A 101310-nucleotide genomic window follows, 5' to 3' on the forward strand; every position below is an offset into this window, starting at 1 on the left:
GCTCCTGTTCATTCCCTCCTCCTCCTCCATGACCTTGTTTCATCACTTACTTCCTCTGCTAATCAGTCTTCAGATTCTCCCTCAGATTGGACTCTGTCCTAACCTGTTAGGGCAACCACTGGCCGAAACTGCCCACCCGGGCCAGGCGACCATTTGCATGAGTTGTTTTACCACAGGAGGTCCTGGTAAGGAACACAGAACTAACAAGCCACTACCAGCTGGAAGAATTCGGTAAAGGTCAAAAGGAGAAACAGTCCATATGTCCCACCAACCTCTCAGAATCCTTCTCGCTGGAATCCATCTTGGCTGAGCAATGCGAGCACCACAAGGAAGGACCCTGAGTCAGAATGATTGGCCAGAGACAACCCAGAAACTAACCCCATCACCATAAAACCCAAGACTTCGAGCCATGTGGCAGAGCAGTCTCCTCCTGGGTTCCCTTACCCTGCGGTTCTCCGCCTGGGAGTCCCTTTCCAGTAAAGTCTCTTGCTTTGTCAGCACATGTGTCTCCCCAGACAATTCATTTCCGAGCATTAGACAAGAGCCCGCTCTCGGGCCCTGGAAGGGGTCCTCCTTCCCTCAACAAACCCATCAGTGTGAGCATCTTCCCATTTTGTATTCATGTACTTCTCTACCTGTCATCTTAGAATCGGAAGTCTAAACCTAGTGCCTTCAGTCCTCAGTCCAGTGCAACCTAACTTCTGTTTGTACCATGCTACTGACATTTTTCTTGTAGCGATGTTCACTGACTGCTTATCTGCCCAAACCAATCTTTTTCCTTCTTGTGTTTGATGTTATGGCAGCACTTACTCCCTTGGTGGTCTCACCTATTTTAATAGTGTACTCCCCTGCCCCGGTCCACTGATGCCACCTAAGTCAGTTTCCATCTACCTGTCAGTTGTCTTCACCTAGGTTTCCTAGAAGCATCTTAAACTAGTCAATAAACTGTTGTTATATGTAAAACCAAACTCATAATCATACCTCTGTTCCCGGGCTCAGTTCATGATTAATAGGCAGTGAGGGCCTCCCTGGTGGCGCAAGTGGTTGAGAGTCCGCCTGGCGATGCAGGGGATACGGGTTCGTGCCCCGGTCTGGGAGGATCCCATATGCCGCGGAGCGGCTGGGCCCGTGAGCCATGGCCGCTGGGCCTGCGCGTCCGGAGCCTGTGCTCCGCAACGGGGGAGGCCACAACAGTGAGAGGCCCGCATACCGCAAAAAGAAAAAAAAAAAAAAAAAAAAAAAAAATAGGCAGTGAGCCTCTCAAGCAGGAAACCAACTGCATTTCATCTTCAACTCTTCTCTCTTATTCCACTCATTCAATTGGCCACCAAATGTTTTCCTCCATCCACAATCTAATGCCTTAGATGAGGTCATTAGCATTTCTTAAAAGGACCCACCTGTCCACTGCTATCTCTAGTCCATCCACCCAACGCCTGCAGGAGCTTTCACCTGCAGAGAATAAATCTGATAATGACACCACCCTACTCACAGAACTTTCGCCTTTTTCTTGAAGGTTTCTTCCAGGTTATACCCAATCTCTTTACCATATGGATGTAAATCCCTTCACAATGTCATCCCAGGATCTCCCAGCCTTATCTTCATGTGTTCCAGTCACCCAGGACCACTTTTCATCCCCCAAGCAAACCAAGTTCATTTGAACACTGAGTCATTAATTTCAGGCACTGACTGTTTGCTTTATGTATCCTTAAACACAAAGCAGAACATCTGACAACGTTGTACATCTTCAATGTGTGTTGAATGAATTAACCACAAATCCTGGGTGATTGGTTCTTCAATAAAACATTAATTATTAATTAATTTAGTAAGTAAGTAAAAGAATTATGAAAGGAATGCCTCCTTCAAAAAAATTACTTCTTGGGAATTCCCTGGCCGTCCAGTTGTTAGGACTCGGTGCTTTTCACTGTGGTGGGTCCAGGGTTCAATCCCAGGTCAGAGAGCTAAGATCCCGCAAGCCATGTGGTGTGGCTAAAAAAAAAATTACTTTTTTTTTCAGATGGGTGGTAGGCAAACAATTGTCTGCTGACCTGGTATTTCTCTCATTTTCCTAGCCAATTTCAAATCTTGCTCAATTCATATCAGAACAGCCGACGAAACCTTTTCCCCCTTCACTGTAATATCTTTATCTACAGAAATAAATTCACGAGATCATGGTAGACATGAGCATATACCTCAGTTTTCCATAGATAACGACAACTAAAGCATGAACTGCACCTCCTAAGAAAACCCTATATATGTAGAGATTTAAGATTAGCTAAACTGAGAAAGTCAGATCACATGAGTTCCTATATTTGCAAGTTAATTTAGAAACTATTCATAAGGGGAAGGAAAAAAAACCTGACCTCTTAAAATTTTCAAGAAATTCTCACTCTCACTGTCATCATGGAAATCCCCAAGTTTCTCAAATATGTTCTTTCTTCCTTAACCCTGGGAGCCTAAGAACGTCTGCCAGAAAATATGACGAAACTGAAGAAGTTTCTGGTACTATTGCCCAAACCTGTAGCAACTTGTAATGAACAGGTATCACTCCCACAAAGTGCTCTGGTTTCTCTCCCTTTGAGTAACCAGAATTTCTAAAACTTTGCTGAGCCTTTCTAATTTCAGTACTCAGTGATATGGGGTTAACAGTGCCTCTTAGGAGATGCTAATGTGCTGATGGTATGTACGATTGTATAAAGACCAGATTCTCTAGGCAGTAGTATTAAATCAGTATTAAGCATTCATTGGTACATATTTTTTCAATAAACATTTATTTTGTGCTAGTGTGTAGTGTAAGCCCCGACCATTTTTTTTTTCTTTTTTGTAATGCAACAACCTGACTCAGGCTTTTTTTTTTTTGCCATGCCATGAGGCATGCGGGATCTTAGTTCCCCAACCAGGGATTGAACCCTTGCTCCCCGCAGTGGAAGCACAGAGTCTTAACCACTGGACTTCCAGGGAACTCCCCTGACTTAAGCTTTGATCACCAAGGATGGCCATCTCAAATAAACATATTACCAGCCACAGACTAAATAAAGAGCCAAGCTCCTTTGTTTTTGAGATCTTGATTGATTTTAATAACTGACCGTTTGGACTATTCATCTTTTTCTCTTCCTTCAATTTATATTCCTGCTCTGTGCTATCTTTGCAACTTTTCTATAAATCTAAAATTACTCCAAAATATTTATTAAATTGCAGTAATCTATTCCACCCCAATAAAAGGAGAACCCAGTCCCATGCATGCTCTGTCTCTCTCTCTCTCTCTTTTCCCTTCGACCTCACAGGTGTGCTATATGATTTCCAGGTCTTATAAGTAATAACCCTTTATCTTTTCAAAGTTTCCTGATGGTTATTGCTGAAGGGCATCTTGCAATCATAATAACCACAAGGGCCGGTCCAACCACATTGGTTATTGATAGGCTGAGACCAGCACAAAACATAGTGCTTGGCACTGGAGATACAAATGTAGGAGGTTTAGTTCCTGCTCACGAAGTTTTGAGTCTAGTGGGTAGACTGAGAAGTTACATTGTGAAGTATGTAATGGAAGTAGCCCAGGATGCCTCCTGATGCAGGGGAGTGGCATAGAGGGAAGACTTCCTGAAGAAGGTCATTGCTGAGGTGAATACATTCACCAAGTATTTATTAAGCACCTATGTCAAAGCACTGCTCCAAGCTCTGGGAATAGATCAGTGAATGAAGCAGAAAGAATATCTTTTCTAGGTATTCTAGGAGAATACCCTGAAGAAAGGTTGCCAGATGAACAATTTAAAGAAAACAAACAGTATATCTTTAAAGGTTAATTATGTACAAGTGAGTATAGCTTAGGCACCAGAAAAATCTGGCTCACTGTGTAAAGTTTCCTGCCTTTGTGTACAGAGGTGACTTCTCTCCATACCTGGGAACAGGGCCCAGAATCCAGTCACAGTTCAGGGATCCCTGCCCTGTAAAACACACACACACACACACACACACACACACACACACACACACACACACACACACACACACACACACACACACACACACACACACACACACACACACACACACACACACACACACACACACACACACACACACACACACCGGGTTGGGTCACTCAAAAGGTGACTGACACCCGGAGTTGTGACATCCCCATTATGACAATGCCCCTTTGCCAGAGCAGGAATATAGAAAAGAGGTTCTACTTAACCCCTACCCCTAAGAGCATATTTTAAGTTTCTTCTGAATCATAAAAGGGAGAGTAGAAATTATACATGGTGCTTTTAAAATTTTATTTATTTATTTTGGCTGCACTGGGTCTTAGTTGCAGCACGCAGGATCTTCGTTGCAGCATACGGATTCCTTAGCTGCGGCATGCGAACTCTGAGTTATGGCATGCATGTGGGATCTAGTTCCTTGACCAGGGATCAAACCCTGGCCCCCTGCACTGGGAGCGCAGAGTCTTACCCACTGGACCACCAGGGAAGTCCCAGATGGTGCTTTTTAAAGAGATGGAACACTTTAGTACGTGAGCCCTTTTTTTTTCTTCAGAGCAATGGTTACACACATTCGTTCAGATAAATTTCCTTGACTGCTTCAGAGACTCTTGGAAGGAGAAGCATGGTGACATCCTCTTTGGTGGGATGATTCTTGAGGCCCTGGCATTCATTGAAAAATATACTATTTTGATTTGATTTTAAATGTACTGAATTACGGGACTTCCCTGGTGGCACAGTGGTTAAGAATCCGCCTGCCAATGCAGGGGACACGGGTTCGAGCCCTGGTCCAGGAAGATCCCACATGCCGCAGAGCAACTAAGCCTGTGCACCACAGCTACTGAGCCTGTACTCTAGAGCCCGCGAGCCACAACTACTGAGCCCACGTGCCACAACGACTGAAGTCCGCGTGCCTAGAGCCCGTGCTCCGCAACAAGAGAAGCCACCGCAATGAGAAACCCATGCACCGCAACGAAGAGTAGCACCTGCTCGCCGCAACTAGAGGAAGCCCGTGTGCAGCAACGAAGACCCAACGCAGCCAAAAATAAAATAAAATAAATAAATTTATAAAAACGAAAAAACCCCCACACATTAAAATAAATAAATAAATAAATGTACTGAATTACAATCATCTTTTATTCACTTTAGCTCTCCTGTGTTTGCTGTTCATAGCAATGTTTATTAACCTCTGCCTGACCTTCTCTGGGAATCTAGAGATACCATGTGAAGTCAACCCAGTTCAGATGAGTTAAACAAGGTGGGAGAGTCAAGTTAAGTTTATGTATATGTTGAGAAACGTGAGCTGCTGTAGCAGATAAATCCAGAAACCTCAAAGGCTTTAGTATCTCATTTCTGTAAAGACCCAAACCAGTGTTTCTCAATGGCTGGGGACAGGGGTTGGGTGCAGTTCTTTGCTTCACAAAGTTGTTCAGGGACCCAGGTTGATAGTCTCTATCCATAACAAGTGGCTTCCAAAGTCATCGTGGGCACTGGCATACTGCCAGCTGATGGGAGAAGAAAGTAAAGAAGGCATACCTACTGCCCATACTGGGAAATGGCTCGCCACTTCCATTGGCAAGAACTAGTCCTGATCCGGCCAGGAGGAAGGGAAGTCCTTGCCTGAGGAGCCACTTCCCAGCGAGAACTAGACAATGGAAAAGAAGCAGGAATCTTTCATTCTAGGGGAACATCTAGGCATACTGTATGTTCTCTGCTTCTACAATATAACTGAGAAAAGTAATATGGTTGTCAAAAGGTGACTAATGACGTATGTGATTTTAAATATGAGATCTTATTGAGTTTTGGTAAATATATTACTGCAACTTTAATAAATATTTTGGATTAATTTTAGATTTATAGAAAAGTTGCAAAGATAGAGCAGAGAATTCCCATATAACCTTGACCCAGTTTCCCCTAATATTAACATGTACCATGTAACCATGGTACATTTGTCAAAACTAAGAAATTAACATTGGCACATTACCACTAACTAAGCTATACGCTTAATTCAGGTTTCACTAGTTTTTCCATTAAGGTCCCTTTTCTGTTCCAGGATCCAATCTGGGACACCCTGCTGCATTTAGATATCATGTTACCTTTGTCCCTCTAGTCTGTGAGAGTTTCTCAGTCTCTTTGTTTTTCATGACCTTGAAACTTTTGAAAGTACCAATCAGGTATTTTATAGAATGACCTTCAATTTGGGTTTGTCTTGTTTTCTCACAATTAGACTGGGGGGTATGGCTCTGGAGAAAATACCACAGGGGTGAAGTACTTTCTCATCACATCATGATATCCTATTATATCAATATATACAGTATCAGTTTATTACGGGCAACGTTAACTTTGATGATCTGGTTAAGGTGTTGTCTGCCAGATTTCTCCTCTGTAAAGATACGTTTTTTCTCTTTCCATACTCTAGTCCTCAGAAGTCACTAAGTTCAGTCCACATTCACGGAGAGGGGATACTGCAGCTTTTAGAAGAGAGAAATAATTGAGGTTTTTATTGCCTGTGAATCAAAATACATAGAATAAGTAAAGAATGGTAAAGGAAATGGAATTAGCAGCGCTAATTTTTGTACTCTTATCTGGTAATTAAAGAGCTGAGTAATGACAAGTGACCAAGCTCCTGAACTGTGAATTTTAAAAAGTTGCTTTTGCAAAAACATGACAACTTATCCTCATAAAAGAAATGGACCTAATGTAGTGCCCCAGCTTCTGCTTCTAACGTTGGACTAGGAAATTCAGGCAACTGAAAAATCTGGGGAAATATAAAAACATCTTAAAAGCATGAGATTTAACCAAAGGATGAGGAGTTACTGGGCCAAGATCTCCAAAAAGAATCGAATCCAGAGGAGTGAGCCCAGCTCTGGGACTGTATTTGGTCAGGGGCATCTGCCCGTGAGGAAAGGCCACTGAAAAGGCCTTTCAATCACCTTCTAAGTAAGGGATTTAAGCCTTGGAGACCAGGGCTGTGGGTCCAAAGTAAGGGTGAGCAAGAAATAACCAACCCTCATACACACCGCAGGTCTGGCTTCAAGGTATCTGGAGGGGGGCGCGTGCAGGGCAGGGGGGACGTGGCATAGAAAACCTCGAGCCATGAAATAAGGTCTGCATGATGGTGAATAGCAAATGTCCCCAGTGCCAACATGAAGTAAACAAAATACTCTCTGGAGAAATATCATCAACACCTAAAATTATTTCTAAAAATAATTCTTCAAGTACAATGTCTAATAATCAATACAGGATAACAATGTGGTGTATTAAAGTGGGCATTCCAGGGATGTAAAAACACACTTTAAGAGGGGAACAAAAAGATGGCAGGTTGAGTTTGTAAAATTATCATGACCCGGCAGAAGAAATAAGCAAGGCTCTTAAGCAAGTTCAGCATATGCACATCCAGATTTACAGATGGGATGCATGATGGCATAATTTACAAGAGCATTCATCATCGTATTTTAAAGATGGTATTTAGGAAAATGACTTTATACTCCATTTTCTAGGAATATGGCCCATTGAACTGGGTACCTGGGATTTAGAGACATCATGAAAGGGATGCAATAAAACAACTAATTTAGGAAGTACACTTGACCCTTGAACAAACATGAGTTTGAACTGTACCAGTCCACATATACACGGATTTTTTTTTCAATATATATGTGATGCAGTACTACATGATCCAAGATTGGTTGAATCTGCTGATGAAGAACCACGAATACAGAGGACCAACTAATAGTTATAAGATTTTCCACTGGGGGTGGGGGATGGCGTAAGGGTCAACTGTATTGAAAACTACCCAAATAATAGTGTTTAAGTAAGATGGAAATTTATTTCTCTTTCACATAAAGGAAGCCCAGAGCTAGGTGATCCAGGGCTCCCCCAGCAGCTCCATGATGCCAGCAGGGACTAGGCCACCACCTTTTTGTTCCACCATCCTCACTTATAGCCTCTCTCCTCAAATTTGGTGACTTCATACTCCAATATGGCTGCTGGAGTCCTGCCATCCCATTATGTTGCACGTCATTTTCCCTTAAGCAGCCTTCTTATATCACATAGGGATTCTTATTACATGCTGTAGGTCTGAAACATCACATGGCTGCCCCTAGCTGCAAGGGAAGGTGAGAAATCTGATCCTTTTGTATGCGGCAGAATGTGTCCACTCTAAATTGGGAATCTATTACTAAGGAAGAAGGGAAAATGGGCGCTGCACTGGGTAACTTGTGATCTATCACAACAATGAAATAAAGGAGCTAAAGCTCTGAAAAAAAAAATAAGTTAATACCACAAGCAGTGTTTTATAGCTACTGTAGTAGATAACACTAAGAATACAGAAATGGAGGTGATATATGATGAAACTGCAACAGTGAGGTTATCGAAGCAATGAAATTGGTACAGTACTTTCATATAATTTAGAACGTTAACAGGGATTTTAAAATATTCGTATTGTCCTTTGGCAGAGCAATCCTATGCGCGAAAAGGACAGGAAAAAGAAAAGCAGAAAAAATTGAAGTGTTTGTAGAATGTTATTTAAAATAGAGAATTACCTGGATGAGCATAAGTGTTTAACATTGGGGGCAGTGACACAAATTATGGTTCATTAATTCAATGGATGAATACAGAGTAAAAGTGGTAACTCGAAGATTGTAACAACATGGAATAGATATTTGATACATAAAAATAATCAAGCTACAAATTTGCAACTACAATATGATTTTGAATATTCCTATGAGAAAAAGCCAAACAGAAATTAGAAAATTGAGAATGTTGACTTATTGCCAGGGAATTATGGATGCTTCTCAGTTGTTATTATATATTGTGTAAGTTTTTCAAAATGCATAATATATCCATGCATAAATACACATATATAAAAATTTAATAATAACTATATATTTTTTAAAAATTTTATTTGTTTTTATTTATTTTATTTTTGGCTGTATTTGGTCTTCATTGCTGTGCACAGTCTAGTTGCGGTGAGCAGGGGCTACTCTTTGTTGCGGTGCGTGGGCTTCTCATTGCGGTGGCTTCTTTTGTTGCGGAGTGCAGGCTCTAGGTGTGTGGGCTTCAGTAGTTGTGGCACGTGGGCTCAATAGTTGTCGCGCATGGGCTTAGTTGCTCCACGGCATGTGGGATCTTCCTGGACCAGGGCTTGAACCCATAGTCCCCGGCATTGACAGGCAGATTCTTAACCACTGTGCCACCAGGGAAGCCCTAGATAACTATATATTTTAAGGGGTTTCCTTCTGTAATTCTGGAGTTTGAGGAATTAGAAGAGTGAGACAGTCCTCACAATGGTAGGGTTACAGGCTTTTGGGTCAGATAGACTTGGATTCAAATTCTGCACCTCTGTTCATTAGCTGCATGACCTTGAGCTTCAGTCTCCTCATCCATGAAAAGGGGATGATACCTGAACTTTGGTGTGAGGATTATTTAGATCAGAACAACACTACCTTTCAATAAATGATGATCATCAAGGAAGAATGACTTCATCCTCAAAAGGACAGTCCACTGAGACCCTTACTTTGAGACAGTGTGACTTCCTTTGACAGAAAGTCAGAATCATTTCAAAGGGAGATGCACAATATTTATTATATTATACATCTTAAAGTTACCCAGTGTAGAGAAAGAAAAAAAAATTTTTTTCTTCTACTCTTCTGGGTCCTCAGCTTGGGTCTCCATCAACAAAAAACAGAAAAATGAACAGAAGTTTATTAATATGTATATCTCAAATGCACGGGAGAAACTCAGGGATGAGTAACTCAAAGGGGTGGCTAGAACTTGGGTGTATATAGCATTTTAACAAAGAAAAAATAAATTTGTATAGAAATGACGGGACAAAGGAAAGCGTTTTAAGGCTTCCAAGGGCGGGAAACTATGGGAATGTAATATATTGGGGGAAGCTAACAGTGAGGTTTGTTTGGTGTCATCTCCGGGCTAACAGTCTAGAACCTTCTCCAGCAAAGGCAATTTATATTTTGTCTTTAGGCAGAAAGGAGGAGGGTAGAGAGAACTTTTCCTGTTTTTGCGGCTCCTAATTGCCTTCAGCTCAAAACAGTATGTCAAAGAGGCATATCTGGGGTGACATAATCTGGTTTCTTTCACCAGTAAGGTTGTTTTTCAGGATTTTTGCATTTCTTACCATATAAACTTTACTGTTCCAAGCAGTGGGTGTCATAAGATCTACAGTATTGGGACTTCCCTGGTGGTTCAGTGGCTAAGGCTCTGGGCTCCCAATGAGCCTGGGCTCAATCCCTGGTCAGGGAACTAGATCCCATGTGCCACAACTAAGAGTTTGCATGTCGTCACTAAAGACTAAGACCCGGCGCAGCCAAATAAATAAGAAAAGAAAAAGAAAAAGGATTCCCTTGTGGCACAGTGGTTAAGAATCTGCCTGCCAATGCAGGGGACACGGGTTTGAGCCCTGGTCCGGGAAGATCCCACATGCCGTGAAGCAAATAAGCCCGTGCACCACAACTACTGAGCCTGCTCTCTAGAGCCCACGAGCCACACCTACTGAGCCCGTGTGCCACAAGTACTGAAGCCCGCGTGCCTAGAGCCTGTGCTCCACAACAAGAGAAGCCACCACAACGAGAAGCCTGCGCACAGCAACAAAGAGTAGCCCTCGCTGGCCACAACTAGAGAAAAACCTGCCTGCAGTAACAAAGACCCAACGCAGACAAAAATAAAATAAATAAAATAAAGTATCCCTTGCTTAAAAAAAAAAAAAGATCTACGGTATCAGAAGCTTTTTGAAAGGAAAGCAGCGCTGTGCTCCTTAGGGCTGCTTGACAGCATATGTATGTGTATGCAGTTAGTTACACTTATATACCTATATTAAATATATATATATATGTATCCATACTTATTTTATTCTTTCTGCCTTATAGTCAGACGATTCCTGTATGTTTGTGTTAAAAGTGATTAGCCAGTTGGATTAAGGGACTTACATAAGCAATAGAAAGATAAAATGATCAGGTGAATTCCATTTGATGTCATAATTCCTCTGCCTCAGGGAGGGTTTTTTAAATCAGATGAGTTGTAGAGTAGAAAAGGGGAAGCAGGAGGGGATAGGGAAAAGCAAGCAAGACCAGGGAAGTTGGTGGGTTTTCAGAATGCAGAAACCTAAGTAGAGACCTACAATGGATAACTAAGGATGGCAACTTTTGTGATTTTTTTAAAAAGCTTAATTAAAAGCTTCTGCGTTATTGGATATGGTGGTCACTTCCCCCACAGGCTCAGTGATTTCCTGAAATACAAGTCTGTCCATGTTCTTACTCTCCTCACTACCAAAACCAAAACCAAATAAATAAGGTTCATTTTTTTTTGTACATTTTTAGTCTTTAAAAATTTTTTTTATTTTATTTATCTTTTTATACAGCAGGTTCTTATTCGTTATCCATTTTATACATATTAGTGTATATATGTCAATCCTAGTCTCCCAGTTTATCCAACCACCACCACCACCCACCCGCCACTTTCCCCCCTTGGTGTCCATACGTTCAAACAAATAAGATTCTTAGCAGGGCTCAGGTGATGTGGCCTCTTTGCCCACCTCTCCATTCCCTGCCTTACACTAGCGTGTTTTTTTTTTTTTTTAATGGTTTATTTATTCATTTCGGCCACCGGCCATGTGGGATCCTCCCAGGCCAGGGATGGAACCTGTGCCCCGTGCAGTGGAAGCCTGGAGTCCTAACCACTGGACCACCATGGAAGTCCCCTAGGGTACTTCTCTAGGTCCAGAAAAACAGGCAATTCACCGTCTGTGCATTTTCTCCTCCTGTTTCCTTGGGCTGGAATGCTAGTCTCACCTTTCTTTGCCTGAAGAGCAATGATTTACTTTAAAAACCTCTATTATCTGTCAGGAACACGTACCTGGCTCTTCATGCGAGCACTGGCCCCAGCTTCTCAGCTCTATTTTTTTTAATCTCATATTTATTTAATATTCCATACAATGTATTTTATTTTGACATGTCAGTCTCCTAGAACCCATGAAACTATTCAATCTTTGTATACTGTCCTCCAGCAGGAGGACAGGACACTCAAGAAATGTTAATGTGGCTAAAACGAACCCACGTTTGGTTACCAATGACCAGTGACCTCACATACATTGGGCTCAGAATCCCTAAACTAATCTCAAAATCACTGTGCCGGCCAGCGCCTTCAGAACACGAATCCCTTTCGCAGGGTTTGAAATGTATCAAGTCCCCATTACTCACCTTAGGTCATGGCTCCAAGCCTGGGCTAACCCTGATCCGTGAGAGAAAGAGGAACCTAACTTCTAGGAAAGAAGAGTCCGCTGTGCGGGGTGGAGGGGGGATTGGGGCGGGGTAGGGGGGAAGCAGCACTGTGGGCAGCACCGGGGCTGTCCAGGCTCGGCCAGAGCTCACCCCCGGCCCTCGCAAACACCCGCCTCTACACTCCCTCGGTTTTCAGGTGGACACCATCCACGTGGGTGCCGCATCCGTGCCCCGTGTCCTGGCGAATGTCACCGAACACTTCTGCCCGGACCCCGGCAGCCGGGGCAGCAGCAGCCGTCGCAGCGCGGCGGGATGGGGTGGATGTCACCACGCGCGGGCGGCGGGACCACGGAGAGGAAGCCGTCGGGGTTCAAGGCCCGGCACCCCGGAAACCCCGAGGGAAAGAGGGGCCGGGAGGCGTTGATCCGTTTCCCCGGAGTTGCGCAAGAGCAAGGGAGGCCTGGCGCGCTGGGACCGTCTGGGCGGGCATTCCCGCCGCGGCCCCCGCCCCGAGGCCGAACCAAAAGCGAAAGGAGCCGGCCGCCCCCCGCCCCGCGGTCCCGCAGCCCCGGCGTCGCGTTAGCGGGGAGGTCGCCGCGCGCCTGCAAGTCGGCTGGGCCGCCGCTTTGTGACTTCGCTCGTTTCCCAACGAGCCCGGGCCGCCCGCGCCCCACACACCCCCGCGCCGCCGCCTCGCCGCCTCGCCGCCCGCCGCCTCTCTCCACTCTCCGTGCCTCCCCTCTCTCCGGGGTCGGGCCTGCCCCACCGTCGCGGAGCCTCCCGCCCGGCCGCCCGTGGCTGTTCGCGCCGTGGCCGCCGCGCCGCGGGTCGACACGTGCGCGGCCCCCGCCTCCCAGCAGCGCGGAGCAGCCCCCCGTTCCGGCCCCGCAGAGCGCAGCGCCCTCCTGGCGGCGGCGCGATGCCGTGCTTCCTGAGGGGAACGTCCTTCATCCCCTTCCTCCTGGTGACCTGGTCGTCCGCCGCCTTCATCATCTCCTACGTGGTCGCCGTGCTCTCCGGGCACGTCAACCCCTTCCTCCCCTACATCAGGTGAGGAGCCGGGTGGGAGGCAGGACGCGGGACGGGGCCGAGGCACCGCGGGGGAGCACTGCTGATGCGGAGGGAAGGGGTCCAGACCCAGCTGGGGCGTCTTGTGGAAAGATGGGGCACTGACGACAGGAGGGGGTGCTCCTGGGAGGTACGGGGAGGCAGGGGGTAGGAGCCGAGCAGTTCTGATTCTACCCGGAACACTGAGCAGAGGGGCGTCAGGAGCCATCGAGGATGCACAGTAGAACTTTGAGACTGGGTATGGGACAGAATCTCTGGAAGACGCTTCTTTGGCGGTATTGAAACAAGGATGGATCCTGTTGGATGCCACTCATTGAGTGTGTAAGAGGCAGATCCAGGTGTACGCTAGAACAGCTCACGTATTTCACTCCTGCTTCCCAACGTCCTCGTGAAGTGGCTGTCTGGCTCATTTTTCTTGCAAGGAAACTAAGTTTAAGCTGATGTTAAAATTCATCAGTGTGACACTGATGTCACAGCTAAGAAATGGTGGAAGCAGAACTCACACCCGGATTCATTCCCATGCCAGAAGCAACACCATGCTACCTTTTGTAGCGGTGTTTGGAAGACGCTTTAAGCTCTCTTGGATGGAGCTGCCCAAGATCCCTCTGGGTACTGGGCCTTCAAATTGTCAACAGTTGGTGACATCTCTTGTGTTGTCATTATACCATTTCGTCTTTCATGAGTTTTGGCCTCTACCTTTCTTTAATTTTTTTAAAATAAATTTATTTATTTATGCCTGCGTTGGGTCTTCGGGGCTGCTCATGGGCTTTCTCTAGTCGTGGCGAGCAGAGGCTCCTCTTTGTTGTGGTGCATGGGCTCAGTAGTTGGGGCTCGCGAGCTCTAGAGCCCAGGCTCGGTAGTTGTGGTGCACGGTCTTAGGTGCTCCGTGGCATGTGGGATCTTCCTGGACCAGGGCTTGAACCCGTGTCCCCTGCATTGGCAGGGGGATTCTTAACCACTGCGCCACCAGGGACGTCTGGTCTCTACCTTTCTTGAGAGTCACTTTATCAGTGCCCAGGACATGCGTCTGGATCCTCTTCGTGTGGCTCCCAGCTCTGCGCCTTGACTGTGGTAATGGCGTTCCTAAAACAGTTGAAGAATCCATCCTTATCCAAGTGGTGTGACCGCTCTGGGTCTGTATTGATTGGTGAGGGCATTATAAAGTTGGTGACACCCAAGGTTACTGCTTAATTATTGTAGGGATTGTAGAGATTATAGAGGTTGTAGGGCCTCTTCTTCCCGCAGCCATTCTGCCTGGTGAGCAATGCTCTGTAATCTTTTTTGTAGGCGAGGAAGGGGAAACGAAGTGAAGCAAGAGGGGACTACAGTTTAAAGGTGCAAGGAAGCAAGTGATATGCAGAATAGTCCACAGAACCAAATCTGTAGTAATGGTGGTGGTTTTGCCCACGCAAGATGAGGCGTCCCATGCCTCGAGGAAACATCAGGCGTGCTGCCCCTGAAGAAACCTCGGCTTGGTTTCTCATGGCTCGTCTCTGTCCCAAGTGCCATTGTCTTGCTTCTCTTGTATTTGAAGTGGGATAGATCCTCTTAGACTGATGTAAAAAGCAAGAGTTCACTCCCAGTAATGCTTTTTATTGAGAAAATAGCAGCTGTGTTTGTTGCCAGTTTGAAGGTCAGGGGCAGGTGGTATTTGGTACACGTTGGCCAGGCGATCAGAGGCAGGGTTTGAGTCTTTGTAGAGGTGTCTGATGTAGCTGTGATTAGTAGCACCTCCAGGTGAGCTACTAGACATTCAGAAAGGGGGAAATGAGCTGACAGGACCAACTGCTTGTAAGATGCTCAAATCACAGACATTCCAAGGAAGAGGGTTTAAATTTAGCAAGGAAAGGAAACTTTCAGGGAAAAGTGGAATAACAGAAGAAAAAGGCATGAGATTGTTCCCTTGTTGCCGGGAGCCTTCAGCCTACAAACACGTGATTGCTTGCCTAAGTGTGCCTGGGGCCTGTAGGTTGTCTGCTCTGTCTGCCTACATGAGTGGCTGGAGCACTGGATTGCCTCTGCCGCCTCCTGGAAAACTAAGTCATTGAGGCCAGGGCAAGGGCAAGATTAGAAGGGCAAGTCTCTGGACGTGATGGGATTAACTCCAGATTTATCCATTTGGCCCAGACCGTACTTCTCTAACTTATCTCTGCTCTGATGCCTCCTCTTCTTCCTTATCCCCCACCCCCCGCCTCCCTCCACTTCCCTCCAGACTCCTTGGCCTCCTTCCTGGGTCTTGAGCATGTCAGGCACACCTCTTTCTCCTGGCCTCTGCACTGGCTATTACTCTGCCAGAAGGTTCTTCCTCCAGATATCACCAGGCTTTCTTCCTTACCTCCTTCTTTGTTCAGTTATCTCTGTGAGGCCTGCTCTGATGGCCCTGTTTAACACTGCACCCTAGTGCTCCTGACCCCCCCATCCAGTCTTGTTCTCCATAGCACCTATTACCTTCTAACAAACCATATGATTTACTTATTTATTATGCTGATCATCTATCTTCCTTTGCTGGAATGTAACATCCATGAAGGCTCCCGATATTTGTTGAATTAATATGTCTTGGGTGCTCAACTGTGAGTATTGTTATTCCTCCCTCCAGGGCAGGGCAGAGCCCTTTAGGGAAGGCTCAGTAAAGTCCCTGGTGGTTGGTCAGTGATCTGGACATATTTAGGGTGAGCACCCTTTTACGCGAAGGCATTGTTCAGCCAATCTGATGTTCTGATGTTTTTTAACAAGGCTGAACACTTTAAATAAGAGCCATTGCATTTTACAATTTTGTTTATTTATTTATCTTCCAGTTTTATTGAGGTATAATTGACATACAGCACCGTATAAGTTAAAGGTGTACAGCATCACGAATTGACTTACATATGTCATGAAATGATCATCACAATAAGTTTAGTGACTACCCATCATCTCACATAGATACAAAATAAATGCAAAAGAAAATAGTTTTTCCTTGTGATGAGAACTCTTAAGAATCACTCTCTTAACATACGGCAGTGTTCATTACGTTACTCATGTTGTATGTGGCATCCCTAGCACTTCCTTGTCTTGCAGCCGTAAGTTGGTACCTTTTGGATACCTTCATGTAACGTCCCCTCTCCCCACCCCCACCTCTGGTAACCACAAATCTGATCTTTTTCTGTTTGTTTTGGAAGTATAATTGACCTACAACACTTTGTTAGTTCCTGGTATACAACATAGTGATTCGGTATTCTTTGTACACTAAGAAATGATCACCACTAGCCATTGCATTTTAAATAAGATTCAGAACTGTGGAAGAACCTCTTTCCAGTAGGACAATCAAATTCAGCTTTCTTATCAGATATTTTCTGATAACATTGTTATTCCTCAGTATTTTGGACAAGTGGGCCTATAGCTCTTAGACACATGAAAATATGCTCAATCTCATGAATGGAATAAAAATTCAAATTAAAACTCACTTTTGGGAATTCCCTGGTGGTCCAGTGGTTAGGACTCCAGCGCTCACTGCCAAGGGCCTGGGTTCGATCCCTATTGGGGAACCAAAATCCCATAAGCTGCGCAGCCCGGCTGAAAACAAAACAAAACAAAAAAACTCACTTTTCATCTACTGGATTGGCAGAAACCCAAATGTTTGATGACACATTCTATTGGTGAGACTTCGGGGCAACAGGCTCCCGTACACTGCTGGTGGGAACGTAAAGTGATTCAATCTCTATGGAGGGACTTGGGCATTATTTATCAAAATGACACAAATACAATATCTGAAGTATATTCATAGCATGGCTCTTAATAACAAAAGGTTGGAAACAATACAAATGTCCATCAGTAGAGGACTGGCTTAATAAATGATTTACCCAAGAATATCTCAAAGGAAAGCTCTTTTTACATAGAATACTCTCTTTAGAATTTCATTACATTGTTACATGGAAAAAAGCAAGATGCAAACAAAATATACTACCACTGGGGAGGGGAATAATGTATATCTATCTGTATTTGCTTGCATGAAGAAACTAATAAAAATGGTTTATCTGTGTATGAGGGAGGGAGGTGGCCATGGTCAGCAAAACCCTAGCAGATGGAAAAAAAGGGTGGAAATAAGACTTTTCCTGCCACACTTTAAAAAAATTAATCTTTTAATTTTAAGATAATTATAGATTTACATGCAGTTATAAAAAAATAATACAGAAAGATCCCATGTATTTTTTTACCCAGTTTCTCCCAAAGGTAACATCTCTAAACTTGGCATTAACTTTTTATATGAATTTATTTTTTAGGCAAATGGATGTTTCCTATCAGAAAATTAAATTAGAAGCATGGGGATTCAAACAGCCACCCAATTTAGTAAGTTGGAATAACATAGTGTGATGTTTCTGTATTATGAAACCATTAATGCAAGGATGTGAAAACCAAGGACAAATAAAAATCAACCTCAAAGCATTAGTTTAGATTTTTACAGGGCCACGCTCATATTCTTTTTTTTTTTTTAATTTTAGTTATTTATATATTTTTGGCTGCACTGGGTCTTCGTTGCTGTGCATCGGCTTTTCTTTAGTTACAGCGAGCGGGGGACAACCCTTGCCACGGTGTGTGGGCTTCTCATTGTGGTGACTTCTCTTGTTGTGGAGCACGGGCTCTAGGCATGTGGGCTCAGTAGCTGCTCGCGGGCTCTAGAGCACAGGCCCAGCTGTTGTGGCGCGCAGGCCCAGCAGCTGTGGCACACAGGCCCAGCCACTCCGCGGCATGTGGGATCCTCCCGGACCAGGGCTTGAACCTGCGTCCCCTGCATTGGCAGGCGGACTCCCAACCACTGTGCCACCAGGGAAGCCCCACGCTCATATTCTTAAGTACAATCATGCTTAATTTGTTATACTTCCTTAGATTTCTTCTCTGACCAAATCCCTCAGGCTATGTTAAATCACCTTTACTTATCAAATGCTCCCAGCTGATAGCCTTTCTTTTTTTTTATATCTTCTTCTTTGGCTTGTGTCTCCTGCTTCCAGAATATTCTTTGGCCCTTTAGTTCTAAAGTTTTGCCAATTCTGCATCCCAGTTGCTTTTCATTAGCCTAGACTCACTTTTTTGTGAAGTACTGTTTGCTTGATGGCTTGTGATCTCCGGCCATCCCCACTGTTCCTCCTCATGACCACACATCCAGCTCAGTGACTGATGGCAGAAAACTGGATCACCAAGAATTAAGCCCCTTAAAAGGGGGGCCAAAATGGCATAGTGAACAAAGTTAAAAGAGGTTGGGGGCTTCCCTGGTGGTGCAGTGGTTGAAAATCCTCCTGCCAGTGCAGGGGACATGGGTTTGAGCCCTGGTCCAGGAAGATCCCACATGCTGCAGAGCAACTAAGCCCGTGCACCACAACTACTGAGCCTGCGCTCTAGAGCCCGCAAGCCACAACTACTGAGCTCTAGTGCCCGCAAGCCACAACTACTGAGCCCGCATGCTGCAACTACTAAAGCCCGCGTGCCTAAAGCCCGTGCTCCACAACAAGAGAAGCCACCACAATGAGAAGCCCGCGCACTGCAATGAAGAGTAGCCCCCGCTTGCCACAACTAGAGAAAGCCCGCGTGCAGCAACAAAGACTCAACACAGCCAAAAATAAAATAAATTAATTAATTAAAAAAAAATAGGTTGGGTCTTTAACTCCAAAAATGAATCTAAAAATTATTTTATCTTCCATCTAGTTAACAATTACAAAATCTAGGTTATAATCACAACTATGTGCTATAATGAACAAAATTCATTAAAATGAACAAAATAAAATGAAAAGACAAAATTCCTATAATGAACAAAAATCTTAAAATGATCCAGGTGCTGATTTTTTAAGGGAGGGATACATACTTTTTCCAATACGGTTTTACGATTACAGGATGCAAAGTTCTTGATTTCATGGTTGCCTTTTTTTAAAAATTTAAATTATTTATTTATTTTTGGCTGCGTTGGGTCTTCGTTGCTGCGCACAGACTTTCTCTAGTTGTGGCGAGCAGAGACTACTCTTTGTTGTGGTGTGCAGGCTTCTCATTGCGGTGGCTTCTCTTGTGGAGCACGGGCTCTAGGCGTGCAGACTTCAGTAGTTGTGGCTCGTGGGCTCTAGAGCGCAGGCTCAGCAGTTGTGGCCCATGGGCTTAGTTGTTCTGCTGCATGTGGGATCTTCCCAGACCAGGGCTCGAACCTGTGTCCCCTGCATTGTCAGGCAGATTCTTAACCACTGCGCCACCAGGGAAGCCCTCTATCCACTTTAAAGACACCCAAACTGGAAATGAGATGATTCAGAGTAGATGTGGTTTTTATGCCAGGAGGACATACAGTGGACTCGTACTCATGTAACAGCCTTGGCCCACATCAACATGTAGGCAAATGAATGTATGTACATTTGTATATTTGTGGTGTGTACATATCCATATAATTTTTGTTATTATTATTTTTTTAGTTGAAGTGTAGTTGATTTACAATGTTGTGTTAGTTTCAGGTGTATAGGAAAGTGATTCAGTTATACATATGCCTATATCTCTATTTTTCAGATTCTTTTCCATTATAGGTTATTATTATAAGATATTAAATATAGTTCCTTGTGCTATACAGTAGGTCCTTGTTATTTATCTATTTTATATATATTAGTGTGTATCTGTTCATCCCAAACTCCTAATTTATCCCTCGCCCCCCGAATCCATATAATTTTGATGGCTTCTGCTTAAACCAACTCTTTTGATTACTAACTACACTGAATTTCAGGCAATGGTGACTTTTGCTTCCCTGTTCAGCTGCAACAATGGGATTCAGGCTAATAAATAATAGGATAATGAGTTCTCTGTGTACAGAGTCACATATTCTGACATGATGTTAATGACATTTCAGTCTTTACAGTGCAGTGATTATTACCTCACAGTATCTCTAAGCCACAGTATCATAAGACGAAAAGGTAGGCATGCCATTTAAAACTTTGAGCTAGAAAAGTGTCATCCTTGAAATGATAATTTATAGCTTAATATTTTTGTCAAAAAGCATTGCCCAAATTAGTTAATTCTATGAAAAACAGTAAGAACATTGAAGATCCTAAACTTTTGCAGCTTGTAGCATTGTTTGGCTTCTGAGTCAACTGTAAATATATATATAAGTTCTCCTCCATTTAAAGTTTTCATTGTCATTTAATTACATAAAATACTTATTTTTCTCATTGACTTAAACATGTGAATGTTTTTCTTGTGCTAGTCCTACTTTTTAAAAGGCAGTAGAGTATCGCTCAGAAGTCTTGATGCAGGGCTGACAATTTTTAAACCTAAGTGCTCAATTTCAACTTAAAAAAGAGTGGTCCACTGAACAGTCCTCTTCCCCTGACAGTAATTGCATTTCAGTCCATCAAGAACATGCATCGTAGAGTCATAGCATGCCAAGGACAACTTACTAAGGTAATGGCTGCAGGAGGGATCACTGGTGTGAACCCGCTTGTAAGATAAACAGTTCTGTAAACTCACGTGGAAATGATATGTTATCATAAAAAGAAACAATATCACACAGCAGAGGAGAGTTCTGAACTGTGTCCATTGAAATAAGACAGCTCTAGGTACATGGCTTGGCTTCCCCATTTACTGTCTCTGTGAGACCTTGGGCAAGTTTCTTTTCTAAGACTCAGTTTCTTCATCTTTAAGATGATGATAAGTACTTTCCTTATAATATTCTGAAGACCAAATAAGATGAAGGCAAGTGTAAGTGCTGAGGAAATGTTTTTTTCCTTTTGTAATATTAGCAGCGATAGTCCAAGCAGGGATTGTTTTTTTAGAGACTCCCCTCAGAAAAAATTTCGGAATCTGACCTCTTATGCCTCCCTCTTCATTACCATTCTGGTCCAAGCCACTGTCCTCTCTTGATAAACTACTGAAATCACTTCCTAAGGCTCCCTGGTCCATGCCTGCGCCTCCATAGTCTTTTTTGCAACATCCTTTAAAAACATCAATCAACTTCATATCACTTCCCTGCTCTCAGCCCTCAGTGGCTTCCCATCACGTTTAGAGTAACATTCAGAGTCCTTACCATGACCTACGGGGCTCTCCATGACCCCCTCGCCCATGTGCACACAGGTCCTTGCTTACTCCCCCTCCAGCCACGCCTCCTTCCTTGCAGTTGCTCTAATATATTGCCACCTTCTGGCCTTTGACTTGGCTCTTCCCTCTGCTTGTAATTTTCCTGGCCCAAATATTCATTCAGATCTCTGTTCAAGGACCCTCCCCAGATTACCCTGTCTCGAGTGGGTGGCTCATCTGTCTCTCTCTGTCCTCTTATCCAGCTTGCCTCTTCTTCACAGCATTCATCATTCCTAGATGATTAAAAATTTTTTTTTAAAATTTATTTGTTTTTGGCTGCATTGGGTCTTTGTTGCTGTATGAGGGCTTCTCATTGTAGTGGCTTCTCTTGTTGCAGAGCACGGGCTCTAGGCGCGCGGGCTTCAGTAGTTGTGGCACGCGGGCTTAGTTACTCCGCGGCAGGTGGGATCATCCTAGACCAGGGTTCAGAACCCGTGTCCCCTGCACTGGCAGGCGGATTCTTAACCACTGTGCAACCAGGGAAGTCCCACTTCTAGACGATTTTTATTGCCCCCCACAGAATGTAATTCCACAAAGAAGGGGCTTTTTCTGTTTTACTTACCACTGCATTCACCCTGCTACAAAATTGCCTGTTACATAGAAGGCAATCAGTAACTATACGTTGAATCAATGAATCTTTGAATTTTTTTGTTAGATACTAAGCTTCTCGAAGGTAGTGAATTACCTTTTCATCTTTGTATCCTCATCACCCGACACAGTTCCCAACACATAGGAGATGCTTAACAGTATTTAAAAAAAATTTTTTTACACTGAATTTAAAATTTATTTCATTATGGATACAAACATTGAAACTTTTTTTTCACAAGTCTTTAAGGACAACTTAATCTTGTTATTCTATTCATGAAACTAATAGCTGTTATAAGATAACAATAATTTGATTTTCTGATTAATAAATTAATATAGGTATTTAAGAAATTAATTTCCTCTAAACAATCAACTTTGATTACAAAAATCTTTAGTTAAATTATCTTAAAATGTTAAAACTACATGGAAGTAGTTTGACCTAGTGATGGCAGACCAGCTTGTTTCTCACTAAACTTCCTTTTTTAAATTTTTTAAATTAATTTTTAGGGCTTCCCTGGTGGCGCAGTGGTTGAGAGTCCGCCTGCCGATGCAGGGGACACGGGTTCGTGCCCCGGTCCGGGAAGATCCTGCGTGCCGCGGAGCGGCTGGGCCCGTGAGCCATGACAGCTGAGCTTGTGCGTCCGGAGCCCGTGCTCCGCAATGGGAGAGGCCACAACAGTGAGAGGCCCGTGTACCGCAAAAAAAAAAAAAAAAGGGAGAGGCCACAACAGTGAGAGGCCCGTGTACCGCAAAAAAAAAAAAAAAATAATAATAATTTTTATTGGAGTATAGCTGTTTTACAATGTTGTTTAACAGTATTTTAAAAATGTTGTATGAGTGAACAAAGAGGGAACTTGGGTTGAAAGAGGGCAATTGCATGTGAATAGAGTGAGAAAAGAGCAAGTTGTTTGCATTTATGACTAGGATATTCTTTTTAAATTTAAAACTAGTTGAATATAGTATTGTAGATCAACCACACCTCAAAAAAAAATAGCTGATATAGCTATAGGGTACCTCCCACTCTAGAATAATCACTGAGTGAAGCTGCCAAAAAGTTAGCCCTAATAATATAAGTAATAAAATGGAATGACTTTTTTTTTTTTTGGCCACATGGCTTGTGGGATCTTGGTTCCCCAGCCAGGGATTGAACCCTGGCCACAGCAGTGAAAGCACCTAGTCTTAACCACTGGACAACCAGGGAATGCCCTGGAATGACTTTTTATTATCATAGTTATTTATTTTAAATAATATATTTAAATATGAAGACAAAGGAAGTAATGGTCTCCTTATACGGGTGCATTAAGTGTTTTTTGGTTCTAGGTCCTGACTAATCTTCCAAGCAATGGGCCTAGGATTTTAGGACAGTCTAATAAACCTGTTTGGGCATGCAGATAATTTTGCATACTGCCAGCATCTCAGTCCCCCCAGTAAACCATAACCCCAGGCTTTAGAGTAATGGAATCCCATGTATCCAATGATTGAAAGAACGGTATTCGACCAAGCTTATATTATCATGCATGTTTTTTTAAATTAAATTTATTTTTTTATACAGCAGGTTCTTATTAGTTATCCATTTTATACACATCAGTGTGTACATGTCAATCCCAATCTCCCAATTCATCACCACCACACCCACCACTTTCCCCCCTTGGTGTCCATACGTTTGTTCTCTGCATCTGTGTCTCTATTTCTGCCCTGCAAACCAGTACATCTGTACCATTTTTCTAGGTTCCTCATATATGCGTTAATATATGATTTTTGTTTTTCTCTTTCTGACTTACTTCACTCATAGTATGACAGTCTCTAGGTCCATCCACATCTCTACAAATGACCCAATTTCGTTCCTTTTTATGGCTGAGTAATATTCCATTGTATATATGTGCCACATCTTCTTTATCCATTCGTCTGTCGATGGGCATTTAGGTTGCTTCCATGACCTGGCTATTGTAAATAGTGCTGCAATGAACATTGGGGTGGATGTGTCTTTTTCAATTATGGTTTTCTCTGGGTATATGCCCAGTAGTGGGATTGCTGGGTCATATGGTAATTCTATTTTTCATTTTTTAAGGAACCTCCATACTCTTCTCCATAGTGGCCATATCAATATACATTCCCACCAACAATGCAAGAGGGTTCCCTTTTATCCACACTCTCTCCAGTATTTGTTGTTTGTAGATTTTCTGATGATGCCCATTCTAACTGGTGTGAGGTGATAACCTCATTGTAGTTTTGATTTGCATTTCTCTAATACTTAGTGATGTTGAGCAGCTTTTCATGTGCTTCTTGGCCATTTATATGTCTTCTTTGGAGAGATGTCTATTTAGGCCTTCTGCCCATTTTTGCATTGGGTTGTTTCTTTCTTTAATACTGAGCTGCATGAGCTGTTTATATGTTTTGGAGATTAATTCTTTGTCAGTTGATTCGTTTGCAAATACTTTCTCCCATTCTGAGGGTTGTCTTTTCATCTTGTTTGTAGCTTCCTTTGCTTTGCAAAAGCATTTAAGTTTCATTAGGTCCCATTTGTTTATTTTTGCTTTTATTTCCATTACTCTAGGAGGTGGATCAAAAAAGATTTGCTGCAATTTATGTCAAAGAGTGTTCTTCCTATGCTTTCCTCTAAGAGTTTTATAGTGTCCGGTCTTACATTTAGGTCTCTAATCCATTTTCAGTTTATATTTGTGTATGGTGTTAGGGAGTGTTCTAATTTCACTCTTTTACATGTAGCTGTCCAGTTTTCCAGGCACCACTTATTGAAGAGGCTGTCTTTTCTCCATTGTATATTCTTGCTTCCTTTGTCATAGATTAGTTGATCATAGGTGCGTGGGTTTATCTCTGGGCTTTCTATCCTGTTCCGTTGATCTATATTTCTGTTTTTGTACCAGTACCATATTGTCTTGATTACTGTAGCTTTGTAGTATAGTCTGAAGTCAGGGAGTCTGATTCCTCCAGCTCCATTTTTTTCCTTCAAGACTGCTTTGGTGGGACTTCCCTGGTGATGCAGTGGTTAAGAATCCACCTGCCAATGTAGGGGACACGGGTTCAAGCCCTGGTCCGGGAAGATCCCACATGCCACAGAGCAACTAAGCCTGTGTGCCACAACTATTGAGCCTATGCTCTAGAGCCCACGAGCCACAACTATTGAGCCTGCGTGCCACAACTATTGCAGCCCACGGGCCTAGAGCCCGTGCTCCGGAACAAGAGAAGCCACTGCAATGAGAAGCCCGCACACTGCAACAAAGAGTAGTCTCCACTCACCGGAACTAGAGGAAGCCCGTGCACAGCAACGAAGACCCAATGCAGCCAATAAATAAATAAATAAACAAATAAATTAATTAATTAATTTTTTTTTTAAAGTGCTTTGGGGGGCTTCCCTGGTGGCGCAGTGGTTGAGAGTCCGCCTGCTGATGCAGGGGACGCGGGTTCGTGCCCCGGTCCAGGAAGATCCCACATGCCGCGGAGCGGCTGGGCCCGTGAGCCATGGCCGCTGAGCCTGCGCGTCCGGACCCTGTGCTCCGCAACGGGAAAGGCCACAACAGTGAGAGGCCCACGTACCACCAAAAAAAAAAAAAAAGTGCTTTGGCTATTCGGGGTCTTTTGTGTCTCCATACAAATTTTAAGATTTTTTGTTCTAGTTCTGTAAAAAATGCCATTGGTAATTTGACAGGGATTGCATTGAATCTGTAGATTGCTTTGGGTAGTATAGTCATTTTCACAATATTGATTCTTCCAATTGAAGAACATGGTATATCTCTCTATCTGTTCGTGTCATCTTTAATTTCTTTCATCAGTGTCTCATAGTTTTCTGAGTACAGGTCTTTTACCTCCTTAGGTAGGTTTATTCCTAGGTATTTTATTCTTTTTGTTGCAATGGTGAATGGGATTGTTTCCTTAATTTTTCTTTCTGATCTTTCGTTGTTAATGTATAGGAATGCCAGAGATTTCTGTGCATTAATTTTGTATCCTGCAACTTTGCCAAATTCATTGATTAGCTCTAGTTGTTTTCTGGTGGCATTTTTAGGATTCTCTGTGTATTATAGTATCATGTCATCTGCAAACATTGACAGCTTTACTTCTTTTTTTCCAATTTGTATTCCTTTTATTTCTTTTTCTTCTCTGATTGCCATGGACTAGGACTTCCAAAACTATGTTGAATAACAGTGGTGAGAGTGGACATCCTTGTCTCCTTCCTGCTCTTAGAGGAAATGTTTTCAGTTTTTCACCATTGAGAATGATGTTTGCTGTGGGTTTGTCGTATATGGCCTTTATTATGTTGAGGTAGGTTCCCTCTATGCCCACTTTCTGGAGAGTTTTTATTATAAATCGATGTTGAATTTTGTCAGAAGCTTTTTCTGCATCTATTGAGATGATGATATGGTTTTTATTATTCAAATTGTTAATATGGTGTATAATATTGATTGATTTGCATATATTGAAGAATCCTTGCATCCCTTGGATGAATCCCACTTGATCATGGTGCATGACCCTTTTAATGTGTTGTTGGATTCTGTTTGCTAGTATTTTGTTGAGGATTTCTGCATCTATATTCATCAGTGATATTAGTCTGTAATTTTCTTTTTTTGTAGTATCTTTGTCTGGTTTTGGTATCAGGGTGATGGTGGCCTCACAGAATGAGTTTGGGAGTATTCCTTCCTCTGCAATTTTTTGGAAGAGTTTGAGAAGGTTGGGTGTTAGCTCTTCCCTAAATGTTTCATAGAATTCACCTGTGAAGACATCTTGTCCTGGACTTTTGTTTGTTGGAAGATTTTTTTTTTTTTTTTTTTTTTTTGCGGTACGCGGGCCTCTCACTGCTGTGGCTCCTCCCACCGCGGAGCACAGGCTCCGGACGCGCAGGCCCAGCGGCCATGGCTCACGGGCCCAGCCGCTCCGCGGCATGTGGGATCCTCCCAAACCGGGGCACGAACCCGCGTCCCCTGCATCGGCAGGCGGACTCTCAACCACTGCGCCACCAGGAAAGCCCTGTTGGAAGATTTTTAATCACAGTTTCAACTTCATTACTTGTGCTTCATCTTTTCATATTTTCTAATTCTTCCTGGTTCAGTCTTGGAAGTTTATACCTTTCTAAGAATTTGTCATTTCTTCCGGGTTGTCCATTTTATTGGCATAGAGTTGCTTGTAGCAGTCTCCTAGGATGCTTTGTATTTTTGCAATGTCCATTGTAACTTCTTCTTTTTCATTTCTAGTTTTATTGATTTGTGTCCTCTCCCTCTTTTTCTGATGAGTCTGGCTAATAGTTTATCAGTTTTGTTTAACTTCTCAAAGAACCAGCTTTTAGTTTTATTGATGTTTGCTATTGCTTTCTTTGTTTCTATTTCATTTATTTCTGTTCTGATCTTTATGATTTCTTCTGCTAACTTTGGGTTTTGTTTGTTCTTCTTTCTCTAGTTCCTTTAGGTGTAAGTTTTGAGATATTTTGATTTTGAGGTTTCAAAATTTGAGATTTTTCTTGTTTCTTGAGGTAGGCTTGTATTGCTATAAACTTCCCTCTTAGAACTGCTTCTGCTGCATCCTGTAGGTTTTGGATTGCCATGTTTTCGTTGTCATTTGTCTCTAGGTATTTTTTGATTTCCTCTTTGATTTCTTCAGTGACCTCTTGGTTATTTAGTAACATATTGTTTAGCCTCCATGTGTTTGTTTTTTTTACATTTTTTCCCATGTAGTTGATTTCTAATCTCACAGCGTCGTGGTCGGAAAAGATGCTTGATTTCAATATTCTTAAATTTACTGAGGCTTGATTTGTGACGCAAGATGTGATCTATCCTGGAGAATGTTCCCTGTGCACTTGAGAAGAAAGTGTAATCTGCTGTTTTTGGATGGAATGTCCTATAAATATCAATTAAATCCATCTGGTCTATTTTGTCATTTAAAGCTTGTGTTTCCTTATTAATTTTCTGTCTGGATGATCTGTCCATTGGTGTAAGTGAGGTGTTAAAGTCCCCCACTATTATTGTGTTACTGTTGATTTGCTCTTTTAGAGCTGTTAGCAGTTGCCTTATGTATTGAGGTGCTCCTATGTGTTGGGTGCATATATATTTATAATTGTTATGTCTTCTTCTTGGATTGATCCCTTGATCATCCAAGGTAGTGTCCTTCCTTGTCTCTTGTAACATTCTTTATTTTGAAGTCTGTTTTATCTGATATGAGTATTGCTACTCCAGCTTCCTTTTGATTTTCACTTGCATGGAATATCTTTTTCCATCCCCTCACTTTCAGACTGTATGTGTCCCAAGGTCTGAAGTGGGTCTCTTGTAGACAGCATATATATGGGTCTTGTTTTCGTATCCATTCGGCAAGCCTGTGTCTTTTTGTTGGAGCATTTATTCCAGTCACATTTAAGGTAATTATTGATATGTATGTTCCTATTACCATTTTCTTAACTGTTATGGGTTTGTTTTTGTAGGTCCTTTTCTTCTCTTGTGTTTCCCACTTAGAGAAGTTCCTTTAGCATTTGTTGTAGAGCTGGTTTGGTGGTGCTGAATTCTCTTAGCTTTTGCTTGTCTGTAAAACTTTTGATTTCTCCATCAAATCTGAATGAGATCCTTGCTGGGTAGAGTAATCTTGGTTGTAGGTTCTTCCCTTTCATCACTTTAAATATATCATGCCACTCCCTTCTGGCCTGTAGAGTTTCTGCTGAGAAATCAGCTGTTAACCTTATGGGAGTCCCCTTATATGTTATTTGCCATTTTTCCCTTGTTGCTTTCAATAATTTTTCTTTGTCTTTAATTTGATTAAATTAATTAATTAAATTAAATTAAATTAAATTATTCAATTTGATTACTCGATGTGTTTCTCCTTGGGTTTATCCTGCCTGGGACTCTCTGTGCTTCCTGGACTTGGGTGGCTATTTCCTTTCCCATGTTAGGGAAGTTTTCGACTATAATCTCTTCAAATATTTTCTCGGGTCCTTTCTCTCTCTCTTCTCCTGGGACCCCTATAATTTGAATGTTGTTGTGTTTAATGTTGTCCCAGAGGTCTCTTAGGCTGTCTCATTCCTTTTCATTCTTTTTTCTTTATTCTGTTCCACAGCAGTGAATTCCACCATTCTGTCTTCCAGGTCACTTATCCGTTCTTTTGCCTCAGTTATTCTGCTATTGACTCCTTCTAGTGTATTTTTCATTTCAGTTATTGTATTGTTCATCTGTTTGTTCTTTAATTCTTCTAGGTCTTTGTTAAACATTTCTTGCTTCTTCTCGATCTTGCCTCCATTCTTTTTCTGAGGTCCTTATCATCTTCACTATCATTTTTCTGAATTCTATTTCTGGAAGGTTTCCTATCTCCACTTCATTCAGTTGTTTTTCTGGGATTTTATCTTGTTCCTTCATCTGGTACATAGCCCTCTGACTTTTTATTCTGTCTTTCTGTGAATGTGGTTTTCCTTCCACAGGCTGCAGGATTGTAGTTCTTCTTGCTTCTGCTGTCTGCCCTCTGGTGGATGAGGCCACCTAAGTGGCTTGTGCAAGCTTCCTGATGGGAGGGACTGGTGGTGGGCAGAGCTGGGTGTTGCTCTGGTGGCCAGAGCTCAGTAAAACTTTAATCTGCTTGTCTGCTGATGGGTGGGGCTGGGTTCCCTCCCTGTTGGTTGTTTGGCCTGAGGCAACCCAGCACTGGAGCCTACCAGGCTGTTGGTGGAGCTAATGGTGGACTCTGGGAGGGCTCACGCCTAGGAGTACTTCCCAGAACTTCTGCTGCCAGTGTCCTTGTCCTCATGGTGAGACACAGCCACCCCCCGCCTCTGCAGGATACCCTCCAACACTAGCAGGTAGGTCTGGTTCAGTCTCCTATGGGGTCACTGCTCCTTCCCCGGATCCCGATGCGCACACTACTTTGTGTGTGCCCTCGAAGAGTGTAGTCTCTCTTTCCCCCAGTCCTGTTGAAGTCCTGCAATCAAATCCCGCTGGCCTTCAAAGTCTGATTCTCTGGGAATTCCTCCTCCCGTTGCCAGACCCCCAGGCTGGGAAGCCTGACGTGGGGCTCAGAACCTTCACTCCTAGTGGGTGGACTTCTGTGGTGTAAGTGTTCTCCAGTCTGTGAGTCACCCACCCACCAGTTATGGCATTTGATTTTACTGTGATTGTGCCCCTCCTACCATCTCATTGTGGCTTCTCCTTTGTCTTTGGATGTGGGGTATCTTTTCTGGTGAGTTCCAGTGTCTTCCTGTTGATGATTGCTCAGCAGTTAGTTGTGATTCCGGTACTCTCGCAAGAGGGAGTGAGCACACGTCCTTCTACTCCACCATCTTGAACCAATGCACGTCTTATTTGTATTGTTTTTATCCCTTTGAGCACCAAGTGATTATGAAGTGGCTTAACATCATAAATTAGTTTGGAGAAAGGCGTTAGATAAACAGTTTGGAATTTTCCGTGATGAACAAAACTTGTAGAAATCGAAACACAGTAAATATTTCCACAGTAAACTGATTTCCTAGGCACAAGTGTGTACACATAACAGCCTCAACAGGTTCTAAGCCACATGCAAATGAACAATGAGTTCTTATCCCCCTGTACAGTTTCCAGGAAGTGCCTCATTTACTAGGAGGCAAGTGAGGAGGTGGATGGATCTGGGCCAGGTCTTTAAGCCATGTGATACAGAATGATGTTGTGGGAGTTGGGTAAGGGGACTACTTCTGCCAAATTGGGAGGCAACTGCTTTGGCATGGCACTCATTCTCCATTTTCCTGAATCAGGTGCCCAAGTACAGCTGTGCCAACCAAATCCTACTACCTCTGCCTTTGTACAATATGATCATTTACTGTGAGCTTAAAAAACGTAAAAGAAAAAGAGGCTACCAACAGGTTCCCTTGGTACCCCCTTGGTGTTATGTTCATCTAGATTCCAGTGTCAGGTGGAAGGTGTGATACAGTATTTACTTATGATGTAAAGTAATAGCTTGGAGACCAAAAGAAAGACTGAAAAGAACATTTTAAGGTAAGAGAGGCTTTCATATATATATATATATATATATATATATATATATATATGAAAAAATGTATATTATTTTTAAAGAAATGCACTTGTTAACATTTAAGAATCTCCCTCCATGTGACTTCAAGCTACCAGGACAAGGCACTCCCCCACCCTGCCTCCCAACACACACACACACACACACACACACACACACACACATGCACACACACCCTTAATATTCTCCTCAGCTCTTCTGCTGAAGAATTTAACCTTCATGACAATTTTACCCCAAAAAGTGGGTTCACCTCTTGGTAGGTGTCAAGCCAGAAGACACAGCCAAGCCAAACAATGGAAGAAGGAAGGATTTATTACTGCAGCAAGTAAGGAGAACACCAGGGACCTTTCCCAAAGCAGAGTCTCCCCAAACAGCAACATTGGGGAAGCTTTAAGCTAGGTTACCTGCATACTCATGAAGGGGCTTGAACAGAGGAGAATTCAGCATAGAATCGGGGCAAAGGTCGACAATGTCCTAGCTTTAGTCAGTTGATGTCACGAGGATCAGAAAAGGTCAACATTCTCATCCCTTAGGTTCCAGTCCATCTGGTGAATGAGCCCTCCAGAGGGGTTTAAATTCTGTGAAACAGTTCCAGAAGGTGCTTCAGGCTAATCTTTACCATTGAAACAGAACTGGGAGTCTTTACAACTGACTTATTATCTTTGCTATTGTTACTCACTTTGCCTGGTAACAGTTGTTTGTTCCTTTGTTCCCTTAAGTTCATTACTGCTGAGACCTGTTCAAGGGCAAGCATTGCAGCCAGGCTTAGATCATAAAATGGTTTAGGGCTAAATGGCTTCTCTAATGTCAAAAAGCTATATCTGGTTCTTTTCCTCCAGGGCCCCCCTACCCTATCTGCTTACAATGACAGGCTGCTTTGGGAACTTTCTCTTCCCCAGAACTGCCTGATCACACCACATCAATGATCGGAGCACCTCCAGTCTTGTTTTTGGTAGCATTTCCCCCATGTCTGCTCACTGATCAAGGTCCACAGTTTATCATGGTTGACAGTGGGGCAGAAGCTCCGATTCCTCTTTTAAGTGGTGATGCCTCATTCCAACTTTCACAAAGTAACCTGGGTGATATTTGTCAAAGCTGATCCTGTGGTGATGGATGCCATCCGCGTTACCCAGGCCTCTGGGTGCTTCCGACGTTTGATGATGCAGCCATGGCATGACTGCATGGCACATGGCCTCTGAGTTTCTGGGTCTTCCTTAGTCAGCATGGCATGTCACTGGCTGAGATGAAAGAGGGAGCCTTCCGTTTGTATTAACGATAGCAGGTAACCACTACTATCCTTAAAAGTTCTTAGAAGTGGCCACAGTTTCATTTTCTGCTTGGAAAGTTTTTTCTTTTCTTTTTTTTTTTGGCCGCAGCAAGCTGCATGGCTTGCAGGATCTTAGTTCCCTGACCAGGGACTGAACCCATGCCCTCAGCAGTGAAAGCACAGAGTCCTAACCACCAGACCAGGAATTCCCTGGAAAGTTTTCTTGAAATACTCTTTTTCTTTTTAAATTTTATACAAAATTTTATTGATGTATAGTTGATTTACAAAGTGTTAATTTCAGCTGTACAGCAAAGTGATTCAGTTATATACATATATATATATATATATATATATATATATATATATATATTCTCTTTCATATTCTTTTCCAGTATGGTTTATCACAGGATACTGAATATAGTTCCCTGTGCTATATGGTAGGACTTCATTGTTTATCTCTTGAATTTTTAAAAATTAATTAATTAATTTTATTTATTTATTTTTGGCTGTGTTGGGTCTTCTTTGCTGCGCGCGGGCTTTCTCTAGTTGTGGTGAGTGGGGGCTACTCTTCGTTGCAGTGCGCGGGCTTCTCGTTGCGGTGGCTTCTCTTGTTGCAGAGCATGGGCTCTAGGCACGCGGGCTTCCGTAGTTGTGGCTCATGGGGCTCTTAGAGCGCAGGCTCAGTAGTTGTGGCGCATGGGCTTCGTTGCTCCGTGGCATGTGGGATCTTCCTGGACCAGGGCTCGAACCCTTGTCCCCTGCATCTGCAGGCGGATTCTTAACCACTGTGCCACCAGGGAAGCCCCCCTCTTGAAATATTCTTAAGCAAAATTTCACCAAATGGGGGACTTCCCTGGTGTCCAGTGGTAAAGACTCCATGCTCCCAATGCAGGGGGCCTGGGTTCAATCACCGGTGAGGGAATTGGATCCTGCATGCTGCAACTGAGACCCGGTGCAGCCAAATAAATAAATAAATAAATAAAAATCACCAAGTGTAGTTTAGGTACCACTTTGTCACTTAATGGAAATAAATCACACACTGACCACTCTTACCTGATAAATAGGGAAATTTGTGACTCAGATTGTACTAACACATGGTAGGTGTCCCATAAATATTTTGTTGATGAGTGGATAAAGTTTATGGTTATTTTTGCAGCCAAATAAAAATTTTTTAAAAGATGATTTCATTTAATCAAATAACTGGTTATGAATGCAGTGCATTCATATTTTCCCCTATGTTTGTAGTATTGTTTCCTATGTTGTAGTGCCAAGTGTAGGAATGTAGGCCCATTGGTACTCATGCATTGATGGTGGGTGTTATGGACTGAGTAATCCTGAAAGAAAATCAGACCATGGTGGTGAATAATTGTCAAAGGTGGGTTTTTTTTTAAAATTTATTTAATTAATTTATTTATTTTTGGCTGCATTGGTTCTTAGTTGTTGCGCGCAGGCTTTCCCTAATTGCGGTGAGTGGGGGCTACTCTTCATTGTGGTGGGTGGGCTTCTCATTGCGGTGGCCTCTCTTGTTGCAGAGCACAGGCTCTAGGCATGTGGGCTTCAGTAGCTGTGGCTCGCGGGCTCTAGAGCGCAGGCTCAGTAGTTGTGGCGCACAGGCCCAGTTGCTCCGCGGCATGTGGGATCTTTCTGGACCAGGGCTCAAACCCATGTCCCCTGCATTGGCAGGCGGATTCTTAACCACTGTGCCACCAGGGAAGCCCAAAAGTGTTTTCTTCTTATTACTTTTTTAATTAAAAAAATTTTTTTATTGAAATATAGTTGATTTACAATGTAGTATTAGTTTCCAGTTTATTCTTTTTTTTCTTTTAGCATCTTCATTGGAGTATAATTGCTTTACAATGGTGTGTCAGTTTCTGCTTTATAACAAAGTGAATCAGATGTACATATACATACATCCCCATATCTCCTCCCTCTTGCATCTCCCTCCCACCCTCCCTACCCCACCCCTCTAGGTGGTCGCAAAGCACCGAGCTGATCTCCCTGTGCTATGCGGCTGCTTCCCACTAGGTATCTGTTTTACGTTTGGTAGTGTATATATGTCCATGCCGCTCTCTCACTTTGTCCCAGCTTACCCTTCCACCTCCCCGTGTCCTCAAGTCCATTCTCTACGTCTACGTCTTTATTCCTGTCCTGCTCCTAGGTTCTTCAGAACCATTTTTCAAAGGTGTTTTATTATTAAATGATGGCATCTGAGAAGCTATGAGGTCTTAACCTACTTTACACCTTCCTGGTATACAACTAAGGCATGATGAGCCAACTGTGTGCATTTTTTCCCAACTCCTTGTTCAGTGACCAGCATTTTGGTAGCTTGAATTTTGACATATTGGGAATATTCATAGCATGGAAATTGGCCTGTGTTACAAATCAGGTTCCCTCTGGAGCTGTTTGTTAAGCATTTACCAGCACATCTGTGCTTGCTCTCCTCCCCCAGTCATTCTTCTAATTGCTTCGTTCCTTGCCTGCTGTTAGAGCACAGAGGAGGCAGGAAAGCAGAGTCAGACACATGGATGGAATGTAGATTCCCTCCATTTGATAGCACTGGGACCTGGAACAAGTTATATAACCTCTCCAATACCCAGTTTCCTCCTTAATAAAGTGGGGTTGGTAATAGGCACACCTCAGGGTTGAGAGGGTGAAATGAAATGACGTAGGGTGAGCACCTAGCAGTGCCTGGTACGTGGTAAGTGTTCAAAAAGTAGTGTCTACTGCCAGTACTGATAGTCATTCATTCAACAAATGCATATGGAAAGGCTGCTTGCAAAGCACTTTTGATTCTGCCTGTATGGGTTTTTGTGTGTGTTTGTTTTTGTTTTTGACCTCGCTGTGTGGCTTGTGGGTTCTTTGTTTTGTTCCCTGACCAGGGATCTAATCCAGGCTCATGGCAGTGAAAGCATGGAGTCCTAACCACTGGACTGCGAGGGAATTCCCAGATTCTGCCTGTATGTTTTGTTGTTGTTGTTTGTTTGTTTGTTTTTGCAGTACGCGGGCCTCTCACTGTTGTGGCCTCTCCCATTGTGGAGCACAGGCTCTGGACATGCAGGCTCAGCGGCCATGGCTCACGGGCCCAGCCGCCCCGCGGCATGTGGGATCTTCCCGGACCGGGGCACGAACCCGTGTCCCCTGCATCGGCAGGCGGACTCTCAACCACTGCGCCACCAGGGAAGCCCTGCCTGTATGGTTTTAAATGTACAGATAAGCAAGAATAAAATATCACTCTGAAATTCTGAGCTTTCGAATCACATGTTCGATGCCATGTGGACTGCATACCTGGGCCCTTGAAATATGTCCTGGTTTGCTCTCCTTGGACAGATCATTCCCAAGTATGGTCATCTTCTCATCTCCTGTTAGAGCACCTTTGTCCCCCCACCTACCTACCCCGCTGAATATCCTCCTCACTTCTCCACAACCAACAATCTTCCTGGCACATGGCAGATTCCTCTCAGACCTGTGCCAACAAGTACTCTTGCATGAGTCATCGGTAGCTGCTTTTTTATACCCTGAGGTCAAGAATAGAAGGCTTCCTTTCCCTGTGAGAATTTTCTGGCAAAAGTGCTGCCCAAGGGCACACATGAGCTGTTTCCACCAGCTGTTTCCATCACTGGTTCCCGTCCCCTCCTCGCCCATTCAGGACGATGTGCTCAGAAGGGCATCCCAAACGTTGGGCAGCCTTCACCTCAACATCCCTTTAGTGAGAAAAAGGATTATTTGTAGGAAAAATGGTAATGTTAAATTCTAAACCCTTCAGATTCTTACAGGTACAAGTGACACTGAGATTGAAGTAATTGGGACTAGAGGAATTTGTGGGAAGGGGGAACATTAACCTCTTCATACTCTTCAAATATTAAGTGTTCACAAAGCTTAAAGACTCCTGCTTCCTGCACACACAGGCTTCCTGTGGAATTTTTCAAACACTTTGAAGTGCATCTTTTCAACTTGATCCATTTTTCAGTACTTAAATTTCAGAGCTGTTTTAAAATGTGGAAACACTCAAGACAAGTACGAGTTGTTTCATGTTGGGAGCGCCTTTGCCATCAGTTTGAAACTGTGCTTTATGCAAGCAGCTTGAGAGTATAAAAACATAAACCTTGGCATTAATGAATAGAAGCCAGCACATGTCAAATGCTACATTCCAGCTCACTGAATTAATTAATTGATAGACTGCATCTGAAATATGTCTCATAGAAGCTATTTTTTTGTTAAAATAATTTATCACCATGAGTAATACCCATGATACCCTATTTCCATAAAGTACTGACAGGCATCAATAATATTTATTGCTCAGCCTTCTATCATATTTTCAGCAGTGTAAATTCTTATGCATAAATCATATTGTTAAAAATTAAAGTGATGTGTTTATGTATATTTAATATTCAAATAGTAGACTTTTCAAACGTGATTTTAGACCAGGTTTTTTTTTCCCCCCCCCAAAATAGTCTCATTCAATTCCTCATCAAGAATGAACACACACATCAGATTTTTCAGGTGGGATCATCTGAAAAACACCACCACCATTCACTTTAAGTATTTCCTCACATAGTGTTGTCAATTATACTTCAAAACAAACAAACATACAAACAAACTCATAGGAAAAGAGACCAGACTTGTGGTTCTCAGAGGCCAGGGGTGAGGAAGAGGGGGATTGGATGATGGTGGTCAAATAGCACAAACTTCCAGTTAGAATATAAATAAGTACTAGGGAGGTAATGTACAACATGGGTAATATAATTAACACTGCTGTATGTTATATATGAAAGTTGTTAAGAAAGTAAATCCTAAGAGTTCTCATTATAACAAAAAAAGTTCTCAAAAAAATTTGTATCTATATGAGATGATGGATGTTCACGAAACTTACTGTGGTGATCATTTCATGATGTCTGTAAGTCAAATCATTATGCTGTACACCTTAAACTTATACAGTGCTGTTTGTTAATTATATATCAGTAAAACTGGGGAAAAAAGAAAAAATAGTTTTTAATTTTTCAGAGCCCAAATTGAAAATACTTTAGAACAAAATCAGGTCAAATCTTTGGAATTCAAAGTGGCTGAACACCCAGAAGGGACACAATATAATACCTGCCAATTACATGCCTGCCCAGAGGGCTGAACTGAATTCCTTTTTATTAATTTGGACGTGTCTTCTCTTTCTCAGTGATACAGGAACAACACCTCCAGAGAGTGGTATTTTTGGATTTATGATAAACTTCTCTGCATTTCTTGGTAAGTACACAATAATTATTATAAATAAATTAAAAATTACCAATCTCACATGAAGTAAAATGTTACAGTTTATGTATTTTTATTTATTGATCTTTTATTGATCTTTGATCTTTGTTATTGTTTTCTTTGTTTCTATTTCATTTATTTTTGCTCTGATCTTTATGATTTCTTTCCTTCTACTAACTTTGGGTTTTGTTTGTTCTTCTTTCTCTAGCTCCTTTAGGTGTAAGGTTAGATTGTTTATTTGAGATTTTTCTTGTTTCTTGAGGTAGGCTTGTATTTCTATAAACTTCCCTCTTAGGACTGCTTTTGCTGCATCCCATAGGTTTTGGATCATTGTGTTTTCATTGTAATTTGTCTCTAGGTATTTTTTGATTTCCTCTTTGATTTCTTCAGTGACCTCTTGGTTATTTAGTAACGTATTGTTTAGCCTCCATGTGTTTGTTTTTTTTTACATTTTTTCCCCTGTAGCTGATTTCTAATCTCATAGTGGTGTCGTCGGAAAAGATGCTTGATATGATTTCAATTTTCTTAAATTTACTGAGGCTTGATTTGTGACCCAAGATATGATCTGTCCTGGAGAATGTTCCTTGTGCACTTGAGAAGAAAGTGTAATCTACTGTTTTTGGATGGAATGTCCTATAAATATCAATTAAATCTATCTGGTCTATTTTGTCATTTAAAGCTTGTGTTTCCTTATTAATTTTCTGTCTGGATGATCTGTCTATTGGTGTAAGTGAGGTGTTAAAGTCCCCCACTATTATTTTGTTACTGTCGATTTCCTCTTTTAGAGCTGTTAGCAGTTGCCTTATGTATTGAGGTGCTCCTATGTGTTGGGTGCATATATATTTATAATTGTTATGTCTTCTTCTTGGATTGATCCCTTGATCATCCAAGGTAGTGTCCTTCCTTGTCTCTTGTAACATTCTTTATTCTGAAGTCTGTTTTATCTGATATGAGTATTGCTACTACAGCTTCCTTTTGATTTCCATTTGCGTGGAATATCTTTTTCCATCCCCTCACTTTCAGTCTGTATGTGTCCCTAGGTCTGAAGTGGGTCTCTTGTAGACAGCATATATATTGGTCTTGTTTTCGTATCCATTCAGCAAGCCTGTGTCTTTTGGTTGGAGCATTTAATCCATTCATGTTTAAGGTAATTATTGATATGTATGTTCCTATTACCATTTTCTTAACTGTTATGGGTTTGTTTTTGTAGGTCCTTTTCTTCTCTTGTGTTTCCCACTTAGAGAAGTTCCTTTAGCATTTGTTGTAGAGCTGGTTTGGTTGGTGCTGAATTCTCTTAGCTTTTGCTTGTCTGTAAAGCTTTTGATTTCTCCATCGAATCTGAATGAGATCCTTGCTGGGTAGAGCAATCTTGGCTGTAGATTCTTCCCTTTCATCACTTTAAGTATATCATGCCACTCCCTTCTGGCTTGTAGAGTTTCTGCTGAGAAATCAGCTGTTAACCTTATGGGAGTCCCCTTATATGTTATTTGCCGTTTTTCCCTTGTTGCTTTCAATAATTTTCCTTTGTCTTTAATTTGATTAAATTAATTAAATTAAATTAAATTATTCAATTTGATTACTCGATGTGTTTCTCCTTGGGTTTATCCTGCCTGGGACTCTCTGTGCTTCCTGGACTTGGGTGGCTATTTCCTTTCCCATGTTAGGGAAGTTTTCAACTATAATCTCTTCAAATATTTTCTCGGGTCCTTTCTCTCTCTATATTCTCCTTCTGGGACCCCTATAGTGCAAATGTTGTTTGCGTTTAATGTTTTCCCAGAGGTCCCTTAGGCTGTCTTCATTTCTTTTCAATCTTTTTTCTTTATTCTGTTCAGCAGCAGTGAATTCCACCCTTCTGCCTTCCAGGTCACTTATCTGTTCTTCTGCCTCAGTTATTCTGCTTGATTCCTTCTAGTGTATTTTTCATTTCAGTTATTGTATTGTTCATCTCTGTTTGTTTGTTCTTTAATTTTTCTAGGTCTTTGTTAAACATTTCTGGCATCTTCTCGATCCTTGCCTCCATTCTTTTTCTGAGGTCCTGGATCATCTTCACTATCATTTTTCTGAATTCTTTTTCTGGAAGGTTTCCTATCTCCACTTCATTCAGTTGTTTTTATGGGTTTTTGTCTTGTTCCTTCATCTGGTACATAGCCCTCTGCCTTTTCATCTTGTCTATCTTTCTGTGAATGTGATTTTGGTTCCACAGGCTGCATGATTGTAGTTCTTCTTGCTTCTGCTGTCTGCCCGGTTTTATTGTTATTTTTTAACAAACATTATTTTTTAGAACATTTTCTGATTCACAGAAAACTTGAGGAAAAGGTAGAGATTTCCCATATATACCCTGCTCCCTCACACCCCCCACAGCCTTCTCCATTATCAACATCCCCCCACCAGAGTAATATATTAGTTACAGCTGATGAACCTACATTGCCACATCATTATCACCCAAAGTCAATAGTTTACATTAGGGTTTATGCTTGGTATATGTGATTTTTTAAAAAGTATAACCTTTGCAACTACAGTTTTGCTCTACTTTGAGAAACTCAAGTGACTAGAAATCCAAAGTTATTTATGGCCTCATTATAGAACTATTCACTTTATCTGGTAATTTGCCACAGGAATTTGAAATGGATTTTAAATGTAATTTCTAAAATTGTGATTTATATCCAATGCATTTGCGTTAAGCCAAAGACACCTAAAGTTTAGAAGCTAATGTTTCTCAGAGTGTGTTCTGAAGGTAACTTACAAGAAAATCCTATTGGGTGCTGGTTCCAAGGCCTGTTCCAGGGCCACACTGCAGATCTACTGGATCAGAACTTCTGGAAGTGGGGCCCAAGCATATGTGCTGTGAACCAGCGCTCTAAGGGACTTGGATACTCACAAAAGCTTTTGAACCACTGACAAAGGAAGGGAAAGGTGAAGCATGGAACAGTTTGTCTCCCACTCAGCTATGATTTTTCAGTTCCTCAAATGCACCTGAGATGCAGCTGAGAGGCTACAACCCTCTCTCATGAGCCAATTAATGTAATGACTAAAAAACTCAGTCTTCTATGGGTGATGAGGGTATATGGATGGAAGAGGTAGGGCTCTTTCCACAAACCCTTAACCCTGCAGAACAATCAGGTGTTTGCCAGGGACCCATCACATAACCAGCACTTTCTGGCCCTCTCTACTGATGCAGGGCGGGAAGGGGCAGAGGTGCTGGAAAGCCTACCTAGTGACTTAGCATCTTCAAAATTGGTTCATCCTCCTTGGTAGAGGGAGTTTCACCCCATCACTCATTTGTGGTCTTCTCCTCCCAAGGTTTTGGAGGTGAGCAAGGGGAAGTAGAAATAGGAGTCAGTCAATCCCAGTGCCCTCTTACACCATCCTTGCCCAGAGTCCAGATTTAGAGGACAGATTATTTTATCACTAGCAAGTGATAAATGTAGCTTTTTGCTTCTAGGCAAGGGAGAATCTGACATGAATATCTCTGTTTAAAATGTTAAAATGCTCTATGATAAATGATTAGCTTTTAGACTGGTTTTAAAAATTCAGCAAAAAATATTATGGCCACCATAACACCATTGAACACACAGAAATCTACTTTATCCTAACACATGCATGATATCCATCTCATGGACGTATAATAATTTATAATTCAGTCCCCTATTGTTAAACATTTAGGGTATTTTTCATTTTATAATATACAATGCTAAAGTGAATATCTTTTAAACATATCTCTGCATATCTATGTGACTTTTTCTGTAAGCTAAATTTGCTGAGTTAAATTTGCTCTCACACCATTCACAAAAGCCAATGGCAATTAAAGAAGTAAACATGAAGAACAAAACCATAAGAGGAGGGACTTCCTCTTATGGTGGTGCAGTGGATAAGAATCCTCCTGCCAATGCAGGGGACATGGGTTCGAGCCCTGGTCCGGGAAGATCCCACATGCCATGGAGCAACTAAGCCCGTGTGCCACAACTACTGGGCCCACGCTCCACACCGACTGAAGCCCACACGCCTAGAGCCCGTGCTCTGCAACAAGAGAAGCCACCGCAAAGAGAAGCCCAACTGCAAAGAAGAGTAGCCCCACTCGCTGCAACTAGAGAAAGCCCATGCACAGCAATGAAGACCCAACATAGCCAAAAATAAATAAAATTAAATCTTAAAAAAAAAGAGGATTTGGATTTAAGTATAGGAAAATATTTTTAAAACCTTAGGATGGAAAAGCTTATCTAAACTTACACACACAAAACCCCGAAGCTAAATAGAAGAACTGACAGATTTGGGTAGATAAAAATTGAAACTTCTAAGTGATGAAAGATTCATGAAGTTAAAGAGAAACAACAGACCAGAAGAAAATTTGTAATATTTATAGCAGACAATAGACTAATGTACATAATGTATAAAGAGCAACTACAAATTAAAAATGAACAAACTCAAAAATAAAAAAAATGATAAACATGCAATTTTCAGAAGAAATGCAAATGAGTAGTGACACTGAAAGTTGATCAGTCTCACTGACTATCAGAGAAATGCAAATTAAACAAACAGGTTGCCATTTTTCATTTGTTAGATTGGCAATAATTAAAAGGACAGGGCATACAGAATTGCTTTCAAACTCTGCTGTGGGAGTATAAATTGCCTCAGTCTTGGAGCAGTTTGGAGCTACTTTTTGGCATTTTAATTGAGCATAGTTTTTTGACCCAGTAATACTACTTCTAGTAATTCATCTTTCAGAAACACGGAAAGTGCGCCAAAGCCTTCTATATAAGGATGTTCACTGAGCATTGTTTGTAATAGGGAAAACATATAATGTAGAAATCTATCATTAGGAGAAAGATGAAATAAATATGGCATCTCACTGTATACCATGATGAGGTAGACCTATGTGTACTGACATTGGCAAGATCTTCACGGAACATCTTTATTTTTAAATTTTATTTAGTTATTTATTTTAAATCTATTTATTTATTTATTTATGGCTGTATTGGGTCTTTGTTGCTGTGTGCAGGCTTTCTCTAGTTGTGGCGAGCGGGGGCTACTCTTTGTTGCGGTGCGTGGGCTTCTCATTGCTGTGGCTTCTTTTGTTGTGGAGCACAGGCTCTAGGCACACGGGCTTCAGTAGTTGCAGCACTTGGGCTCAGTAGTTGTTGCTCGTGTGCTCTAGAGCGCAGGCTCAGTAATTGTGGTGCACGGGCTTAGTTGCTCCGCGGCATGTGGGATCTTCCCAGACCAGGGCTCGAACCCATGTCCCCTGCATTGGTAGGCGGATTCTTAACCACTGTGCCACCAGGGAAGTCCCAACCATGGAACATTTTTAAATAAATAAAAAAGCAAGTCCCAGAACAATACGTGCACAATAGCATTTATATGAAAAGGATAACAGCCAAGACAGTGTGTGTGTGTGTGTGTGTGTGTGTGTGTGTGTGTGTATGCATCACATGGCAGGGGAGAGTAAGATGGGGTGAGGAAGGGCAGGTGTGAGCGAGTGGGGAGACTATTGCAATCAGGAGACTGAAAATACAAATTATTTTAAAAGCCATAAAAACTGTTCATGTGTTTTTCCTTCTAAAAAGTCAAAAAATAAAAATTCATCAGAGTCCCTTTCTTTTTCAGGTGCAGCCACGATGTACACAAGATATAAAATAGTAGAGAAGCAAAACCAAACCAGCTATTTCAGCACTCCTGTTTTTAACTTGGTGTCGTTAGTTCTAGGATTGGTGGGATGCATCGGAATGGGCATTGTAGCCAATTTCCAGGTATGAACTGAAATTGTTTTGGTGATTGGGGGTGATGGAGTATACGTATCTGGAGGAGAGAAGCAAGAGCACCAGAGGCACGCTTGTGCTAGCATAGCTCTCAAATAGTTGATGAGTGTATGAATATTGGGATAGTTTGCTTCTTAGAAACAAATCTTTGTCATTTGAAAGTCAGCCCAGCCTAGTACTTGGGAGAGATGGGGTGTTTGAGAGAGAGCATGCTTCAGACCATGCTGTGGGCTCTGGATTGTTCTGTGTTCTTGTTGATGTGGTTTAATGTGCTGGGAGAGCTACTTCAGTCACTGTAATGATTTCATTAACATCGTGAAAACGTTTCTGTGTATGAGTGTGTGTATGTTTACTGATTCTACTGTTTGGGCCTCTGGTGTTCAATTCAAAGAGAGGCATCTGGTCTCTTCCTTTCACAGATGAGGATCTAGGGACATGGAGGTGAAATAATTTGGTCAGGGTTACTCAGCTAATCAGTTGCAGGGCCAAAATATGGCCTTACTGGAGCAAATTAACTTATATAACAACTACTGCAGAGTCCACTTGACATATTCTTACTGTGTCAAGTGTTGGTAAAAATCCTACATGTTTTATTCTAATTTTTGGATTCCTTTCATTCCGAGGTCTCTTTCAGGAAGGCATGGTATTTGTCTATGGAGGCAATATTTTACAAGTATGTGTTGTATTTCAAATGAGTACTAATTATGAGCACTCGCCTCACAGGGTTATTGCTGGGATTCAATGAGATAATGTACAGTGCCCAGCAGTCTGTACTTAGCCGTCTTCATGGTCATCGGTTCATCACTATAGGCCAACACCCTGGAGGGCCTGCTCTGTCATCACCATTGTCCCTTTGTGACCGCAGAAAGGAAGTTACTCCTGGAGGACTTTTGGCTCTGCCTGGGGGTACTCCTTTAACTTTTTTCCCACCAGAAGTGGGTTGATCTTCTGTGGTGCTTACTTTATAAAAAGGTGTCAGCCTTCAATGCTAGCTGGCTGTTCAAGTCCACATCTGCACACTGAAGCCGCACCAGAGGGGAACTGCCTCCTGGTGTGTACCTGGGAGGCTGATAACCTCAGGCCTCCACCTGTACCGTCTGCTGTCCACCTGTTCTCTAGTGTCTGCTCCTGCATGAGTCAGACCATTGTCAGAGGGCCCTCTCCCTCACCTGCACCACGTGGGCCTCAGAGAATCACCTTTTCTGCCCTGCACATGCAGGAAGCCATCTGTCGTTGGTGGGGGACAGTATAATAAAGTGCTCTGGGAAACTCAGTGCTGTGTTGTGAGGGGTGAGGCACCCTTCCTTGTATGACACAGAACCTTCAGGACAACCTACGGCAGGGATATTCTCCCAGGTCTGGTGGTCAACAAGTTTTCGTTTTGGGATGTTACAAATCCACAACTAACAGTGTTTCCTTGTTAACACTGGTGAAAGGTGAGAGCCAAATTTGTAGACTCCCTGAAGCAAGCCTATAGGGCTTCCAGGAGGGTATCTTGTGAACTCAGTTTGCTTCTGGCTTCATTTGACTTTCCTACTCTTATTGTCTCTGTATTAGGAAATAAACACCACTAGTTGCCTATGATATTTGTCACATGGTAGAGACTCTTGATGACATTTCCTTACGTTTTATGATTGTGTGCATTTTGGGTTCCATAACAACATTTATTGAAGTTTTCTTTTTTTCTTTTTTCTTTTTCTTATTTGGCCGGGCTGCACGGCTTGTGGGATCTTAGTTCCCCGACCAGGGATTGAACCCGGGCCCCGGCAGAGAGAGCACGGAGTCCTAACCACTGGACTGCCTGGGAATTCTTATTGAAGTTTTCTAGGTGACAGACATTTATGAAAACATTTCATGCTTTAACTCGTATAATTCTAATAATGACCTTAGAAGATAGGTAGTATTATTTTCCTCATTTATCAATGGAGAAATGGAGACCCAGAGAGGTTAATACTCTCCCCAAATCCCATGGGTCATGAGAGGCAGAAGTCACCTTTGATTGAAGCAGTCTGCCCAGAACCTGTGGGGAAGAGTTAACCTCAAGGCCAGAATGAGAAAATCTCCGTGAGAAAAAAGCATGTACACAATTCACAGTTCTAGGGCTTCCCAGGCGGCGCAGTGGTTAAGAATCCGCCTGCCAATGCAGGCGACATGGGTTCTAGCCCTGGTCCGGGAAGATCCCACATGTCGCGGAGCAACTAAGCCCGCGTGCCGCCACTACTGAAGCCCACGTGCCTAGAGCCCATGCTCTGCAACAAAGAGAAGCCACCGCAATGAGAAGCCCGCGCACCATAACGAAGAGTAGCTCCCGCTCGCCGCAACTAGAGAAAAACCTGCGCTCAGCAATGAAGACCCAGTGCAGCCAAAAATAAAATAAATAAACTTAAAAAAAAAAAGAATGCTAAAAATTTTTTTTCATAAAATTAGGGAAAAAAATTCACAGTTCACAGTTCTAACATCAGAAAGCACGATGGAAAAATTATTTTCAAAGGGAAGGTGGCAACCTGGAAGGATATAAGTTGTCTAGTGGAGTGTGGGTATGAATTGTCCTGTGGGGGGGATAGTATGCAGTGTATGATATCCCATCACATTATTCTCGGAATGACTCAACATCACAAGTGATACTGCCATCCGTGTTTAAACCATAAAGGGCAGACTTCAGGAAGAAGGCTTAGGTTGTTAGATAATTACACTTTTGGTTCCTTTTAAGGCTTCTGTGAAGTGATTACATCTTCACAAAGACCAGAAATAGAACTTCTAACTTTCCTGAGGGCAAAGGATTTGCCTTGTCATTGTTCCCATAAATATATCTTTACAACTTCCTTTTTTGATATCCTGTAATTCATTTTCGGCGTGCCATAAGCAAACCAACGTGAGCGGTTGCCTCAAGAAGAATTAGAGATGTGAGGGCAGGAGAGAGCACTGACTGGTGGTTCTTCTTGAGCGGGAGGAAACTGCACCTACCAGACGTTCATAGCTAGCCCTCTTTCCCGCACTGGTGGATAAGATGGCTACTTTTTGGTGTCTCCTCACCGAGCAATCTCCGTCAATGCTTTCCTGTGCCTCAAGAAGTCTACTTTTTGTTGTCTCCTCACCGAGCAATCTCCGTCAATGCTTTCCTGTGCCTCAAGAAGTCTCCTTTTTGGAAAAGTCAAGTTTCCTGAGGTTGAATCCTCTCAATAGTCCAGTTTTCTCTACTTTGATTCTCTTTTAAATTAACAAGAGTTTCAAAGAAAGCTACCAGGTTTTCATCTTAACCTCTATCCAAAATTCGTGTCTGATCTGAGCCGTTTCCCTTCTAAAAGACATCTTTGATGAGAGAATATGTGTTCCACAGTGAAAAGGGCACACTGGACATACACCTCCTGCTAATTCAAGGGCCTTTTGATCTGATTTCATCAGGGCTCATGTGGGTGTCCTGAAGCTTGCAGATTAAGATCTGATGTATTGAATTGGCCAGGGTTGAGGAAGCAAGTTTCCTGACAGTGCTCGTGGGGGGTGGAAGCAAAGTATGTAAATTCAGGATTTGATTTACTTATTAGCATAGAGAGAAAATGGAGAGTGGAAAGTACCAGGACTATCAGGTTATTCCTAAAACAACCCCAGCTCATTAGCATTAGATGCCTTGCCTTTTGTTTATTTTCCCTTGCTCAAGTGTGCTGTGCCTAACATTCAAGGGGTGAAAAGGATTTGTTTTTCTTAATTCTTTTATAATTTTTTTGGTTTAATATGGGTTTTTTCCCCCAGTTTTATTGAGAGATTATTACTGAACCAGGCCCGTTTGCCCAACTCGCAGCAAGCCAAACGTTTGCTATGGAACAAGCAAGTTCCTGGCATTTACTCCAGTGCCGGGAAGGCTTTTCTCTTGGTCATCTTCTGCAAGCAGCTGTATTTTCCAAAGATGGGGTGTGTGCCTCTGTGATGCCTGGTGGCTTTGAGGAGCCCAAAGCAAGTGAGTGAGTGTTCGGCTCTTGATGTGCATAGACTCACGCTGAGTAACAGCATATGTGTGACTTTCTCTCTAGGAGTTAGCTGTCCCCGTGGTACACGATGGTGGTGCCCTTTTGGCGTTTGTCTGCGGTGTTGTGTACACGCTCCTGCAATCCATCATCTCTTACAAATCGTGTCCCCAGTGGAACAGCCTTTCCACATGCCGCATACGGATGGCCATCTCTGCCGTTTCCTCTGCAGCCGTCATCCCCTGTATCCTTTTTTACATTTGTCCTTTAGTGTCCTTCCAAGCTTGACATCCTCGCCGCCCCACTCCCCTCCAAAAAAAATGGAGAAAGCAAAGGTTAACAGCCAAGTGTCAACAGGCTTCAGAAGAATGATTGGGAGAAAAGGGTAAATCATAAGGAAAATATCTCAACGTTGTCTGGTTAAATCAAAAGAATCTTTGGGGAAAAGAATGGTGTGAAAGGAAAATGAAAAAAAGTGTCAGAACATGTCAGTCTCTATTTACTTTCTTTCCACGTGGTCGGTTTCATGAGCCATGTGAAAATATTTATTTTTCTTTGTAGTGCTTGGCTAAAGACATCAAATATTGATATTGTACTTAAAGTAATAGCCCTGTGAATTCCCAAGAGGCCCGACTTTTCCTTCTCCCCACACATAGGTGGTTAGATGGTTTGATCTATTCGTCCATATTAAGAGGTTTTAAAAAGCTCTGTACTATTTATTTCTAAGTCATTTAAATACATTTAGCCTTTTCTTTTTATCACCGATTTCATTTTCAAAATGAAATTTTATTGTTTCTAATTCAACAATGTGAAAAGAAAATATAAATTTATCATACTTGTATATTCTGATTTAGAAGAAATGAAAAACAATGCTTCCTTCCTTTTTCCTTTTTTTTTCCCCAAGAGGTATTTAACAAAGAAAAAAAAAAAGCTGTGGTCTTTCAAGGGTGGAAAATTCCCCATCTTTCAAAATACCATCTGCAGTCATAGCAAAGGCTAAAGAGTCATTAAAAATTGGTGATTATTGTCAGACTGTAGGAAAATTGAACTATTTTATTAGCGGTGGTCTTGTTCATCCAAGTTGGGTTGTGGTACAAAGTGGGCAAGCTCGAGTAAAAAGATATTTTGTCATCATGTGCTTCTAAGTATTAAGCCTTGCATTTTTCTTTTAAAATTGGAGCTATAGGGACTTCCCTGGTGGCGCAGTGGTGAAGGATCCGCCTGCCAATGCAGGGGACATGGGTTCGAGCCCTGGTCCAGGAAGATCCCACATGCTGCGGAGCAACTAAGCCCGTGCGCCACAACTACTGAGCCTGTGTGCCACAACTACTGAAGCCCATGTGCCTAGAGCCCATGCTCCACCACAAGAGAAGCCACCGCAATGAGAAGCCCGCGCGCTGCAATAAAGAGTAGCTCCCGCTCGCTGCAACTAGACAAAGCCTGCGCGCAGCAAAGAAGACCCAACGCAACCAAAAATAAATAAATAAATAAAATTTCTTTAAAAAAAAATTGGAGCTATACAAAATGTGAAGTCTAAGGATGGTTTTGGGTTTTGTTTTTGTCATTTAGGGAAGAAAAATTTTAATTACAAAATTTCTAAGCACAGAGGAACCAAATTCTAGTATTGAGAAATTTAACAACAAACTATACACCCTGGTTCCTAAGATAGTTCCTTCTCTGTTTCCTTGTTCTATTTATGGATTGAAGACATTCATGCTTTCTCTTGAGAGGGATCTCCTCAAACCTTTTAGCTTGCTTTAATTGTAAGATTTATAGAACCACTTGTAAAGTTAAAAACAAAGTTTTTTGGTATAGGAAAACTTTCCTTGCTTCCAACTTTGGAGACAGATCTCTAGGTACTAAAATGAGAGAGGTTTAGCAGAATTACTTTTTCAAGCCAGAGTTTCACATACTATTAGTTCCCATTTCTAGGAAGTTCGTATGAGCCATGCTGACGGGTAGGATCCCTGAACAGAAACAGGTTATATGTTTTTATCCAATTAATTTGAACAAATTCATCCATAGGAAAAAGTCTTTTGTCTTAAACATTACCATGGATTTATATTTCCTTAGAAAGATTTTAAAGTATCTTTAAAATGTCCTTGTTTCTCTTTCCTGTATTAGTTCCGTGAAACCTCATTTGACTCCTGAAGAAACTGAGGCCTGGAATCATGCTTCTGAGCCCTTCCTACTAAACTATCCATTTTGCATTCAGCTTCTGCAGCTTTCAAAAGGCTTCACAAAATCACTAACAATGCAAAGGCCGTTCCTTTGCGTGAGACGCAGTCTGAGGCTGCCTATTTCTCTGACCTCCGTTTTACACTTTGTCCCCTGACTGTGGCTGTTTCCTGTTCTCTGCTTTTGCCCATGCTCTTCTTCTTGCCTGGATAACCTTCTCCACTTTGTCTTTCTAGAACTGAACTGTCTGTCCAACACAGTAGCCACTGGCCACACGAGGCTGTTGAGGATTTAAACGTGGGTAGTCTGTATAGAGAAGGGCCGTAAGTGTAAAACACTGGATTTCAAAGACTTAATGAGAAAAAAATGTAAAATATCCCATTAATAATTCTTTATATTATTACATGTTGAAATGACAACATGTTTGATATATTGGGTTAAATAAGATGTTAAGGTTAATTTCATTAGGCTCTTTTTCGTTTCTGTCAATGTGGCGACTATAGTAGAAAATATTGTTACACATATGCCTGAATTTCTGTGGGATGATGCTGTCCTAGAGAGCTCCTCAAACCTCACAGCTTAGATTAAACTCAACTCAGTGAAGCTTCCCTGACACCTCAAACCCCATTTCACTCCGAATTAATAATCTTCCCTCCGAGTCATGACTGCACCCTGTTCTTTTCTAACGTGGCACATTCCCTGGGTCCGACAAGGCTGTAATGTTTCTGGGAGCTGAGACCAGGTCTGTTTTGCCGGAGTTTTGTCCATCTCTCCCCCACCCCCCCGCCCTCCTCCCCAGCATGGAAGGGACCTGATGGGACTAAAGATGAGATAAAGAATTAAATGAAAGAATTAAGAGGCTTTTAAAACTGTTAGAAACAGACATACGGTCATGACATGATTAGAGAACCTTTAATGTTCTCTACTTCTTTTTATTTTTTGGCCAGCAGCACGCAGGATCTTAGTTCCCCAACCAGGGATCAAACCCGCACCCCCTGCACTGGAAGCGTGGAGTCTTAACCACTGGACTGCCAGGGAAGTCCCATTCTCTACTTCTTTTACTTTGAGAAACTGAGAAGTGTTAAGCATTGCAAAATATGGGAGGTGGCGGAGGGCAGGGAGAGAGGGTGCTGACTCCAAATTCAGAGGAGGTGCTAAAATTGGCATTGATTGATGCAACACTTGGAATTCTTAACATTTTGCAAAAGCTTTTAAAGAGCATCCCATTTCCCTCTAGCTTTCTCTTTGGCCTTCTAAGTTCAATCAAAATGGTTGTCACCACCTTTGTGCAGACAGTCTTGTCCACGTTGGGCAGTAGCCTCAGTCCCTGGCCTTATTAGGCTGGCCTCTCAGGATTTGTCCTTCGTCCCCAAGGTCAGATGTAGGATGTATTTCTCTGATTTGTAAACCCTTAGGGCCAGGGAGGAAGGACTCCGCTTACACCCAGTTACTCAATGGAAAAATCTGTTTTTTTTTAAATTTTTATAAAGAAAATACATTAAATTTCTGTAGCTTGTTTTTGTATATGAGCCTTGGTACTTTGTGATGCTTTTTTGATACTTTGAAATGTTAATTTTTTCCTTGAAGCTGTTGCCTTGAACATAGTATTTTAGGAAAAAGTTTTTTTTTTTTTTTTTTGCGGTACGCGGGCCTCTCACTGTTGTGGTCTCTCCCGTTGCAGAGCACAGGCTCTGGACGCGCAGGCTCAGCGGCCATGGCTCACGGGCCCAGCCGCTCCGCAACATGTGGGATCTTCCCAGACCGGGGCACGAACCCGCGTCCCCTGCATCGGCAGGCAGACTCTCAACCACTGCGCCACCAGGAAAGCCCAGGAAAAAGAATTTTAATCAATATTATTATTTAGGGACAATAGTATTTTAGGGGAAACTACTGCAAAAGTACCCATATTAGACTGCTGTGTCATTTTGACCAAATTTAGACAACAGGGTCAAGCAAAATGTAGCCACAGATTAAAAGTCTTCTATACATAACTGACAAAGTATTGCTAAAGAATGACTACTTCCGTGTTGTATTTTAACTCCTGCCATGATCGAACTTAAGGTTTGAGATGATAAGAAGCTGATATAACTTGTTTGATAGCAGAAATGTTGGTACTAACATGTGAACATTGTGTAATGGTTATATTATTAGAAGAATAACCTAGTCTTACAATAAAGGACCTATTTTCTTCTGTAGTTTCCTTAACAATTTTGTTTTTTAGTGATTGCCTGTGCTTCATTAATTTCTATAACCAAGCTGGAGTGGAATCCAAAAGAAAAGGTAAACTATAAGCTGTTTTCAATATGATTGTCAAACCTGGTTCCTTGAATTATTTTCAAAATTAGTTTTAAAAATTTGAATTTTTAATTCTCTCTTAAACCCTTCAACCATCGAGGCTTAGTAAAAGAGGTGAGATTTAAGGGTAGGGAAACAATGTGAATGAAGGTGTATGGAGGTCAGAGGAAGCACCACATGTTAAGCAGAGGTGATGAAAACAGAGTAGAAGATAGTTTGTATCAGCATAGGGTGAGAAATAAATGTGGTCGGGGATAAGTTTGTGGGGGAATAGTTTGTGCAAGGCTTTAAGAGGTGGGCAGAGAGGCTCATGCTTGATGTAGGTGAACGGAATAAGCCTTTGAAGGCTTTTGAACAGGAAAGTAAATTAAAAGAATATTATTGGAAGAAAATTAGAAGAGACACCTGGGATGTATTGAAGAGGAGAGAGACCGGAGTTAGGATGGCAGGGAGAAGGCAGTTCCACTAGTTTAGATTTTAAATCAAGATTCCCCTAGACTGGAAGAAATAGCATAAGAATGAAAGGACGTGAAGAAGTGAAGATGACTTCCAAGTTTTTGTCTTGGGTGAACCAAAGAACCTGTTCTCATGAACCGATAAGATTGGGTCCCTTGGGACTTCCCTGGTGGTCCAGTGGCTAAGACTCAGCGCTCCCAATGCAGGGGGCCCAGATTTGATCCCTGGCACGGAACTAGATCCCACATGCTGCAACTAAGAGTTTGCATGCCACAACTAAAGATCCATGTGCCACAACTAAAAGATCCTGCATGCTGCAACTAAGACCGGGCGCAGCCAAATAAATAAATATTTTTTAAAAAGAAGAAAAGATTGGGTCCTTAACAGGAATAAATGATTTCATGGGGAGAAATGGATGGGTTTGGTTTCAGAATCGTTCAATCTGAAGCTATAGTGAAACGCCGAGGAGAAATGTCAAGTTAGACATGGGGGACTAGACCTGGGGTAGGATCAAGAGCCATCAGAGCATAGGGTAGAGTGACGGGTAGTTTCCAGACCAAACATCAGAACACAAGGAATCAGATGCTTCAAATTAAGATCAACTCATTAGTTAACTCGTTAGTTACCTACAGAGAGGAGGGAGTTAGTGAGGAGCAGCAGTTTTTCCCAAGGGGCAGGTGGAGTTACTGATGTTTTTCAAAGAGCAGTTTCAGGGGCTTCCCTGGTGGTGCAGTGGTTAAGGATCCGCCTGCCAATGCAGGGGACACGGGTTCGAGCCCTAGTCCAGGAAGATCCCACATGCTGCGGAGCAACTAAGCCCGTGAGCCACAACTACTGAGCCTGATGCTCTACAGCCCGTGAGCCACAACTACTGAGCCCGCTATGCTACAACTACTGAAGCCTGCGCGGCTAGAGCTCGTGCTCTGCAACAAGAGAAGCCACCACAATGAGAAGCCCGCGCCCCACAATGAAGAGTAGCCCCCGCTCACTGCAACTAGAGAAAGCCCACATGTAGCAATGAAGACCCAATGCAGCCAAAAAAAAAAAAAAAAAAAAAAATCCCAATCCCTTTGTTTAAAAAAAAAAAGCAGTTTCAGGGGCTTCCCTGGTGGTCCATTGGTTGACTCCGTGCTTCCACTGCAGGGGGCATGGGTTCGATCCCTGGTTGGGGTAATGGCAGGGTCAGAGGAAGAATTTTCCACCAGAGGGGATTCTGGCAGGTGATGGAAGCCTGCAAGAAGCAAGTGAGAGACTGAAGACGGTGAGGACGAGCCAGGCAGAAGTTAGAAAAAAAGTGCTTCCTGATAAGGAGAGCTCACAGAAGAGTAGCCCTAGGTGTATTTTACTTCTTAACCACTGGGGGGAGGCCTTCCACCACAAATCAAAACAAAGCAGCTGGGAAGGATTCATCAAAGCGTATTCCCCAGTTGAAAAACCTTTTTTCATTTCATTTTCTATCTTAAAAATGTGAAAAGTACCTGGTTTTCTATTCACTCCCCTTCTGTTCCCCAATATCCACAAATGCAAAGAAAACTCTTTACATCAGTTCACGGAACAGAATAATCATGTAGGTCCTGCCCCAAACTGTGGAGTGCTTCAGAGGTTTCACAGCACATTCCTGTGCATTGACTTAACGTGGTAGGGAGGATAAGAATTATGATGTCATTGTCCCATTTTACGTAGCAAGGAGATGAGAGCTTTGCCTGCGTTCATATATGTGTAGTGGAAGAGTCTGGACCCCTCCTTCAGTGCACTGTTATTAATATCATGCTACAGAAATCCTCTCCCACCCCCAAATTCTGCTTCTATTTGATTAAGCCATCTTCATTGTCCAGAGATGATAGGAGATGGGGTGGATCCCCTAGTGCTGTCACCTTTGAAAAGGAAGTGGCCTCCATTCTCGACCCTGTAACGTAGGCTGGTCAGATTCTCCCCAGAGTGGCCTGGATGAGAACAGTGGGTGGATGTGATCCTCCATGGGGAGGGTGAGCAGTGGTGTCTGAGAGTTTGATGTGCTTCAATTAGATCTTTGTGGTGGATCAAAGAAAAGAACTGACCTGTAATCTAGCACATTTGTTTGTTCACACTTGTAACCTACGGCAGAGCAGACAGTGAAGTAGGAAGAAAATATAGGTTATGATTTGAAATCAGAGGGCTCGAACTGATGACAGTCCACAGGCTAATTTGGCATGTGGGCTAAAGTCAGAATTTAGACAAGCATTTTTTACTTAGATGGTGCTTAAAAATGCTTTTTAAAAATGGTTTCCAGTATTTAAAAATCAGGGGAGCTATCACACACACACACACACACACACACAATCCATGGGCTTTTTTTTGGCCGCGCCGCATGGCACGTGGGATCTTAGTTCCCTGACCAGGGATCAAACCCGAGCCCCCTGCATTGGAAACACAGAGTGTTAACCACTGGACCACCAGGGAAGTCTCTCTCTCTCTCTTTTTTTAATCTCAAAGCAACACTGGGGTCATACTTTCCTACTTGGTGAGAATGGAATTGAGCTGATGAGGCGTGGGCTCCCCATTGTCCCTCTTTTTGCAACCGTGAGTTTCTTTTTATTAGTTTCCTGGCCTCCAGAGGCAGCTGACTTTGGAACCCCGAATTAAAGCCATTCTCTTTCTTGTCCTCCATTCTCTCATTCCTGCCCCCAAGAAGATAGTCTCATAATTAGCATTTGCTTTGTAGCTGTGCTTACCTTATAACATCATGCAGACCTATTTTCTGAACTGACATTATCTATAGTAACAGAGAAACACAAAACCCAGGGGTGATAGCCAGTTTCCTTTAGATGCATACTTGAAGTCTGGAATAACCACATGGACACTGGGTAGGTGCTTTTCAAGCCTGCCTTTCAACTTTGGGATTCCCAGCTGTGGGAAAGCAAGTCATGCCTTGTATGGAAAGTTCTTTCTTCTGTTGAGTCCAAATTTGCTTTCTATTCTCAGCCGTTTTGTGATCCTTCTTCTGCCTGTTGAGGTTCCACAGACAAGTCTTAAAGCCAGAGTGTATGAGAACCAGAGAGAACTTTTGGGGTCATTGTATTCACATTCTTATCGGGCAGTTGCCCTGATGTGCATCCACATGGCCTTGCTTACCGTGTTTCCTCCGGGGGTTGATTTATGCTCACTGGACAGCTTTTTCCTTTGGCCTGACCTGCTCATTATTATTTCAGTATGTCCACTGAAGTGAATGCATTTAGGCTAAATTCTGTTTCTCTTTTTGTTCTTGCTCTTAGGATTATGTATATCACGTAGTGAGTGCGATCTGTGAATGGACAGTGGCCTTTGGTTTTATTTTCTACTTTCTAACATTCATCTACGATTTCCAGGTAGGTATTTATCAATACAAATGTTATAAGTTATGATGCGGATTAGCAGAAATACATAGAACATTTCTTACATTTAAGAAACATAAGAGCACTATCTTTTTACCCTTATGTGTTTGAAAAAATATGTAAGTATTGTGCAATTTAGTGTATTCCCAAAGGAAAGCATCTTGAATAGCTCTCCTAAACAAGGAAAACGTTCATCTGTCCTCTGCCATTTGACGCTTATAGTCATAGATCCTGGTTATTTTTTTTTCGAAGAGGTCTCACAAGTTCCAAATAACAGGAAATATGTCTTTTCTTAAAAATAAAAGTGTGTTGTTGAAAAATGTTCTCAAGGCAGAGAGAAGATGGGACCTTGTCAGATTTGGCAACAGGGAAAATCTCACATTTTGAAACAAGTGAATTACTAGCTAAAAGGTTAGAGAAGGCCAAGAAAACTCTTGAGGACCCAACTCGAGCTCAGTACAAACCGTAGTGAGATCATCTCTGAGGGGGTGCAAAGCTGTTGGGAGTTTCAGAGCTGGCACTGGAATTGTTTACCTTCTTTTAAACCTTTTTTTTATTTTTTTAAAAATAGAGTGTCACCCTAAGGATATCCACAGAAATCAGTGGTGATGTTTGAAGGAAGGAGAATTCAGTCTCACTCAATGAAAGTGGCAGACAATTTATGGAAGTGGTGCAGAGGACAGACAGGGTTTTAACACCGCCCTGCGTGGAATTCACCTGCAGCCCATCCAGGACTTGAATTTCTTTAAGAATTCCCAATAGTTGTACTATTTCCAAAGGTATGTTTTCCTAGGGAGTGTAGAGCATTTATGACGTAGCAATGTTTTTATAATTTTCTAAGTAGACACTTTTTTATATTAACAAATTCATTACAGAAAAGATAAGGTGTTCCAGAAAATGGAGACCTCTTATTTTTTGTACAGATTCTGTTTTGTTTCTTTGTATGTAAGAGATTTATGGAAATACACTAAAGGAGGAATTTATTAAAAAGTAAAATCAGGGGATATTCATTTTAAAATTTCATTTTTAGAGAATGCACTGTATAATTTTATATCTCAAGGGCATCTATAAAATTCAATTTATAATGATCATTAAGATTTCGTTAATAAACTAACACTAAGAGACTATGATTTTTAGATGAACCAAGCAAAATGCTTCTATTGAAAGGCCTTAATACCACTATGCACATTAACTCAGTGACCATGGAAGACCACCGTTTTGAAATTCTGTCCCCCCACAGGCCTCCCTGCTCACAGAGACCAAGCTTCTACCCTTGCTGCTAACCGGAAGTCCGTAGTGATGTAACTCCAGGTGGGATTGATTTAGCAAGGCAGCTTAGAAATCAAAAGCCTTCTAACAACAGAGTGAAATGCAGGTGAACAACTAACAGGAAAAACTCACTGGGTTCCGGACTGTTGCCTTTGCCAGATGAGCGGGGAGAGGAGAGTGTGTCTCAGGGAATATCCAAGTAAGGCAGGATTATGGGAAGGAGACTTTTGCTTAACACTAAACCTCTGCAAAAGCCAATCTGCAAACAGCATTGCAGATTCCACTTATAAAACTACCCTTTATTGTTACTGGCATAACTTGACATACAGTCTGACTCAGAAGCTGCAACTCACACCTCGCATTCATTTTACACCGGTCAACGTGCTGACGGGAGCGCAGGTCTGAGAGAGGAGAAAGGGGAGCAGGGTGTGTGATGGAGTTTGTTTGCTCCTCTTAATGTCTATGGCTGGATGTTCGCACACTTTACAAAATGTGAAGCAGGTCCTTTGCTCAGCAAGACCTGCACATGGCGCCACTTTTCACCCAAATCAAAAATGACAAATGAAAAGCAGGTCATTCCAGAGGAAGAAGTGGGCCTTGAAATATGAAGGCTTAGGTTTAGAAGTTGAAGAGAAGGAACTCTTCTTCAGGGACCCTCCAGACCATAAACCCATGTCTGGCCAAGTGGGTCCAGACCTTGAGGGCATATGCCAAGGGCAGAGCAGCCCGCCTGGATAGCTGTGGAGGAGGGAGTGAGACTCAGTGGTAGTCAGCCACTTCTGCAAGATCACACTCTATTTCCCCTAAAGGTTCAGTGGTGAGAGCCTCAGACCCGCTGCTGGGTTAGTGGTAACTTGTTATAATGCTGTGGCTCTCTGTGTAACACTGGAACTGAAATACTGGTTAAAGCTATGTTCTGCAGAGGGGGAGGAATGCCACTTACCTTTACCGTGGAACCTGCAGTAGAATGAATCCAGAGCTGGGTCTCCCTTGGAACAGACTTTTGTTATCAGCCCTTCTGGATGCATTGTCATTCATTTCTATATCTCTCTGCAAGATTTAGATTGGGAGCTCCTTGAGGGCAGAGTCTGTGCCTTAATCTTTGTCTTTGTAACTCCAGCATTTATCAGGCTGCCTCCTGGTACACAGTAGGTGCTTAATAAATACTCACTGAATGCATGAATGAAGGAATGAGCAAATGAAGGCATGGCTAGGGATATTTGTAGTGCTGCATAATGAGATTTACTCTGGTTTACTAATTAAGTGCTAAATAGTCTGTGTCACCTTGTAATATTGACTGTTTTGCTCTGTGTGCTGCAAACGTTTCAGTTGCTTGGGCTTCTCCATTCTATGATGACGCTCTTCATCCTGGACAGTTACCACAGAAATTGTTAAATGGGCTAGACAAAATGGTACACCTGGCTTGGCAAACTGAGAAGGCCAAAAATCACTCCAGACAATCACGCTCTGCTGATTCCATGGAATCTCTAAAGCTGATCTTATCCATATTCTGGTATTACTTCTAATTTCCATGAACTTGCATTTCCTTGGACCTCATGGCTAAAGGAGTAAAATAAAATGAAATATTTCTTTATTTTAGTAATTTGTGTCTCTGTTAAATTACAATATGTCGACTTTGTGCTACTATGAAGTACATTTATCCGGGAAAGGATTCTAGCTCCACTTGGACTCTATAAAGGTAGAGTTTAAACCTTACGTGTTCTTAATTCATGTAGATTTGCATGTGGGCAAGATGGCTCATCTTTGTAGAGATTCTTGAATAGTAGTATCAGAAGTTTGCACCAGAAATCCAACTCAAATTTGTTGAAGGAAAAAGGGGCATCTATTGCTTCAAGTAATGAGAAGTCCGGGGGTAGAGCTGGCTATAAGGATGGCTGGACCCACAAGTGCCACCAGGACTCCATCTGTTCTCTCCTTTTCTCAGCTCTGCTTTTCTCTCTGTTGGCATCATTCTCAGGCAGGCTTTCCCCTGGTGGGAGTGAGATGGCTTCTAGAAGACCCAGGCTACAAACTGTCCAGTGGAATGAGAGGGCTTCCTAAAAGTTCCAACCAAAGCTCTCCAATTGAAACTCACTGTCTCTGATTGGCTGCCTTGGGTCACATGCCCATCCTGTAGCCCAGGGAGGCATGATGATGCTCTGATTGGTCAGACCAGCATCACGTGTCCACCTCTGGAGCATTGAGGGGTCCACAGCGCCCAAACTACTGGGCTGATGGTGCGGGAAAGTTGTTTCTCAGAAGAAAGGGATGAGAAATGGATCTTGCACAGACACAAAGCTGCAGATTCTACTATGAAATTAAAGTTTTCCCTGACCCCACAGGTCAGAAAAGCCAACCCAACTTGATTCAGAGTAAACCAAATTTTACCTGCTGCCAATCTTTTCAGGTAAAAAAAAAAAAAAAAAGTAAATGTAAGCCAGGTAGGTAATAATGTACCTTCAGTTAACTTCAAAGTTATGTTTATACTTTTCCAAGCTTCTCGTGTTCTTATTTAACCTCTGTGAGATTGGTCAGGCAGTTAATTGTCACATGCTTCAAATGAGGAAACTAAGGCAAAGAAAAAGAGGTTCAGTGACCTGTAAGTGGTTCTACCACCGGATGGCAACAGATTCCAGTCTGGGACTCTTGTTTTCTTGATTTCTAATCCAGTGAATCTTTTTTTTTTTTTTTTTCTCCCCAAACATTAACAGAGGATTCCACAGAAATTGTATTTCATAAACCAAATTAAGTACATCAGTGTTGTGCTGTGTTTGGGTTTCCTAACATCCCTTACATGTGGCATGGTCCCATGTTCCCATTTTTTACTCATTTGGAGACACACTGGTCTGGTATTTGGGCCTGGAATGAGGAAGGGGGAGTGGGAGGAAGATAAGTGGTCTCCATTCTCTCCCATTCCTTGATTCTGGCAAGCCCGGAGGCCCAGCCGTCTCCCCACACACATACTCTTGGTCTGGCTCTGAATGCCCTGCATTCTCAAGGCCAGAATGTCATGCATCTGCATCTTGTCTGTTGCACAAGAGAGCAACCACAGCCTCAAGCCCTGGAGGAGAAGCTTCTGACGCTCCTGGGTCACCCCCAGCAGATTCATCTTCTAAAACGAAGGGCAGTGGGATGCCAAACTCACATTGGGCGGGGGGGTGACCTCCAAAATCGATGCTTGGAAAATGCTGAAGGGGCTCCCAGCCATCTGCACTGTGGTTTGGGTCAGGGTGCCATGAGATAGATGATGCCTAGTGAGCCTGCGGCCTAGGTAGCCCCTCAGTGATGAGCAAAGCCCTCCATCCCCAGAGCCGGCTCTACCTCTGGACTCTTCAGTTACGTGAATCTCTTTTTAACTTCAGTAAACTTGAGCTGGATTTCCCATGCTTATTCCTATAAGAGCCCTGACTTAATACAAATACCCAAGAGTTCTCCTAATATGCAAATATAGCAAACGACTGTTATCTTATCTGGACTCACTGTGCTGGGGTGGAAAGATAATTTCTAGATAACAGGTGATTCAACTGTTCCCACTCACAGCCCTTACTCTCTGAACCATGTTTTCTTTTTTTTAAATCTCGAATCAGTAATATATTGATGTGATTCAAAAATCAAAACGATATAAAAAGGTACTCTGTGAAAAGCCTTTGTACTTCCCTCTACCCACACTTAACTCACCCCTCTTCTGGCAGGTAGCCCCTTTTAATAAAAATACAAGCAGAAACACACATTTAAGAACGTTTCCCTTTTAATTTCTATCCCAAATGTAGCATACCTTGCCAACAGTTTTGAGCCTGCCTTTTTTGACTAAGAAATGTATCTCAGAGATGTTTCCTTATCAACACATAGAGAGCTTCTTTGGGTTTTTTTTGTTCTGTTTTACACCTGTACAGTATTCTATGTGCCATCCTTTATTTAACAAGTCCCCTGTTTGATGACCAATCATGTGGTTTCCAAGCTTTGCAATTATAAGTGAGTGACCTAGTACATACAGCATTTCACACGGGTGCAAGGAAATCTGTGGGAGAAATTCCCGTAAGTGGGAATGCTGGGACCAACGGGAACTGCATCTGTGATGTGACAAATACTGTCTTCTTGCCTTTGGAACCTTTTCACATGAGTGTTTTTTGTTGGAAAATCTTTCCAGCTAGTTCACCCTTCCATCTAAACTGGGGATGCTGATTGTAAGTTCACCTCTTCTTGGCAACTCATTCATTCATCATGTGGATTCTGCAGTACATGGTGTGGGACAGAAGCCAGCTGATGGTGTCACTGTTCTACAAAGCCCTCTTCACTCTCCCTGTTACTTAAGCCCCCAGGGCAGGGAGGCTGAGGCTGTTTGCTCCCCTCTCTGCGGACAGCAGCACGCCGCTGTCTTTTACCTCCTCCCAACTGATGCCCACTCTCCTTTTCATGGTCAAGAGTGTCTCCATCTCACTTGGGTTTTTCATTGTGATCTTGCACTTTTGTCTCTGCCTCTTGTAATCTCATCCCTTTTCTATCCACTTTCTCTTTGGGGATCTCTTTGAAGGGCTGCCACTTCCTTATACTTCCTTATCTTCTGAGAACATTTTGCTTTTATAGACATCAATCATCAACCACAATATTCCCTTTCCTCTTTCTGGCAAACTGAACCATTACAGAACCAGGGAGAATCCACAAGCCTTTTGGTCCTCCCTGACCTTGTAGCTTGGTGGTCAGTGTGGAATGACCCAATGAGTGGGGAACACCAGCGATGCAGGGGCGAGAGAGAGAGAGAGAGAGAGAGAGAGAGAGAGAGAGATTGATTCTCCAGCTTTGAGAAACTTAAATTACTTAGAAATAATAGGCTTTAATTGATGCACCTACCTTGATACATCATTACACCATAGTCCGTAGTATCCATTAGGGTTCACTCTTGGTGTGGTGCACATTCCATGAGTTTTGACAAATGTATAATGGCACGTAGCTGCTATTGTAGTATCATACAGAATAGTTTCACTGTTCACAAAATCCTTTTGTCATTTTGAAAAAGACAAAGTTGGGACTACCTGTGGAGAGACAGCATAAAGTTTTCTCAGCACCAGCTATTCAGGGACTTTTGTTTAACCACCAAGAACATTTCTTTACTTGCTTGCATTATCACTCAGGTCCTGTTAATATTGACTGAGCATCCAACCACAACGAAGATGCTCTGAGAAGGGGGCAGGGAGTAGGTAGTGGGAACATGATAGAGAGAGGGCTCCTGTGCCACACCAATCATTGGTGGGAGTTTGAGATCAGCTCTCCCACAGCCATGCATGACCCTTGAGGGGGAGCCCCGAAATGGCTAAGGATTCCATGGGGCAGTGAGGCTGGGGGCTGGGGGGCTTTCAGTATGATTAAGGCCCTGGTGGCTGTGAGGTGTGGTTTCTTAGGACTCTGAACTCTTAGTATCTTTTGCTTCTGATTGGTGCAGCAAGATGGACTTGGGGTTAGAAACATCTGCTCTCTACTTGCCAAGGAGGCAGTCATGGTGGGGTGCAGAGGAGGGACCACTTAGGCTTCCCCCAGGCTGAGTAACAGAAGTCCTCAGTGGTCACACTTGTCAGACGGATGGGCTTGGCATCTGACCTCCAGCAGGTGATGTGGTTGGAGGATGTAGAGTTCTCTGAGCCTCCAGTGGAAGCAGAAGGGTCTCCGGGCTCGGGGTCCCAGGTTCCAGCTCTCTTGCTCATCAGGCTAATGTTAGCACAAGTGATAGGAATGCCTGGAAGACAAAATTCACCTTCTTGAGCAATCCTGTTGCTTAGGGTCATCCAGAGAAGCAAGTTCCGGGTGCCACCCAAGATATCTGATTTAGGGCGAAGAGTGATGTAGTTAGAGCTGGCCAGCAATTTGACAGCTGCTAACATAACCTTTAACACGCGTATTAAAATGAATACTGAGCTTAGTTCAGTCTGTCATTTCCTCTTAATACTTGAAAAGCCAGAGTTTTGTTTGAAAGTTCCCTCAAAAGGCTCTAAGTGGGTGAATTTATTCTTCCGCTTGACCACACTTGGAACTCTGAAGTCAGAACCACCTTGAAACTGAAACCAGGAAAATCCCTGGTCTCTCTGGGCGAGAGAAGCAAAGGTATGCTCTGAGGTTTATTAAATAATTACCCAGTTGCTGACATGCTGTAGGGGAGGGAAGAGCCAAGGTGCTGGCAAGTATGAATAGAGATTAGTGAGGATCTTGGGTCACGGGGCTGATAAATGAGGTAGAACATTTTGGTGTTCCCTGACCTTTAGCTCAAACCGGGGGATGTGTTCTTTTGAGAAGACTCAGTTAACTAGGCCTTGGTGTGCTCTGTAGTTGTTTTGACTGTCTGACAGACCACAGTCAGCTGTGATCCAATTAATGCTGAAGATACTCAAAAGTCCTTGGCTGTTGGGAGCGGATGCAGCAGTGACTTGAAGAGAAGAAAATGAGAAGTGGGGCTTCCCTGGTGGCGCAGTGGTTAAAGATCCACCTGCCAATGCGGGGGACACGGATTCGAGCCCTGGTCTGGGAAGATCCCACATGCTGCACAGCAACTAAGCCCTTGTGCCACAATTACTGAGCCTGCACTCTAGAGCCCGCGAGCCACAACTACTGAGCCCACGTGCCACAACTACTGAAGCCCGTGTGCCCTACAGCTCTCGCACTGCAACTACTGAGTCCACACCATGTGTTCTAGGGCCCATGTGCCACAACTACTGAGTCTGCATGCTGCAACTACTGAAGCTCACGTGCCTAGAGCCTGCGATCCGCAACGAGAAGCCACCGCAATGAGAAGCCCGTGCACCGCAACGAGGAGTAGCCCCCACTTGCCACAACTAGAGAAAGCCCATGCGCAGCAACCAAGACCCAATGCAGCCAAGAAAAGAAAATGAGAAGTGAGGGGAAAAAACCCGGAATTAATTGGCCATTTCGACTTCCCATCTGCAGCGGTGTGAATGGCAGATGAGGGCAGGTTTCCTAATAAATGGCTCTGAGACTAACTCGGTTCAGAGGTTCAGGGAGGGAGGATGATAACTTCCTTCAGTACTCCCCAGATTTCAACCATTTGTGTGTCTCCTTTGCAATTTTTGTCATCCTCTTACTGCAATTTACTGAATATTTTTCAATGACTCATTTTTAAACTTTTTATTTTAAAAAGAAACTTCTCCCGTTGCTTCTCCTCCTGGACTGCCTGGTTTGGTGAATGGTGTTACCATTCCCTGGGTCACCCAGGGCAGAAACACTCTGCTCCCCACCCCCACCTCATGTTCTATTAACTTTATCTCCTATGTACTGGGTTAAAAGATAATTATCATCCAAACCAGGGCATTCTGGGGAATGAAAGGGACATTATTAATAAGTGAACCAGAAGGAAACTGGGTCTGTCTGAAGCAAACGGGGATATGTGGTTAACCATCTACATGGCCTTGACACCTCTTCCTCCTCCCCATTCCCACCATCACTACCTTATTTATTCATAATTATTTGCCTTTATAATTATTTGCTTGGACTAGTGCAGTAGCTCACTATCGTTTCCTTAATTTCCTTAATTTCTTGGTCCTTTCCAACACATCTTACACACTGCACATACACATTTGATATAACAGCCTCTTAAAATCCTTCAGTGGCTCCCCATAACTTCAGGATAAATTTCAAATTCCTTAGTATGGCTTACCAGGCTCTTCACAGATCTGGTTCCTTTTTATCCTTCCATCCTGTGAGCTCATTTATTTATTCATTCATTCAACATTTATTGAGAGTTACTCTGGGTTGGCACCATGCTAGTCTCTGGAATATAACCATAAATAAGATGGGTTTCTGCCCTCAAGGTATTTACAGTGGAGTGGAGAAACAGCCAAGGAAACACTAGAGTTAAAAAAAATAAAACAAATAACATGCTATGGTGAAGCACTGCCCTCTCTGACCTCACAGCTCAAAGTGTGTTCCAGGGACCTGGAAGCTTGATAGAAACTCAGAATCTTGGCCCCAACCCAGACTCACTAAATCCAAATCTGCATTTTAATAAGACGCTTAGGTGGTTGGAGTTAACATTAGTTTGCAAAGCCTGGTCTGTGGGACCATGCTAGTTGAAGAGCTTGGTTCAGATCCCTAGGGATGGTCATGCCTGGAGGGAGACTTGGAGGAGAAGATAAGAGTTTGCTAAATGAAGGCAAGGTGGGAAAAGGGATTCACCTGTGCTGTGGCACAGAGGCAAGAGAGCTTATGCTGTTTGGTGGGAATTACAAGTTTTTCAGTATCTGGGGACACGGGTTTCAGGTGAGAGCCTCACCTAAGTCAGAGATACCTTATTCAAGGAAAAAAATTAATCAACCTCAGCACCTTCATTTCTTCTTTGAGCCCATCTGGAAATGATGATTTAGAACGAATACTTTAATTCATAGAGACAGACAGTAGAATAGGAGTGACCAGGAGCTGGAGGGAGGGGAGAATGGGGAGTTACTGTTTAATGGGTACAGAGTATCTGTTTTGAGATGATGAAAAAGTTCTGGAAATGGATAGTGGTGGTGGTTACACAACATTGTGAATGTGCTTAATGCCACTAAAACCGTATGCTTCAAAATGGTGAACGTGGCAAATTCTTATGTTATATATATTTTATATGTGATATATTTTATATATGTTTATATTTATATAAATATTTATATATTATATATTATATTTATATATATTTATATTTTTATATATTTTATATGTGATATATTTTATCACAATTCTAAAAAAAGGAATCAGTACTTTGGAGTCAAAGACTTGGTTTTCAAGTTCCAGCTTTGATGCCCCAGCAAGTCAGGTAACTTCATGGAGCCTCAGTGTCTTCATCTGTAAAATGGGAATAACCATCATACCTGCCTCATAGTCTTGTCATGAAGATTCACTGGAGCAATGCCCGTAAAGCACCTGGGAACTCGCTGGGTTTTCCTTATGCCCATTAAAGCTTTAAAAGCATGTTCTTATCCTTGGCACAATGCCTGGCACAGCTAGCCCTTGGCATCACAGTTATTTTTACCCCTTCCACTTCCTCTTTGAGGTAGCAGTGGTTTTCAACTCTTAGCTGCACATTAGAATCACCTGTAGAGTTTTGTAAACACCCCTATTGCCTGGAGCAACTAAATGAATTTCAGGAATAGAGCAGAAGCATCATTATTCTAGGTGATTCCAATGTGTAGCCAAGGCTGAGAACTGTACTATAGCAGTGGTCCACAAACGTTAGTGTGTATCAGAATCACCTGGAGGGCTTGTCAAAACAATTCTTGGGTCCCCGCCCCGTCCCCCTCTACCTCAAGTTTCAAGTTTAGTAGATACAGAACAGCCTTTCACTTTATTCCATCATCTATGTGGTGGCCCTTTCTTTTTGTTTGCAGTCTACCCATTACTTAACCTCTTCCAGACCCATTACTCAACTGAACTTTTTCTTGAAAACACTTGCCAATAGTCTTCTTCATGCCAATGGTCTCCATATTCTCCAACTGTGGCCTTAGACACAATTCACCGTGTCTCAAAATTCTCCTCCTTTGAATTCAGGGCCACTACTCTGGGTCGTGTTTTCCTTATTTCTCTTTCCTTCTCCCTCCCCCACTTGGAAGTATGGATTCCCATGTGGGACTCCCATGACCATATTCCGGAATTCCTTTATTTATCCCTTAAAAAGATCACAGTCTTAGAAGTGAGACAGACATGGGCTCATATCTTGTACCTGGGCAATTCACTCAAACTCTGAGCCTCATTTTCCTTACTGGTGATGATAATAGTGCCCCTATAAATAATACATCCCTGACACATAACACCCAACTATTATAGGGTTTCACCTTTAAGAACATGGTAAAATCTTGACCTTGAAGAGAACTCCAGGAGTGGTGGGACTAACCCATAGGATGCAGAGGGCAGAGCCAGGGACATCAAAAACACAGTGTGGAAGAATAAAGCCAGGATTTACCAAGGGGCAAGGAAATGGGCCCAACCAAGGATTTTCCAGGAATGCCTGGGCAGACAGGGAGGTGAGAGATGGGATCTTAGAAAAGGAACTGACCATGAGATTCCCTGTGACTACATTAAAACGTGAGCCTATGGGCTGGTCCACGCACAGGATGGGGGCTGTTAATAGTGCTATCACGGGCTATGAAATGGCCCCAGAGGATGCCCACAAGGGGATTTCAACCCCATCAGTGTGGAATTCAGTCCCTTTGGCAAGAAACAAAGTGATAAAGGACCTGTTACCGTTTGCACCATTTATTACTGTCGTGTGCAAAACATAATTCGGGGCATTACACAGAGCTCTTGTTACCACCAGATGAGGTCTCTGAGTGCTGTTTCCCGTTGATGATGTTACTCAGCAGGACGGCTCACATGTTGAAATCTGAAACTCCTTGGGTGAAGAATGCCTCTGCAGGCTGTACCAGATGTTGCTTGTGTAGCTCCCCAAGCCCAGAAAGATGAGTTAATCTTTGAAGGAAATTATTCTGAACTTGCATCAAACTCAGAGGCTTTGATCCAACAGGCCATGGCAATAAAACGCAAGGCTATCAGAAGAGCTGTGGGTGGTAGTCCTGTCTCTGAGAAGGGAACAGGGCCACTGGCCCCCGGCTGCATTCCAGATGCAGACAGCCAGGAGCAGAGACCTCACTTAGTGTGATGTTGTGAAAATCCTGCACTTTAAACACATGTAGTGGGACTTCCCTGGTGACGCAGTGGTTAAGAATCTGCCTGCCAATTCAGGGGACATGGGTTTGATCCCTGGTCCAGGAAGATACCACATGCCGTGGAGCAACTAAGCCCATGTGCCACAACTGCTGAGCCTGTGCTCTAGAGCCCGTGAGCCACAACTACTGAGTCCACGGGCCACAACTACTGAAGCCCGTGCACCTAGAGCCTGTGCTCTGCAACAAGAGAAGTCACTGCAATGAAAAGCCCATGCACTGCAACTAAGAGTAGCCCCTGCTTGCCGCAACTAGAGAAAGCCCGTGCACAGCAACAAAGACCCAGCACAGCCAAAAATAAATAAATAAATAAATTTATAAATGAAATCATATACTCTTTTTAAAAAACCCCAAAAAACACATGTAGTCATAAACAAAAACTTCCTCACCCTTTAAAGACCCTGCAGAAGTACCACCCTCTCCAAGATGCTTCCCTGGAAAGTTCCAGGCCTCACTGACCCCACTCACCTTCCTTTACCTTCATTATCCATAGCACACAGCTTGCCCCTTGATGATTCTCCAAATACAGCCTTCTGCCTTCAGTTCTGTGGTAAGTTCCCAGAGGTCCTAAACCAAGTCTAGTTTATATTTCTTTGTATCTCTGAATGCCTAGCCCTCTAAGAGGCATCGTGGTCACCGTTTCATGCTTAGAATCCAGCATAGTACCTGCCACATCGCAGACACTCAGTAAATGAATAGGTGCTTATTAAATGAATGGAATTGTTTGATGATAGCGTAGCTGAACTGGCATGAAAAAACACATAAGGGAAGGTGTAACAGGCACCTCTTGTTTTGTTGGCCCAGAACTTCACCCCTCTCTTCCGTAAGTTTCCTCTTTCTTTGCTCCATCTTTACGGTTCCCACAGAAGCTGCCATGTTGTTTCATGACTCTTTGGAGTTATCTGACTTGAACTACTTCAATGAGCCCTTCCTGGGGATTTTTCAACTTGGAACCAGAGAAAATGTTAAGATAATTTCTTTCTAGTGCCCAAAGCTATGTAGGTATACTGGTACATCTGAGAGCTGTTGGCCCCCGTTTTTCACCACGTGGAGAAAGGTGATGGCTAGCTAGAAGGAAGAATGAAACTAAGGAAGCGAGTGAATGAAGGCACAGAGACAAGAAGAATAAAAGACAAAACTGATGGTCTTGGAGTTCTGTGTTTCAGTGGTTCCTGTGCCCCAGGCACATTCCTGTCTTTTGGTTTCACAGATGTCACATTATCCCTTACTATAGCCCCTTCTTTTGCTTAAACGAGCTTGAGTTAGGTCTCTGTCACTTGTAACCATACAAGTCCCAACTAATACAGAAGTGCCTGCTTCTTGGTAGATACTCCATAAAAAAGAATGGATGAATAAAATCTCATTATGCCACGTTATGAAGTTTTGCAAATGGGGTATTTCAAAACTTCCCATCCTTATCTGTGGTTTTAATAAACCCATCTTTGATATCCCTCCCAGAGCTAGCACAGTTCTGAATAGAGGGAAGGCACATGGTATACATGCAAGCTGCAATTTCTGGTAGGTTGATTCCTCATTTTTCATTTTCAATGACTTTTTATCTGTGTGTGCATTTGCCGAGAATCAGATGCTTGGGGCTGCAATGCCATCTGTACGTGATGGAAGACATTTGTAAGGACTTTTTAAAGTGCACATAGAGTAATGGGCTCTGAACAGCAGTTAGGGACTAAATATGAAAACATGAAAGGATATGGTCTTCATGAGCAAGGATGATGTAAAAGAGCTTTTTTTTTTTGGCTGTGTTGGGTCTTCGTTCCTGCGTGCAGCTTTCTCTAGTTGTGGCAAGTGGGGGCTAATCTTCCTTGCAGTACCTGGGCTTCTCATTGCAGTGGCTTCTCTTGTTGTGGAGCACGGCCTCTCAGTGTGAGGGCTTCAGTAGTTGTGGCTCGCAGGCTCTAGAGCGCAGGCTCAGTAGTTGTGACACACGGGCTTAGTTGCTCCGTGGCATGTGGGATCTTCCCAGAACAGGGATCAAACCCGTGTCCCCTGCATTGGCAGGCGGATTCTTAACCACTGCACCACCAGGGAGGTCCCGGAAAAGAGCCTTTGAACAGCTCCATGATAGACAAGATGGTGCTAGAGACTTACTGGTATCCACATTTTCTGAACTTCAAATCCAGGTACATGGCCCAAAGTATAAGAGGGAGTTTGTGGGAACAGTGGGAGAACTTATTGGATGTTGCGTCACCAGCTCCGCATCTCTGGTTACCATATTTGTAGAGCTAATCTTTAGCATCAAACCCTTCTTTAGACAGACTGGTCTACTTATTGCCACACAAATAGGCCATATGGATTTTATATTTGGCACACTTGCTCACAAAATCCCTGGTGCCAGATACCTCTCCCTCCCTTACTTCATCTCCTTCTATTCACATCAAACTCATCCTCCAAGGTCCAGCTATCTTATCTTCTCCAGAAATGACTATTCTACCTACTCTGTCACATCTGGCATTTCATCATTCATTTTAAGAATGTTAAGTATGTGTGGTATAACTTCATTCATGCTCCTCATTCCCATGAAAAACATCACTAATTGATATCGGTGCTCTTTCTCTCCAAGGCTGGCAAGAACTTCAGAATTCTTCTCCACATAGCACTTGAGGCAGCCACTGAAGGCTCATGGCAAGTGACGTGAGACCTAGTTGCTATCTCTGTTCCATTCCCTTATATTGTTATTTGAAGTTTCTGAGTGTACTTGTCTTCTATCACCAACTGGACTATTAAGCCCTTGAGGGCAGGGACAATAAAACTAACAACAATATCATCATAATAATATCAATAATCATAATAAGGAAAACAATAATAATAGCAGCAGCAGCAAATATTTATTAAATATATGTGCTGGCACTGTACTAACCATTTTACATGTACAGTTGGCCCTCTGTATCCTGGTTCCGCATTCGCAGATTCAACCAACCATGGATTTCAACCTGGTTGGCTGAAATCTGCACGGATGTGGAACCCTGGGTATGGAGTATTTATTTTATATAAGGAACTTGAGCATCTGCAGATTTTGGTATCTGTTGGGGATGGGTGGTGGTGGAACCAATCCCACGTGGATACCAAGGGACAACTGTGTTTTCTAATTTAATCCTCAACACAATCCTGTGGAGAAGGGATTAGTCAGGTTTTATAGATAGGGATTCTGAGTCTTTTATTTATTTTACAAATTGAGTTTTTAAAATAAAAATTGTATATATTTTAGGTGTATGACATGATGATTTTTTTTGTTTTGGCCGCCCCATGAGGCATGTGGGATCTTAGTTCCCTGACCAGGGATCGAACCCGTGCCCCCTGCAGTAGAAGTGCAGAGTCTTAACTGCTGGTCGCTGGGGGAAGTCCCACAACAAGATGAATTGATACACATATACATAGTGTATGCAGTAATCATACACTGCAGTTAAGCGAATTAACGTATCTTCTCCCATAGTTAACTTTTTTAGTTATTGTTTTGGTGAGAGCACTGAAATTACTCTCTTAGCAGATTTCCAGTAATCATTATGGTATTCTTACCACATCATGCTGTACATTAGATCTCTAGACTTATTCATCCTCCATAACCGCAACTTTGTATCCTTTGACCAACATCACCCCATTTCCCCCACCTTCCCACCCCTGGTAACCATCATTCTATTCTTTACTTCTATATATTCAACTTTTTTAGATTCCATACATAAGTGAGATCATGCAGTTTCTTTTCTGTGCCTGGCTTATTTCAGTTAGCATAATGTCTTCCAGGCTCATCTATGTTGTTTCAAATGGCAAGATCTCCTTCTTTTTTTTTAAAGCTGAATAAAATTTCATTGTGTGTGTATATATATATATATATATATATATATATATATATATATACACACATATATATATTATACATACATACACACCACAATTTTTTAATCTGCTCATCTGTCAATGGACACTTGTTTCCATATCTTGAGTTTAAAGATGATAAGTAACTTGTCCAAATGTACACAGCCAGAACGTGGCAGAACCAGAACCTGACCTCCAAACCTTTGCTCTTACCCAATGTGCTATATCATCTTGAATCTTCCAAGTACCAGAAAACCATGTGCATCGTATTTGCTGAATAGACATTTTTTATTAAAAAACGAGGTTCTTCACAAGAGACAGCAAAATTGAATCGAAAATACCAGAAGCAATTTCTCCTCCCCAAAGAGTTGGAGCATACTTGAAAGGGGTCTACTTCACTTTCCCAATATCCTTGGCTGAAAGCAATGCCATTTCCCATTCCACAGGTAAACATGCTTTGTGGAAATAGGAATACTAAGAATTGACTCTGGGGAGGAGGTAGGCTCTCTGGTGAAGAAGCAGCTCTGGGAGCTGGGAGCCTCCTGATGGATCCTCACGGCGGCCCTACTAACTACCACCCAGCCACTGGCACCTCCCTGGGACTATTTCCAAACCTGTAGAATGATTCATTTGAACTCAATTAGCACTTTCCCAAAGTGTTCCCTGAAATATTAGCCCTACAAGAAATTCATATATAACGTGGTTCTTGTCAAATGTTATCGGGAAATTGCATTTCCCCTTGGGAGACACACAATCCATATGAAAGGATCTGAGAAGACCAGCAGGAAAGAACCTGCTTATCTAATATTTAATTAATGTTTATTTAACCCAGTGTCTCCTAACCCATTTTGGTTTCACATAATAACTGCTAATATCTCTCAGAGCTAATACCCACACTTAGGTAAAAAAACAATTGGCTACATACTTTCTAAAGATCCTTCCTAACATTCTCTAAGTCTTGGAAATAATAATGTAACTTGACTATAAACTGTCTTTCAGTGAATTAAATGTGAAAGCATAGTTTCAAAATTTTGAGATTTCTTTGTCAGAAAAGTTTCGAGGGTGTTAAGATGACTTACCCAGGTTTAGCCGTTCATGCTGCCCGGTGAGTTTCCTGAAGGGGACAATAGGGGGCACTAGTGGACTGCAGTAACAGCCACCCCATCCATAAACAGCAAGAAGCAGCAACCATAGTTGTAGCAACCAGAGCTGTTCCTTTTCCAGCCGAATGGAAAGCTACTGAGAGCCAACTCTTCTCCCTTTTGGGTCTATCTCCTTTGGAGAAAAAATTGGGATTGAATCAGGATAGCTAACACTGTACATTTGCCCTTTACCTTTATACATAGAAAGTCATATAAATCAACTCTTTTCAACTGCTTGTGGTTGGTTGTGTCACTTTGGGGCAACTACATTTGACAGTGGAATTTCTTATTGGAGTAAACGTAGAGTCTGTGAGTTGAAAAAGTAATTATTCTTTCCTTCACCAATTCTCTCATTTTATATAAGTTAAAAAAAATTGTACAGGTGAAGAAAAGAACAAACTTCATTAGGATATAACAAGTATTTTTCAATTAATATTTCTTTTTCTCTAAACTTTGGGTGTACGACTTACACAGTAATAAGCCTTTTTAACGATGTGGCAGGCTGTAAGAGGCTTGGAGGCAAAAGGGATGTACATAACTTTTAACTTTTTCTCACTTATCCCCTCTTTGTCATTTTCCTGTGAAGTAGGACAAAGCAGGCAGGCCTCCCTGTCCAAGTCAAACACAAGGGGTTGGAGTGACCGTTTCTAAGTTGATATTGTCACGTTTCCCTACGTCTTCCCTCCTTGTTAACTACACCCCCACACCCACACTGCCCCTACACAGAACCCGCCGCTTAGGAAAGAGACTTTCCATAGGCTTACACAATTTTTTCTTCAAGAGAAAGTGTAAATAAGATTCAGGAGTGTAGCCCACAGAAACTAACAGAGGACAGAGAAATCACTTTCCACCGATAGAAATTCTCTACATTCTGGCTCAGAGGAACTCGGAGCTTGGAGAGTCTTCTCTTCAGCTTTCACCTGATTTCATCCTTTGGTTGTGTGTACGAGGGGACCGGAATGCCCAGGCCATGCAGGGAGGTGTGCCAGCCTGGCTGCTGCCTGAGCTTCCTCCCATTCCCTTGTGCTGGACCCCAAGCCCTTAGGTTCCAGGCACTCATCTCTGCAGATAGCAAGGTGCACAAGCAAAAGCCACATCCCTCCCTGATTCTACACACTGCGTGGAGCATCTTATTTTTGACCATCCCGTTCTTTTTTTTAATATTAATTAATTAATTTATTTATTTATTTTTGGCTGCATTGGGTCTTCGTTGCTGTGCACCGGCTTTCTCTAGTTGCGGCGAGCGGGGGCTACTCTTTCGTTGCGGCGTGCAGTCTTCTCATTGTGGTGTCTTCTCTTGTTGCAAAGCACGGGCTCTAGGCGCACGGGCTTCAGTAGTTGTGGCACGTGGGCTCAGTAGCTGTGGCACGTGGGCTCTACAGCACAGGCTCAGTAGTTGTGGCGCATGGGCTTAGTTGCTCCGCGGCATGTGGGATCTTCCCGGACCAGGGCTCGAACCCATGTCCCCTGCATTGGCAGGCGGATTCTTAACCACTGAGCCACCAGGGAAGCCCTATACCATTACTTTCTGTTCTCAATTCCTGTTTTCTGCTACAATGACATTCAATCCATATCCTCTACGTGTGAAAGATTTTTTCCTATACTTGCTTCAAATTTGCACAGATAACTATATTCCACAACCACATTTGTGCCTGCCTTTCACAATCATTATAGCAAGCAAGCTTTTCCTAGTGTCTAACTTAACCCCGCCGCGTGCCCCCCCCCGCCCCCAGATGCAATGGGAGCCACCTGCCCTGCCCTCAGGGAACATGGAAAATGGCTACAACATTCCAGTGAGCAGCAGCTCCCCCAGTCCTGGTTCCAAGTTGCTTCTGTTAAAAGAATTGTCAATTCAAAACACATGCACTGTCATGAGCCTCACGCCCATCCCAGACGCTTAACTCTGGGCCCCTTTTAGGGTAAGCCTGAAATATCACTCAGAATCAGGGCTTTTTATCCAGACTACAGCCAGGATGGGGATGGATCAAGGCTTTTCTTCCACCCCCATTCCTGAGGCGAGCCCTGATCGGATCCCTTTTTTCAAAGTATAGTCTAGGGCTAACATTTTATGGGATCAAATACATGGCCTATTCACATTTGAGCTGTCGGCGACCAGGAAACAAAATTCCTTACATGGGGAATTTAGGCACCCTTTTTGATTCTTTATAAACAGAAAAATCTAGTCTGGGAGTCCCTTTGCAAAAAATGTATGTGCGTCAGGCATCTAGAAAAAGAGAATGTATAGCAGTACAACAACTTGCATTTAGGAGCAAGTGAAGGTTTTCAGAAAACGTATGGACTTTGGAAGTGAAAAACCTGCATGTGAATCCTATCACAGCCCCTTACTAGCTATGTGATTTGGGGCATGTTAACCTAACCTCTCTAACCTTGCGTTCTCTTCTCTGTGGAATGAAAGTAATAATACATAACTCATACGTACATAACGCACAGTCCACACATAACTGTTGAAACGATTCCTGCAAAGTAATCCATAAAATTTTAAAAGATATTAGTATTAGCACTCTTGGTATCGCTGCTGCACTAAAAAGCCTACCTCTGATTTGAGAGAACCTCCTTCAACCTTACTCCCGTAGGGCACACTTTTATTCTGGGTGTTTACCCTATGTCAGGCCTTACATGTTTTAAGCTTCACGTATATCATTAGCTCATTCCGAACAACAATCCAAGAAGGTAGATGCTGTCTTTAGCATCTGCCTTTTATAGTTGAGGCCAAGAAGTGAAGCAATATACCTCTGGCTATCAGCTATCAGTGACTGAACTTAGGCAGTGTATTTACAGAATCCATCCTCCTGAGCACTGTTATCAGTAAAGACTCACTTTGGAGTATGTAATAGAAACTCAAAATAACACTGATTTAAATTAGATAGAAGTGTACTTCTCTGTTATGTAAAAGCATAGAGGTTGGCAGTTCAGGACTAAAGCAGAGGCTCTGTGCCATACGGTGCTCAGGGTCCCAGAACTCCTAACATGTTGTCTCATTCCCAACATCTAAAACAGATGCTAGAGCTTCAGTTGTTACCTCTGCTTTCCAAGCAGCAGGATGGAGGGAGGCATAGGATAGAACAGGGATAAAACACATGCCAGTTGTTGATTGTGGACTGTTCCTGGGTGTGGCCATATGACATTTCTGCTTACAACCCATTGATCATAATAGCAAGAGGGCTAGGAAATATCATCATTATTCTGGACGGCTTTGTGACCCGTTGAAACTGGAGGATTTGATTATGGGAAGAAGGGGAGAGGCAGTCAAGGGCTAGTGGATGTATGGAAGAGGGGTGGGAGATGAAGCTGGAGAGGTGGGCAGGGGCTGGGTGATGAGAACTTACCAAGACCCTACAATTCACCCCTCTAATGTCTGGGTTCATCTCCCATTTTAGCAGGTGCCAAGGGAAGGCAGGGATGTCCCTTGAAAACCACCAGTTATGGCCATTGACTGGACCTCTGAAGCCTTGTAATAGGCAGTCCCAGAATACAATGCAAGTGTTCACCTTGGTGGTGGACTTGAGGCTGGTTCCTGTATGAGACCCATTAACTCATTAGGTTAAAACGGGGATAGGTGGCTTCTGATTCATGTCTCCAAAGAGTCCAGAAGGACGAGGTGGGGTGGGAGGACACCAGGACAGACTATAGGCACTGAGTGGCCTTTGGCTGGCTTCTCTGATCCTCCAGAGAGAACCTAGATGCCACATGCTGGAAAGTGACTTCACGGACTCTGAAGAAACCACATGCTGTTTCTCTGGGAACACATAATGAGACGGTGGTAGGGTTGCTCGGCTCCCTATTTTGCCAGTGAGGAAAGGAAGTCAGAGTCTCCCTGCGATATTCAGTAGGATGAGGTGAGATCTTAGAATCTGTTTTTTTTTCACAAGAGTGCCAGGTGATTCTTAGGTTCAAGTAACTCTGAGAAACATCACACTCAGGGTGCTGAGTGATACTGGAGGGTCACGTCTCGGGAGGGTGGCAGATGAATCAGGAGACCATAAACTCCATGATTACTTTCAGGTGTGTCTTTCATCATTACTGCTGCATCTTTAGCTGGCACATTGTAGGTACTCAATAAATATTTGATGAAAGGATGAATGAAGACAAGTTTAGGTATCGAGACTTCTTGGATACTACTTCCCCCCAGTGTCCTGGAGTAATCCTAGAATAAGCTCACATTTTTACATGCTCAGTGCTGACAAGGTAGGAAATACATACTATTGAAACCTCCATTTAGAGACAGTAACCGAAGTTAAATGACTTGCCCAAGGTTACACAGGTAGTAAGCACCAGAACCAGCATTCAGACTCAGGCTCGTAAATATCATACTCTCTTGTTTCTCTCATAGAGAATAACTATTCCATGTCAGTAGATTTACCGTAGCTCAGACCATTTCCCACGAAACAGAGAAAGTCTATTCTGTAGATATTTAATGTAACAGTTAACCTAATACACAGATGTGAGTCCTGTCACTTGACACCAATGTTATAGAAAAGTTCCACTCTGCTTCATAGCCTATTTGCTCATATTGAAGTGCCAAACTAGATTGCTGGAGAGGAACGTATACTGACCTTGAATGTTTACTTTACTCATGAACACACATCTGTTTTTGTTAATGGGGATGAGGGCAATCAGAGTGAGCCCTCAGAAGCAGACATTCTTGACGTGGAATTCTCTCCCAGTCTGTGAAGTTTTATCATCCCTCAGGCTAGAGAGCAGGTTGTCAGTTTAGACAGTGGCCTGTTGAACCCAGAAGCTTCTGGACTCTTCTGTTCTTTCAAAAGAGGCCTTGTTTCTTCAGGGCCCTTAGCTGAAGTTGAATCTTAAAGGAGATGTGAGATTTTGTAGAGTAACTACATCAAAAGGACCCCAAGCAGACTTGGAACAGTAAAACGGCTCTGTGGGGGTCCCATCTAAAAACTCCTCTCTTTTCCAGCAAGGAATTCAAAGCACAGGAGCTGACCTTTCTGATCTGCCTTCTCAGGGTCCCTTCCCCCTCACTGCTCCTTTGCCAACTTTTGTATCCACTGCCTCAGCTCTAGCATGTGTGGGGGAGGGGAGGTTGCCCATATTGGGAATGGTTTTCATTTCCTTCCTTCACTGGCATTCCTTTAGAGAAGACATAACACACAGATTGCACAGGCAAATGTTGCCTTGTAACGTGTTTGGCATTAGCAGCCTTCGTGTGTTTTCTTGCAAGTTCTCCATTTGTCTTAGATGCAGGGCAGCTGGCCCTTATACTGACCCCTATAACACTGGCACATAGGCTGGTGGGTAGCCCGTTAGTGGGTTTCATAGGGACTTGGCTTTTTCACTCAGCTGCCTTACCTAAAAGAAGATTGGAAGACAGGACTATACGCTCCTTAGAGGCAAGCAATGTGACTGGGTTTGGGATCCACCCCACCACCCCAAGTGATGAGAGCAGTTGACTGACTGAAGCTGTATCCCCTGACATTTGGTAGAAAGTGCAGCTTTTTCAAAGAACAGCGTATGAAAAAACAGTGGAGCTGGGAGGTGTGAATACAGAGGGTCTTGGTAGTAAGTCTGTTCATGAAGCAGTATTCATAGTTGATTTTGTATTTCTTTTCTAACTCAATAAAAATGTGATTTTTTTCTTGGTTACAGAGAAATATGATGACTTATGGTTCAATAATTCCATGTGTGATTTCTTAGACTCTTGACATTTATATCACGCTCCGAATAGTTACACTGCTTATCTTCTGAGACATCTGCTCATTCCACTGGGAAAAGCATTTTGCAGTACATGTAACCTCTGGTCATGCCAGCCACCTCCCTTCCCCTCCCATCCCCCACATGCCACATTTAAGCTTTTTCAAATGATAACTTTGCCAAATCAAGGGAACTAGAGGTCTGCATCTTGCCTTCCTGTGGTGCTGACAGAACATGATATTGGGCAAACAACAGGTGGTTAAAAATTTGAGCAGGAGGGGACCTGCACTGACTCTAATGCCCTCGAGGTAGATGGACCTGAATAAGACATGTCTAAGTGTGAGGACTGGACACTACTTCAAGGCCGTGGGAACCCAGATGGACTTATCTAAGAGAGGGAAAGGAAACTGGGAAAGATATCTGGTATCGAGCTTCCGGCCAATTTAGTCCTGTGGGGCACTCAGGCTGGATTTAATTCAATATAGAAAAATAAGGAAATACTATCATATACACTCTGAGTGTTATGTAAGAATTTTTAACTGTTAACAATATTTGAAAGAAAAAGTCAACCACAATTTGCAAAGAAATTAAAATTTAAATGAGATTTTTTTCCCCTGTTAGATTAGTAAAGATGCTTTTAAAAGCTCATACTCGATGGTGAGTAAGGGTGCAGTGAAATGGGAACACTTACATACTTTCATTAGATATATAAATTGGTGTAATCCTTTTGTCTCATAATTTGGTAATTATTAAGAGGCTTAGATTTTGACCCAGTAATTCTTCTTCCACCAATTGATTATAATTAAATAATCAGAAACATGGATAAATATTTATACACAAAGATATTCATGGTAGTGTTATTTATAGTTATAGTAAATGTGATGTAACACATTACGTAGCAATGCGATTCTAACAATAAGAAAATGGTTAAATAAATGATGGCACATCCTTACGATTTAATACTGAGGTAGTCATTTAGACTTAAAAAAATATCATGGCTCCCTCCCAGATGAAATTAGATGTAGATGTGTATATAAGCCAGCTCTTGCTGCATATCAAACTGCCCCCAAATTTAGTGGCTTAAGACAACACTCGAAATCTGTGGATTGGCTAAACAGTTCTGGTCTGGGCTGGCTGGAGCTGGATGGTTGAGAATGGCCTCGCTTACATAGCTGGGATGGCTGTAATAGCTGGGACAGCATGGTCTCTCTCTCCACATGGTCTATCATCCTCTAGGTCAATCTTGGGCTGTTCTAAAAGCACTAGGAGAGATCAAGCCCTAATGCACAAGCATATTTTAAGCCTCTGCTTATGTTACATTTGCTAATGTGCTATTTGCTAAAGTAAGTCACATGGCTAAGCCCAGAGTCAAGGGGTGGAGAAACAGACTCAATTCTTGATTGGAGGATCTGCAAAATATTGTGGCCATTTAAAAAAAATATATCACACCATGAGACTTGCTTTGGCTAACAAAATGTGAAAGCCTTGGGAGCAGAAGCTTTAAGAGCCATTGCATGCTACCCTATATTCTCCTTTCCTTCCTATACAATAGCCAGATACATTTGAGATGGTAGCTGCTCGGTCTGCCTCTGTTCCAGAGTGATCGAGATGAACAGAGTCTCCATGTCAACCTGCATTGGACATGTGGCTTGAATAAGAAATAAACTTTTGTGATTCAAAGCCAGGCAACAAAGTTGAGGGTATTTTTATTGCTACAAAATCTGGTCTATCCAAACTAATATGAAAATTGGGCAGGCATTAAAGTGACATTTCAAAAGAATGATTATTTATATGGGAAGGAGTTCATTATATATTATAATTCTATATAAACCAGCAGCCTATAAAGCTGGTGTATATTTGTATATGTTATGTAATCCTAAATTTGTCAAAACAAGCAAGCACACAGACATATATCCTGGAAGGAAATATATCAGAATGTTAACAGTGGGATTACGGGTAATTTTGATTTTCTTCTTTCCTCTCTACATTTTCTAAATTATCTGTAATGGGTTTGTATTATCATGGTGGAATATATTATCCTTTCCAATCACTACCCACCCCTCCCTGTCCATTGTCAGGTGATCCACTGTGCCTCCTATGGGAGGATTTTATGTCCTCACCTCGTCTGATTTGGTTTTGGTCATGTGACATGCTTTGGCCAATGAAATGTGAGTAAATATGGCATTTACCATGTTGCAGCAGAAGGTCTATGACTCATCTTGAGTTTTGGCCAGTTCTCTTGCTCTTTCCCAGACATGTCCTATGCAGAGGCTGGGTCCTGAAATCAGAAGACAGAACAAGCCCAGGGTATAAGGTAATAGAAAATATATATCTTCTCTGCTCCCAGTTCCTATCCCAGAGCTCCTAAAACCCTTGTAATTCCCTTAGTGATAAAAGCACTAGGAGTATCTTTTGTTCTAATATTTGGTCTTTGACCCAGGTTCCTGACACTGAGCTCCTAAATTCCTTGGAATTTCCTGGGTAATAGCAATGTATTTTGCTCTAATGAGGTGACTCTTGGTGGGGGGTCTGATCACCAGAAAGACCAAGTCATGATTAGAAGCTTGGGATTTTCAACCCTCCCCTCCACTCTCCAGAGAAGCGAGAGGAGCTGGAAATGGAGTTAATCATTGATTATGCCTATGTGATGAAGCCTCCATAAAAATCCTAAAAGTACAGGGTTTGGAGAGCTTCTGGGTTGGTGAACACGTGGAGGTGCTGGGAGAGTGGCCAGAGAGGGCACTGAAGCTCCAAGCCCCTTCCCCATACCTTGCCCTATGCATCTCTTCCATCTGGATGTTCATATGTATCCTTTATCATATCCTTTTATAATAAACTGGTAAACAGTAAGGGAACTGCTTTCCTGAGTTCTGTGAGTTGCTCTAGCACATTAATTGAGCCCGAGGAGGGGGTGGAGGGAATACCTGATCTATGGATGATGGGTCAGCAGTATGGGTGACAACCCGGACTTTCGACTGGCATCCAAAGTGGTGGGGGGAAGGGGTTGTTTTGCGGGACTGAGCCCTTAACCTATAGGATCCGACACTATTTCCAGGAAGATAGTGTCAGAATTGAGTTGAACTGTGGGACATCCAGCTGGTGTTGTAGAACCAGTGGTGTGGGAACACCCCGACCCTCACATCTGGTGTCAAAAGTGTTGTGAGTGTGGCTGTGGTATGATAGTAAGGGGGAGACACACAAGAGGAAGAGTGAGCTTTTCCTACAGGGCCTGGTGAAAGCCACAGCCCACCTCAGCCTCCAGATAGCATGAGGAAGAAATAAACCACTGTTGTAATAAGTCGCTGAGATTGGGGTGCAGGGTTTGTTAACAGAGCAAACCTTACAAGAAAATTCCTTGTTTTACTTTAAAAGACATAACTAAAAATATGGCCACCTGTGACTCCTAAGTCACCCAATTCTAAGTCCTGCCCATAAAGGATACTGCTGTCTTCTTACTCTCACACCAGACTTTCTTCCTCCTCCCCTTTCAATTACAAGGTGGAATATTACAAAAGCAGGTTGTCCCGAAGTAAACTAGTTCACAGACTCAAAGGCTACCCCAGTCCTCTTATGACGGCTATATCCCCATTTTCTGGGGATGTACCAGGCTTGTCTTGTCTTTGGACCTGAGGACAGGTAAAAAGGGAGCTCATCTCTTCCTCAGTAAGAAATACTTTAGCCCTGGTAGAGAGTATGGCATGATTCAGAAATCACCAGCCAGCACTGAATCCTCATCATTCCAAATTAAAATAGAATTGTTTCATCCAAAACCTGACCGGGGATGTCCATAAGCCACATAGAGAGGGGTTGATCATTTACACACAATATACTCATTTATTCAAAGAAAGTGTGGCCTTCTCCGTTTTCTATAAATGATATAATCTTCCTTATGAGCCCAGCCTGCTGAGTCACAAGGAAACTCATGTTTAAGTATCTCAGTATCCCCTCCCTGTCTTCTCCAGAATGCCTGGAAGTAACAAGGGTTTGCTTATTATGTCGCTGTGGAGGTGGGCAGGTGAAAACTCGGATCCCACGCTGTTCCTTGCATCTTCACTGTCTTTGAAGAATGATTTCCCTGTGTACCTAGTCACTCTTCGCTCTTCTAGCTCCTTCTGCAGACAGCTGGTGATAGAATACTCCAGGTCTGCTGTTTCTCCATTTGTCAGGGCCTCGAGTCCTCGTAGTTAATTTGCCTCATCTCAGCTCTCTGGGGTTGTGTATCTCTTTGAAGAATGGCTGGGATTTCCATTTGATTCCCAGCTCAGGTGGTCTGCCCTGCAGCCCCCACTTTGGTCACCCTCCGCTGAGCTTGCCAGCAGCACCATCGACTACCTTCTGTGTCTTTCACTGGACCCTGGGGGGTACTTCTTGATAATCTCCATGCCAGATGGGAGCTAGGGACAGCTGGGCTTAGTCATGTCCCATGTGGCAGCCCAGATTGGTAGAGGGGGGACTCTGTTTCATTCCAATTGCTGGCCTTATGCAGAAAAGAAGGATGTGAGCTAGACTTCCTGCCCTTGGCCCTGGGTGAAGGTCATGGAAGGAAGTGGGCCACAGCCCAAGGATTGGAAGTGAGGGTTCAGTGGGCTCCTCGAACTGAAGCAAGATTCGCTTCTGCTTCTCCAGGAGCCATGCTTGGGCCATGTTTGGGAGCATATTTCCCATCTGTTTTTCATTCCCCCAGCATAGAATGTGGGAGGCCAGGATCACACAACATTCCCTTCTCATTCCCGGGATGCCGCTGAACTCCCTTCCTTGAATTTTTTGTTCCCATCCATGCCGAATTACTTGAATGGCTCCCAGCACACACCATGCTATTTCATACTTCTGAGCCTTTGCCCGTGCTGTGTTCTCTGCCCAGATTGCCCTTCCAACACCCACTTTTACTCAGTCCCCAAGACACTGCACAGGACTCTTCCTCCAAGATGCTCACTTGCCTGTTGGCAATTTGCACGATGAACTTTTTCAAAGAGATCTGTTGTGTGTGTCTTTTTTTTTTTTTTTTTTTTTTTTTTTTTTTTTTTTTTTGCGGTACGCGGGCCTCTCACCGCTGTGGCCTCTCCCGTTGCGGAGCACAGGCTCCGGACGTGCAGGCTCAGCGGCCATGGCTCGCGGGCCCAGCCGCTCCATGGCATGTGGGATCTTCACGGACCGGGGCATGAACCCGTGTCCCCTGCATCGGCAGACGGACTCTCAACCACTGCGCCACCAGGGAAGCCCTGTTGTGTGTGTCTTTATCACAAGAATCTAAGGTGCTGAGGGGACAACGTCTCATCTGAGGCATCTTTATTTTCCTGAGGCACAGAAAAAGTGTTCAGTAAATGTTGGTTTAAAAAATTAAGCCTTTGGGCTTCTCTGGTGGCACAGTGGTTTAGAATCCACCTGCCAATGCAAGGGACACGGGTTCGAGCTCTGGTCTGGGAAGATCCCACATGCCATGGAGCAACTAAGCCCCTGCACCACAACTACTGAGCCTGTGCTCTAGAGCCCGTGAGCCACAACTACTGAAGAGCGCATGCCCTAGAGCCCATGCTCCTCAACAAAAGAAGCCACTGCAATGAGAAGCCCGCGCAACGCAACGAAAAGTAGCCTCCGCTCACAGCAACTAGAGAAAGCCCGCGTGCAGCAACAAAGACTCAATGCAGCCAAAACAAACAAACAGATAAATAAATTTTTAAAAATAAAAAAATTAAACCTTTAGTAAAGAAGACACTGTATCTCTCTGTATTTCTTACAACTGCATGTAAATCTACAATTATCTCAAAAAAAACAAAAAACAAAAAAACCCAGACCTTAATGAACAGGGCCAGTTATTCTCTAAAGCTCCCTGGTTACCCCTGGGAGAAGATCAGAGTCTGAAGGAAGTCCAAGGGCTTTATGAAGTTGCCATTTCCAAATGCGGGATGGATGCTACAAACTATTTAGTAGTCAGGTGCCCTGTACCCCACTTGCTGGCAACTCAGACCTATCAAGTCCTGAAGGGCTTTGAGTTGAGCACATACAAATTATACCTATTATAAAAAGGAGCCCTTTCAGGTAGATGAATTAGGAAAAGTGGTTTCCTCTAGGCTTTGTAGGTAGATAGCGTCTGTCTGAGGAACAAAAGTATGGCACCCCGTCCTCGGGTACTTGCACCCACACAGACTGAAAGAGGAGTAAAGGCCAGATTTCACCACCATCCTCCCGCTCAGCCCTGCACTCGTGTGTAAGGCCTCACCTGAACACAGCAGCCCCAGCCTGAGTATTTGCCATCTCACTTCAAAGGGCTGACAGCTATGTTTCTACCCACCTGCTTATGTTGAAACATTCCTTGTGTGTGCAGCAAAAACTTAATTTTTTGGTTAATTTTCTTAAATGAGTCAATGTAAGTAAAGAGTGTGTGGTTCATTCTTCACAAAAATTAGTTCATTCTCCACAAACCTCCTCCTTTGGGGTTTGTTCCTAGGGGAAGTTCTTGTCAGATACACTCTTTTTTCCCTGGAGAGTGAAAATAAGGGTCCTCCTCTACACGCAGCCCTCCAGGACTTAGTTAATCAGGCAGAAGCATACATTTTCACTAAGACTGTAACCTGCTGCCTGGAGTGGGGGTGCAATTACGGCCTGTCAGAGTCCCCTCTTGCCTTATGTGTCTATAAGTGTAATTGCATCTGTTATTGCCTTTGATTTCTTTTTCACAATGCTGTGAGCTCCTGCATGCTGTCATGACAAAGTGGCACAGACACACATTTTACTGGTGACACACAGCAAGAAGCAAAGCATGGTTTCCTGAGAAAGCCTCCATGAAGAGAGGCAGGAGAATGCATTGGTACCCTGGGCTGCCACCATCCGACAGAGAGAAGACAGAGAGAAGTGTGCTTGATTGACCAAAGCTGAGTGCACACTGGAAAGGGCTTCAGGAGAAGGAGCCCACTCTGTACTGCTCGACGGATTTATAGGAAAAGCATGGCAGAGAAGATCTGGTGTAGTATGTAATATTGGGCATTTCCTGGTTGACGAAGCAGTCTTGTTCAAAGGCAGAGCTCAGCCCCTGGCATAAGGCTGTTCTTCCCTCAAGTGAACACAGACCCTCTCAGCCAGCCTCTTGCCAAACTACCGCAAGGGAGCCTGGGGTTGTCTCTCCTCTGGCACCAAGTAGGTAACTGAGCACTCAGTAAGCGCTGAATGAATAGAACTATTATTGTTAGGAGGAAACTCATGTTGATTTCATTTAAATTTGCTCTCCTCCCACACGCTAGCTATGGCAAGGCCCCTTAGGGGTAGATGATGAGCTGGGCAGGGTTGGGGATTTTCTGTGCCTGCCCACTTCACAGGGAAGGGAGTGGGCCAATTAGCTACAGTGGGTTAGTTTTGCACCTAGATTCCTAGAATGAAAAACAAATGAACGTCTTTTTCTTGCTGGGTAGAAGACAAAGCCTCTGGAGAGGCATAGGTGCAGAGCCACTAGGCGGCACAGTTTTCTGCTCTGCATCATAGCTTGGGCAGAGCAGCCCCTGCTATGCCCAGGAGAACCTTGTGACCATTCTGGGAGAGGTCTAGTGAGGTATGGCGATCACGTTGTCTCGACCAAAACATCGGGGCACGTGGCAGCCATATGGAAACTGTTCAGTGCTCCTTTGGAGATAAATGAAGGGGGAAAACCCACCAGGATCCATCAGAAAGATGGGTTTCTTATGAGCCCTGAGGCCCCAGCATCCCCAGAAGTTCCGGACCTGCTACTCTGGGCTCAACATGGAGCAGGAAGGGGCTCTGAGGGGGGACAGTGCATGGGAAGAGCCCACACCACAGAATGGCAGGCTCCCACAGCTGCAGTGACTGCTGGCAGGCCTCAGGGGTGACGGGAGGGGTTGCATCTTTTGGGGTCACAGATGGCAGGGTTCAGTGTGAGGGATTCTTGCCACAGCAGGCTGGCAAACACACTCCTGTGGAGGAAGGAGCTGCATTTTCTTCCATGAGCAGCAGGAGGCACTGCAGCTTGAGAAGGAAGAGGATGTGGTTCTGAGCATTGGGCAAGCCTCTTTTTTTCTCCCTTAAACTTAAGAGACTCCTAGGGTGGGATGGATCTGTGACACCCCCCCACCCAGTGATGGTTGGACCCATGGACTTGCCACGACCTTCTCTGCTGAGGGACAATATGGTCCACTTACGGCTACTACTACCACCACTGGGACTTCCCTGGTGGCACAGTGTGGTTAAGAATCCATCTGCCAATGCAGGGGACACAGGTTGGAGCCCTGGTCTGGGAAGATCCCACATGCTGCGGAGCAACTAAGCCCATGCGCCACAACTACTGAGCCTGCGCTCTAGAGCCCACATGCCGCAGCGACTGAGCCCGTGTGCCACAACTACTGAAGCCTGCGTGCCTAGAGCCCATGCGCCGTGACAAGAGAAGCCACTGCAATGAGAAGCCCATGCACCACAACGAAGAGTAGCCCTCGTTCACCACAAGTAGAGAAAGCCTGCGTGGAGCAGCGAAGACCCAACACAGCCAAAAATAGAAAAATAACATAAAATAAATAAACTTATACTACCACCACCACCACTACTCTTGGCTCTTAACCAGGCACTATGGTAAAAGCTGTACAAGGACTTTTTCACTTAACCCTCAAAATAACTCTGTGAGGTAAGTACCACTGCAATTTAGGACTCTGAAGCTTAGTAAGGCCACATAAATTGTTCAAAATAAAACAGCTTGGGGTGGTATAGCCTGGATCCGAACACACACCATAAGCTTCACCATTAGTCTGTTTTGCATGTGCCTCAAATGTCTCAACAGACAGTAATCTATGCAGCCAAGATATCTTCCTTCAGAAAGTGCCATGTGGCAGGAGTTGCGTTTATCCTGTTCATCACTGTGGTCCCAATGCCTAGGCCAGTGCTTGGCCCACAGTCAGTACTAGATATGTATTTGTGGAATGAAAACAGGGATATGGATGTAGCAGAAAACCAGCAGTCTGTCCTGAGACTCTTTCCTAAAGTGAGCTAGGAATCATATTCCTATATCAGGTCAAGGGAAGGAAGCCGTGGACCATCAGGCTATTCATGCTTTTAGCATTTCAGATTCAAAACAAGCATTGTTTTATGGTCAAAATGAATTATCCTGACATTCTATCATATCTTATCAGACTCTTCTTTATTCAAAATGTTGTTGGTACTATTACTTAATAAACTGGAGCAAGCAATAAATTCCACTGGTCTACAGAGACTGTGGTTGGGTTCCCAGTACCAAAATGATTTTGATTATTGAGTTGGCATGTACCCCTAAACATTCCTAAATCAGTGGTTGGCAGTGGCAAGATTCTGAGAGAAAAAGAAAAAAAAAAACAGTGCACGCGTGCGTGCGCGCGTGGACACACACACACACACACACACACACAGAGCCAGCAGCTTCAAAGCATCTTACACATTAATGGATTCCTTATGGAGTACATGGCTGTAATTGTGAAAGAGGACAAAGAACTAGAAATAACCTTATTTCTTTAAACAAAAAAAATTTTTTAATATTCCTTTGAAAAGTCAATTTTTCTGAAGAGAGTAGGAAAAAAAACCATTCCACATAATGGAACTCTTAAAAATGTGCGTCGGCAACACAATAGGAAACCAGAATAAATGTAGGCAAGGCAACCACATGAAGCCAAACACAGAGTGAGTTCATCTGTGCTATAACAGTGGATGGAGATGGAGAAAACAACCAGGGGGAGGGAGAATGCCAACTCATAGTAAGAAGGCCCGGGGTGGGGGCAGGGGTGCAGTAGGGAGAGGAACATTCTAGAATTCAAAACAACAGACTATTCCAATCATATTCTTAAACTCTGTATAATGAAACCTGTTTATATTATCCTTAAATTAATTGTTCTATGTTCACATTTCAGTGTCCTGGCCAGTGACCCACCAGAAATTTCCTTGTTCATAACATTTTCTTTTCTTGGTCCCTTGAAAAAAATAACGAATGAGTTTCTCATTTTGTAAAGCTGCTCTGAAATGTTTCCTTACGTCATGGGGACTGGGAGGTCATCTGGGGACACTGGATGTAATGGGGGGCACTTGGGCCGGGGACCAGGAGGTTTTCTGACTGTGAGGCAACTTCTGATCCCATTAGCTGATGGTTGACTGACATTTTGGAACAAGATTTTGTGAGAGACTGGGGGAAGGAAAAGAAGGAGCATGGGAAGGAGGCACTTAAAAGATTGAAAAGGCAGGAATGAGCTGAGTGCTCCCAGATTCGAGGAGGATTTTATTATTGGACACAGATCTGTGGTGAGCTTTCAGCCAGGATCTCAGAGGCCTGGCCTGAGGGGCCTCATATAGGTTTTCTTATCAGCATTTTGCTGACCTCACCAAGTAAACTGTCTCTGTGAGAAAAGACAAGTTAACTTCTCATTTAAAAATTAAGCAGCGAAAGGAGCAGCAGCTACTCAGGGAAAGATTTTTTGTGGCAATGGGAGAAGTACAAGAGAGCAAATCCAACTCCAAGAAAATACTGAAGCCTCTCCTGTGTCGTGTTTGGCAAGTTCCCAAATAGAGGCAATTTTTGGACTCAGAACCCATTGCCTGAAATCCTGGCTGAGTCCCTAGGAGGAGAAAGACCCTGTAACACATCCGTGTGGCTGACAGGTCTTGGTGCTCCAGCCGGGTGTCAGGCCTGAGCCTCTGAGGTGGGAGAGCCGAGTTCATGACATTGGACCACCAGAGACTTCCTGGCCCCACATAATATCAATCAGCGAGAGCTCTCCCAGAGATCTCCGTCTCGACGCAAAGACCCAGCTCCACCCAACAGCCAGCAAGCTCCAGTGCGGGACACCCCATGCCAAACAACTAACAAGACAGGAACACAACCCCACCCATTAGCAGAGAGGCTGCCTAAAATCATACTAAGTTCACAGACACCCTCAAACACACCACCGGATGTAGCCCTACCCACCAGAAAGACAAGATGCAGCCCCACCCACCAGAATACAGGCACCAGTCCCCTCCACCACGAAGCCTACATAAGCCACTGAACCAACCTCATCCACTGGGGGAAGACACCAAAAACAATGGGAACTACGAATCTGCAGCCTGCAAAAAGGAGACCCCAAACGAAGTAAGTTTAAAAAAATGAGAAGACAGAGAAAAACACAGCAGACGAAGCAGCAAGGTAAAAACCCACCAGACCAAACAAGTGAAGAGGAAATAGGCAGCCTACCTGAAAAAGAACTCAGAGTGATGATAGTAAAGATGATCCAAAATCTTGGAAATAGAATGGAGAAAATACAAGAAATGTTTAACAAGGACTTAGAAGAATTAAGAGCAAACAAACAATGATGAACAACACAATAAATGAAATTAAAAATTCTCTAGAAGGAATCAATAGCAGAATAACTGAGGAAGAAGAATGGATAAGTGACCTGGAAGATAAAATAGTGGAACTAACTACCACAGAGGAGAATAAAGAGAAAAGAATGAAAAGAATTGAGGACAGTCTCAGAGGCTTCTGGGACAACATTAAATGCAGCAACATTCGAATTATAGGGGTCCCAGAGAAGAAGAGAAAAAGAAAGGGTTTGAGGAGACATTTGAAGAGATTATAGTTGAAAACTTCCCTAACATGGGAAAGGAAATAGTCAATCAAGTCCAGGAAGCACAGAGAGTCCCATACAGGATAAATCCAAGGAGAAACACACCAAGACACATATTAATCAAACTATCAAAAATCAAATACAAAGAAAAAATATTAAAAGCAGCAGGGAAAAGCAACAAATAACATACAAGGAAAACCCTATAAGGTTAACAGCTGATCTTTCAGCAGAAACTCTACAAGCCAGAAGGGAGTGGCAGGACATATTTAAAGTGATGAAAGGGAAAAACCTACAACAAAGATTACTCTGAGCTGCAGGATCTCATTCAGATTCAATGGAGAAATTAAAACCTTTACAGACAATGAAAAGTTAAGAGAATTCAGCCCCACCAAACCAGCTTTACAATAAATACTAAAACACAGTAGAAGGAAACACAGTAGAAGGAAAAGACCTACAAAAATAAACCCAAAACAAGAAAATGGTAATAGGAACATACATATTGATAATTACCTTAAATGTAAATGGATTAAATGCTCCAACCAAAAGACACAGACTGGCTAAATAGATACAAAACAAGACCCGTATATATGTTGTATACAAGAGACCCAATTCATACCTAGGGACACATACAGACTGAAAGTGAAGGGATGGAAAAAGATATTCCATGCAAATGGAAGTCAGAAGAAAGCTGGAGCAGCAATTCTCATATCAGACAAAATAAACTTTAAAATAAAGACTATAACAAGACACAAAGAAGGACACTACATAATGATCAAGGGATCAATCAAGGAAGATGATATAACAACTGTAAATATTTATGCACCCAACATAGGAGCACTTCAACACATAAGGTGAATGCTAACAGTCATAAAAGGGGAAATCAACAGTAACACAATCATAGTAGGGGACTTTAACACGCCACTTTCACCAATGGACAGATCATCCACAATGAAAATAAATAAGGAAACATAAGCTTTAAATGATACATTAAGCAAGATGGACTTAATTGATATTTATAGGACATTCCATCCAAAAACAACAGAATACACTTTCTTCTCAAGTGCTCATGGAACTTTCTCCAGCATAGATCATATCTTGGGTCACAAACCAAGCCTTGGTAAATTTAAGAAAAATGAAATCATATCAAGTATCTTTTCTGACTACAATGCTATGAGACTAGATATCAATTACAGGAAAAAAAACTGTAAAAAATACGAACACATGGAGGCTAAACAATAACCAAGAGATTACTGAAGAAATCAATGAGGAAATCAAAAAAATACCTAGAAACAAATGACAATGAAAACACGATGACCCAAAACCTATGGGATGCAGCAAAAGCAGTTTAAGAGGGAAGTTTATAGCAATACAATCCGACCTCAAGAAACAAGAAACATCTCAAATAAACAACCTAAACTTACACCAAAAGCAATTAGAGAAAGAAGAACAAAAAAACCCCCAAAGTTAGCAGAAGGGAAGAAATGATAAAGATCAGATCAGAAATAAATGAAAAAGAGATAAAGGAAATAATAGCAAAGATCAATAAAACTAAAAGCTGGTTCTTTGAGAAGATAAACAAAATTGACAAACCATTAGCCAGACTCATCAAGAAGAAAAGAAGACTCAAACCAATAGAATTAAAAATGATAAAGGAGAAGTAACAAGTGACACTGCAGAAATACAAAGGATCATGAGAGATTACTACAAGCAACTATATACCAATAAAATGGACAACCGGGAAGAAATGGACAAATTCTTAGAAAAGCACAACGTTCTGAGACTGAACCAGGAAGAAATAGAAAATATAAACAGACCAATCACAAGCACTGAAATTGAAACTGGGATTAAAAATCTTCTACCAAAAAAAAGTCCAGCACTAGATGGATTCACAGGCGAATACTATCAAACATTTAGAAAAGAGCTAACACTTATCCTTCTCAAAATCTTCCAAAATATAGCAGAGGGAGCAATAGCCACCATCACCCTGATACCAAAACCAGACAAAGATGTCACAAAAAAAGAAAACTACAGGCCAATATCACTGATGAACATACATGCAAAAATCCTCAACAAAATACTAGAAAACAGAATCCAGCAGCACATTAAAAGGATCATACACCATGATCAAGTAGGGTTTATCACAGGAATGCAAGGATTCTTCAATATATGTAAATCAATCAATGTGATACACCATATTAACAAACTGAAGGAGAAAAACCGTATGATCATCTCAATAGATGCAGAAAAACCTTTCAACAAAATTCAACACCCATTTATGATAAAAACTCTCTAGAAAGTAGGCATAGAGGGAACCTACCTCAACATAATAAAGGCCATATATGACAAACCCACAGCCAACATCATTCTCAATGGTGAAAAACTGAAACCATTTCCTCTAAGATCAGGAACAAGATAAGTTTGCCCACTCTCACCACTATTATTCAACATAGTTTTGGAAGTTTTAGCCACAGCAACCAGAGAACAAAAAAATAAAAATAAAAGGAATCCAAATTGGAAAAGAAGAAGTAAAACTGGCACTGTCTGCAGATGACATGATACTATACATAGAGAATCCTAAAGATGCTACCAGAAAACTACTAGAGCTAATCAATGAATGTGGTAAAGTAGCAGGATACAAAATTAATGCACAGAAATCTCCTGCACTCCTATACACTAATGATGAAAAATCTGAAAGAGAAATTAAGGAAACACTCCCATTTACCAGTGCAACAAAAAGAATAAAATACCTAGGAATAAACCTACCTAAGGAGAGAAAAGACCTGTATACAGAAAAGTATAAGACACTGATGAAAGAAATTAAAGATGATACCAACAGATGGAGAGATATACCATGTTATTGGACTGGAAGAATCAACACTGTGAAAATGACTTTACTACCCAAAGCAAGCTACAGATTCAATGCAATCCCTATCAAACTACCAATGGCATTTTTCACAGAACTAGAACAATAAATTTCACAATTGGTATGGAAATACAAAAGACCCCGAATAGCCAAAGCAATCTTGAGAAAGAAAAACAGAGCTGGAGGAATCAGGCTCCCTGACTTCAGACTATACTACAAAGCTACAGTAAGCAAGATAGTATGGTACTGGCAAAAAATAGAAATATATATCAATGGAACAGGATAGAAATCCCAGAGATAAACACACACACATATGGTCACCTTATCTTTGATAAAGGAGGCAAGAATATACAATGGAGAAAAGACAGCCTCTTCAATAAGTGATGCTGGGAAAACTGGAGAGCTACATGTAAAAGAATGAAATTAGAACACTCCCTAACACCATACACAAAAATAAACTCAAAATGGATTAAAGACCTAAACATAAAGCCAGACACTACAAAACTCTTAGAGGAAAACATAGGCAGAACACTCTATGACATACATCACAGCCAGATCCTTTTTGACCCACCTCCTAGAAAAATGGAAATAAAAACAAAAATAAACAAATGGGACCTAATGAAACTTTAAAGCTTTTGCACAACAAAGGAAACCATAAACAAGATGAAAAGACAACCCTCAGAATGGGAGAAAATATTTGTAAATGAAGCAACTGACAAAGGATTAATCTCCAAAATATACAAGCAGCTTATGAAGCTCAATATCAAAAAAACAAACAACCCAATCAAAAAATGGGCAGAAGACCTAAATAGACATTTCTCCAAAGAAGATATACAGATTGCCAACAAACACATGAAAGAATGCTCAATATCACTAATCATTAGAGAAATGCAAATCAAAACTACAATGAGGTATCACCTCACACCAGTCAGAATGGCCATCATCAAAAAATGTACAGACAATAAATGCTGGAGAGGGTGTGGAGAAAAGGGAACCCTCTTGCACTGTTGGTGGGAATGTAAATTGATACAGCCACTATGGAGAACAGTATGGAGGTTCCTTAAAAAACTAAAAATAGGGCTTCCTTGGTGGCACAGTGGTTGAGAGTCTGCCTGCCGATGCAGGGGACATGGGTTTGTGCCACGGAGCGGCTAGGCCCGTGAGCCATGGTCGCTGAGCCTGTGTGTCCGGAGCCTGTGCTCCGCAACGGGAGAGGCCACAACAGTGAGAGGACCGCGTACCGCAAAAAATACAAAACAAACAAACAAACAAACTAAAAATAGAACTACCACATGAGCCAGCAATCCTACTACTGGGCATATACTCTGAGGAAACCATAATTCAAAAAGAGTCATGTACCACAATGTTCATTGCAGCACTATTTACAATAGCCAGGACATGGAAACAACCTAAGTGTCCATCGACAGATGAATGGATAAAGATGTGGCACATATACATAATGGAATATTACTCAGCCATAAAAAGAAACCAAATTGAGTTATTTGTAGTGAGGTGGATGGATATAGAGGCTGTCATACAGAGTGAAGTAAGTCAGAAAGAGAAAAAGAAATACTGTATGCTAACACACATATATGGAACCTAAAAAAAAATGGTTCTAATGAACTTAGGGGCAGGACAGGAATAAAGACGCAGATGTAGAGAATGGATTAGAGGACATGGGGAGGGGGAAGGGTAAGCTGGGACAAAGTGAGAGAGTGGCATGGACATATATACACTACCAAATGTAAAATAGATAGGTAGTAGGAAGCAGCTGCATAGCTCAGGGAGATCAGCTCTGTTTTGTGACCACCTAGAGGGGTGGGATAGGGAGGGTATGAGAGAGACGCAAGAGGGAGGCGATATGGGGATATATGTATACATATAGCTGATTCACTTTGTTATACAGCAGAAACTAACACAACATTGTAAAGCAATTATACTCCAATAAAGATGTTAAAAAAAAATTAAGCATTAATGTATAAAGGCATAATGGGGCAGCCCTTCCTAGAGGGTTAAAGAAAGAAAAATAAAAGAAAGTATAATTTTACATGCCTGGAAGTTGTTTCTCAGAGATATGACATAAGGCAAAAATAACTAGTATCATGAAAGATTTATCTAGATTTCTTGATGGTAGGTTTGTAATAATTTATTACCGGAAGTACAGGACTTTGGGGGTTGTTTTTAAATTTTCATCAATAGTCCTACCAGAAGCAGAATATTGGTTAGATTGAATAGAATCTAACTGAATGTTTAATTTCTCATTGAAAATAATAATTATAGCCTGCGTACCGCAAAAAAAAAAAAAGAAAATAATAATTATATTTTGAAAGATCTCAGGAAACCCCTCTGTCCAAGATCTGTAGGAGGGTTAAAAAAAAAAAAAAGAATGGGCTTTCCAGTCAGACAGTACACTTTGAAGCCCACTTGTACTCCTCTCTGGTCACTCCCAGCTGTGGGACCTTGGGTAAATTACTTAACCTCTCTGAACCTCCACTGAACGGTATAAAGGGTAAAAACATGTGCCTAACAAGGTTTCTGTGACGAGCCAGTGCGATCATATATGTAAAAACCTAGTGTGGGGCCTGGCACATAGTAGGTTACCAATAAATATTAGTACCACTTATTTTCTATATCTTCCTTTTCTCTCCTGCCCCACTACCTCCTGCACTCTGATTCTTGAAATCTTTTAACCAGTGACAGAGCCTCTCCTTGCATGTTTAAAAATAGGGAATTCCCTGGCATTCCAGTGGTTAGGACTCATCCTTGGTCAGGGAACTAAGATCCTGCAAGCCACGTGGTGCAGCAAATAAATAAATAAATAAATAAAATAATGTAGTAATTAGAACATACATAAATAGATAGCATAACATCACTAAGCACTTTACCATACATTTCATCTTGTTTGATCCTTAAACCAATCCTATGAAATGGGTACTATTATTGACTCCATTTTATAGGGGAAGAAACCAAATCTAGGTTTGGGTTAGATACTATTTCAATGATCTATTGTTATATAACAAACCACCCCAAAACTTAGTGGCTTGAGGCAACAACTATTTTATTATATCTCATGATTCTGAGTTGATTGGGCTCAGCTGGGCAGTTCTTCTGCTCCATGTGATGTTGTCTGCCTATTTCCATATGCATTTATCTGGAGCCTCGACTAGGCTAGACCATCCAAATGGTCTGCTCACAGGGCTGGCAATTGGTGCTGGATGTCAGCTGGGAGCAGAGCTGGGACTGCCCACCAGAGTACATCCATGCTCCTCCATTGCTTCTCCCAGGATGGCAGCTGGACTCCAAGAAGGAGCACTGCAAGAGGAAAAAAATGAACCTTCCAGTTTGCTTAAGGCCTGGCCTCAGAAGTCTCAGAATGTTACTTCTGCTATGATCTGTTGGTCAAAGCAGTTACAGGCCCAGCAATATTTAAGAGAAGGGGAAACAAGTTTCACCTCTCAATGGAAGAGTGGCAGGGAGGGAAGAGGTTGATGACAGCCATGATTGGAGACTATCTGCCATAAACAGTTTGCCCAAAGTCACAGAGCTAGTGGGTGATAGAGTTAAGATTCCACGTACTCAACCACTAGGTCATACACATATGATTAAACACCAAAGTCTGTGGAAAACACAGTAAGCGCAATATAATCTCAGAGGAGAGATCAGTACAAAATTAAGAACTCTAAAGACCCTAAACTGAAAAAAGTACCCCTTTTTGTGCCCCTCTTCCCCACGTAATGCAGAATAAATGTTATTTCTTGAAATGTCACAAAGGTTGCATATGCTAAAATAAATTCTTTCTAGATTTTCCATTTCAAAATTCTGGATACATTCACTGAATCTGAGGTTTTCTGCGTGTGTGTGTGTGTGTGTATGTGTGTGTGTGTGTGTGTGTGTGTGTGTTAAGGCGGAGGGTGAGAACCCTGACTTACAACTGCTCTGTGCACATACTCAGCCTGCCTGTTGGGTAACTCATGCCTTTGTGGGAGAGATCACAGAGGCCTCAAGTTGGCAGGGGAAGCTCCAGGGAGAAGCAGAATTTGGCCTGGCTCTGAACTCTGATTAGGATTTCTTTTGGCTGCGTTGGGTCTTCGTTGCTGCACGCGGCCTTTTTCTAGTTGTGGTGAGCAGGGGCTACTCTTCATTGTGGTGCACGGGCTTCTCATTGCGGTGGCTTCTCTTGTTGTGGAGCACGGGCTCTAGAGCACAGGCTCAGTAGTTGTAGCTCACGGGCTCTAGAGCGCACGCTCAGTAGTTGTGGCACACGGGCTTCAGTAGTTGTGGCAGGCGGGCTGTAGAGCACAGGCTCAGTAGTTGTGGCACACGGGCTTAGTTGCTCCACGGCATGTGGGATCTTCCCAGACCAGGGATCAAACCCAAGTCCCCTGCATTGGCAGGTGGATTCTTAACCACTGTGCCACCAGGGAAATCCTCTGATTAGGATCTGAATAAGAGGAACAGAAGGAGAAAGAGGAGGAAGGGAAAATATGAACAAGACATGAAGCTGGGAATGGATAGCAAGTAGTAGCTAGGGAGATGGAGGAAGGGACCAGGCTGAAGTAAAAGGGTCTGGATTTGGAAATGGGAGGGCTGATTAGTAATCTGCTTGATGACTGGAGCTAAATTGGCTCCCCATCTTCAGAAGTATCCCAAAGTAGCATTGAGAACCAGATTACAAAGAATGAAGATCTACATGAAACCCAGGTCCAGCTGTGTAAACTCTGTTTTAGCCTTGGCCTTGCTGAAGGCAGATGCCTGGAGAGCCCTGTTGGGAGCTGGGTAGGAAGGATACTGCTTGAGGATCTTCCCAATGGCTGATCCAGGAATATCCGGGCTTACACCACTCTTACTAGTTTCATTTGGAAAGGGATTGACAGGCATAAAGCAAACCCAGTCATCATAACCCTTCTTATAGCACTTTCCAGAGAGTTTATTAACCTAAATCTCTCTTATATTACCTATCTATCAGGACTTCCTGGTAAAGGCAAGGACTTGGGGATTTTGAGTCATTCTGAGCAAACACCATCTTCAGATTATTTTCCTGCTAAGGTGGCTTCTATCACTTGCATTTGCAAAACCTTTTCTCTTTCTTCATATTTGAAAGAAACCCAGTATGACCTTTGTAATTTTTTTCATGTAAATTACAAATATTTAGAATCCCTGTCAAAGAAATGAAATAAAAGCAGATGTTTTTCGCTTATGCTGGCCCCAAGTAATACCACATTAGAAAACAGAGAGTATTTTCAAGTCTCGTTAAAAAATATTTCAAGAAAATAAACATTTGTTGAATGCAAACAAGAAGAGGATATGGCACTTTTTAATATGAATGTAGAATTCAGAGCTAAGGAGTCTAAGGCCCAGAGAGACTGAGTGACTTGTGCAAGGTCACAGAGTGAGTTTACAGCCAAGTCAGGATCTGACCTCAGTTCTCTCAAGTCCAGCCTGGTGTGCCTTCTATACTCTATGTGGTAGATTGGTTGCAAAGATGGCCCAGATACTTCATGCCTCCCTGTATCGACATCTCTGCAATTATAACTTAGCAGCTTCTCTCATCGCCTCTGGAATCTGGGCTGCCCTTGTTACTTGCTTTGGTCAATATCACATGTAGTGGAATGGTAGGATGTGGTGGAAGTGATGGTGTGCCACTTTGGAACCTTGGTCTCAAGAGTTCTTACATGTTTCCACTTATTCTATTGGAATCTTATTATCACCGTAAGGACAAGCCTAGACTAGCCTATTAGAGAATGGAAAGTCACAGGGGAAGATCCCAGTTACTCCAGCTAAAGTCAGACTAGCCAACAACCAGTCAACCAGAACCTAGTCTAAGCATCAGAGCTCACAGCTGATCATGAATGAGCCTAGCTGAGACCAGAAAAAGTACCCAGCTGACTCATTAGCAATAATACATACTTATTTTTTAAGCAGAATTGAGCAAACCTTTTTTTTTAAAGGGCTAGATAGTGAATATTATAAGTTCATGAGGCATATGCTCTGTGGTACCTCTCCTCTGTTTACTGTAGTACAAAAAGCAGATAAACACATAAGGCAGATAATATGTAAATAAACAGACACAGCTATGTCTAAATAAAACTATATTTACAAAGACAGGCATGTGGCCCACAGGTTGTAGTTTGCAGACCCCTGATTATAAGCCACTGACTTTGGGGTGATTTGTTATATAGCAAGAGCTAGCTGATACACTGATTCTGACTTGATATCCCAAACAAAGAAAAGCACCAAACTAACTGCCAAAGAACTTACTTGCAAAGGCAAAAGGGCGGAGCAGAAGGGAAATGTCTCCATTTTCTTGAAGTTCACACTTTAACTACCTGTAAAGTCTGTCACAATTTTTCTCATTTACAGATTGTGTATTGCTGTCAGATAACTGCTATTTCAGTCCCTACAAATAGGGTTTCATGAGGATAGCCAAACTACTGGGGGACAAAATGGAACCTATTCTGGTTACAGACTCAGTTTGTAAGCTTCTGATTCTGGATTCCAACCCCAACTGAAACAGAGTTCAGAGACGCTTGGAGAGATTTCAAAGCCATATTTGTCAGCCTCTGCCTATTTCTCCTCATTCTCACCGTCTCTACAGCATTTGGTGCTTCTGACCACACCCTCCTTGAAATCATCTCCTCCTTTGGCTCCCATCATGCCTCTAGCTCATTTATTTCATCTCTGGTCTATCAGCAGGAACTCCCTATTCAGAGTTGTTCTTTTTACATTTCAGTCCTGAGCCACTTTTTCTTTCTGTTCTACACTACTGGGTCTGAGCTGGGGATAGGTATCAGAATTCCCTGTGGAACCTATTTAAAACTTGGAAGCATAATGGCCATAATTTTTTTTTTTTTTAAGATGTTGGGGGTAGGAGTTTTTATTAATTAATTTATTTATTTTTGCTGTGTTGCATCTTCATTTCTGTGTGAGGGCTTTCTCTAGTTGTGGCAAGCGGGGGCCACTCTTCATCGCGGTGCACGGGCCTCTCACTATTGCGGCCTCTTGTTGCGGAGCACAGGCTCCAGACGCGCAGGCTCAGTAGTCGTGGCTCACGGGGCTAGTTGCTCCGCGGCATGTGGGATCCTCCCAGACCAGGGCTCGAACCCGTGTCCCCTGCATTAGCAGGCAGATTCTCAACCACTGCGCCACCAGGGAAGCCCCTATGGCCATAATTTGAAAAAGCTCCTCAGGTGACTTGGGTGGACATTCCTGTAGCAGTTAGTATTTTCCAAAGATGATCCCCAATATTTCCCATCCGACATGCCCTTCCACAGTGTGACTGTGCCATTTTCCCCATCAAGAGGTAGAATCTAATTCTCAATCTCTTGAATGTGGTTAGGTCCTGTAAAGTATAATAGAAGTGACACTGCCAGTTCTGGGCATGGCCCTTTACTGACCTGGTAGCTTTAACTCCTGCCTCTTGTAAGAAATGTGATTAGATATCCTGAGACCACCATGACAGGAGAAACCCAAGCTATATGGAGCAGCTCAAAGCATAAGACCCCATGTGTAGGACACTGAGGCACTATGTGTATATAAGGAACCATCTTGAAAGTGGATCCTCTAGGCCGAGCCACTACAGCTAAAACCATGTGGAAGAAAACTATCTAGCCTAGTCCTTCCCAGATTCCTGACCTACAAAATCATCAGCAAAATAAATGATTGTGCTAAACCATTAAGTTTGGGGGTAGTTGTTACTCAATAATAGGTAAATCAGACGGAGCCCCCTCTTCCCATGCATACACACAACCCTGTTAAGAACTATTGCCCTAGGACTTCCCTGGTGGTGTAGTAGTTAAGAATCCGCCTGTCAATGCATGGGACATGGCTTCGAGCCCTGGTCCAGGAAGGTCCCACATGCTGCGGAGCAACTAAGCCCGTGGGCCACAACTACTGAGCCCGTGCTCTAGAGGCCATGAGCCACAACTATTCAGCCCGTGAGCCACTACTACTGAAGCCTGTGTGCCTAGAGCCCGTACTCTGCAACAAGGGAAGACACCACAATGAGAAGCCCGTGCACCGCAATGAAGAGTAGCCCCTGATCGCTGCAACTAGAGAAAGCCCGTGCACGGCAACGAAGACCCAATGGAGCCAAAAATAAATAAATAAATAATTTGTGTTAAAAAAAAATCACTTCTATAATACCTGCTGTATGCCAGGCAATGAATAAAGACCATAAACACAAAGGTGTGTTATCAGGTCTGTCTTGAGTGGCTTAAAGTTATGGTAGACAGACATATAATAAGATGTATGCTACAAAAGACTTTCACCTCTATCCTTACCTTATTCTTCTCCATTTTAGAGTTGGTTGAAAAAAAAAAGGGAAAAAAAGAAAAAAAGGGAATTCCCTGGTGGTCCAGTGGTTAGGACTCAGCATTCTCACTGTCGGGGCCCCCGGTTCAATTCCTGGTCCAGGGATTAAGATCCCACAAGCCACATAGCAGAGCCAAAAAAAGAGTTGGTTGAGAGTTCTATTTTAGTACAAAATTCTTAGGGGCCAAGATCATGTCTTATTTATCATAGCCCACAATTAACACTTGGCTTTGCTCCATATATTCTCGGATAATTGTTATTAGATTTTATCAGATATACTAGTTATAAAAAGAGCAACCATTTATTGGCCCTTTACATGGAACACTGCTAACATGATGATGCTGGATGGGAAGTACACATGTAGAGCTGTGGCAGAGACTGCTGTGAGTTCACTTTACCCCAGTTCCTTTTCTTACTGGGCACTCAGCTAGACTGCTTTTCCTAGCCTTCCCTGCAGTTAGGTGTGACCATATGACTGAATTCTGGCCAATAAAATTGGGCGGGAAGTGATATGTATCTAAGCCTGGTCTACAAAAACTTTCTGCTTAATATTCCACCCTTCCAATCTCTCTC

At 42.7% G+C, this 101310-nt stretch overlaps 1 protein-coding gene and 1 long non-coding RNA gene across 7 annotated transcripts; one reads left to right on the forward strand and one right to left on the reverse strand.

The window, feature by feature from the left end:
• The first annotated feature begins 11435 nt into the window (after nt 1-11435).
• On the forward strand, nt 11436-58275 carry DRAM1 (DNA damage regulated autophagy modulator 1). 6 transcript variants are annotated; one of them, XR_014295222.1, is made up of 8 exons: nt 13006-13255; nt 37339-37406; nt 43014-43156; nt 47191-47368; nt 51524-51582; nt 55305-55397; nt 55975-56182; nt 56644-58275. XR_014295222.1 is itself a non-coding variant. In XM_082634632.1 (7 exons), exons 1-7 carry the CDS (start codon nt 13125-13127, stop codon nt 56017-56019), a joined length of 717 nt encoding a protein of 238 aa, XP_082490758.1. In that variant the 5' UTR covers nt 13006-13124; the 3' UTR covers nt 56020-58275. The 6 variants fall into 6 exon arrangements, 4 of the variants coding, with proteins under 4 accessions (XP_082490755.1, XP_082490758.1, XP_082490757.1 ...); XM_082634632.1 differs by having other exon boundaries at nt 55975-58275; XM_082634631.1 differs by lacking the exon at nt 55975-56182.
• A 3149-nt stretch (nt 58276-61424) lies between these two features.
• Nucleotides 61425-72509, reverse strand: LOC309812362. The gene is made up of 3 exons (XR_014295320.1): nt 72274-72509; nt 62265-62400; nt 61425-61702 (listed from the first exon to the last, which is right to left on the reverse strand). It is a non-coding gene; the product is annotated as an uncharacterized lncRNA (long non-coding RNA).
• Between the last annotated feature and the right edge of the window lie 28801 nt (nt 72510-101310).

This window comes from Mesoplodon mirus (genome assembly GCF_964341445.2).
Source record: "Mesoplodon mirus genome assembly, chromosome: 11".
NCBI classification, from domain to species: Eukaryota; Metazoa; Chordata; class Mammalia; order Artiodactyla; family Ziphiidae; genus Mesoplodon; species Mesoplodon mirus.

What these genes read in the sequence shown, in the direction of transcription:
- DRAM1 (XM_082634629.1), top strand. Translation starts at nt 12,518, where the DNA reads ATGGGGTGGATGTCACCACGCGCGGGCGGCGGGACCACGGAGAGGAAG. An exon ending in CCCTTCCTCCCCTACATCAG is followed by an intron (nt 13,256 to 17,532) that starts GTGAGGAGCCGG and finishes TTTATTTTTTAG; the next exon opens with GCAAATGGATGTTTCCTATC.